The sequence below is a fragment of the Phyllobates terribilis genome, unplaced genomic scaffold (genome assembly GCF_046119375.1).
Source record: "Phyllobates terribilis strain yellow unplaced genomic scaffold, ASM4611937v1 Scaffold_11__3_contigs__length_659146591, whole genome shotgun sequence".
Lineage (NCBI taxonomy): Eukaryota > Metazoa > Chordata > Amphibia > Anura > Dendrobatidae > Phyllobates > Phyllobates terribilis.
In genome coordinates, this window is record NW_027362771.1 from 504,886,115 (window position 1) to 505,030,293 (window position 144,179).

The 144,179-nt window shown below is 47.2% G+C and overlaps 1 long non-coding RNA gene across 1 annotated transcript; it reads left to right on the top strand.

Moving 5' to 3' along the window:
• Positions 1–32,745: 32,745 nt before the first annotated feature.
• On the top strand, positions 32,746–101,651 carry LOC141165257 (uncharacterized). The gene is made up of 4 exons (XR_012251119.1): positions 32,746–32,837; positions 52,445–52,561; positions 68,632–68,732; positions 101,361–101,651. It is a non-coding gene; the product is annotated as an uncharacterized lncRNA (long non-coding RNA).
• The last annotated feature ends 42,528 nt before the right edge of the window (positions 101,652–144,179 follow it).

Genomic DNA, 144,179 nt, shown 5'->3' on the forward strand with positions numbered 1-144,179 from the left:
CAATCCGCGGTGAATGCATTGGTGGAGGAGGGGCCGCCACTTCCCTCTTCCACCAATCAGCGTTAGAAACAGCTGACACAATGGCATCAGCCTGCACACTGCGGAGAGTCAGTGCATCAGAGACAGGAGCGTAGGGAAACGGGGAGTGAAGTAAGTATATGCTGGACACAGGGGGGGCTTTAATGCTGGACACAGGTGACGCGCCCCTGGGCCTGCTGTGTCGCGCAGCGTCTCGCGCACGGGGCTTACCCGGAACCGGATCAGATGAGGGTTGTAGTCTCCGAGTGGCGGGGACCCGATCCGTGCCCAGGGAGTCAAACTCAGTGTGTGGCAGTCTTGATAGATGTTATTTGAGTGTCGACTACGCCACCCGTTGATTTGCAGCTATGGAGCTGCCGCTGCAGGGCAGACCGCTGAGGCCGGTGTAGAATTGTGCAGCGTGATAGTATAACCCCCAACGGGAGGGGTATGGCCTCAGGGCAGCCGACGTGGAAGATGGGGGTAGCAGGAACCACTCAGAGACGGTGCGGTGTAATTCAGGGTCTTTACTGGTAACAACGATAGACCCTCCCGGAGTACTTGCTAGCGAACGGGGCCTGGTCAGTCCTTGAGCAGATGGGATCTCCCCTGGCCAGGCGGAGTTGTAGGCCTCCCAAACTGACTGTACTCTTCTGGCTACCTTGCTAGAAGCGGATATAAGTAGCCCACGTCCCTGAGTGTACCGTGTGGTGCTCACCCGTATGGCCGGTGACTCGGGGCCTTCTAATGGCTTCCGCTCCACGATGGCGGTGCTGGTCCCACGCGTGTGACCGTGCCTTCGGGTTTCTGGGCCTTAGGACCTGAAATCCCCTGCCGGTCGGCTTCTGCTGCTGGGTAAGAGTTAGTCCCCACAGCCTCGGACGCCGGGTCCGGTAAGAAAGCTTCTCAGTCAGGGCGAGCTCTGCAGCTGCCAGCCCCTGACTCGTAGTAGTATTGCTCCCACTGAGCTTCTGCTGTTTCTTCCTATGACTGTTTCTCGTCTCTACTTCTTCTCTACTCACTAACCCTGCCTCAGCCCTAGGTTTTTATAGGGGAAGTTCTTCCCCTCCCAAGACTGGGCAGGAGGTGTGGCATGCACAGGATCCCTGACCAAAGGACCTCCCACCTGCTCTCAGACATAACACTACATTACTGTGGAAACCAGACCCCTGGGGTGCCACATTCCCCCCTAGTGAAATTTAGTACTCCGGGACTAAACATATTTTAGAAAAACATAACAAGGTAAAAACAATAATAATACAATAAGAAAAACATATAAGGATGGTTACGGCATGTCCGTAACCGGGTGCAGTCTTTGAAGAAAAGCAAGGTGTCCATTTCACCAAAACAGGGAGACGTAACCAGGTAGGGGTTTGTCCTGCCCCGAGTCCTTAACAGTCTTTAGTCCGTCCTGGGTTACGCTCCAACTATGTACAAGGATTCCCGGTAAATCCACCAAGGACTCCTACAAAGAACTAGAAACACAAAATTATACACAAGCAACAATACACAGGTAAACATAAATAAAACAATTTATACACTTCAAATCCTCCAACGTGCGGGTAACTGGCCCCTAGTGGCCCTAGTGGACCTACGGAGCTGACTGTCTAGTCCTGAACTACAGGGTGTAGGAGCTGTCAAGGGTAAACTGGGCAGCTGTCTACCAGCTCTTTGGCTCACTAGGGATATGGCAGGCTCACTGCAAGCAGAGGGTTGATCCTCCTGGTCTGCTGGTGTGGGGTCTTCTGCCTCCTGGACCGGCTGTTCTTCCAGCTCTACCTGTTGCTCCGTAGGTACTTGGGATGCTGGTTGGAGGAAGGTGAGTACGGGTACCACAACTGCACCATTGACTTGAGTCCAAGACCGAGGGAAGTCCCCGAGCACAGTACTAACCATATCTTCCCTTTCCTCTATGGGTCGATGGTCTTCTTGTTCCTCTTCAGGGTTCCTCAGTTGTTCGGGACACTTCTTCAGGTGGTCCCGGGATACAATGGCTGTGGTTTCCCCTCCGTCTTTACTGATGGTACAAACCTTCGGGTTCTCGTGGCTTGAGGGCAGTACAGTGTACGGGTCCTTCTCCCACTGGTCGTCCAACTTGTGGAGCCGTCTCTTCCTCTTCAAGACCTGCTCTCCGGGTACCAGGGGAACAGCGGGAGCATACTGGTTGTAAGTTTTCTCTTGTCTTTCCCTAGCCTGACAGAGACTTCGCTCCACGCTCTCCTGTACTCTCCGGTACTGCTGCTGCCTCTCTGTGTCCCAGTCTGCTTCTGGTGAAGTGTCCTCGGGTGTCAGGACTCCCATTTCCAGGTCAACAGGTAACTTACCAGGTCTTGCCCTCATTAGGTAAGCCGGGGTACAGTTGGTGGAACCTACCGGGATGTGGTTGTATAGGTCCACCAGATCGGGCAACTTCTCAGGCCACAGACTGCGTTCTTCCAGGGGCAACGTTTTTAGAAGATCCATTACCACCTGGTTCATTTTCTCACAAAGTCCATTAGTTTGCGGATGGTAGGGTGTCGTCCTTATCTTCCGGCAGCCATACAGATTGCAGAATTCCTGGAAGACCTCCGCTTCAAAGGCAGGTCCCTGGTCCGTCAGCACTTGGTCCGGGTACCCGTGTGGACGGCAGAAGTGCTGCTGGAAGGCTCTAGCTGCTGTTTGAGCCGTTAAGTCCTTGACGGGGACGACAACCAAGAACCGGGAGTAATGATCCACGATGGTTAACGCGTAGACGTAGCCACTTCTGCTTGGGGTCAGTTTTACATGATCCAAGGCTACCAGTTCCAACGGTTGCCGGGTGACGATGGACTGCAGGGGAGTCTTCTGGCTGGCACGGTCCTTCCTTCTCAGGTTGCACGGGCCACAGTCTCTGCACCACTTCTCAATGGTTCCCCTCATGCCTACCCAGTGGAATCGCTCGCGCAGCAGGAACTCCAGCTTCTTCCACCCGAAGTGTCCAGCTCCGTCGTGGTATGCCTCCATCAGCATGGCTGCGTCTCTTCGTGGCACCACTACTTGCCAGAGTAGTTCATGCGTCCGGGAGTTAACCATTCTGCGGCACAACTTCCCCTTGTAAAGGAACAGTCGACTCTTCTCTGCCCATAGTTGTTTGGCTTCCTCCGGAGCGTCTGGTTCAAGGCAAGCCTCCGGGCGAGTCAGCATCTCCTTCACCAGTCGGACGGCAGGGTCGCTGTCTTGCGTTTCCGCCCAGTTGTAGTGAGGTAAGGGGTTCAACGTAGCAGCCTGTTTACTCCTTACCCGGTGGGAATACTGGATAGTCCCATGACGGTGGAACGCAGGGAGTTCAACTTCTTCCAGTCCCTCCGGATCTTCTCCTTCGTCCGGCAGGTTGGGCATCCTGGACAGGGCGTCCGCGTTGGTAGTGGAGCGTCCGGCCCGGTATTTGATTGTGAACTCGTAGTTGGACAGACGGGCCATCCACCTCTGCTCCAGGGCACCGAGTCTTGCCGTGTCCAGGTGTGTCAACGGGTTGTTATCCGTGTACACGGTGAACCGGGAAGAAGCGAGGTAATGCTTAAAGCGCTCGGTGACTGCCCATACTACGGCCAGGAACTCTAGCTTAAATGAGCTGTAATTCTCGGGGTTCCTTTCGGTGGGTCGCAGTTTTCGGCTGGCGTAGGCGATTACTCGTTCCTTCCCCTGCTGGATCTGGGACAGTACGGCTCCTAGCCCGATGTTACTGGCATCGGTGTAGAGGATAAAGGGCTGGCTATAATCCGGGTACGCCAGGATTTCGTCCCCCGTGAGGGCCATCTTCAGCTGGCGGAAGGACTCTTCTTCCAGCTCCTCCCATTTGAAGGGCGGCTTCTGGTTCTTGGCCTTCCGGGACTGGCCTATCAGGAGGTCCTGCATAGGTGCTGCCTTTTTGGTGAAACCGGGAATAAACCTTCGGTAGTAGCCTACCAACCCGAGGAACTGCCGCACTTCTTTTACGCTGGAGGGGCTTGGCCATTCCTTAATTGCGGTGATCTTATCAGGGTCGGGAGCCACTCTGTCAGTGCTCACCACGTGTCCCAGGTACTGCACCTTTGGTTTCAGGAGGTGACACTTGGAGGGTTTCACCTTTAGGCCGTAACTCGCCAGAGCTTCGAACACTTCCGCCAGGTGTTTCAGGTGGTCCTCATACGTCTTGGAATATACGATGACATCGTCCAGGTACAACAGGACCGTCTCGAAGTTTCTGTGGCCCAGACAACACTCCATTAGTCGTTGGAAGGTTCCTGGTGCGTTGCAGAGTCCGAACGGCATGCAGGTGAACTCGCTAAGTCCCATCGGGGTGGTGAATGCGGTCTTCTCCCGGTCCGCCTCTGCTACAGGAACCTGCCAGTACCCGCTAGTGAGATCCAAGGTAGAGAAGAAGTTAGCAGATCTTAAAGCAGCCAATGACTCCTCTATCCTTGGTAAGGGGTACGCATCCTTGTGTGTGATACGGTTGATTTTCCGGTAATCTACACACATCCTCATGGTGTTGTCTTTTTTTCTGACTAAGACTAGTGGAGCTGCCCAGGGGCTACAGCTATCCCTGATCACCCCAGCCTCCTTCATGTCTCTAAGCATCCCCTTGGCGTGTTGGTAGTGGGCAGGGGGTACGGGTCGATACCTCTCTTTTATAGGAGGATGGTCTCCCGTGGGGATGTGGTGTTCTACCCCCTTGACTCGCCCGAAGTCTAACGGGTGTTTACTGAACACTCTCTCGTACTCTTGAACCACCCGATAGACTCCTTGTTTCTGGTGTGCGGGAGTGGAGTCAGTACCCAGATGTAGTTGCTGACACCAGTCCTCCATGTTTTTCTTAGAGCCGTTACCTTCCTCCGGGTGAGATGGAGGCAAGGGTTCCACAGATTGTATAGAATTTTGGTTAATGGTATATAATTTGGCTAGCGTGGCATACCGGGGCAGGTACACTTCCCTCTCCCCGATATTTATTATGCGAACGGGCACCCTCCCATGGCGTACATCAACCACCCCCCGTGCTGTCAAAATGGTGGGCCTACTGTCCGAGTAAACTGGTTCTACCATTGCCTGGTAATCCCTACCTCTCAGACCAATAGCTGCCCGGCACCAAATCATCATTTCACTTTTTGGGGACATGGCAATAGGAAAAGGGTCACACATTCTTACGCTACCAATCTCACCGCCGGAGAGTTCCACCTGTTGCCGTCGCATCAGTGCCCGGATCTCTTTCTGGAGCACCCGCTGCTCGCCGGAGCTGGCGTTCTTGGCAACCTGTTGTAAAAGGAAAATCACCTCTGCAAGACAATTTTCAATTACATTAGTTCCTAGCGTTATCTTTGGGTGACTCTCGTGTTTGTCAATGTCTACAATAATCAGTCCCTGTGCTGCTAGTTCGACTCTACCAATTTTAATGGTCGCCTCTTTAAATCCGATCTGCGGCACGGGCTGACCATTGCTGGCGATGATACTCAAGTCGTCGTCAGGGTAGCGGGTTATATCCGAGTCATTCCAGTACTGCTTGAAGAGCACGTACGGGATGGTGGTGACCTGTGACCCGGTGTCTAGTAGGGCACTCATAGGGATGCCATCCAGTACCACAGGCAAGACTGGACGTCCTCCGACATATTTGTCGCGCCAGTTCGATGGGCCTGGTGATCTTTTTCCTGGGGGTTGGCCCTCTACCCCCAGGTTGTGCCAGTTTAAAGGACAGTACCTTGCCATATGTCCGGGTTGATTGCAGCGGCGGCAGATGGGTCGTCCGTCCTCGTTGTACCGGTCACTGGGTCTTCCTCTGGCCGGTGGGGTCCTCCTTGGTCGACGCCACGGTATGTTCTCCGGTCCGGATGCCAGCTGGATCTTCCCTGGAGTGGAAGCCTGTAAAGACTGCACAGTTCGGGTTAACGCAGCAACGCTTTTAGCTAGCTCTTGGACCTGATGGTGCAGTTCTGGAGCCGGGTCATTGTTCAAAGCCTGCGCATCAGCCCCTACAGGCCCTGCCGACAAGGGCGCCGCTTCCTGGTGGTAAGTGATAGCTGGGTGCCTGTGGGTCACAACGCCATCCGGTGCCGGTTCTCGGAGCACCCGGATGGCTCTGTCCTTGAACTGTGCAAATCCCAGATGAGGGTCCTGTAGGGCCATTGCCCGCAACTGGGTTCGGTGGGCATTGCAATATAAACCCTCTATAAATTGTTCAGTCAACAGCCTGTCCTCGTCTCCCACGCCGTCAGGGTCGGTCTGCTTAACGGCTCTCAGGGCCTCTTGTAGGTTCAGGGCATAGTCCCTTATACTCTCATGGGACCGCTGTTTGCACCCGTAGAATCTAAGCTTGATCTCGGCTGAGGTGCGGGTATCAAAGGTGTCCCTCAGCCGGGTTAGTATCCCTGCGACAGTCCTCCCCCCAGGTGGCCAGGACTTTACCTCCCTTCGGGCTGCTCCGGTTAATTGGGCCACCAGGATGCTCACTTTTTGCTCCTCTGTGAGGGGGTACACCTGGAAGAGGCTATCCAGCCTTTCTCTAAAGTCCTGCAGGGTATGTGACTCCCCTGAGTACTGGGGTAGCCAGGCTGCCCCCGGGATATAGGGCATGGTGAAAGGCATGACCGCGACAGCGGTGGCGCTGGCGGGGGTTGAAGCGGTGAAGCTCTCCTCCGTATCCGACATCCTTCCCCCCCCTAGTGGACCGTGGCCTACCTTGCGATGATCCTCTTCCGTAGGCCGCGGCTCCGCAGTGGATCGTCAGGGTTGAGGACCTTCCGTCGCGCTCCGGTGACGTCGGCGTCTGCTGGGCTCCTTCCAGGACCTTACGCAACGTCCGGACGTGAGGCGGGGCTTCAGTTCTCGCGGGCTTTTTGGAGTCCACGCCCCTCTTCTTCCCGCGCGGCGTCCTCAAGATGGCGTCCAACGGCGGGAAAACTCCACGGATGGCGTGAAGAAGGCTGAAGATGGCGCCGGATGGCGGGAATCTTCACAGATGGCGGGAAGAAGGCTGAAAATGGCGCCGGATGGCGGGAATCTTCACCGATGGCGGGAAAACTTCACGGATGGTAAGTTTTAAAAGTCTCTTTTTCAGGCACGCAGTACCCGGTGGTTGCGGGCACGAAATCCTGCCGACTACGCCAAAAGTTGACGCGCCCCTGGGCCTGCTGTGTCGCGCAGCGTCTCGCGCACGGGGCTTACCCGGAACCGGATCAGATGAGGGTTGTAGTCTCCGAGTGGCGGGGACCCGGTCCGTGCCCAGGGAGTCAAACTCAGTGTGTGGCAGTCTTGATAGATGTTATTTGAGTGTCGACTACGCCACCCGTTGATTTGCAGCTATGGAGCTGCCGCTGCAGGGCAGACCGCTGAGGCCGGTGTAGAATTGTGCAGTGTGATAGTATAACCCCCAACGGGAGGGGTATGGCCTCAGGGCAGCCGACATGGAAGATGGGGGTAGCAGGAACCACTCAGAGACGGTGCGGTGTAATTCAGGGTCTTTACTGGTAACAACGATAGACCCTCCCGGAGTACTTGCTAGCGAACGGGGCCTGGTCAGTCCTTGAGCAGATGGGATCTCCCCTGGCCAGGCGGAGTTGTAGGCCTCCCAAACTGACTGTACTCTTCTGGCTACCTTGCTAGAAGCGGATATAAGTAGCCCACGTCCCTGAGTGTACCGTGTGGTGCTCACCCGTATGGCCGGTGACTCGGGGCCTTCTAATGGCTTCCGCTCCACGATGGCGGTGCTGGTCCCACGCGTGTGACCGTGCCTTCGGGTTTCTGGGCCTGAGGACCTGAAATCCCCTGCCGGTCGGCTTCTGCTGCTGGGTAAGAGTTAGTCCCCACAGCCTCGGACACCGGGTCCGGTAAGAAAGCTTCTAAGTCAGGGCGAGCTCTGCAGCTGCCAGCCCCTGACTCGTAGTAGTATTGCTCCCACTGAGCTTCTGCTGTTTCTTCCTATGACTGTTTCTCGTCTCTACTTCTTCTCTACTCACTAACCCTGCCTCAGCCCTAGGTTTTTATAGGGGAAGTTCTTCCCCTCCCAAGACTGGGCAGGAGGTGTGGCATGCACAGGATCCCTGACCAAAGGACCTCCCACCTGCTCTCAGACATAACACTACATTACTGTGGAAACCAGACCCCTGGGGTGCCACACAGGGACGGCTTTGCTTTGATGCTGGACACAGGGGGGCTTTAATGCTGGACACAAGAGATGCTTTAATGCTGGACACAGGGGGGGCTCTCATGCTGGACACAGGGGGGCTCTCATGCAGTACATAGTGGGGCTCTCATGCTGGACATAGTGGGGGGCTCTCATGCTGGACACAGGGAGGGCTGTCATGCTGGACACAGGGGGGTCTCATGCTGGACACAGGGGGGGCTCTCATGCTGGACACAGGGGGCTCTCATGCTGGACACAGGGGGGGCTCTCATGCTGGACACAGGGGGGTCTCATGCTGGACACAGGGGGGTCTCATGCTGGACACAGGGGGGACTCTCATGCTGGACACAGGGAGGGCTGTCATGCTGGACACAGGGGGGGTCTCATGCTGGACACAGGGGGGGCTCTCATGCTGGACGCAGGGGGGCTCTCATGCTGGACACAGGGGGGGCTCTCATGCTGGACACTAGGGAGGGCTGTCATGCTGGACACAGGGGGGCTCTCATGCTGGACATAGGGGGCTCTCATGCTGGACACTAGGGAGGGTTGTCATGCTGGACACAGAGGGGCTCTCATGCTGGACACAGGGGGGGCTCTCATGCTGGACATGGGGGGCTTTAATGCTAGACACTGGGGGGCTTTAATGCTGGACACTGGGGGGCTGTCATGCTGGACACTTGGAAGGGCTGTCATGCTGGACATGAGGAGGCTCTCGAGCTCTCATACTGGACATGGGGGGGTGGGTGGTGCACATGCTGGACATGGGAGGGCTGTGTGGGGCTCATGCTGGACATGGGGGGCTGTGTATGGCTCATACTGGACACGGGAGGGCTGTGTGGGGCTCATGCTGGATATAGGGGGCTGTGTGGGGCTCATGGTGGACATGGGGGGCTTTGTGGGGCTCATGCTGGACATGGGGAGGCTTTGTGGGGCTCATGCTCATGTTAATATTAATATTGAGCAGAATTCATTTCAGCCTATTGGTTCGGCCCTCCCCAACAGTCACGGTCTCTCATGTGGCCCCTCGGGAAAATTAATTGCCCACCCCTGAGTTAAAGTGTCACTAAACTTTCTTTTTTAAAATAATTTTGTCCAGTATGAGAGGTTATGAAACTTGGCAAATTAGGGGATTTGTCTTCATGGTTGTAAATAAAATAAATGTAAGAGGTTTCTAAACCCCTACATTTCCCCACTCTATTTTACTGCCTTTAGCTGCACTGCATTGATATCAGAACGTGCTCATTTGGAGTACAGATGATGGCAGTGAAAGGCTCAGCACTAGAGATGAGCAAACTCGAACAGTAAAGAGAGAGAAAAAGCGAGAGAGAGTGAGAGAGTGAGAGTGTTTAAAAACAACAGTATCACTGTGCTTGATTGGCCAGCAAACTCGCCTGACCTTAACCCCATAGGGAATCTATGGGGTATTGTCAAGAGGAAGATGAGAGACACCAGACCCAACAATGCAGACAAGCTGAAGGCTACTATCAAAGCAACCTGGGCTTCCATAACACCTCAGCAGTGCCACAGGCTGATGGCCTCCATGTCACGCCACATTGATGCAGTAATTGATGCAAAAGGAGCCCGACCAAGTATTGAGTGCATTTACTGAACATACATTTCAGTAGGCCAACATTTCGGGTTTTAAAATCATTTTCAAGCTGTTGTTAATGAGTATTCTAATTTACTGAGATAATAACTGTTGTGATAAACACTTTTGTGTTTGTAATGACTCTATATAATATATGAGATTCACTTTTTGTATTGAAGAACTGAAATAGATTAACTTTTTGATGGTATTCTAATTTAGTGAGAAGCACTTGTATTTTCCAGCTCCAAAGTTCGGGTCCTTATTGATTTCAATGGGTTTCGGGTTAAGGCTGAAGTTCGGGAACACTTCAGGAACAGTCCTGGTACCCGAAACCGAACTTTGGATTAAAGTTCAGTCAGGTACCAAAACCCAAACTTCCATGTGTCCAATCATCCCTGCTCAGCACCTGTCTCCTTTGAGTTTTGTGCTTATCAGAACCATCTCCTGCAGAAGCTTATCCCCTGAGTTAGTGAAAAACAGGTGCTGAGCTGACCCATCACTGCCATCATCTGTACTCCAAATGAATACAGTCTGTTATCAATGCAGCTATATGCAAGTAAAAAAGACAGGCATTTGGAATCCACTTACATGCAATTTTTACAGGAATGAAGACGAATTTCCAAATAAAGTGACTTGAAAAATTTCATGACTTTTCATATTGGTCAAAATTATTGAAAACAATAAAGGTTACTTACTTTTTGGCAATATAGTGAAGCTGATATGTGAGTTTACACATCGGTAGACTGTGTGCATATTTTCGGAAATAGGCCAGTATATGCTGTGAACATAATGCTTATTTTAATATACGTGTTGATGGGCTGGAGGGCTGTGATATACTGTACCGCTAACACCTGGCAAGGATCTTGTAGTGGATCATGGGACTGACAGTCTTCTTGGTGTCATCTGCCGGGAGTGGTAAGTTAGTGGCGTTCACCTAGTAAAAGCCTAATGTTGATAGGGATATATACAAGATATATACAAAGTAACACTGTTACATGGGGCTGCTGGGAGAAGCAGTTGGGAGAAAATAAAAGGGAAGTTTTATGACAGTAGAAGATAGAGTGGATGATTCATGTGATGCCTGCCAGAGCTAGGCACATGAGCAAGTTAGGCTTGATGCCTTCTCCAACTGAGACGATTGAAATGTGCTAAAAATCAGTCCTGGCATGGACAACAGCAATGGTAGATTGGAGGCCAGGAGTGGTTTGCCCGCAGAGGATTGCCAGTGGAGTGGAGATAAGTGAATTAATTAATAATAAATAGAATTTCTTATGATTCTATGAGGACATAGTCACTATAAAAGGCTGCTCATTTCTTATGAAATCCAAGAAAAGATTAAATAAAAATAAAGTTTATGCTAACCTTTTCAAACCTGTTCTTTCCATCACCTCCACTGTCTCCACAGGTCCGTCGTTTTTCACGTCAGTCTTTTGTTCTTCCATTACTGAATTCCAGTGTAAGGTGCCCCAGCGAGGTAGTCGTGGGCGAGCTGTAGCCCCCTCTCGCTCTGGCACCCTACAGACAATTCGTGTCCACTCTCTGATGTGTGGCTTTGTATGTGGGGCTCTCCACTTACTTCAAACCATCCGATTGTGGCTGTCTCCAGGCATTTCTCTTCTGGGATCAGGGCAGCAATAAATTCAGAGGACACAAGGTTCTTAACCATAACTTGGACTTTACTTGGGGAAGAGGAATATGTACAGTATTTACAGGCAGATATAATGGATAAGGCCCGACAGGTTATTATCTCCCTCACTGGCGCTGACAACATCTTCAGCCCTGGTTCCCTCTTTAAGTGAAGCATCTCTATGACTCTAATCTCTAGCCCAAGAGATTCTTCTGCAATACCAACAGTGCTCCCGATCCAATATCTCCCGCACGTCTTAGCCTGGAGTCCTATTTATCTTCCTCTGCTTCCTGCAGACTAGAAGTGCCCCGGGTCCTCAATACCTCTGTTGAGTTTCTCCGGCCGGCTAACAGGACTCTTGCATAGGGAGACTTTTACACTGGTGATCCCACTGTCTGAGCATATGGAGCTCCTGTCTACCCTAGCAGCCACCATATAGTCAGGCTGCCCGTACAGTTCACTGTCCTATCTCTTACTACTCATCACTTCCTGCTCCTGGAAACTAAGCAGGGATTTTCCTAATGTGCCCACCCTCTGTGGGCTACCATCACATAGCATTAACCCCATCACTGTCTGTAACACTGCTAACAGACTCAACCTAACATCTGCACCCAGGACAGTGGCATCTTGTGGCTGGTTACAGGTACTGCAGCCCACAAGGAATTATGCCAGGAACAAGCTCTATAACTCTCAAGGCTTGATCAGGGCACTAAGTTCCCCCTCTACTCTACTGAGTGGACCACTGAAGCTAACCCCTTAGCTTGGCCTGCCAACAGTCCAGAGAGGTCTAACTACAGGAACACTCTCTTTAACTACTTCAGTGCCAAAGGAAGGCTGCGTCCTTCCCCACTATTACACCAGCACTGGGGTTAATTTGAGACTTCACTCAGTCATGTGTTGCATGTCATGACAGGCGTTGTTCCCCCACGTGAGGCCAATCTAAGGCCTATGATAGGCTTCGTGCCATCACATGGGGGTGAGGCATGTCATAACGTGTTTCACCCTCCTATGGGACTACCAAAGGATAATCACAGTCTCAGATTTGTTTCTGGGTCAGAATCGAACAATTGAAGGACAGAAAACCAGCTTATAGGAACAGGTTTCTTTGGCTCTAGAATAAAAGGCATAAGAACAGGTAATTAAAGGAAAGCTATAGCGGGGTCCAGTCAGGCTTGTGATAAATTGTGATCCAAGCCAGTTCTGTGGAAAATGTAAATACATCTCATTACAGTCTCTTAAAAATAAAATAGAGATTTACAGTGACATGTAATAGTTTGGGCACCCTTGGTCAAAATGACTGTCATTGTGAACAGTTAAGCAAGTTAAAGATGAAATGATCTCTAAAATGTCTCAATTGAAAGATGACTTATTTACTTCACATTTAAGCAAAAAATATATATATATATATATACAGTATATATATACAGTTGAATCCAGAAGTTTACATACACTATATAAACAGACACATATGCATGTTTTTCTCAATATCTGACATGAAATCAGAATAAACCTTTCCCTTTTTAGGTCAATTAGGATTACCATAATTTTTAATATTTGCCAAATGCCAGAATAATGAGAGAGAGAGAATGTTTTAAGGCATTTTTATTACTTACTGAAAAGTCAAAAGTTTATATACATTTCATTAGTATTTGGTACCATTGCCCTTAAACTGAATGACTTGAGCCAAACGTTTGGGATATCCTTCCACAAGCTTCTCACAATAGTTGATCGGAATTTGGGCCCATTCCTCCTGACAAAATTGGTGTAACTGATCCAGGTTTGTCGGTCGCCTTGCTCGCACCTGCCTTTTCAGCTTTGTCCATAAATTTTCAATAGGATTGAGATCAGGGCTTTGTGATGGCCACTCCAAAACATTGACTTTGTTATCCTTAAGCAAGTTTGTTACCATTTTTGCATTATGCTTTGGGTCATTGTCCATTTGGAAGACCCATTTCCGCCCAAGCTTTAACTTCCTGGCTTATGTCTTGAGATGTTGCTTCAGTATTGCCACATAATCTTCTTTTCTCATGATGCCATCTATTTTGTGAAGTGCACCAGTCCCTCCTGCATCGAAACAACCCCACAACATGATGCTGTCACCCCCGTATTTCACAGTTGGGATGGTGTTCTTAGGCTTCCAAGCTTCTCCATTTTTCCTCCAAGCGTAGCAGTCATTATGCCCCAAAAGTTAAATTTTAGTTTCATCAAACCACAAGACATGTCTCCAAAAATTCTTCCAGTTCTGTGAAATTCCAGTGTGATCTTGCATGTACTGCTATTTTGAGGTCTAGCCACAGATTTTCAATGATGTTCATTTCAGGGGACTGCGAGGGCCAATGTAAAACCATCAGCTTGCGCCTTTTAAGGTAGTCTATTTTGGATATTAACGTGTGTTTAGGATCATTATCCATTTGTAGAAGCCATCCTCTTTTCAACTTCAGCTTTTTTACAGATTGTGTTATGTTTGCATCAAGAATTTGTTGAAATTTCATTGAATCCATTCTTCCCTCTACCCATTAAATTTTCCCCGTGCCATTACCTGCAACACAATCCCAAAGCATGATTGATCCACCTCCATGCTTAATGTTTGGCGAGATGTTCTTTTCCTGAAATTCTGTGCCTTTTTTCTCCACACATACCTTTGATCATTGTGGCCAAAGAGTTCTATTTTAACCTCATCGGTCCACAGGATTCGTTTCCAAAATGCATCAGGCATGTTTAGATGTTCTTTTGCATACTTCTGATGCTGAATTTTATGGTGAGAATGCAGGAGAGATTTTCTTCTGATGAATCTTCCATGAAGGCCATATTTGTGCATGTGTCTCTGAACAGTAGAACAATGCACCACAACTCCCTCTTTCTGACCACAACTTACTCACATTCTCTTCCCTCTCCTCTACAGGTCCACAATCCTCCATCCAGAAACTTGCACACCCTCGCAGAAATCTCAAACACCTTGACTTACACTCATTCTCTGAATTTCTTCTCCCTCTTACAGACATAAATTCCTTACACGATGCAGATGCTGCTGCTTTATATAACACCAAAACAGCTGCAGCTCTCAATTTGGTTGCCCCCCTCACACATACCAAAGCTCGCATAATCAACAGGCAACCCTGGCACACCAGCCTGACTACAGAACTGAGACAGACTTACCGGATGTAACGGGTCTGGGAGGTGGAACCTCTGAGCTATTATACAAAGGGGCAGTCTTTGTAAGGAGGCAGGTGGCTCCCAGGGAAGGCGGGAAGGTAGACACGGCAGGTGACAAGAACAGTCTCAGGGTAGAAGGACAGAACGGATACGGCAAGTGACGGGAACAGTCTCTTGACAGGCGGGTGGTCACGGCAAGTGACAGCAGAGCCTCCAGGTAGGCTAGCAGGCAGGTAACAGGTGAGCGCTCCCAGGTGAGCGGGCAAGAGTCTCTGGACAGGCAGGTGGTCACAGCAAGTGACAGCAGAGCCTCCTGGTAGGCTGGCAGGCAGTTAGAAGGTGGGCGCTCCAGGTGAGCGGGCAAGAGTCTCTGGACAGGCAGGTGGTCACAGCAAGTGACGGCTAAGCCTCCAGGTAGGCTAGCAGACGGGTAGCAGGTGAGCGCTCCCAGGTGAGCGGGCAAGAGTCTCTGGACAGGCAGGTGGTCACAGCAAGTGACGGCAGAGCCTCCAGGTAGGCTAGCAGGCAGGTAGCAGGTGGGTGCTCCCAGGTGAGTGGGTAAGAGTCTCTGGACAGGCAGGTGGTCACAGCAAGTGACGGCTAAGCCTCCAGGTAGGCTAGCAGGCGGGTAGCAGGTGAGCGCTCCCAGGTGAGCGGGCAAGAGTCTCTGGACAGGCAGGTGGTCACAGCAAGTGACGGCAGAGCCTCCAGGTAGGCTAGCAGGCAGGTAGCAGGTGGGCGCTCCCAGGTGAGTGGGTAAGAGTCTCACGACTGGCTGGCAGGTGGTCACGGCAAGTGACGGCAGAGCCTCCAGGTAGGCTAGCAGGCAGACAGCAGGTGGGCGCTCCCAGGTGAGCGGGCAGACTGATCCATAGACAGACTGGCAGGTGCTGGTAGGCAGACTGTCGGACCGCAGGAAAGCAAGCAGGTAGACAGGAATCAGGCAGGTATCAAGCAGGAATCTGGCAGGTAACTGGCAGGTATCTGGTAACGGGACCTGAGGGCTGAAGCAGAGTTGATAGGCTTTGCAACAACATTGCTCGGGCACCTCCATTTTGGAGGAGGTGCCTTATATATGGTGAGATCCTCCGGCCATTGGCCGGGGACTCCTTAGGACGGCGCGCGAGGCCCCTTTAAGAGAGGGGGAGCGCGCGCTCGCCCTAAGCACAGTGGCCGGGAAGCAGCACGCGCTGCCAGCAGAGCGGGAGGAAGACGCCGGGCATGGAGCAGAGAGGTGAGGGGAACGGCGTCCCTGCCTAGCAGGAGGCAGGGACGCCGACGCTACACTGGAGTTGCTGAACGGAGATGGAGAACGTCCCACTCCAACGAGCACTTCATCGCATTCAAAAAGTCCCTCACTACTTTCAAGTCCACACTCACTGCAGCAAAACAAGCCAACTTCTTATCACTCATATCCTCTTTGTCTCACAACCCTAAACAGCTATTCAGTACTTTCAATTCTCTCCTCTGTCACCCAGCTCCCCCTCTCTCCTCACTCATCTCAGCTGATGACTTTGCCAGATTCTTCAAGCAGAAGATTGACAACATAAGGCAAAGCTTTGGCCATAAGTCCCCACAGCCCCTTCTCATAACTACTCAATTCTCCTCCTCCAAAAACAGCTTTTCCGCCATCACGGAAGATCAACTTTCCTCTTTACTCTCCAAGTTACATCTCACCACCTGTGAACTTGACCCAATCCCGATCCACCTCATCCCAAACCACTCCGCAGTCTTCATCCCAACCCTAACCCACTTCTTCAACCTGTCACTAACAACTGGATTCTTCCCCTCATGCTTTAAACATGCTCACACCCATCCTCTTAAAGCCCTCCCTTGACCCATCCTCTCTGTTTAGCTATCGCCCCATCTCACTTCTCCCCTATGCCTCAAAACTACTGGAACAACATGTCCATTTTGAACTGTCTTCCCACCTCTCCTCCTGCTCCCTTTTTGACCGCTTACAATCTGGTTTCCATTCCACTGAAACTGCCCTGACTAAAGTCATCAACAAGCTACTGACCACCAAATCCAAGCGACACTTCTCTGTCCTCCTCCTCCTGGACCTGTCCTCTGCTTTTGACAATTCTCTCTTACTACAGGCTCTCTCATCACTCGGCATCACAGACTTGGCCCTATCTTGGATCTCCTCATACCAAGCAGACCGGACATGCAGCGTCTCCAACTCACACACCACCTCCTCATCTTGCCCCCTATCTGTCAGTGTACCCCAAGGTTCAGTTCTAGGACCCCTGCTCTTCTCCATCTACACCTTCGGCCTGGGACAGCTCATAGAGTCTCACGGCTTTCAGTATCACCTCTATGCTGATGACACACAGATCTACCTCTCTGGACCTGATATCTCTTCCTTAATAACCAGAATCCCACAATGTTTGCCTGCTATTTCATCTTTCTTCTCTGCTAGATTCCTAAAACTTAATATGGATAAAACTGAATTCATCATCTTTCCACCATCTCACTCAACCCCCCCACCTGACATATCTATCAAAATCAATGGCTGTCCACTCTCCCCAGTCCCACAGGCTCGCTGTCTCGGGGTAACCCTTGACTCTGATCTCTCCTTCAAACCTTATATCTAAGCCCTTTCTATTTCATACCGACTCCAACTCAAAAATATTTCCCTGATCCGTATATATTCCTCAACCATGAACCTGCAAAAACCATAGTGTATCTCCCGCCTCAACTACTGCAACTTCCTGCTCTGTGGCCTCCCTTCTACCACTCTCACACCCCTGCAATCTATCCTAAACTCTGCTGCCCGACTAATCCACCTGTCCCCCCACTATTTCCCTGCCTCTCCCCTCTGCCAATCCCTGCACTGGCTCCTCATTTCCCAGAGACTCAAGTTCAAGTCCCAAACCTTGGCATACAAAGCCATCCACAACCTGTCTCCTCCATATATCTGTGATCTAGTCTCCCAGTACCTACCTGCCCGCAACCTCTGATCCTCACAGGATCTCCTTCTCTACTCCCCTCTTATCTCCTCTATCCACAATCGCATACAACATTTCTCCCGTGCATCCCCCCTACTCTGGAACTCTCTACTCCAGCATATCAGACTCTCACCAACTGTGGAAACCTTCAAAAAGAACCTGAAGACCCACCTCTTCCGACAAGCCTACAACCTGCAGTACCACTTGCTGCATGACCAGCTGTGCCCTCACCTACTGTATCTTCACCCCCCCTTCTAGATTGTGAGCCCTCACAGGCAGGGTCCTTTCTCCTCCTATACCAGTCGGTGACTTGTTTTTGTTCAAACTATTGTAATTGTTGTTTGCTACGTATACCCCTTTTTCACATGTAAAGCATGTAAAGCGCCATGGAATTAATGGCACTATAATAATAAATAATAATAACTCCAGAGGTTGTTAAATCTTTCTGAAGGTCTTTTGCAGTCAAGCAGGGGTTCTGATTTGCCTCTCTAGCAATCCTACGAGTAGCTCTCATTGAAATTTTGCTTGGTCTTCCAGAAATTATCTTGACTTCAACTGTTCCTGTTAACTGCCATTTCTTAATTACATTTTGAACTGAGGAAAGGGCAACTTGAAAATGCTTTGCTATCTTCTTCTAGCCTTCTCCTGCTTTGTGGGCCTCCACCATTTTCATTTTCTGCGTGCTAGGTAGCTGATTAGAAGAACTCATGGCTGTTGTTTTTTGCCACAAGGTTAGAGGAGGCTGGGTTTTTATAAAGCTGGGAAATATGCATCACCTGGCCTTTCCTAACGATGATAGTGAACAAGCCATAACCCTAACAGGCTAATTAAGGTCTGAAACCTTGGTCAAAGTTATCTGAGCACACAAATCTCCAAAGGTTCCCAAACTTTTGTATCTGCCCATTTTACTTTTTGAAAATGTTTAAATGTAAAAAAATGACAATATATATATATATATATATATATATATATATATATATTTTGCCTAAAATGCAAAGTAAATGTGTCATCTTTCACTGTAGCTCTTTTAGAGATCATTTCATCTTCAACTTGTTTAGCTGTTCACAATAACTAATTTTGACCAGGGGTGCCCAAACTTTTACATCCCACTGTATTTACCTAACCTGTGATCCTCAAGTATTTTTATGCAAAACTGAAATAGTCTAGTCCCAATTGCACAATTTCAAATGTTTGTTTTCAAATGTCCAGCATTTATTATACTCCCCATTAGAGAGGATAATGATTGAAATAGGTTTTGTCACTAACAACAAGAATATTTATTTTTCATCCACACCCTTTCCATGACCTTTAAGGCAGGTGCAGAGGGCCTTATTATTGGTCCAAGTGCGATCTGACAAAACATTGAGTCTGTTCATTGCAAAATCACTGCATGTCCGAGTTTGATCCGATTATTGGACTGCATGTGGCCATGCAAGTCATTGAGTGTGTGGAAACCATCGGACTGCACTCGGATACACTTCTCACTGATACAATGGAGCAAATGGAGAATTTTTGTTCTCCATCTTCTCCTCCGAGATGCTGACACTCTGATCAAACTCTGACCAGAGTTTGAGCAGAGTGTCATTTCAATAATCGGCCTGATTCTCTCTAGGCCGATTTTTTTACTAGGAAAGGAGAGGGGAGTTCTGCACAATATCTCACTATCAAGCAAAAGTAATGGGACCAACTAGAACTGAGCCTCTTCTGTCCAGGTGTGCCATAGAAGCCACATGGTCTCACTCCATGGTATATGCCATTGCTCCACTGTACTCTCCTGACAGTCGTAATGGATATTGCTGAAAAAAACTTCTATGATGCAGCTACTGATTTGTGCCAAGTCCATACTTTTTTTTTTTTACCTGGATGCAGCAAAATTATTGAAGATGTCAAGAAAACTGGTGGAGATAAACATGTGGTTCATGCTGAGCTCTCTTTGCTCATTCTGTAATTAGTCCAGAAATCTAGGAAAATGATCAAATAGCACCCTCTGCAATCTTCCCCTTGTCCCCTCCTGATTGGTCTCCTTTCACCCACACAAAACCATGATGACAATTACCATAATTTACACATAAATACTCAGTGCAGAAATGTGTTTTCGTCTGTTTACTTTTCTTCAATTGTCCTTCCCTCAGGGCCTTTTATAGAAATGTATCAATTGTGCAGATATTCCAAAGTATTTTTTTTGCCATTGATGTATTTATTTTTTGGTGGTCTAAGAGATAAATGTTTCAGCAAGGTAAGACTACAGAACAAAAACACTGGACAAATCATAGATAGGCAAATTAATAAAATGTGACTAGCTCATTCAACAAGAATTGTAGAATCTGACATTTTCTTTTCTTCTCCGTGTTGCCCCCTTTTATAAAGAGGATAGATTTATTTGGCGTCTGCATTTAAACATATGGGGTCCTATTTATCAAAAGAAAAACTGCTTTTGTTATCCATAGCAACCAATCACAGCTCAGCTTTCATTTCTTAAACTACTCTGGTAAAATGACAGCTGCTCTGTGATTGGTTGCTATGGACAAGAAGGACAATTCTTCTCTTTTATAGTTTTGATCAATCAGACCCATGGGGACAGAAACAAAATTGAGAATGGATTTCATAAGGGTGCTGAAAAATACAACATACAGTGCCTTAAAAAGTATTCATATCCCACAAACTGAAATTTTTCTTATAGTGATTTTATGTGATATACCAACACAAAGTAGCAAGTATTTGTGAAGTCTCAAGAAAATGATACATGGTTTTCTAAATATTTAAAAAAAAATTAAAATTCTGACATTCATTTGTATTCAGCTCCACTGAGTCAATACTTTGCAGGACCACCATTCGCTGTAAGTGTTTTGGAGTATGTCTCTACCAGTTTTGTGCTTTGCGTTTTGCAGAGGGACCCAGCAAGACTGGCACCAAACCAGCAAAGGCGCAGCCACAGACGCACTTGGCACAAGCTGCCCAGCTAGGCGAGCCCTTGAAGGCTGGGAATACTATTTACCCAGCTCTCAGTAAATGGAAGGCGGACTTTAGCAGAGCTATTCCCAGGCCCACTGTCTCCGGACAGCTGGTGTTTGTACCGGACACTTAGTGTTAATGTTCGGAGTTCCCGGGAAAGTCCAGGAGAAGAGAGAGCGAGAGAGAAAGCGAGAGCGAGAGAGAATTTTTCCAGCTCCAAAGTTTGGGTACCCATACTTTTCAATGGGGTTCGGGTTCAGGTTCAAATTCGGGTAAAGTTCTGGTACCTGAACCGAACTTTGGGCTAAAGTTCGGTCTGGTACTCGGACCTGAACTTCTACCGGTCCGCTCATCCCTAGTAGAGATGAGCGTTGTTCGACTCGAACTGTTCGCCAATCTCAAATTCGAGCTGTTTTGGGCGGTGTTCGAGCCGTTCGGCGAACACGAACGATTTGAGAAAAATTCGGCTGTTCGAGGTTATGTTCGATAACTGTTCGTGCACCAAAATCATAACTGGATTTTTTCTCAGTAATGATGAAAATTAATGTTAATACGCAGTTTGAGTGTACAGCGGGGTGGGTGGAGGGGCAGGGGATGGATCTCTGCAGGAATTATGAAGATCTCCATTTTTTTTTCTCTTTCCCGCATTTACAGTGGGGAGGTGCAATCTGTCAGCCTATCAGCAGCGCACACACGGAGCGAAGTGCTTTTTTTCACACAAGCAAGGGCATGTGTCATTGGCAGTGTATGTCACATGTCCTTGTCCTATAAGACCAAGCCATTTTCCCCGTCGCCACCATTTTCTCACTGCTGCAGCTGCGTGTTAGACGGCACCGCTGTTGCTGTGTGCGCTATACCTTGTTAATTTCAAGCCAATTTTCGCACAAATATACAGATAGCTTGGGAGTAGGGAATAGTTGTGATTGCAGTCCTTTTAAGGACTAGGTTACAGCATTTCCTACGACTTTTATCAGGCAGGTCTGTGCTCTTAAATAGATAGATTGTGGGAGTAAAGACTAATTGTATTTGCAGTCCTTTTCAGGACTAGGTTACATCAGTTCCTATTAGTTTTTGCCAGGCAGGTCTGTGCCAGTGCTGTGCAAGTTTTTTTCACAGCATTTGGCTGAATCTAGCAAAGCTAATCCTTTTTGGCCTATTGCAGAGTGTGTTAGTCAGTGGAGTAGCCTATCTGTGTTGCAAGATATACCACCTATGTATAGAATACCAATTTTTTTACTGCACCTAGTGAAGTAAAATCTTTTGGGCATAGCATCATTCTATTAGTCCATCTATACTGACCTCCATCAGGTTGCAAATTGAATATAATTTTTTTCTGCATCTAGCTCTGAAAAAATATTTAGCCTTCTAGCAGTGTGTGGGACTTTCTCTATTAGTCCATCTATACTGACCTCCATCAGGTTGCAAATTAAAAATAATTTTTTGTCTGCATCTAGCTCTGAAAAAATATTTGGCCTTCTAGCAGTGTGTGGGACTTTCTCTATTAGTCCATCTATACTGACCTCCATCAGGTTGCAAATTCAAAATAATTTTTTTGTCTGCATCTAGCTCTGAAAAAATATTTGGCCTTCTAGCAGTGTGTGGGACTTTCTCTATTAGTCCATCTATACTGACCTCCATCAGGCTGCAAATTAAAAATAATTTTTATCTGCATCTACCTCTGAAAAAATATTTGGCCTTGTAGCTGTGTGTGGGACTTGTTCTATTAGTCCATCTATACTGACCTCCATCAGGTTGCAAACTGAATATAATTTTTTTCTGCATCTAGCTCTGAAATAATATTTGGCCTTCTAGCAGTGTGTGGGAATTTCTCTATTAGTCCATCTATACTGACCTCCATCAGGTTGCAAATTAAAAATAATTTATATCTGCATGTAGCTCTGAAAAAATATGTGGCCTTCTAGCAGTGTGTGGGACTTTCTCTATTAGTCCATCTATACTGACCTCCATCAGGTTGCAAATTAAAAATAATTTTTTGTCTGCATCTAGCTCTGAAAAAATATTTGGCCTTCTAGCAGTGTGTGGGACTTTCTCTATTAGTCCATCTATACTGACCTCCATCAGGTTGCAAATTAAAAATAATTTATATCTGCATCTAGCTCTGAAAAAATATTTGGCCTTCTAGCAGTGTGTGGGACTTTCTCTATTAGTCCATCTATACTGACCTCCATCAGGTTGCAAATTAAAAATAATTTTTTGTCTGCATCTAGCTCTAAAAAAATATTTGGCCTTCTAGCAGTGTGTGGGACTTTCTCTATTAGTCCATCTATACTGACCTCCATCAGGTTGCAAACTGAATATATTTTTTTTCTGCATCTACCTCTGAAAAAATATTGGGCTTCTAGCTGTGTGTGGGACTTGTTCTATTAATCCATCTATACAGACCTCCATCAGGTTGCAAACTGAATATAATTTTTTTCTGCATCTACCTCTGAAAAAATATTTGGGCTTCTAGCTGTGTTTGGGAGTTGTTCTATTAGTCCATCTATACTGACCTCCATCAGGTTGCAAACTGAATATAATTTTTTTCTGCATCTACCTCTGAAAAAATATTTGGGCTTCTAGCTGTGTGTGGGACTTGTTCTATTAATCCATCTATACAGACCTCCATCAGGTTGCAAACTGAATATAATTTGTTTCTGCATCTACCTCTGAAAAAATATTTGGGCTTCTAGCTGTGTGTGGGACTTGTTCTATTAGTCCATCTATACTGACCTCCATCAGGTTGCAAACTGAATATAATTTTTTGTCTGCATCTAGCTCTGAAAAAATATTTGGCCTTCTAGCAGTGTGTGGGACTTTCTCTATTAGTCTATCTATACTGACCTCCATCAGGTTGCAAATTAAAAATAATTTATATCTGCATCTAGCTCTGAAAAAATATTTGGCCTTCTAGCAGTGTGTGGGACTTTCTCTATTAGTCCATCTATACTGACCTCCATCAGGTTGCAAATTAAAAATAATTTTTTGTCTGCAACTAGCTCTGAAAAAATATTTGGCCCTCTAGCAGTGTGTGGGACTTTCTCTATTAGCCCATCTATACAGACCTCCATCAGGTTGCAAACTGAATATAATTTTTTTCTGCATCTACCTCTGAAAAAATATTTGGGCTTCTAGCTGTGGGTGGGACTTGTTCTATTAATCCATCTATACAGACCTCCATCAGGTTGCAAACTGAATATAATTTTTTTCTGCATCTACCTCTGAAAAAATATTTGGGCTTCTAGCTGTGTGTGGGACTTGTTCTATTAGTCCATCTATACTGACCTCCATCAGGTTGCAAACTGAATATATTTTTTTTCTGCATCTAGCGCTGAAAAAATATTTGGCCTTCTAGCAGTGTGTGGGCCTTTCTCTATTAGTCCATCTATACTGACCTCCATCAGGTTGCAAATTAAAAATAATTTTTATCTGCATCTAGCTCTGAAAAAATATTTGGCCTTCTAGCAGTGTGTGGGACTTTCTCTATTAGTCCATCTATACTGACCTCCATCAGGTTGCAAACTGAATATATTTTTTTTCTACATCTACCTCTGAAAAAATATTTGGGCTTCTAGCTGTGTGTAGGACTTGTTCTATTAGTCCATCTATACTGACCTCCATCAGGTTGCAAACTGAATACAATTTTTTTCTGCATCTACCTCTGAAAAAATATTTGGTCTTCTAGCTGTGTGTGGGACTTGTTCTATTAGTCCATCTATACTGACCTCCATCAGGTTGCAAATTGAATATAATTTTTTTCTGCATCTAACCCAGCCAATAGTTTTGGCCTAATACCACAGTTTGGCCTCTCAGCTCTGCTCGGTTCCCATCCATTGTTTTTTTGTGCAAACAACTCCAGAGTTGTGAATTAGTTAAGCACCAAAATGAGTGGAAAAAGGCCTGCTGCTGGTGGAAAGGGGAATAGGCGTGTTGGGAAGGGGAAAAAAGGTTGTGTCCGTGGGGTAGGTGTTAAAGCAACAGTAACATCTGCAGAAGAATGACCATCTTCCAGCCAAACTAAAATGTCTACTTCTTTTAGCGGACAATGTGATAAGATCCCTTTCTTACGGCCACACCAAACGCTACAAATTCCAGATGAGGCACAAAAACAGCAGGTGCTTCAACGGATATCAAGTGCTCCTTTAAGTGGGCTCTCCTCCACATCAACTTCAACATCACAAATACTCAAAGGTGTCACCCCAATCGCACTTGCTTCCTCACAGCTCCCAAATCTCCAGCTGCCCGTCTGAGTATGAGGTAGAACAGATGGTTGAGTCTGCAGAGCTGTTTACTCATACTATAGCCTGGGAATCAGAGGTCGACTCCAGCGCTTCTGTGAATCCAGACGAGGAAATGATCTGCACTGATGCCCAGAATCTTTATGAGTCGGATCCAGGACCAGACGCAGAAGGTTCTGACCATAATGTAGATCCTCATTCCCAAACTGTAACTCCTGTTGGTGGAGACAATGAGGAAGACGATGATGAGTCTCAAATACCTGATTGGAGCGACAACTTTAGTTTTTTGTCAGGGCAGGAACAGGTTGGCTCTGAGGACGACGGGTGTGATAACGCACAGGGTGATGATGATGAGGTTGGAGATCCCACTTACTGTCAACCCACAGTCAGCCAAGAGATGAGGTCAGCAGAGGAGGTGGAGGAAGATGCTAGTGACGACGAGGTCAGGTTGCGCCTTCCTGGACAGAGACGTAGTACTGGAAGCACGTCAACAACTGCATCCTCAAACACAACTCTGCCTCTCACCACAAGTCGTGGTGGCTCTTCAGGTCGCATGGGTGCTAAGCCTTGCATAGCCTGGGCATTTTTTCAGATCGATAAAGATGACCCAACTCGTGTTATCTGTGACACTTGTCAGCAAAAGCTAAGTAGAGGCCAAAAAATACATAGTTTGAGTACTTCATGCATGAACCGGCACATGGACATGAAGCATAAGTTGCAGTGGGAAGCTCAGTGTGCTACAATGCGGCCTAGCCGGCCTGGCCAACCACAGTCTGCCATATCTTGTGCATCCGCGGCCTCTTCATCCTCTGTGACTGGGGGGACAGCAGTCACACCTGTTTTGGGGCGCAGACCTGCCACCTCTTTACCCGCAACAGCCAGCGTGATTGGCAGGTCATCATTTTCTTGGGAGGTGGTAACACCAGCTGGTGTTGAGCGCTGTCCGACATCGATAGCACCACCTTTGGATCAAGGCAACCTAACATGTCCGCCTGCATCTTCCTCACAGACCGGCAGTTTGCCGGGGACACCCTTATCAACCCCGTCTAAGCACAATAGCCAGCCCTCGGTCCCTCAGATGTGGACAAGTAAAAGACCATTTCCTCCTAGCCATGAGAAAGCTAAGAGGTTGAATTTCACCATCTGCAAGCTCTTGACTACAGAAATGCTGCCTTTCCGCCTGGTGGACACAGAGGATTTTCGAGACCTTATGTCCGTCGCAGTGCCCCAGTACCAGATGCCCAGTCGGCACTACTTCTCAAAGAAAGGTGTGCCTGCGCTCCACCAGCATGTCGTACACAACATCACTGCTTCTTTGAGAAACTCTGTGTGTGACAGGGTGCATTTCACCACAGACACTTGGACGAGTAGGCATGGACAGGGGTGTTACATGTCGCTGACTGGGCACTGGGTAACTATGGTGACAGCAGGACAAGGGGCTGCTGTCCAAGTCTTGCCGTCCCCACGAGTTGTGCGTCAATCCTCTTTATGTCAAAGTTCCTCCACTGCTTCTGCCTCCTCAACCTCCTCTCGGTCTTCCACCTGCACCCAAAGCCTGTCTGGTCATGCCACAAGCTTTCTAACTGCGCAGAAGGGATCCTGCACACCTCCTTACTATGCTGGCAGTAGAGCTCAACGCCATCAGGCGGTTTTTACTTTGAAATGTCTGGGAAATGTGAGTCACACAGCTGAGGAGTTGTGGTTAGCTCTGGAGAACCAATTTCATGAATGGTTGTCTCCACTGGACCTGAAACCAGGGAAGGCCGTGTGCAACAATGCTGTAAACCTGGGTGCGGCCCTTCGCCGGGGCAATGTCACACACGTGCCTTGTATGGCTCACGTGTTGAACCTGGTTGTCCAGCAATTTTTAGCCCACTATCCCAGACTAGATGGCCTTCTGCAGAGGGCACGGTCGCTGTGTGCTCACTTCCGCCGTTCGCATCCCGCAGCTCAGCGACTTACATCTCTACAGAAGTCGTTGGGCCTGCCACTTCACCGGCTAAAATGCGATGTGCCTACCCGGTGGAATTCAACTCTGCACATGTTGCAGCGACTGTGGCAGCACCGACAAGCCCTGGTGCAATACGTTCTGACGTATAGCCTGGGCCAACGAGATCCAGAGGTGGGGAAAATCACGCTGGAGGAGTGGTCTCAGATCAGGGACCTATGCACCCTTCTGCACAGTTTTGAAATGGCGACGAAGATGTTTAGTGCTGACGATGCCATTATCAGCATGACTATTCTGGTGATTTACATGCTGGAGCACATGTTAAACAGAATTCGGAGTCAGGTGGTGGCACAAGAGGAGGTGGAGGAAGTAGAGGAGGAGGAGTTGTATGCGGAAGGGCTAACATCTGCAAGGTCCAGACGGTCGGCAGCACCAAGGCGGCAGGCATGTGAGTGTGGGGGAGATGGTTTTACCAGGGCGCATGGTAGCAGCCAAACTAGTGAGGAAGGTGCAGGAGCCCAGGAAGAAGTGGAGGACGAACTGATGGAAGACTCATCAGATGAGGGAGACCTTGATCACATTTCTGTTGTGCGAGGTTGTGGGGGAGAGGACAGAAGAAGGAAGCATGATTGTTACCTCGCCACCAACACAACAGGGACTTGGTGCTCCTGGATGCGCAACACACATGAGTGCCTTCTTGCTGCACTACCTGCAACATGACCCTCGAATTGTGAGAATTAGAAATAATCCTGACTACTGGGTTGCCACACTGTTAGATCCCCAGTACAAAAGTAAATTTGCAGAAATTATTCCTGCCATAGAAAGGGATGCACGCATGCAGGAGTATCAGCAGAGACTGTTGCAGAATCTTACATGTGCTTTTACACAAAACACAAGTGGTGCACGTAGTGAATCTCACAGTTCCAACTTGCCAACCGTAGGACCGTCAAGTGTTCAGCACTCAAACCGTAACAGAACCACAGTATCTGCTGGTCACATCAATTTTGCGGAATCATTTCACCACTTTTTTAGCCCATCCTTTGCAAGGCCACAGGAGACAAGAAGTCTGACACATAGTCAACGCCTAGAGACGATGGTACAGGAGTATCTCCAAGTAAACATTGAAGCCATGACTGTGTCACTGGACCCTTGCTCTTTTTGGGCTTCCAATCTGGATAAATGGCCGGAGCTAGCCACTTACGCCTTGGAGATCTTGTCATGACCCGCAGCCAGCGTTCTGTCTGAACGTGTGTTCAGCGCTGCTGGTGGTGTGCTGACAGATAAGCGCTCGCGGCTCTCCACTGATAATGTAGACAGACTCACGTTCATAAAGATGAACAAATCATGGATCCGAAACGACTTTTCTACCCCTGTGTCATCCTGGGGAGAGTAAAAGCTTGATGATTGGTTAAAATCACCCTACCAACCGTTTTAAGCTTTCAAATTACTAATCATGTTTATCTGTATCTTGGCTGGAAAATAATTTGGGCTTTGTAGCAGTGTGCAGCACTGATTCTATTAGGCCATCTATAATAAGCTCCACCAGATTTAAAATTACTAATCATGTTTATCTGTATCTTGACTGGAAAATAATTTGGGCTTTGTAGCAGTGTGCAGCACTAATCCTATTAGGCCATCTATACTAAGCTCCACCAGATTTAAAATTAATAATAATTTTTAGCTGCATCTAGCCCAGAAAATAATTTTGGGGCTCCGAGATGCGCAAGACACATAAGTGCCTTCTTGCTGCACTACCTGCAACATGACCCTCATATTGTCAGAATTCGAAGTAATCATGACTACTGGGTTGCCACACTCTTAGATCCCCCAAACTTTTCGATCAACCTTTTCATTTTAATAAAGACCAAAAAAATGGTCATTTTTGAAATTATAAGCATTAGCAGGTTATTAGAAACTGAAATCAAACAGTTTTCAACTCAAAACTTTATTCTAGGTGATGTTACATTTTCACATAGGACCCCTTGTTCGAAAGGAGCTTCTGAACTCTCTCGTCCATTGAATTTGTCAGGTTTTGGATGGTTTCTGCTTCAATTGTTTTGCATGAGGACAGAATACCCTCCCAGAGCTGTTGCTTAGATGTGAACTGCCTCCCGCCATCATAGACACTCCTTTTGATGATGCTCCAGAGGTTCTGAATGGGGTAGAGGTCAGGGGAGCATGGGGGTCACACCATAAGTTTGTCCCCTTTTATGCCCATATCAGCCAGAGATGCAGATGTTTTATGTGCAGCATGAGATGGTGCATTATCATGCAAAAAATTGATCTTGCTGTGAAATACACAGTTCTTCTTCTTGAACCATGGCAGGAAGTGCTGTTTGAGAAAATCCACATACATTATGGAGTTCATCTTTAGCGCCTTCAGGGATCCTAAAGGGGCCGACAATCTCTCTCCCCATGATTCCAGCCCAAAACATTACTCCACCTCCTCCTTGTTGGCGCTGTAGCCGTGTTTGCGTGGGGTGTCCATCAACCAGCCATCCTCCACTCCATCCATCTGGACCATCGAGCGCTGCACGGCACTCATCCGTGAACAAAACAGTTTTGAAATCAGTCTTCATGTAATGTTTGGCCCACTGGAGCCGTTTCTGCTTGTGTGAAGTGGATAGAGGAGGTCGACAGGATGGCGTATGCACAGCTGCAAACCTCTGAAGGACCCTGCATCTTGTTGTTCGGGGGACGTTGGAGGCACCAGCAGCTTCAAAAACTTGTCTGCTGCTATGACAAGGCTTTTTTGCCGCTGCTCTTTTAACCTGACGTAATTGCCTGTAGGAAAGAGTCCTCAATTTGCCCTTATCAGCACGCACACGTGTGTACTGTGAATCAGCTACATACTTCTTGATTGCCAAGACACTTCATCCTGATCATCGCACAATGTTGATTGTAGTCATGCCTTGACCTAAACACTCCACAATTTGTTGCTTCTCAGCAGCCGACACATCCTTTTTCTTTCCCATTTTGGCAGAAAATGTAGGCTGCTTAATAATGTGAGACAGCCTTCTTAAGTAGTCTTGCCTTTCATTGGACACACCTGCCAAACTAATTAGCACAGGTGTCTGCAATTGCTTACAGTGATATAAAGAGCCCTGACACACATCACCATCAATGAGTTTAACTGACAAACAAACAAATTCTTCCCTTATCACTCCTAAACACTTTTTGCATAATAATTTGGAACACAGTGTACATGTGCTTTTCCACAAAACACCAGTGGTTCACGTAGTGAATCTTACAGTTCTAACTTGCCAACCGTGGTCTGTATGGAGTTGTTCAATAAAGGGCCCAAAATTAAGATAACATAGATGGGAGAGGTCTCTATGAATAGGAATTCCTAAGTATTTGATACCCTGTGAGGGCCAGGCAAAGGGAAAGTTGGATCAGATGGAATCCTATATGGATTTGGGGAGGGAGACATCGAGGGCCTCAGACTTCGCTGCATTGATTTTAAAATTTGACCATGTAACAAAGTGATCTATCTCAGCCATAACAGCATGGATGGATATATGTGATTGAGTGATATATACTAGGACATCATCAGCAAATAGAGAGCACTTGTACTCGGTGCCTCCCATCTCAATCCACCTAATATTGGGTTATGGCGAAATGATGAGAGCAGGTGCTCCGTCACTAGGATGTATAAGAGAGGGGACAGAGGACATCCCTGCCTTGTCCCATTGGTGATTGTGAAAGGTGATGAAAATGTTCTGATGCACCCCCTGGGCCTTGGGACACCCGGAGCCGGACCCTTTTTGGTGGATGCTGGTGGTTGTAGTCTTCGTGGCGGCGACCCGGTTCCGTGGCTCAGGGTGGTCAAACCAGTGGCGGAACTATTTATGTGGTTTTGATGTTTAAATGTCCGACTATGCCACCCGTGGATTGCGGTCAGAGTGAACCGCCGCTGCAGGGCAGACCGCTGAGGCTGGTGTTGTGGGTGCAGCAGAGCGTAGCATAACTCCCCACGGGAGGAGTATAGCCTCAGGGCAGTGTATGCGGAGGATGGGGGTGATGGTGCAGGGCAGCAGCAGTAACGACACGGAGTCAGTGATGCAGTCCAGGGCCTTTACTCACAGTTCTTATTATCCAGACCACGTCTGCAGGTAACGGCTGCCCACGTCGTACTGTGCTCAGCAGGTGAGGGGCTCAGACAACTCCCAGATAACTTTGGAGCGCTTCACAGGACCCCCTTTGTGTGTCCTTTGTTTGGCCTTTCTTACCAACCCTTCTGTCCGGCTGCCTCGGGCCTCCTCTTGGTAAACTTGGTGCCAGTTTCCCTGACCCTATGTGGTGCCTTCCTAGCGGGTGTAGCGAGGGGCTGCGCCACATAAAATGTCACAGCCTCCGGTTTCTAGCTGAGGGTCGTTTCCTGCCTCCACTAGTTTCGAGGACCGGTCTCCCCCTTTGGCCTGACCCCTCCACGCAGGTGGATTCGGGTGTGCGGTGGCGACTCGCCCGTCCGCACCCCTGGGATCCCTTCATTCCTCGTTCCTGGAGCCTTCTCCGCTCCTCTTCCTTCCTTCTCCCTCTTCCAGGCCTGGGCCTCTGTTACTAGGCCCGCCTCCGGAGCAGAGCTCATGCAGAGCCCCTGCTCCCTGCCACTTCTGCTCAGACTTCTCTGCACTGAACTAAGATGGTGCCCACCTTTTATACTCCCTTCTCAATGCACCCAGGAACTGCTTCCTCCCTGCTCCTGCACTACAGGGTTCCCCTTCCTCAGTGTTCCCTCCCCCCACTCCAGCCAGGGACAGGGACTGTCGTGCCCATCTCAGAGGCATATTGGTCGCCCTGCCCCACGGCAATGTGGTGTAATGCATGCAGGTGTCGGGTCCTGATCCACACTCCATCCTTACCTGAGAGTGAGATATCACAGCTCTGGGTGAGGTGCAATACCTCTGTAGCAACCGTGCCCTCAGGGTGCTACAGTTCCATCTATCTTCAACCTAGGTGACGTATTGTGATACAGGGCCGTGATTTTAGCTATAAAAGGGTCCCCTAGACCCCTACCCCAAGCTTTTTAAGAGAATCATATATGGCATGCCAGGAGACTCTATGGAATGCTTTCTCAGCATCCAGCGAGAGTATATAATTACAAATTTTTAACTGCATCTAGCCCAGGAAATACTTTGTGCCTAGTAGCAGTGTCTGCTAGTCAGCGGATTATCCCGGCTGTTAAGCAAGCTACACCACCTGTAGTTTGGACACTTAATTTTTTCAAACGAAATGCTTCGGGACCCCGGGATACTCAGTGAAGAGCATCAGGAGGCACCCCAAGGCATAGGGGCTGGGACTGGCAGTAGGATGCCTTGCGGTGGACAGCCGAGCTCGATCCTTATAAAAGCTTTTTAACTGCAGCAGCTTTAGTGGACGCTACTGGAGCTGGAATTACGCGGCTGCTGGCATGAGACTTGCCCTCCAATAGATCCTTGTAAATGGATTTAAAGTGTATTCATTCAAATTAGAGAGACAATTTAAATTAAAAAGCTTAAAGCTGCCTCCACCACAGGGGGGCTCGCTCGACCCACCAGCGGACAGGCACCAGTATTGGGAGAGGGGGGCTGGCCGTCAGGGTTCACCGCGGCTCTGGCACAAACCCGGCGACACGGAGGTGGCACGGGCAGGAGCAGACTGAACGTGTCGGCTTCTCACTTTTTGGATTTTAGAAGGGCATGACATGCCTATATCTGTGTCTCCCCCTCCTTTTACTCCTCCACCTCTTTTCTTTTCGCATGACTATATGTACTTGTCACTTTTCCATGTGTTAGTTGTGTCTTCTGAGCAGTTTGTCAGCTTTTGGACACCTTTGAAGGTGTTTTCTATGTGTTTCTATGTGTTTTTGTTTGCCTGCCATTGGTTTTAACGGTGTTCGAAGGTGTTCGACGAACAGTTCGACGAACAGTTCGGCGAACACACGGGTGTTCGACGAACCGAACCGAACTCGAACACTACGGGGGTGGCTCAACACTACTCATTATGTTTGCACAATGTTCATATTTTCCTTTGAAGATAATCTACATAAGAATTCAGTACATAGAAGTAGATCATATATGCACAAAGTGATGTACTTATTTTGTTCTGCTATTAGTAGGTTGTTAAGAGTTAACAAAGCAGCCATGATTTCCATATATGGTCACAAGATCATAAAGTTAAACCACATGACCGAGTCCTGGTCTTACAAGTGAAGGAGAAGGAGACATTTTGTGCCCGAGTGTAGTTGGCCTAGGGAAGCTGAAGGAGCAGGTAAGGGTGCAGACATAGCTCCTTTCTATGATAGACGACAGCCTCAGCTGTAGACAGCTGTGTGATCAGCACTGTGCATATCAACAGAAGTTGAAGCTTAGAAATCTCTACATCATTTATATATCTGCATTACTGTACTGGAAAGTAACTGTGATTGCTGCATAGGAATTGAATATCTGTTCAACCATCATTTATCTGGATGTACCTGTGTATTCGTGCAACATGTAAAAGTTATCATCAACAGCCCCTCTGGCCTTCCTGTTTTCTGGACTATTTGGAGTGCACCACATTACATCACACTACCAGGACGCAGAGGTTAATTAAGTTGACCCTAGCATCAGAAACTTTCATTTTCTTTGTCACTGCTATGGCACAGTGGTAACTTCCACACACCACATGGCATAGTGTATGATGTATGATTGCATGAGCTAGCACTGTCTGTAATTAAAAGCGTGTCCTGCGAGCCCGCACACAATTCTATCTCCTGACGTCATTTCTTTATCAAAGTATACGAATATATATATATATATATATATATATATATATGCCAATTTTGTTGTCATTAGTACAGTGCTGTATTTATGAAGTTCAAGAGCTGCTTTCTCCAACACATACACTAGGAATGCCACAGAAAAAAAGTGGTTGTTGTCTCAGAGTCATGCTTAGTATGACTCATATAGTAAATTAATTTTTCCTAACATTTTTCCACTTTGAATCTGGTATAGCTTGCAGGGGGTAGAGATCCTGGGGCACTGCTTGCACAGTTTGCCGGTATTAATAAATTCTCCCACTGTGTTTTTAAAGGGTTATTCCAGGCTTTGGACAATTTTCTGCAGTTGCACTGTGACTTCAGATTGAAAATTGTCTAGAGCCCAGAAAAGCCCTTTAACTTTTGATTTTATAGTATTTTTGGTGGAGCAATACTATCTTCTCTGGCGATCTAATTCTGTAGCTGCTTATCTTTCAGGTTTCAGTGCCTTCACACAATGAGAATGAAACAATATCACAGTGCCTCTCCGCCTGATATCTATATCAAGTGGACATTTAGCCTCTTCTACGTTTATAGATCTCAATAAATAGAGAAAATGGGTTGTTGTCGTCATTTCACATCATACAAAGATGCAGCTTCCAGGCTGGGATCTGGGTTCATTTTCTATGTTTCCATGATGTGATATCACATTAAATAGTTAGGAATCACTCACACTGATATTTTACAAAAATTTGTCCCCAAAATTTGCCTATTGGCTCTTTCACACATGAGTTTTTATAGTATGTATTATATCCTCAATTTTTTGCGGATAGATCATGGACCCATTACAATGAATGTGCCTTTTCACATTTCCTTTTTTTTAGCGCACCGATTGTCTGCAAATCAAAAAAAAAAGAAGACACATCCTAATTTGATGCGTGTAACAGATCAAAGTCACAAAGTCAATGTCAATCTGAAATAAAAGATTGGTAGGACACAGATGTCAGTGTTAATGGGCAACAGAAGCTAAAAACTTTTTCTTCTTTTAAGAAAAACAAATGTCACAAGGATTGTAGAAACTGACACATGGAGCAAAAATGGACCCATCACAATGAAAAAAAACCACACAGGACGTTTTCCACATGTGAGAAAATAAAAACTAATGTGTTAAACTGGCCTAATCAAAGAGTCATAAAAACACCTGTTAAGTGAAAACTGGTATTTGGAAGCATGAGCACCAGAAAACTGTAGGCAACTGTAATCCTATGGGCCCCAGAGACACTAGAGTGGTTGTGTCACTTGATTGTTAAGGTTTGTTTTCCCCATGGTTATGTCCCTTATTTAAGTCCAGCTCAAATAATTTTCTCTATTATAAATACATGTAGCTCACCTCTGAAAATAAATTTTATAATTCTTACACCTATGCTGAATTTGCCACCCAGACACCTTTCGCTGCTTACTTTTACCCGTTTTCCTACACCACAACCACAATGCAATTTATAGGTCCAACAGAGCCTTTTATCAGTGCCACTATTTACAGACAGTTTGCCTATTGAGAGCCACAATGCACTCCTTGACAGCCAAAAAGCCCCATATACCATTACCCATCATGCCAGCGTCAATGCCCACCATGCCAATCACAATACCCTCCCAACCTGCATTTTAGTGCTAGCTTTCTTCTTGTTCAGCTTGCAGTTCTTTTTGCCCACCTGGGAGACACAGACTTCATTGTCACCTACATCTGAATCTGGGTTTTGGTGTTCTGGTGTCTTGTCAACATGATCGGTATAAGTCTAATCACCGCTGATCTGAAGTCATCTGCATTAGTCTGTGTGTTAGAAAAGTTTACTCGTCACAGTGATGGGATAAAACAGATTGGCACAAATATTTTTCAGACAAATAAGTAGCAATTTTCTCAAAGTGAATGGGCTACAAATAAAATATTGATAGACAGTACATCAAGGTATATGTTATTAGGATTAGCTTATTATCTGTTATTACTATGTCACATTCTAATGAATACTATTACTGCACTGCCGCACTGGAAATTGTAATAATTGATTATAACAATGAAAATGCTGAAGAACTATTGGCCCTGTCACCAAGTAGTCTTAGTATTGAAACACGAATGATGGCAGAAACAGTAACTGGTCACTGAAAATGAAAAACCACATAACATAATACATCAGTCTCTTGCTACTTTATTTTTTTAAGTGTTTTACCTGTGTAGCTGGTTTCCATAGAGTAATAGGAAAGTGTAAGATTAAATTATAAGGTTTATGGGGTTTTCTTCCACTGAACAACCCCTTTTTAATAGCTATAGTCTGCATTATACAATTAAAAAGATACATACCTACCTCCCGGCCCAGTGCCACTCCTGCAATCTTCCTGCGGTGTCTTCTGGCAATCATGTTGCAATCAGTGGCTGCAGTTTTTTTTATTCCATCAGAGTGGAAATCTCTATCCCATCAGAGAAAGCTGCAGCTGACGAGAAGTCACTGACTGGCTACAGTGATCACATTGTGGTATTCTGCAAAGTGGCCTTTTCCATGGGATACCAGATGTATAGTGTGTCCCATTCAAATACTGTGATTTCTGTGTAAACTGTATGTTGTAACATATTAAGACTTGCTGACAGGCATCATTCAAAGGATTAATCTTGCCTCTCAGGGGCTTGTTTACTTGACTCAGCTCTACTTGGTATGCAGAAGTTTCTGGAAAGAGCTGGAACAAGCTTCCCCTGGTAATCAGCCAGCTGAAAAGAGACACATGGGAGAGGAGTCAATAAAGGAAGGCAGATTACATTAAGGAGATGTTGTTTTCTCTCCCCCTGACTGCTGTGTCTACGCACACAAATATTAAAAACCATAATTCAAACAGGTAAACACTAGCTAGATCCACAGTGGTGGATATAGGCCTGCCAAATGAACTACTGTTAACCAGAAAAAAAAATTTAAAAAAACCTCAAACGACAGTTGTCATAAAGATAAAGGTGCCCTGCTAACAAGACAGGTCTATATAACAATAGTTATCCATGGCTAGTTTAGGGTATGCCCACCTAGGGAGAGTTGTAGACTGCCCTTGTAAGGGCAGGAGTCTTCTGGGTGCTAGAGCCATTTAATGTCAATAGGGCATAAAAGGGCAAGATCAAGACCTTGCCAATTTATAACCAGATAGGGATCTACAATATGGTTTGAGATGCCTGGACCCTTATTCTTCTGGGACGAAACAGATTGGGGAGATTGTTCTATATATACACCTATAATATTGATAAACTTTTATCGATACTCACCTCACCTTTTGCTGGTACATATACAGTGGTGTGAAAATGTGTTTGCCCCCTTCCTGATTTCTTATTATTTTGCATGTTTGTCACACTTAAATGTTTCAGATCACAAAAGATATGTAAATATTACACAAAGATAACACAAGTAATCACAAAATGCAGTTTTAAATGAAGGTCTTTATTATTAAGGGAAAAAGAAATCCAAACCTACAGGACCCTGTGTGAAAAAGTGATTGCCCCCCCTTAAAACATAAATTAACGGTGGTTTATCACATCTTTGGGAAGCTGAGTTCAATTTCCCTAGCCACACACATGCCTGATTACTGCCACACCTGTTCTCAAATTCTCAAAATCTCTTAAATAGGACCTGCCTGACAAAGTAAAGTAGACCAAAATATCCGCAAAAGCTAGACATCATGCTGCGATCCAAAGAAATTCAGGATCAAATGAGAAACAAAGTAATTGAGATCTATCAATCTGGAAAAGGTTATAAAGCCATTTCTAAAGCTTTGGGACTCCAGAAAACCACAGTGAGAGCCAATAAGAAATCAAGAAGGGAGCAAACACTTTTTCACACCACTGTATTTTATTCAACAGACATTTCAGGAGTGGTTATAATACCTTTATTAATCCAGTGACTTACAGGTAACATTTTCTTTGATTTGTCAATATTCTCTTCCCTTTTTTCCTCCATCTGGTACAGGCCGCTATGACAACTTCTCCTGACAACTGTTGAGTTGCAGCTGAGACATCTTTGGCGGTCTTACGGTGGAATATCTTTATATATTACAATAGTCATGTTCTTCACTTTTTTATATACCATACTTTGCTTCACTTTGCTATGTGAATCCATTTACAACTTTCCTTGCTGCTCTGTAATAATCAGTTTGTAGGACATGGTTAGGATTCCAACAGATCTTAACTTCTGATTGATTTTTCTTAAATGACCTGAAATTATACGGACCAGTGTGCATGGTAATTACTAACCCCAATAATAGTGTTATTACCCTAAAGCACTGTCTTTATCTTGCATTCTCTAAGTAATCTCTATTTTATTGAATATTTTTTCTCCTCTTACATTCTTTTGTAGTCATAAAATACCAGTATACTCATCCAACTTCTCAATAGTTTTTTGCTCCACTGTGTCATTATTTTTCCCATTTCCCTTAAGCATCAATATCATTCCATTACTCCATCATTATCTGTACCATACCTGCAATGCAACTTTCAAGAAACTTCGACTATGGGCATGTAATCTACCGTTAATGGTAAATGTACAGTTGAAATGAATATGACATTTTAGTAAAATGGAACCTGAAATTGAATTCTGTTCACACATTGCAGTTTTTTTTTATTCTATATTTCTGCATTTGGTGGGATGTTTTGTTGAGCGAGGAAAAATGACAAAACTAAATGCATGTCTTCGCATTTCAGTAGTAGAGGAGATGCGTTACAGAAAATTTATATTCAGACTTACCAGCCACCCATTAATTTGTGGACAGTCTGGAAAAATAAGAGACTTCCAGTGTGCATAAAAAATATTAAAGTATCATAATTTTTTTTGTAGTTATTAGAGATGAGTGAATCTTTTGAAATTCAAATTCACCAACTTCTCAATACATGTGGGAAAGAAGAAAGAGAGGACCATAAGAGTTTACATTCTACAGAAGAGAGAGAGAGAACCCTGCTGATCATAAGAGCTTACATTCTACAGACGAGAGAGAGAACCCTGCTGATCATAAGCGCTTACATTCTACAGACAAGAGAGAGAAACCTGCTGATCATAAGAGCTTACATTCTACAGGAGAAAGAGAGAGAGGACCCGCTGACCATAAGAGCTTACACTCTATTGGAGAGAGAGAGGACCCGGCTGATCATAAGAGCTTACATGCTACAGAAGAGATAGAGAATCCTGCTGATCATAAGAGCTTACATGCTACAAAAGAGAGAGGACCCTGCTGATCATAAGAGCTTACACTTAACAGAAGAGAGAGGATCTCGCTGACCATAAGAGGTTACACTTTACAGAAGAAAGAGAGGACTCCGCTGACCATAAGTGCTTACAATCTACAGGAGAGAGAGAGGGCCTCGCTGACCATAAGAGCTTACACTCTACAGGAGAGAGAGAGAGGACTCCGCTGAACATAAGAGCTTACACTCTACAGGAGAGAGAGAGAGGACTCCGCTGACCATAAGAGCTAACACTCTACAGGAGAGGACCCTGCTGACCATAAGAGCTTACACTCTACAGAAAAGATAGATGCCCCCCTAGTTTAAGAACTTACACTATTCAGAAGAGAGAGAGAACCCTGCTGACCATAAGAGCTTACACTCAACAATTGAGAGAGGACCCCACTGATCATAAGAGCTTACACTGTACAGGAGAGCAAGGACCCGCTGATGATAATAGCTTACACTGTACAGAAAAGAGAGCGGACTCTGCTGATCATAAGAACTTACACTCTTCAGAAGACAGAGACTTACCCAGTGACTCTGGAGATGAAAAACGACTCTGCCGTACAAACTGTGCTCCACTGGGAACTGATGATCTGTGATGTCCCAGGTACTAATTGACTCACCCCCTGGGCCAGTGCTGTAGTGCGGCGCGCGTGCGCGCGGGGGATACCCGGAGCCGGATCCGATGGGGGTAGTAGTCTTCGTGTGGCGGTGACCCGGTCCGCGCCCAGGGTGGTCAAACTAAGTGGCAGTTATTGGTATGATGGTATTAGTGTCCGACTACGCCACCCGTTGAATGCGGTTATGAAACCGCCGCTGCAGGGCAGACCGCTGAGGCCGGTGGTATAGGTGTGCAGCAATGTTGGTATAACCCCCAACGGGAGAGGTATGGCCTCAGGGCAGCGGATGTGGGTGATGTTGGGAGTGATGGTGTGGATGTCCCAGCACTAACGGTGCGACAAGGAAGCACGGAGACGCGAGGGTACAGTTCAGGGCCTTTACTGATGGTACAAGGCAAATTCCCCCGGGAGTACTGGCTAGTAGTTGGGGCCTGGTTAGTCTGTGAGTAAGCCGGAGTTCCCCTGGCCAGGTGGAGTTGTAGGCCTTCCCGTTAGTCTGTACCCTTCCTGGCTACCCTGCTTTCGGCGGTTACAAGTAGCCCACGTCCCTGGGTATACCGTGTGGTGCTCACCCATATGGCTGGTGACCTGGGGCCTCCTGTTAGCCTCCGCTCCGGGATGGCGGTGCTGGTCCCTTCGTTGTGACTGAGCCTCCGGGCTTTTATGGCCAGAGGACCTGGAATCCCCTGCCGGATGGATTCTGCTGCTGGGTATATCTGAGTCCCCACAGCTTCGGACTCCTGTGTCCGGTTTTAGTACCTTCTCCCAGGGCGAGCTCTGCACAGCTCCAGCCCCTGGCGCTTCTCCTTGGCTCCTACAGAGCTCCTGATGTTTATCTGTCCCTGTTTCTGCGTGTCCAGACCAGACTCCGTCTCTGTCTGGAACTCCTCTCTCTAACCCTGCCTCAGCCCCAGTTTATGTAGGGGAAGTTCTTTCCCTCCCAGGACTGGGCAGGAGATGTGGCATGCTTAGGATTCCTGCCCAGGAGACCTCCCACCTGCTCACAGACGTAATACTGCTATTACTGTGGAAACCAGACCCCTGGGGTGCCACACTAATGACCACCACAGTGCAAGGTATGGTAATCCACTAGATGTCATAGCCGCAGAGCACTATGGGGAAGCCCGCATGGCAATGAAAAACTACATCAGCCTGCTCTCTGATGCTTATACGGTGTGGGAAATGGTGCCAGGCAAGTTGTCTTTTGCGGAACGCAAATTAAATCTCAAAATGTTCGAATTTGCGTGAAACCGTGACTTTCAGGAAATTCGACTTGAACTCGATCCTCTGCAGATTGATCCGCTCATCTCTAGTAACTATAAGAATTTGTGCGATTATTATGACTGTGATCACCAGCATTGTACAGTCACACTAAGTGCATCCTATGTGTTTATTTTATTATTAATGCTATAGACATATACAACCTAGCATCTTCAACATTCATTATGATTTCCCAATGTGTTTGCAAATAATGTTGGTTGTCTATGCTTGTAGTTGTAGAGAAAAAAGGAAAAATCTGGTTGATCATCCTGCTCATATTTCTGCTTTCTTAGATCCGTTGTACGCAGGCACATAAAGATCCGTACTATGGACTCCATGTGCCGACTTATAGTGCTTTACAGTATCTCCGTAAAGCATCATTTATTTTTTAGAATCAAATGTGCCTCTAACAGGGATTACCATTATATCACAGCATGCCACAATCATTTTCTTTTTTGTTTTCTGCACGAATCAGTGAGAAAACAACTTTAGGTACCTTTTTATAAAATAAGAACAAGAAGTTACTATACAAATCTATATAATCCTGTACCTAGCAGGGTTAGCATACAAGTACTTACCAACATTTTGTGTTAATGATGACGTAATAGCATCAATTTTAATAAACTGTAAAAAGAATTTTTTTTCACTTGCCAGCATGATTTGTAGCCTTTTTGGTCAGTAAATGTTTTCTCAAATGAAAGCAATAGTATTTTGCAAATTATTTTTCTACAGATTTCCATGAAAAGATAAACATTGAAAAGATATTTTTAAAATGTAATTTTTGGATGATACAAATCATCTGTGTAATTGCAAGACTGAATTTGTTTACATATAGAAAAAATAGTTTTGAGAAACTTACCAAACAGGTAACACAAGGCCGCCGGCGTTCCACAAGACAAACATTATTTTAGCAAATGTGTATTATGTTACCTCCTACCATTAATATCTGGAGGAAAGGAAGTTCACAGGGAAGCAAGAAAGTGATTAAAGATCCAATTATAAACATAACACGACCTGCTATTTATAATGCAGAAAAAGAGCAGGCCAGTGGGAAGATGAATCTATATTTGCTTTTATTTACCGGTGAAGAGACTGTGTGAAAGCAGCACAGTGCCGTCCGCAGCCGCCTATACCTGGCACTGCAATTACTGAGAGCCATTGTACAGACCAGCTGCAGGGAACCTGGCTAATGACAAATTTATAAGATTAATGTGTTTAATAAAAAAAATGAACACACAAACGCTCTATGGACCAGGGTAACATACAATGGATGAGATTGGTATAAATCATTACAAAGGAACGGTGGGGTAATCACGTGTAATAACCAATCACGAAAAACTGGCACCTTCACAATTCCCTACATGTAATGGATGTGACACTCCTTAGCTCTTTGTAATGTACTTTAAAGGGGTGGTCTGAACTTCTTAAATGGGTAAAGTTGCATAGTGTTTGTAAAAAGAAACAACTTTCCAAATTTACCACTTCTTAAAAATTATCTCCGTTCTCAAGAAAGGAGGGATTTTTAATTGTATTCTGTATTTTATTGCTCATTGACTAGGTTACTGGCCTCTATCAGAAGAGGATGGCTTCCTTAGCAGGGGTGTGTACTTCAAAACTGTTTGCTATATAGTGTGTAAGTGCTGCTCTGAAGCTTCCTGGATCACTGGATATGGCCAGTTTCAGTGCCTCAGTGCTCTTATGGTGTTGTAAAGGCAATGTTACCTCTGCTTAAAACATGGGAGAGCACACAGGTCGGACCAGTTAGATGACCTTGCCGCTGGTCAGGAGAAGTGTACTCCTGAAGAAAGAAGATTAGGCAACCACTTTAAAGGGAACCTGAAAGCAGATACATAATGCCCGGTCTACAGGCAGACAGGCACTCTGCGGTGATTCAGAGAAAAAACATACTCTGAAAGCCACTGTGGACCGAGCCGCATGGGAGACTATGTGGACAGGCAGAACCCCGACAGCTTCTCCCACCCGCTTCCTTACAGTCACAGGTCTCTCCCTATACATGCAAGCAGGAAGAGACCTGTCACTCAAGCTGAGTGGGAGGGGAGAATCTACTGAGGATCTGCCTTTCAGACTAGTCTCCAATGCAGCTCGGTCCCTGACAGTTTTTAAAGTATGTTCCCTTTAACTCTTGTTAACTGATCTGACTAGTGTTGAGCCACCCCCGTAGTGTTCGGGTTCGGTTCGGTTCGTCGAACACCGGGATGTTCGAGGAACTGTTCGTCTAACTGTTCGTCGAACACCTTAGAACACCGTCGAACACTGTTAAAACCAATGGCAGGCAAACAAAAACACATAGAAACACATAGAAAACACCTTCAAAGGTGTCCAAAAGCTGACAAACTGCTCAGAAGACGCTTTCTTTAAAAAAGCCGGCCGGCAATTCAGCAGCGGCATACACCGGTACCCGACAATTTAGACAAGAAGGAATAGAGCTTCACACATAGATTAGATAGATAGAAACATGTCAGTCACATATATATGAAGTACAGTGACAGTGTTGCTTACTGTACTTGTCATTTAGTGTAAAGGATTTATTAAAAAATATAATAGTGTTTTCATGCACTGTCTCTTTAAAAAAGCCGGCCGGCAATTCAGCATCTGTACCCGACAATTTATAACAGACAGAATAGAGCTTCACACATAGATTAGATAGATAGAAACATGTCAGTCACATATATATGAAGTACAGTGATAGTGTTGGTTACTGTACTTGTCATTTAGTATTAAAATAAAGGATTTATTATTAAAAAAAATTGGTGTGGGGTTCCCCTTAATTTTAGTCTCTAGCGGAGGTTAAGCAGACAGCTGGGGCAGATGTTTGAAGCCTGGGAAGGGGGTAATACCCACGGAGCTTCCCAGGCTACTAATATCAGCCCCCAGCTGAATACATAGCCTTTACTAGCTATTAAAATGGGGGACCCCCCCAAAAAAATGACGTGGGGTCCCCCCTAATTTAATAGCTAGCAAAGGCTAGGCAGACAGCTGGGGGCTGATATTAATAGCCCAGGAAGGGAGCCATGAATATTGGCCCCCTCCCAGGCTAGAAACACCAGCCGTCAGCCGCCCCAGAAATGGCGCATTCATAGGATGCGCCAATTCTGGCACTTAGCCTCGCTCTTCCACGCTGCCCTGTAGCGGTGGCAGGGGGTAATAGGGCTGGGGTTGATGTCAGCTTATAATGCCAGCTGACATCAAGCCCAGGTTAGTAATGGAGAGGCGTCTATAAGACACCCCCATTACTAACCCCATAGTCAAAGTTAAAAGAAAACACAAACACCCAGAATAAAGTCCTTTAATTGAAATAAAGACACAATCCTTTATTGTTCTAAATTAAACCATACTTACCATCACACCCATTCCAGCTGAAGCCAACGATCTCCTGCAATAAAAGAAAAATAATAAAGCAACATCATCCTTACCTTTTCATGGTTCCCACGACAGCTTCAGCTCTGCTACATCGAGATGACAGGCTGGACCGCAGCAGAACGCTGCCATCCAGCCTGTCATCCCGCAGACACTGAGAAGCGCAGGCATGCTTGCGCTCTGCAGTGTCTGGCTGTGACGGCATAAAGATGAGACGAGTTCATGTCCAATGAACTCGGCGCACCTCATGCACGTCACTGACAGCGTGGGAAAATTCTCACGCTGAAGCGCTGAGTGCAGGAGAATTCTCCCACGCTGTCAGTGACGTGCATAAGGTGAGCTCATGTCCAATGAACTCAGCTCACCTCCTGCACGTCACTGACAGCGTGGGAGAATTCTCCTGCACTCAGCGCTTCAGCGTGAGAATTCTCCCACGCTGAAGCGCTGAGTGCAGGAGAATTTTCCCACGCTGTCAGTGACGTGCATAAGGTGAGCTCATGTCCAATGAACTCAGCTCACCTCCTGCACGTCACTGACAGCGTGGGAGAATTCTCCTGCACTCAGCGCTTCAGTGTGAGAATTCTCCCATGCTGAAGCGCTGAGTGCAGGAGAATTTTCCCACGCTGTCAGTGACGTGCATGAGGTGAGCCGAGTTCATTGGACATTAACTCGGCTCATCTGGATGCCCTCACAGAGAGACACTGTGGAGCGCAAGCAAGCCTGCGCTTCTCAGTGTCTGCGGGATGACAGGCTGGATGGCAGCGTTCTGCTGCGGTCCAGCCTGTCATCTCGATGTAGCAGAGCTGAAGCTGTCATGGGAACCATGGAAAGGTAAGGATGATGTTGCTTTATTATTTTTCTTTTATTTCAGGAGATCGTTGGCTTCAGCTGGAATGGGCGTGACGGTAAGTATGGTTTAATTTAGAACAATAAAGAATTGTGTGTTTATTTCAATTAAAGGATTTTTTTCTGGGTGTTGTGTTTTTTTTAAATACTTTACTAGAAATTCATGGTGGTCATGTCTAATATTGGCGTGACCCCATGAATTTTGGGCTTAGGGCCAGCTGATAATGCCAAGCTGGCCCTAACCCCTTTATTACCCAGTGAGCCACCGCATCAGGGCCCTGGATGAGTTGGGTACAGCGCCAGAAGATGGCGCTTCTATGAACGCGCCATTTTCCGGGGTGGCTGCGGACTGCAATTTGCAGCGGGGGTGGCCCAGAAAGCTTGGGCCTCCCTGCGCTGCGGATTCCAGCCCCCAGCTGCATAGTTGTACCTGGCTGGACACAAAAACAGGGCGAAGCCCCACGTCAATTTTCTTTAAATTATTTCATGAAATAATTAAGAAAAAAAGGGCTTCCCTATATTGTTGTGTCCGGCCAGGTACAAATAGGCAGCTGGTGGTTGGGGGCAGCCCGTTCCTGCCTGCTGCACCTGACTGGACACAAATATAGTGCGAAGCCCCACGTCAATTTTTTTTAATTATTTCATGAATTTCCTGAAATAATTAAAAGAAATTGAAGTGGGGCTTCGCACTATATTTGTGTCCAGCCAGGTACAGCAGGCAGGAACGGGCTGCCCCCAACCACCAGCTGACTATTTGTACCTGGCCGGACACAACAATATAGGGAAGGCCTTTTTTTCTTAATTATTTCATGAATTTCATGAAATAATTAAAAAAAAAATACGTGGGGCTTCGCCCTATTTTTGTGTCCAGCCAGGTACAACTAGGCAGCTGGGGGCTGGAATCTGCAGCGCAGGGAGGCCCAAGCTTTCTGGGCCCCCCCGCTGCAAATTGCAGTCCGCAGCCACCCCGGAAAATGGCGCGTTCATAGAAGCGCCATCTTCTGGCGCTGTACCCAACTCATCCAGGGCCCTGGTGCGGTGGCTCACTGGGTAATAAAGGGGTTAGGGCCAGCTTGGTATTATCAGCTGGCCCCAAGCCCAAAATTCATGGGGTCACGCCAGTATTAGACATGACCGCCATGAATTTCTAGTAAAGTATTTAAAAAAAACACAACACCCAGAATAAAGTCCTTTAATTGAAATAAACACACAATTCTTTATTGTTCTAAATTAAACTATACTTACCATCACGCCCATTCCAGCTGAAGCCAACGATCTCCTGCAATAAAAGAAAAATAATAAACCAACCTCATCCTTACCTTTCCATGGTTCCCACGACAGCTTCAGCTCTGCTACATCGAGATGACAGGCTGGACCGCAGCAGAACTCCGCCATCCAGCCTGTCATCCCGCAGACACTGAGAAGAGCAGGCTTGCTTGCGCTCCACATTGTCTCTCTGTGACGGCATAAAGATGAGCCGAGGTCATGTCCAATGAACTCAGCTCACCTCATGCACCTCACTGACAGCGTGGGAAAATTCTCCTGCACTCAGCGCTTCAGCGTGAGAATTCTCCCACGCTGTAAGTGACGTGCATGAGGTGAGCCGAGTTCATTGGACATGACCTCGGCTCATCTTTATGCCGTCACAGAGAGACAATGTGGAGCGCAAGCAAGCCTGCGCCTCTTAGTGTCTGCGGGATGACAGGCTGGATGGCGGCGTTCTGCTGCGGTCCAGTCTGTCATCTCGATGTAGCAGAGCTGAAGCTGTCGTGGGAACCATGGAAAGGTAAGGATGAGGTTGCTTTATTATTTTATTTTTATTACAGGAGATCGTTGGCTTCAGCTAGAATGGGCGTGACGTAAGTATGGTTTAATTTAGAACAATAAAGAATTGTGCCTTTATTTCAATTAAAGGACTTTATTCTGGGTGTTTGTGTTTTCTTTTAACTTTGACTATGGGGTTAGTAATGGGGGTGTCTTATAGACGCCTCTCCATTACTAACCTGGGCTTGATGTCAGCTGGCATTATAAGCTGACATCAACCCCAGCCCTATTACCCCCTGCCACCGCACCAGGGCAGCGTGGAAGAGCGAGGCTAAGTGCCAGAATTGGCGCATCCTATGAATGCGCCATTTCTGGGGCGGCTGACGGCTGGTGTTTCTAGCCTGGGAGGGGGCCAATATTCATGGCTCCCTTCATGGGCTATTAATATCAGCCCCCAGCTGTCTGCCTAGCCTTTGCTAGCTATTAAATTAGGGGGGACCCCACGTCATTTTTTTGGGGGGGTCCCCCATTTTAATAGCTAGTAAAGGCTATGTATTCAGCTGGGGGCTGATATTAGTAGCCTGGGAAGCTCCGTGGGTATTACCCCCTTCCCAGGCTTCAAACATCTGCCCCAGCTGTCTGCTTAACCTCTGCTAGAGCCTAAAATTAAGGGGAACCCCACGCCAATTTTTTTAATAATAAATTCTTTATTTTAATACTAAATGACAAGTACAGTAACCAACACTATCACTGTACTTCATATATATGTGACTGACATGTTTCTATCTATCTAATCTATGTGTGAAGCTCTATTCTGTCTGTTATAAATTGTCGGGTACAGATGCTGAATTGCCGGCCGGCTTTCTTAAAGAGACGGTGCATGAAAACACTATTATTTTTTTTAATAAATCCTTTACACTAAATGACAAGTACAGTAATCAACACTGTCACTGTACTTCATATATATGTGACTGACATGTTTCTATCTATCTAATCTATGTGTGATTCTCTATTCCTTCTATTCTAAATTGTCGGGTACCGCTGCTGAATTGCCGGCCGGCTTTTTTAAAGAGACAGTGCATGAAAACACTATTATTTTTTTTGATAAATCCTTTACGCTAAATGACAAGTACATTAAGCAGCACTGTCACTGTACTTCATATATATGTGACTGACATGTTTCTATCTATCTAATCTATGTGTGAAGCTCTATTCTTTCGGTTCTAAATTGTCGGGTACCGGTGTATGCCGCTGCTGAATTGCCGTCTTTTCGTGTTTCACTGTGAGCACAGTTCCCATCGATTTGGGGAATCACTGTAATGCCACAACCACCATGGCTGTGGCATTACAGTGAGTGGCAGACAATCCCTGCATGATTGGTGCTCTAAATAGCGCCAGACATGCAGGACACGCTTTTGGTGCACGAACAGTTATCGAACATAACCTCGAACAGCCGAATTTTTTGCAAATCGTTCGGGTTCGTCGAACAACTCGAACACCGCCCAAAACAGCTCGAATTTGAGATTGGCGAACAGTTCTAGTCGAACACCGCTCATCTCTAGATCTGACATAATTCTTCTTTGTAAGTATCAGTGACATCTGTGAGTGAAATACGCTCTCTTCTATGCCTTCTGAACTCCAAATATTAAAATTATATTTTCGAGATCTCGAGGAAATCAATACAGCACAGCATTGTATGGTGTACTAGGAAAGACTTCTGCTTTATTAACACATGTGGCACTTTTAAATAGGGTCAGAGACAAAGGAATAGTTCCCTCTGACCTATGAAACAATAGTAATATTAGGGGAGTGAACAGTAATGTGAAACCTCACTGCCCATCAGTGTTACCTGATGACCATTACATAAGAGTGAAAACAAAATGGATACCACAGACAAACAAGATGGATTCTTTTCTCTCACACATCAAAAGTCCTTTACCGTGTCTGAAGACAACAGTCTTGCGTATGTCCATGCTGTACCTGATAGAGATTAAAATAAATAAAGGACCAGTTCTCAGGCAGGTGCCCTATGTAGCATTCAACAGAAACCGTGCTGCCATTAATAACCAAGCCATGTGTAATTAATAAGTCGGTTTGACTCTTTTGAAGTGACTTCTTGGTAGCCACAATTCGGATGGGTGCTACACAGGGGACAAACCTGAATATTCTGATAATAACTTCTCCCTGCCTCATTTCAGTTGATTTTCGGGTTTCTCCTACCAGTGCATTAGCTTTTAAAATTATTTAAAACTATGTTTTCCTTCGTAGCGCTTCTAATAAAACATACATGGTTTGGACTGCATGAATCTAGAGACAGGTTCCCTTTAAAGATTTTGTAATGTTATGCCACCTTAATACTTTTACATAACATATTGCAAAGGGCTCTTGATAATCATATAAATACTAAACATGACCCATTTATTAATCACAAAAGGAGGCAATATTAATATATACAAAGGTATATAGGATAACAGGAGTTAAACTTTTCTGAAAGCTTAAAACATACATAGCAAGAATCTGGTTATTATTCAGAGGTAGATCCTAAAAGGAAAGCTTTAGGCCTCGTTCCCATGATGATGATTATTTAGAGAGTTTTTGATGTTGCAGATTCTCTGCAGCATTTCTGTACCTATTAGGTTACTTGCGTTTTTTTATTGCGTTTTTGAGTGCATTTTTTATGTGTTTTCATCTCGATGCCCTGGTTTCTTTTTGGTTTGTCATGTTTTAAATAAAGCTTCTTTATGTTTGGTAATTTCTGATATTTAGCTTTGACAAAAATTTATTGACACAGTCATGTGCGGATTACAGGCGTTTTTGTGCATTTAAGCATCGTAAACATACTAAAAACACTATAGGGTTTGGTACTCACTCAGCCCCGTTAGAGGTAGACACAGGATACTGTTTCTTTAAAACTGTCCAAAGCAGGTTTATTATGCTGCATAAACCGCACTTTTAGAAGTAAACAAAAGAAAGCCTTGTCCAGCACAGTGTAACAAAACAGACAATAAACAGTCCATACAATATGACGGGTTCGCCCGCACATGGTCAGTGTCTATTAGTACAGAGACGCTGGAGGTCTCCACACCTCCAGCCACAGACACTGAATGAGACACTGGGTCTCCATTTTATACACATGACCTGGGGTGGGGATATGTGAGCCACTAATCCAACCCATCTCTTATGACTGCTCGTGAAAACCAACCTTTATACTCCCAATTAACCCTTTCTCTCTATGTGTGCTGGAGCATGCTTTCCCGGTTTTACATCACTGAAGCTACCAACCTCAGCGATACATATCTCCCCTCAAGGAAATATCCGGCAGTCATCCTACAACACATGCATTTTTTACCTGAAGATTTTCCCCATCTAATGAAATTCTATGGGGAAAATCTGCCTGAAAACTCAGCATACCCGCAAGAGAAATTGACATGTTATGGATCTGAAACTCACAGGTCAGTTAATGATGCGTACAAAAAGGCACAGGGGGCATAAGATTTCTGCTTCTTTCACCTCCACCATGGCTTCTAACTATGAATCTAGATGTCATTGGTGGGGGGGGGGTAGAAGTAATGATTGACAGCAGCACCGCCCCACAGCTTCTATCATGTCCTCAAACTAATCGTTTACATGGGGCGGTGCTGGTGTCACTCACTGCTTTTACTTATGCCCCCTGACAACTTATTGTTTTACAGTAGAGGCTGCAGTAGCACAGATAGAAGCAGAGTGCCGGTGCTGCACTCACCTCTCCCACAGCTTCTATCATCATGACCCTGGATCCAGGACATCTTCAAAAGGTGGCAATCAAAGAAACTATAGTAAGTGACTGCAGCACCATCACCTGATGATGTCCTGTGCCAGGAGCATTGATAGACGCTGAGGGTAAGTGATTGCAGCCCCAGCGTCCTGTGATGTCCCGTTTGACACTCCTCTTAAACAAAGCGTCACAAGAATTGAAGTAAAGAACACATTTATGGAATAGAAAGAGAAAATTGTAGGGGATTTTATAATAAAGCTATTTACAGAAATAGTTCATAAGTAAAAATAGATATTAAGAATGGACATTTTAGGTACTAAACCACCCCTTTAATGATTATAACTAAGATTATAATGCAATTGAAGTCATGTATATTTGGAAGATGGCCCTTAGATGCACTCATGAAACTCGAGTCAGGCCTTAACCTGTACTGATGTCATCTGACATGTTAGCAGAATGCCCTTTCAAAAACAACTGATGTTACTTATTATGCTCCCCATCACTTCTAGAAAACTTTTGACTAATCAATTACACAGTTTTATTAAGTATGCCAGTACTTTTAGTGAAATAGTTTATAAAGGATAAAATATTTCTTAAGAAAAATGATATCAAGAGCAGATTTCTATTCCTCTCTGGGTCGACCAGAGTTGAACGTCTTATCAAAGTCATAAAGTCAAAGTCTCATCAATGTGATATCTCTGCCCTGGTTATGAGCTGGCTTCTTCACACATGCTGGCACAGCAGTGACATTTGTAACCTAACTGTCTGAGCGACGCTGTTCACTGGCAACATTCTGTATGAAACATGAAGTATTTCATTAAGTGAAGCCTATAAATAATGATGGAGAAGATTGATATGAGCAAAAATAAAAAGAGACAACAGAATCTTCTCTTGCGTACTAAGGTCTGTCACATTGATATAGAAGACATATACTAGAAGGAAGCAATAGATGGAGAGCCATGTTATGTGATCAAATAGCCAAGCAGAAAAAAATAAAAAATTAAAGCTAAAGCATTGACCTTGAATATGTTTAGAAAGGCACCCCTCTAAATGATTGGGCTCAGCACAGCACAAGGGGTTGATTAATCTTGAATTTTAAAGTAATGGTCATTTATATAGCCAGGATTTTCTTTAGTTACAAATCATAGATGATAGGATTCATATCTGAAAGCACTAGGAGCCAGTAGCTGCACTTTTCTGCAAGATTGCTTTACTTAGGGTATATTTGCAAGAAAAAAAATTATTTGTGTTGATCGAGCACTGAAATACTTGAGTGATCGGTACTCGATTCGAGCATGTCGGATTTAGGACGGAAATATTCTCTCTTTTTCTCTCGCCATGTCCCTCTCTCTCCCCCTCTCCCTCTCTCTCTACACATTTAAAAATGTGTTCCCAATTCTGTAACAAATATTTTTATAAATTGCACACATTTTTTTTTATGGTGGCGGGGCTAGTAGTAGCAATTTGGATTGATGGTGTCATTTTTATTTATTTATTACCTGTAATTTTTATTTATTTGTTTTTTTTACTTATCTTAAACATTGTTCCCCCCATAAGGTCAAAAAAAGACCTTTGGTGGTGTGGGGGGACATTTAAATATTTCAGTATTTTTATCTTATTTCCCATGTAACTGGGGCTGACATATTAGCCCCAGTTACATGGGAAATACAGATTCCTGGCTGCACATCTGTCTTAGTCTTCTTTGACCCAGCAGCTCCTACTCCCTAACTATACACTGCAATCACATGACAGCTGAGTATGGAGGAGGAAGAGCCGTCAGCACATCCTATTGCTGTGTACACGGTGATTCTTTGGTGCTGTTCATACAGCAATGGAGAAGGCACAGACAATAATGAGGTCTGTCTATGAGGATCATGTGTAGCAGCGCTCCTATGCAGTGAAATTTCAGAATGTCACTGAAGAGTTGGAACCGGAACCGCCCAGACATTTAAAGTCTATAGGCCGTCCAGAAGAAGTTAAACAGGGAACAATGCAATCATTCATAACTCACGACGAGCAAACAATATCAGACAAGTGTTTATACAGGATGTGAATTGTGAATGAATTGTTGAATTGCGATCGTTTCATCGTTCACTGAGGTCACACAGAGAGATTATCTGGAGTGTAGTTACGCTCGATGTTCAAATGCCCAGAGTGATCACATTTGTTTTGAATACATAAATTCTTAAGGTATTGTACAAACATTTTCATTGATATTGTGAAAAGCATATTTGATTAACGATAAAGTGTTCAATAAAATTTTTTATTTTTTAGGAACAGTAGCATTTGATAATAATGATGAACAACATGACATGAATATGTAATCAATCCAATGCGCCAACTGCTACTGAACAATTTCCTCAGAACACGATCAACCAATCACCGAAAACCGTAACTATTTAGGACTTGAATTTTCATGTTTTCTATTGGTTGGTCCAATTATTGAATGAGTGAACAATCTCTATTTATATTGCACAATTTTCGAAAGATGAACAAGATTTTTTTCATTCGCATAAACAATTTCATGCACGATGAATGAGCATTTTTGGACACATCATTCAGGCGCTCAACCAATTCACATTACACAATTATCATGAATGCTAGAATCTGAAGAATTATCAGTCAGCTTAAATGTCCCTTTACTTCTGTAATTCTACTATTGTCCCATTATGGTATACTATATATACTAGTACAAGGGAAAAAACTACAAATGGGGTGAAATGGTAAAAAACCCTTCAATTCCACCATTATTTTTGTGGTTTTGTGCTTATGGTATTCATTGTGCAATTAGGATACATTACAATGGGTGTTTAAATTCTACAAGTCATTTCAAGTGACTGCTCAGAATAAGCCGTCATGTATAAATATACTTACAGTATATACTAGAGTATAAGCCTACTTTTTCAGCCCATTTTTTAGGCAGAAAAAGCCCCCCTCGGCCTATACTCGGGTGTATATTCGAGTATATACATAGTCCGGTGGTGGATAGTGGGAGGGGGGCGGTGGAGGAGCGGGGCACACGTATTAGCCGGCTGCTGCAGCTACCACGTGTACCCGCTGCTAAAGGTAAATGAATATTCACCCTTCTCCACACCCATGGGAGTGGAGAGGGGTGAATATTAATTTCTTTAATAGTGTGCACACAGTGTCAGCAGTGCCGCAGCTCCCCCTGCAGCTCAGTGATCCTCTGTGCCCGCTACTAAAGTGAATGCATATTCACCCTTCTCCATGCCCATGGGCGTGGAGAAGGGTGAATATGCATTCTCTTTAGTAGTGGGTACACAAGATAGCTGAGTCGCAGTGGGAGCTGCGGCGCTGTTGACACTGTGCGCACTCCACTAAAGAACAGGGATATTCACTCTTCTCTACGCACATAGTCCCGGCATGGAGAGAAGTGAATATCCTTGCAGCTCACTTTGGCATCTGAGGGCACATGGCAGTGATGTCATACGCTGCACAGATGCGGAGGCAAGCTGCTGCTGGCAGAACAGGAGAAGCACTGGAACAGAGGGGAGGAAGGTGAGCATGAGTGTTTATTTTTTAATGTGTGATGGGGGGCCATGCAAACCAGGATAGGGGGGCCATACATACTAGAATTGGGATGAGGAGGCCCTGCATATCAGGATTGGGGATGAGGGGGCCATGCATACCAGGATTGGGGGTGAGGGATGCCATGCATATCAAGATTAGGGATGAGGGGGCCATGCATACCAGGATTGGGGATGAGGGGGCCATACATACCAGGATTGGGGGTGAGGGGTGCCATGCATATCAGGATTGGGGATGAGGGGGCCATGCATACAAGGATTGGGGATGAGGGGGCCATGCATACCAGGATTTGGGATGAGGGGGCCATGCATATCAGGATTGGGGATGAGGGGGCCATGCATACAAGGATTGGGGATGAGGGTGCCATACATACCAGGATTGGGGATGAGGGGGCAATGCATATTAGGATTGGAGATGAGGGGGCCATGCATACCAGAATTGGGGATGAGGGGGTCATGCATGTCTGGATTGGGGATGAGGGGAGCCATGCATACCAGGATTGGGGATGAGGGGTGCCATACATACCAGGATTGGGGATGAGGGGTGCCATACATACCCGGATTGGGGATAAGGGGTGCCATACATAACCAGGATTGGGGATGAGGAGTGCCATACATACCAGGATTGGGGATGAGGGGTGCCATGCATACCAGGATTGGGGATGAGGGGGCCATGCATATCAGGATTGAGGATGAAGGAAGACATACATACCAGGATTGGGAATGATGGGGCCATGCATACCAGGATTGGGGATGAGGGGTGCCATGCATACCAGGATTGGGGATGATGGGGCCATGCATACCAGGATTGGGGATGAGGGGTGCCATGCATACCAGGATTGGGGATAATGGGGCCATGCATACCAGGATTAGGGGTGAGGAGTGCCATCCATACCAGGATTGGGGATAATGGGGCCATGCATACCAGGATTGAGAATGAGGGGGCCATGCTTACCAGGATTAGGGGTGAGGAGTGCCATCCATAGCAGGATTGGGGATAAAGGGGCCATGCATACCAGGATTGAGAATGAGGGGGCCATGCATACCAGGATTGGTGATGAGTGGGCAATACTTACCAGGGTGGGGAAATTTACCAGTAGCTGCTGCATTTCCCACCCTAGGCTTATACTCGAGTCAATAAGTTTTCCCAGTTTTTTGTGGTAAAATTAGGTGCCTCGGCTTATATTCGGGTCAGCTTATACTCGAGTATATACGGTATATTTATATATGATGGCTTATTCTGAACAGTCAGCTGAAATGACTTGTAGAATTTAATCAACCGTGATACATGGCAATGTTTCTATCTCTTACATGACTAATCCTTCATTTTTCACTAGTACATAGAGACATGAGGGATCCATTCTTTCCGTTTTTATGTAAAACATGTTCAGAAACAGCAGCAAGGAAGATATTATACAGGAGTACTGAGTGGTGTAGCTGTGAATCCACCTCTGAGATGATTTCACAAAGATGGATTTTGGTAGCTTTTCAGAGTGAGTAAATGAAAAATTCAGGAAATGGGGAGGAGAATAAGTGGCTCAGAAATGGAGAAAGAAGTAGATATTACAAAGTTTCTTTTATCTGCTTGTTCTATTAATTTATACTAAGTTTATTAAAATAATAATAACCATTTAAATGTAATGAAAATTATATTAAAAATAAGTAAATTCTGCTTTATATTAATAATATATTAGAAAGGCAAGATAATGAAATGGACTAATAATGTAATAGTAAATATTTGCAACACTATAGTACTTGTGAAGTAACCTTTGAACAACCTATAGTGTTTCTCGTCATTATCAATAGGTTATCTGATATGTACTATATGTCACACTGATATCGGACCTCAGGAAGTTAAAGTGACGCAGCTGTATGATTCTGTGGAGAAGAACATTCTGTACACTGTTCTGAATTTGACAGGTTGCATTAGAGTGCAATATGTATGGGGTATTCTGCAGGTTATGTGGGTGTCTTATCTATGGCAAAGCACTGTAAAATACATACGTGCTAAAATACATATTGAACATCTGTAAAAGTGATAATTATACAAGCACTTGTAATAGTAAATGTATTTATCCCATGTGCAGTTGTTCTGAATAATGAAAATAAATGTATCAATGAAAATAAGACTCATAAAATATTGGTTTGTAGTAAAACTACAGGTGGTAAGAAAAGTCAATGTTCTCTTTGTGGGGGTGGCACCATACTTTGCCTTTAATGTTTTATTAGGAAAAATGCTCCCAAGCCACAATGAATGATTCAATATTCTACTATGATCTTTTGTTATGAAAAAGATCAATACCTAGGATATACAGTTGAAATCAGAAGTTTACATACACTATATAAAAAGACACATATGCATGTTTTTCTCAATATCTGACATGAAATCAGAATAAACCTTTCCTGTCTTAGGTCAATTAAGGTTACCATAATTTTTAATATTTACCAAATGCCAGAATAATGAGAGAAATTTTTATTACTTACTGCAAAGTCAAAAGTTTACATACACTAAGATTATTATGCCTTTAAACAATTATGGACTGCCCATATGTTGATGTCATGTGTTTGGAAGTTTCTGATTTTTTTGGCAACATATGAGTTAATTAGAGACACACCTGTGGATGTATTTTAATGCACACCTGAAACACACTGCTTCTTTGTGTAGCATCATTGGAAAGTCTAAAGAAATCAGATATCAGGAAGAGAATTGTGGACTTGCACAAGTCTGTTTCATTCTTGGGTACAATTTCAAGATACCTGAAGGTGCCTTGTTCATCTGTACAAACAATTATACACAAGTACAAAACGATGGGAATGTCCAGACATCAAACCGCTCAGGAAGGAGATGGGTTCTTTGTCCTAGAGATGAACGTGCTTTGGTCTGACATGTGCACATCAACCCAAGGACAAAAGCAAAAGGCCTTGTGAAGATGATGGTGGAATCTGGTAAGATTGTGTCAATATCCACAGTGAAACGAGTACTGTATCAACATTGGCTGAAAGGCCACTCTGCCAGGAAGAAGCCATTACTCCAAAAGAAACAAAAAAAGCCAGATTAATGTTTGCAAATGCACACAGGAACGCAGACCTTAATTTTTGGAGACATGTCCTGTGGTTTGATGAAACTAAAGTTGAACTTTTTGGGCATAATGACCATCGTTACGTTTGAAGTAAAAAGGGAGAAGTTTGGAAGCCTAAAAACACCATCCCAACTGTGAAACATGGGGGTGGCAGCATCATGTTGTGGGGTTGTTTTGCTGCAGGAGGGACTGGTGCACTTCACAAAATAGATGGCATCATGAGAAAAGAAGATTATGTGGCAATACTGAAGCAACATCTCAAGACATCAGCCAGGAAGTTAGAGCTTGGGCGGAAATGGGTCTTCCAAATGGACAATGACCCGAAGCATGCTGCCAAAATGGTAACAAAGTGGCTTAAGGATAACAAAGTCGATGTTTTGGAGTGGCCATCACAAGCCCTGATCTCAATCCCATTGAAAATTTATGGGCAAAGCTGAAAAGGCAAGTGCAAGCAAGGCGACCTACAAACCTGGATCAGTTACACCAGTTTTGTCAGGAGGAATGGGACCAAATTCCGACCTACTATCATGAGAAGCTTGTGGAAGGATATCCCAAACATTTGGCTCAAGTCATTCAGTTTAAGGGCAATGGTACCAAATACTAATGAAATGTATGTACACTTTTGACTTTGCAGTAGGAAATAAAAATGCCTTAAAACATTTTCTCTCTTATTATTCTGGCATTTGGCAATTATTAAAAATATGATAATCCTAATTGACCTAAAACGGGAAAGATTTATTCTGATTTCACGCTGGGGCACTCACTTCACCAGGTCAATTAAAGCACACATGCAACATTTTTCCGGTAATTCACAGTCCAGCAGTTTATTACATCTCATAAACCGCTCATAACATAGTCCATCTCAGCGGCTCGCTGACATGTTACACATAATATCCCAGAGCCTTTCTAGTGACAAACATGTCCACTTGGCTCCAGATACAGCCTTCAGCAAGGTAACAATATTAATGTCCACATCAAGCAGTGTTTTTACCTTTGCCGGGTCGTATCTGCTTCAGTCAGCTCGGTTCTGCCACAGCGGTGGCTTTAAGGCTTCCCAGATGAAAAAAACTGAAGCCCTTGCTTCATTGAGAGAAGCAGAAAGAGAAGCTAGCAAGCATGTGAATTTATGTATGAAAATCACGCATTAGTAGTCATGCGATGACCGCTAAAATTGGCAAGCAGAGCTACATCCTGACAGGGAGCATATAACACGCTGTTAAGATTGGGCATGCCATAGGGCTTAATTTTATAATTAAATAGGTTGTACAGGTGTGTGATGAAAGTTTGCAGTCACTCTCTGTAGCTGCAGACTTCTGAAGCCTCACAGATTACTCACTGCATGCTGCCAGGATTCTCCCTGGCGGCAAGAGTGTGTGCAGTCATGTGTTCGTATGTATGCTATTTCCATACTTCCTGCCAAATTCTGACTAGACATATGCATCCTTGCTCAGTACAAGAAGCAGAAAGAGAAGCTAGTTGGCATGTGACCACATGTATGAAAATCGCATACTTTTGGTTACATGATCTTCCACTCTCACCATCGACACCGGAGAATCCTGACAGTGTGCAGTGTACATGCTGTGAGGATATAGAAGTCTGTAGTCACATAGAGTGACTGAAGACTTTCATCACACACCTGGACAAGCCCTTTTATGCCAATAACTAAATACAAATGTAGTAACCTTTAACATGTCAGATGGCACAATAATTTAATATTATAAGTTATAGATTATTACATGTGAACGAGATCACAACCAAAGGGAAATGCATCACTAGAACCATCATCAGTACAGGAAAACATCACTAGAACCAACTTCAGTACATGAATACATCTCCAGAACCACCATCAGTACATGAATACATCACCAAGCTTACGACAAAAATCAGCCCCGTATAGAATGCACCGCATAAACTTACAGTTGCCAGTATGTCCTTAACAATGGTAAGGTGATGCTCAGAGTTGTTGTTGTGGCGCCCCTGAGGGTTCGACCGCCACAGGGATGCTGCACTTCTCTAATGAAGTGTGGTGTTCCTCCTCTGAGGTAAGAACAGTGCGATGGTCAGGACCCTACCTCCACATCCAACACCACACTTCTCCCACCAGAGGGGGCTAGTATGCCCTAGGTGCTGCCCCTACTGGAAGTTGGGAGACTGGGGAACCAAGAGATAGGAACCAACTAGTGGGTGAGGGTGGAGGATTCACATTTTAGTGACACTTTAAATTTCATATTTAATACATAGCCATCTTGTTTTTTTGTCTTTTGATGGTTCTTTGATCATTCTTTGATCGTGACCTCCCTCCCTGAGCGTGGATCCTGGTGTAGACCTGCAGAGGATGGAGGCATGGCCCTCGTACCTTGGCCATGGGTCGAGGGGCAGGTTGCAGATATGAATGTCTCAGCCCAGTCAAGGACCATGACCAAGAAGGCCCGGAGCTTAGGAGTGTAGCTTCACCGCAAATGGATCCCGGGGAGGATGCAGACGGAGCGGTATACGCCACCTGTCCTCGCCAACCTGATCTATTCAGAGGGATTCCGGCTACAAGAGGGGTACTGGCCCCCGACACCTGACCTTGCTACTCTATGTCCTGGTCAGGGAGACCGGTAGGCCCTGAGGATCTGACCGGATAACGGAAGGAGCAGAGCTGCCACCCGTACCCTTTTTCTGAGTGGAGTTCAGAGGGAGACCCGGCCTATCTACACGCACACAGACAGGAAAGGTCCCGGCCTGAAGTCTAGGAACACTCTGGTGCGAGGTCCTGATTGAACATTGGACTTACTTGGAGGTTGTCGGACCCCCCCCATCTCTGGTGACCGCAGAACTCTGCGAGGAGCAGGGAGAAGCCTTTCAACTGCAATCTCCACCGTGAGTAAAAACCCTGGAAGTTAACCCCTATGGCCTCCGGACTCTTTATTCTGCATTACACCGCACTACGCAGCACCAGAACTCCTATACTACAACCTCCGCCATCCTGTCCCTCTGCCCTGAAGCCCTGCTCCGCCTGTGGGGAGTAGTAACAATGACGGCTGCCATAACATCCTACCTCAGCGGACTGCAGCAGCGCTGGTGGCCTTCACCAGGTGCCACAGGTGGCATAGTCGAGATCAGCCACTCAACCCGGATAAGCCCGTACAATCATTTTTAGTGTGACGGCCCTGGGCACGGAGCGGGTCCGGGCCACGGTTGCACCCCATCGACAACACAGGACCCGGCTCCGAGTCCCCCATCTCCCAGGGTAGGGCTTCCAGCATCGCACAAAAACTGGCGTAGTCGGCAGAATCGCGTGCCCGCAGCAAAGGAAGGAATTGCCCATTGCTACCGGGTAATGTGTACCTTACACCTTAGACTGTCGTTTCCACTTAAAATGGCGCCCACCCAAGAAGAACAGACACCATAGTGTATCAGAAAGACGGTCTTCTAACACCTCCTATCGTTGGCCAGGCTCCCACTTGGAGCCAAAAGTGTGGACCGCCCCTTCCATCAGAAACTGTCCGCGGGGTAATGCCCGTCAAAATGGATGGGCTGGACGAAGGCGTTCCTGTCAGCATACCGCCCTGGGGCCGCCCCGAAAGAGGAGGAAAAAGAAAAACAACAAGGTGCGGCCATAGCAGTTGAAGTTTGGTGACCTTCTGGAGCGGACATGGACGCTGCTGGAGTGCAACAAACGGAACCCTCCGAACCCGGCCCAGGTCCTTCCCCTGGCAGGGAGTGGAGCGGCACAATTCTCACAGTGGGAGATATTGAATTTCTCCACCAGGAAGCCCCGGGTCTTGCACGGAGACTGGATGAGGCCCAGAAGGCGGTGTCTGCTGCGTGGCAGGAAGAAATGCTGCTGCACATCCGGACCCGCCGCCAAGGAGCCGAAGCTCAGGGAGAAGCGATGACAGAGGTCGTGAGCGGCCCAGAGGCAGGTGAGTGTGCTACCCCTGCCCCGGCTGCTGAACCTGCCGTGCCCGTACTGGACCTCATGGCCGAGTATCTCCTGCCCGACGCGGTCACCTGGGAGCAAGTCTTTGCACCGGAGCTGCAAGCTTCTGCTATAGGCGGAGACCTGCACTGCTGCCCAACTCCTGACTCAGAAGTACCTGAGGCTGCTGGGGTATCCACCGACCCCAACCCGGACTGGTCCGCACTTGCAGAGGACCCGCAGCAGCCCCCGCTGACACCGCTACCCGCACCGACAGTCACCTGGCCGGCGGCTGAGGAGTGGGCCTAAGACAACCAGGGGGGGGGACCTGATGGGTTTCCCCCAGGAGACCCGGGCTGAAGCGCGCTGGAGGAGCGAGCTCTGCCTTCAGCAGATCCTCCAGCTCGGCCGGGAGCAACGCCAGAGGGAGATCTGCTGCGAGTGCCTCGAGGTGCGTGCCAAGGCTGCAAAGTCCCGGGCCCGCCAGGAGGAGGCAACCCGTCCAAGCCCCCGGGTAGAGGGGCAAGTTGTCCTCTTCCACCATGAGGCGGGGTGGGGATTCATTTGGAGTTCCCAGCATGAGCACGACGTCTTCGTCAGCCGGCGGGACGTCAAGCCGCGGCTGAAAAAGGGACACCCTGGCCGGAACCTCTTCCCGGGTGACATAGTCACGTACACCCGCCACCACGGGGTGTGGGGGTGGTACGCCCTGGATCTCCACAAGGTGTCCGGAAGCGACGCCCCCTCGCGCTCGGCCTCAGAGGACCGGTCAGCCTCTGTCGGGAGGAATGAGCTTTTTCCCCGGAGGGGACTCGAGAATCAAGCAGCCTCGGCAGCAGTAACTTGTTCAAAAAGTTATCATGTTTATGTTTATGGTTAATTTGCTTTACCCGGTTTCTAGAGACATTGGTCCCTGCGGACTTGCAGCAGACAGACTCCTACCCAGTAAATAGTTTGCATCTCTTTAGGTGCTCCTTATTGGTTTTATGTAAAACCGCGGCTATTTCTACCTCAGACCTCAGAAGGAAAACCTGTCTGGAGTGGCTCTCCTGGAGGTCCAACTCAGGATCTTCATGCCCTGCAGCCACCCCAGGGCCTACGTTGGGGGTTTGGGACAGGTCCCTCGTGCTTCTAAACTGCCTCTTAGTCCTTGCACTTTAACCCGTCTGTCTGTGCATAAATGTCTCTGGATGATTATTGTACTTTTATATTTTTATATTTTTGTACTTTTATATTATATACTGTTTGAAACGTTAAAGAATAAATGCCTCCCATAAAGGGAAGATTGTTTGCTGTTATATATATATAAAAAAAACCAACTAGTGGGTGAGGGTGGAGGATTCACATTTTAGTGACACTTTAAATTTCATATTTAATACACAGCCATCTTGGTTTTTGGTCTTTTGATGGTTCTTTGATCGTTCTTTGATCGTGACCTCCCTCCCTGAGCGTGGATTCTGTGTGGACCTGCAGAGGATGGAGGCACGGCCCTCGTACCTTGGCCTTGGGTCAAGGGGCAGGTTGCAGATAATGAATGTCTCAGCCCGGTCAAGGACCATGACCAAGAAGGCCCGGAGCTTAGGAGTGTAGCTCCACCGCAAATGGATCCCGGGGAGGATGCAGACGGAGCGGTATACGCCACCTGTCCTCGCCAACCTGATCTATTCAGAGGGATTCCAGCTGCAAGAGGGGTACCGGCCCCCGACACTTGACCTTGCTACTCTATGTCCTGGTCAGGGAGCCCGGTAGGCCCTGAGGATCCCACCGGGTAACGGAAGGAGCGGAGCTGCCACCCGTACCCTTTTTCTGAGTGAAGTTCAGAGGGAAACCCGGCCTATCTACACGCACACAGACAGGAAAGGACCCGATCTGAAGTCTAGGAACACTCTGGTGCGGGGTCCTGATTGAACACTGGACTTACTCGGAGGTTGTCTGCCCCCCCCCCCCGTCTCTGGTGACCGCAGAACTCCGCGAGGAGCAGGGAGAAGCCTTTCAACTGCAATCTCCACCGTGAGTAAAAACCCTGGAAGTTAACCCCTATGGCCTCCAGACTCTTTATTCTGCATTACACCGCACTACGCAGCACCAGAACTCCTATACTACAACCCCTGCCATCCTGTCCTTCTGCCCTGAGGTCCTGCTCCGCCTGTGGGGAGTAGTAACAATGACGGCTGCCATAACATCCTGCCTCAGCGGACTGCAGCAGTGCTGGTGGCCTTCACCAGGTGCCACAGGTGGCGTAGTCGAGATCAGCCACTCAACCCGGATAAGCCCGTACCATCCTTTTTAGTGTGACGGCCCTGGGCACGGAGCGGGTCCGGGCCACGGCTGCACCCCATCGACAACACAGGACCCGGCTCCGAGTCCCCCATCTCCCAGGGTAGGGCTTCCAGCGTCGCACATTGTCATCATCAAACATCGAACCATACTGGAACCATAGGACTGGTGAGATGCAGGCTGTATCACAGATAAACATTTACATCCAAGTACCTTATAGTTGACATGTTCTGTGATTTAAGTCGTTTTCCTTCTTTTCTTGTCCAGATGCCATGATAATAATTTTTAACAATAATTTTTATTTATATAGCGCCAACATATTCCACAGCACTTTACAATTAAGCAGTGATATATATAGACAAAAAATTGAATATAAGGTAAGACAGTTTAAACAGTTACATTAGGAGTGAAGGTCCTGCTCGCAAGCTACAATCTACATGGAAATAGGAGGGGAAACAGTAGGTGAAAAGTGCTTGTTATTTCAGGTCTGGCAATTATAATAAATAGGGATTTTCATAAAAAGCTGAATGATCCAGTCATCAGCCAGTATGTTTAAGTGCAGTTATCATGTGCATGATGACTTTTCCCATCCACAGTTCATCTCAGAAAACTTCTCTCCTCTCTGGTCTTCTGCAACACATTCCAACATGATGCCCTTATGATTATAGTGCTACTGAATGCTACTAAATGCAAATATCTGCCCTACGCTGTGCCCCTGAATAAATAATTACCCGTCACTGTGCTCTCTGCACAAAATATGACTCCCATGCTGTCACTCTTATAGTACATGGCCTCCACACAGCCCTCTGCTCTCCATACTGGGGCTCTCTTCACAATGTCCTCTCACACTATGTCCCCCATATACTGAAAAGTCCCTATACTGTGCCCCCTTCTCCCATTTTCCTTCCTTAGCATACTGTCACCTCTATACTGATGCCCTCATACTATCCCTTTCAAGCTTCCCCCCTCTATACTGCCCCATCACATTACCCATTCTCTATAAAGTGCCCCCTCACACTTTTATCCCCACATACAATCTCTTCACACATTTCCCCCTCCCAGTATTGTCTCCTCACACATTGTCCCCACCACTCCCCATGCTGTCTTTTCACATATTTCCCCCACTTTTCATACTGTTTATCTTCACATATTCCCTTCCTCCTTGCTCCCCATACTGTCTCCTTACACAATCCCCTGCTGCCCATACTGTCTCCTCACGCATCCCCCCCACTCCCTATCCTGTCTTCTCACTCATATTTCCCTCACATCCCTGGTCCCCATGATTATTAGGTAATAAAAGCTTACCTTATTATTACTTCCTTCATGAAAAGGTGTTATGCACCTGCCCCCACTTTGGCACCAGATCCTGCTCCCTTCTGTGTTCCACACTTGTGTTTCACAAGTTGTCTGGCAAACTCAACTGATGTCAGACTCATCACCCAAGGTCTTTTAATTTTGAATTCTTCAATCATTAAGAGGCCTTCACAAGAGAACGTCACACCAGTTCTTCTCCCAGGTTTAGGGTGTGGTGTGGCATAATGTATGGTAGCTGGACCCCTCCAGACTTCATTTCAGGTGCACTAACAACTCGAAGTTACATTGATCATTGATTTGATGGTAGAACCAGTAGTAAAGCCATGTTCCAGGACGCATGTTACTCATGTAACTGTAAGTAGCCTGAATGGCTGAATAGTGCTACCATTGCCTGCAGCTTTTCCGGACTTGTCTCCATTCAAGCACATCTGAGACATCATTGGTCAGCAATTGCAAAAACAGCTGCCAGCAAAGGAATCTTGATGATTTTCCCCAGTGCAGTCAGCATTGTAGAACATTCCTCAGACAACTATTAATAATCTCATTGATAGCAGCCAAGGCATGTAAGTGTATTTCTGCACATGGCGCTCATAATTAATACTGAATAAATCGAGATATTTTGAATATTTTGTTTGCAATTTTTCATAATTTGTATATGTAGCACCCCGAGGGCTCGGTTGCTACAGAGGTATTGCACCTCACCCAAAGGTGTGATATCTCACTCTCAGGTAAGGATGGAGTGTGGATCAGGACCCCGACACCTGCATGCATTACACCACATTTCCGGGGGGCAGGACGACCGATATGCTCCAAGTAGAGCACGACAGTCCCTGTCCCTGACTGGAGTGGGGGGAGGGAACACCGAGGAAGGGGGGACCCTGTAGTGCATAGGAGGGAGAGGGCAGTTCCTGGGTGCACCTAGAGGGAAGTATAAAAGGTGGGCACCATCTTAGTTTTGGGTTCAGTTCAGTGAGAGAAGAAGAGGGAGCAGGAGGCCGGAGCAGAGGCTCTGCATGGGCTCTGCTCCGCAGGCAGGCCTAAGAGAGAGGCCGGAGCCTGGAGGAAGCAGAAGGAAGGAGAAGGAAGGAAGAGGAGCGGAAGAGACTCCAGGAACAAGGAACAAAGGGACCCCAGGGGTGTGGACCGGCGAGTCGCCACCGCACGCCCGAATCTACCTGTGTAGAGGTGTCAGGCCAAAGGGGGAGACCGGTCCCCGAAACTAGTGAAGGCGGGGAACTACCCTCAGCTAGAAACCGGAGGCTGTGACATTTCACGTGGCGCAGCCCCTCGCTACACCTGCTAGGAAGGCACCATATAGGGTCAGGGAAACTGGCGCCAAGGTTTACCAAGAGAAGGCCCGAGGCAGCCGGACAGAAGCGAGGTCACTGGCGGGGTACGACAGGCCAGAGAAAGGACACACAAAGGGGGTCCTGTGAAACGCTCCAAAGTTATCTGGGAGTAGGCCGAGCCCCTCACCTGGTGAACACAGTGCGAGGTGGGACGTTATGACCAGCTGTAGTAATGTGGATAAAGAACTGTGAGTAAATACCCTGGACTGCATTACAGGACTCTGTGTCGTTACTGCTGCTCCCACGCACCATCACCCCCCACTTCCACACTTGCTGCCCTGAGGCTATACTCCTCCCGTGGGGAGTTATACTATTTTCTGCTGCACTCACAACACCAGCCTCAGCGGTCTGCCCTGCAGCGGTGGTACACTCTGACCGCAATCCACAGGTGGCGTAGTCAGACATTTAATATCACAAAACCCTATAAATAGACTGCCATTTGGGTTGACCACCCTGAGCCACGGGACCGGGTCCCCGCCACACGAGGACTACGACCCCCTGCATTCACAACGGGTCCGGTTCCGGGTATCCCCACGCACACGCGGCCCAGGGAGCACGTCAACTTTTGGCGCAGTCGGCAGGATTTCGTGCCCGCAACCACCGAGTACTGCGTGCCTGAAAAGAGACTGTGTCACTGTATTAAATATGGCGCCTGCCCTAGCAGAACGGATGCCATAATGTGCGCGCCAAAAGACAACAAGAAGCCACCTCCCATCGTGGGTGAGGTCCCAGAATGCCGTCAACGACGGAGCCCACCCACAACAGCCATGAGTGCGGCTGTAGAGATGTCCATCAACGTGGGGGGGCTGCCCCTGAGAGTGATTGTCAGCAGGTTTCCCCGGGACCACCCCTAACAGGGGCGGAAAGAGAAGAAAACCGGGGGGCAGGGTGTGGTTTGGATCAGTCTCGGCAGACCACACCCAGAGATGGCGAGCAGCGACTCCAGCACCCTGACGGGTGGCTTGCTGCAGGCCATCGCGGCCCCGTACAGCCTCAAGGAGCTGATGGCTCAGCTCCCTGGAGAGGACCCGGAGTTCCTCCGAACGGCGTTGGAGGATCTGGACCGGAGGATGGTCCAGGCGCAGCGGGAAGCTGTAGCAGAATGGAGAGAGGAGATGGCCCGGCGGGTCGCGGCCCAGTAGCACGGGACGCCGCCAGCGAGCCAGCCCCTGAGGACGAGGAGCGGAGGCCGGAAGCTGAGAGCAGCGCAGCCCTGGAAGCAGGTAAGGGGGACACCCCTGACACCAGCCCTGATGCCACCAACCTGCCTCTGGACCCTGTCGCAGAGCCAGACGTTCCGGGCGTCGCTGCGCCTCCCCCGCTCCCGCCGCTGGCACACAGGCCCCAAGCCGTGAGCACCGATGCCGGATCAACTCCCGGGCCGTGCCCCCTGACCCCGGGTGCGGTCGGAAGCGACCCGCTCCAGGCCCGGTCGCAAGGCCTTACCTCTCCAGGCGCCTCCCAACCGCGTGCGCCCCCGGTCCCAAAGCCACCACCCCTAGGGACCGACCTGTACCGCCAGCTCGCCGGGCCCGATGGAGAGCCGGTCCCCGTACCAGAGGGATGGGTTCACCCCAGTCAGCGGAAGAACCTGTCCGCAGAGGCCGAGGCCCCACTTGCTCCGCTCCTGCCCGTGCCACAGCCAGTCGCCATCCCCCAGCTCCCGGAGGAAGAGGTCCAGATCGAGTGGGACCAGACCGGGGAGGATCTGATGGGGTTTTCGCAGGAGACGCGGGCGGCTGCAGCTCGCAGGCGGGAGTTCTGTGAGCGGGAAATCAGGCAGCTTGAAAAGGAAGAGCTGGTGCGGCGCCAGAAGAGGTAGCAGCTGCAGGCTCGGAGCGCCGAGGAGAAGACGCGGACCCGCCGAAACCCCCAAGCTGCACGCGGTCCTAAAATTGCTGGGACCGTGGTAAAGTTCCACCAAGAGAAAGGGTGGGGGTTTATCGGGACTCTACCACAGACACGGACCTCTTTGTCAATAGGAGGGACGTAGAGAGCCACCTGCTTGAGGGTCACCGGGGACGGGATCTGTACCCGGGGGACTTGGTGTCCTACACCCAGCATCGAGGCCTGCGAGGGTGGTATGCCCTCAATGTCCAGAGGGTGGAGGAAGAGCACTGCCGTGAGCACTGCTATCCAGAGGACCCGGACGGGTCTGAGGACTACGAGGAGGAGGAGAGTCCACAAGGACATCGCTACTAATGGGCGACAACCTATTGTAAATAGTTATCCGCCTGGGTGAAAAAGTTAAAGGACATGCCATCGTCCGGATTATGAGAAGTTTGACACATTGTTTTCCGGATTACAGAAAAGTTTACCCGGTTAAGGGTTGTTGTGAAAGTTTGAGTGTCTGTTGAAAGTTACCCGAAAAGGGTCTGTGAGTAATCCGGCTGAGGACTGGGAGCAGCCAACTTTCTGTGAGTAATCCGGCTGAGGACTGGGAGCAGCCAACTTTTTGTGAACTATCCGGCCGAGGACTGGGAGCGGTCAACTTTGTAAATAGTAGCACTTCTTAAAGTGCCCCCTACTGGTTTTATAAGGAACTACAACAACTGACCTCAGAACAAAAACCCGTTGGAGGTGGCCGAAGACGAGGTCCAGCATCTGGATCAGCTACGCCCTGCAGTCACCCCAGGGCCTTCGTTGAGGGTTTGGGACGGGTCCCTCATGTTCGTCTGTTACCTGTTTGCAAGTTTGCACCTTATTGAAAAATGGACACCTGGTCGCAAGTTGCACCGCGGCTAGTACAAGAGAGTCCACTTGAAAACGTTTTATATGAAAAGTTTTATATACCGAAATGCTTTATATGATGCTTTACATGATGTTTGATAAAAGAGTTCCCGTGATATTAAAAGTGCACTTATAATGTTGAAAAGAGAAAATGTTTCTCATAAAGGGAAGTGATAAGCAGTTGACAGTTAAAAAAAAAAAAAAAAAAAAATTTCTTTGCATGTCCTAATTTGCACTGTCTTTTGCTCTGTTCCAGCCCGCGGACGTGCTGTGGTTTACCAGGGGGGAATGTAGTACCCCGAGGGCTCGGTTGCTACAGAGGTATTGCACCTCACCCAGAAGTAATATCACTCTCAGGTAAGGATGGAGTGTGGATCAGGACCCCGACACCTGCATGCATTACACCAAATTTCCGGGGGGCAGGGCGACCGATATGCTCCAATATGCCGATATGCCATTTGGGATGACCACTCTGAGCCACGGGACCGGGTCCCCGCCACACGAGGACTACGACTCCCAGCATTCACAACGGTTCCGGGTATCCCCATGCACGCGCGGCCCAGGGGGCGCGTCATATATCATTAACATGTCTATCCATCATATGATTTCCAGAATACCCCAGCTCTATATTCTTGGTATTGCAATTTGAATGTTGAGGAGTGTAAATAACTACTTTTGCTGAAGAAAAGCAGGTAAAAAATTGCTTTTCTGTCTCCATTTACTAATGCCATAACTTTTTAATGTGTCCATCAAGAAAGCCGTACGCGATATAATTATTTAGCAGGATCAGCAGCAGTTATCATTTGTATCATTTTTGGAAACATACAGTACGACTTTTTCTTGATGCTTTATTTAAATTTTTGGAATCACATTAAAAAACAAAACAAACAAAAGACCCTTTATTTGTATTTCCATATTCTAAAGTCATAACGTTTTTGTTTTTACATCAATTGAGCTGTATGAAGGCTTTTTTTTGTATGTGGAGAGATTTAGAAATCTTTTGTTCTTTTGTATATACACTGTATTTTATTCTATTTTTCTGGAGGAGACATGAACAAAAAAACATTAATTCTGGCAAAAATTTTAGTATATTTTTAAGTATTTACCATGAAGTATAGATGGCATGTTAAATCATTGGAGTGATACCAAATTTTCATCTTTTTTATTTTTAGTATTATTGCAAAATAAAATAATAAAAAAATAGCACAATAAACTTTGTTTTGCCATGTTCTGAGAGCCATAACTTTTAGAGTTTTCTGTTGACAGAACAAAATAAAAAGTGATAAAAAAATGAAGACTTTTTGACAGCTTTTCATTTATTGTTTCATAGGCGGGATGATTAAACACAGCAATTCTGTCATTTTTTTACAAGGTTTTTCAAATTATGTGACATTGCAAATGCGACAATTCCAGATTTGAGTAGGTTTTTTTGTTATATATTTTTTCACAGCAAAGTATTTTTATAGAATGTGTTTTATGTCTGCCTGTTAGCATTCTACTAACTGGAAGTCTGTTAGATCGTGCCTCTGGCAAAGCCTTAAAGGCTTCCTTGCATAGCAGACCCAAAGGGCATTGTTAGGCCTTTGACTGCCACATCATATTAGCATGCATTTCAATAGGGCCGATGTGGTGGCAGAGGTAGTCTCCTCTTGCTGCCTAATTGCTTAGATTCCACAGTCACTATTGCAGTAACTAAACATATACCGCAGGGTGGAAAGAGGTTATAGAGGATTTGTCAGCAAGTCTAACATGTATTTTTTAGTTCATTCTTTCCAGTATTGAAATAGTGCATAAAATCATCATAAATGATGGAAAAAACAATGTTGATGTTAGATGGGCTCACACACTTTGATCAAAATGTGCACTAAGAACCTAATATTTTTACATGTGGTGCAAGAGTGAAATACATGTATTCAATTTGTAGAATGCTGTTGCAAAAATGTTTGCATTTATATAATACTTCAGACACTACCCCACTAGTAATGAGTGAGTATGTTTTGTTAACCCTTTCGCCGAGTATACTCGGCGGAGCACCGAGTATTTATTGCGTGCTTGGGGTTTAAGTTTTCCTCGCTCCATGAGCATGATTTGCGACTGTTTGACAGATTTATTACATGTGAGGAATACCTGTTTTTCCAGCATTCCTCACATGTATTAAATCTGTCAAACAGTCGTAAATCATGTTCACGGAGTGACGAAAACTTAAAGCCCGAGCACGCTATAAATACTTGGTGCTCCGCCGAGTATACTCGGCGAAAGGGTTAACAAATAGTGATGAGCGAGCATGCTCGCTACTGCTTGGTGCTCGCCCGAGCATCTCACTCTCACTATTTCCGGGTTGCTCGGGCGGGAACTCGGGTCCCCTCCCTGCATGTTTGGCGCTCTTTAGAGAGCCAATGAACATGCAGGGATTGCCTGCCATGCACTGTAATGCCGTAGCCATGTTGGTTGTAGGCATTACAGTGATTGGCTTGGCCGCACAGCGTCATCAGGCCCTATATCAGACCTGGCGCCGCCATGCTCATCACAGTCACTCCGGAATCAGGCAGAGTAGGGAGAGGTGCTGCTGCGTCAGGGAGAGATTTGATTGTGTATTAGCTAGTGTATGGAGAAAACCGTACATTACACATATCCATCTTAACAAACAGTCCTTCTGAGGACTAATCCATCTGCAGAGATATCAGGCAGGCAGGGTGTATAGACAGGCAGTGTATATAGCAGACTGAAGTGCATATAGCACAAGAGGCTCCATTCCAATTCTGCCTTCTGCTGCTGTTAGATATTTCTATACAAAGGCCCAGGTCTCAGGGGCCAGGAATACTTTTCTTTGGATCTTAATCCTCATTATTTGCTTAAAAAGCAATCCAGAGAACACAGTTTTTTCTGCGCCATTTGCTTCTTGGCACTGCAGAATACAGCCAGGTCCTTTCCATACTAGAGCGCTAGAAATCCAGCTATTTAAAACCCTGTTTTCTCCCTCACACAGATCACATATACGTTGTCAGAAAATACTGCCATTTCTGGCCTCCATTAAAAATTTCCGTTAGTGTGTCAGTGAAGCAATTCACAGGAGTTTGCTGTTCAAACTACTTACCTACAGGCCAGGTATTTAAAACTCTGTTTTCTCCGTCACACGGATCACATATACGTTGTCAGAAAATACTGTCATTTCTGACCTCCATTAAAAATTTCTTTTAGTGTGTCAGTGAAGCAATTCACACCAGTTTGCTGTTCAAACTACTTACCTACAGGCCAAGTATTTAAAACTCTGTTTTCTCTATCACATGGATCACATAAAAGTTCGCTCCAAACTTAGTCATTTGTAGTGAGCGTGGAAGATACTGTCCTCCATTTAAAATGGGCAAGGCACGTGGCAAGGGACGGGGAACTGGACGTGATGGTAATGGTGCATGCAGAGGCCGAGGACAAGGCCGTGGGCAAGCCGAAATTGTGCCACAACAAACACCCACATCTTCTTGCCTGACCTTCCTGTCCCAATTTCTAGGGGACCGCAGCACACCACTATTGAACCCAGAGCAGTGTCAAAAGGTTGTTGGTTGGATAGCGGATAATGCTTCCAGTCGCTTAGCCACCACCACCACCCTGTCTTCCACACGGTCAAGTCTCAGTAGCCGTGAGTCTGGACCGCATATTCCTCACCCTGATCCTCCTTCCTCCTACCATGCCGAGTACCCAGAGACAACTGATCCCACACTTGGACACTCTGAAGAGCTGTACACTTTTCCATTTATAGATTCGGGCCTCTCGCCCGGTCCACTTGAAGCGGGACAAGAGGAGATTGCGTGTAGCGATGCCCAAATATTTGAGCAGCCACGGTCTCACGAAGGCGACGGTGGGAAAGAGTCACAAGAGGTGGACGATGATGAGACACACTTGCCAGAAAGTCAGGAGGAGGATCAGGGTGCGGAAGTGGAAGACGAGGTGTTGGATGATATAGTAACTGACCCAACCTGGCAGGAGGATATCCAGAGCGAGGACAGCAGCACACAGGGGGAGGGAGGGAGAGCACCCAAACAGGCAGGAAGAAGCAGTGTGGTGGCCGCAGACAGAAGGCTGGCAACCTTTCCTCGTAACACCAACACGAAGGAAGTTGCCAGTACAACTGTGAGGTCTTACCAAGTCTGGTTGTTTTTAAAGACTCTGCTGATAACCCCAAAAAGGTAATTTGCACCACCTGCCAGGCCAGCATCAGCAGGGGTGGCAAAACGACCAGCCTGACCACCACCAGCATGATCAGGCACATGGCAGCAAAGCACCCAACTTTGTGGGCCGAACCCCAGGGTCCAGGACCAGTGTCTGCGGGTGGCACCATTGCTTCTTCTGCTGTTGTGCATGCAAGCCAGTCCCCTGTCCATGGTGCATGCGAAGACGCCTCCTGCCCTGCACCTGTCGTTGCACACTCTCAAGTAGCAGCATCAGGAAGCACGTCCATGTCCTTGTCCCAGCACAGCGTTCAGTTATCCATACCCCAGTCCTTGGAACGCAAGCGCAAATATGCAGCCAACGCCCCACAGGCCACACTACTAAATTCTCACATTTCACGACTGCTTGCGCTCGAAATGTTGCCTTTTAGGCTCGTGGAGACGGAAGCATTCCACAACCTGATGGCGGCGACCGTCCCTCGGTACTCGGTCCCCAGCCGCCACTATTTCTCCCGGTGTGCCGTCGCCGCATTACACAAGCACGTGTCCCAAAACATTAGCAGTGCTCTCAACAACGCAGTTACCGGTAAAGTCCACCTAACCATAGACACGTGGACAAGTGCTTGTGGGCAGGGACAGTACATCTCGCTGACGGCACACTGGGTTAACATAGTGGAAGCCGGGACCCAGTCGGACCTTGGGACGGAACACGTCCTCCCGACACCAAGGATTGCGGGCCCTAGGTCAATCAGGGTTGCCCCCATGGTCTACAGCTCCTGCACCTCCTCCTCCTCAGCCTGCTCCTCCTCTTCAGCCTCCATCTCCGAAATGACCACATCAGTCACAAGCTGGAAGCACGGCAGCACTGCCTTGGCCAAGCGGCAACAGGCTGTGCTGAAGCTAATATGTGTAACATCCCTGGCAGTGTGCTTGCATGGCCTACCACCTCTCACCATGCAAGATCGCAATCTTACCTATCAGGCCAGGCTGCACACTTTGCTCCAGTACCTGCTGTTTGTATGTCTCTTGTCTACTGGCTTAGGGCGGCAGCGCTGCTACTTCTTGATTCTTAAAGCTACAGTGTGCGCAGTACTAATGTGTCCCCAGCCTATTACTGTGGGTCACTGGATACTTAAACCCCCTCCACCCAGTAGGAGGCACCTGAGCAACACTTTGCATCTGTTTGTTCCTTGCAACTGAGTTGCCAGGTCCTTTCCTGTATCTAGTCTGTTTCTGCCACCCTGGGGGCTGTATACCCAGGTCTGTTACCTGTACCTGTGACTTCTAGTCAGTTTCCGCCACCCTGGGGGCTGAGTTCACAGGCTCGTTCCTGTATCTTGTTCCTGGTTCAGATCCTGTCTGAACAGTGTCCTAGTCCGTTACCTGTTTGTCTCTATGTCTGTATCTTCCCTTTTTCCTGCAGTATCTGAACCTGCACCTAACTCCAACTCATTGTCTCCTTACTTCTGTTTGTGAGTTTTGTGTCCACTCGCTACTTCATTGCAAGTACCTTGTGTGTATCTGATTCTGCTCGTTCTGTTTCCCTGCCTCTGTATCTATCTCCTGTGTTCCAGCTTTCTTCTTGTGTTTTCCAGTCTGTTCCATGGGAACAGAGGCCTGTCCTGTCTACCGCATCTGCGGGTTTTGCTTTGCTCTGCTTGTTCACCACATCTGCGGGTTTTGCTTTGCTCTGCTTGTTCACCGCACCTGCGGTTTTGCTCTGCTCTGCTTGTTCACCGCATCTGTGGGTTTTGCTCTGCTTTGCTTGTTCACCGCATCTGCGGTTTTGCTCTGCTTGTTCACCGTATCTGCGGGTTTTGCTCTGCTCTGCTTGTTTACCGCATCTGCGGGTTTTGCTCTGCTTTGCTTGTTCACTGCATCTGCGGGTTTTGCTTTCCTCTGCTTGTTCACCGCATCTGCGGGTTTTGCTCTGCTCTGCTTCTTTACCGCACCTGCAGTTTTGCTCTGCTCTGCTTGTTCACCGCATCTGCGGGTTTTGCTTTGCTCTGCTTGTTTACCGCACCTGCGGTTTTGCTCTGCTTCGCTTGTCTACCGCACTTGCGGGTTTTTCTCTGCTCCGCTTGTCTACGGCACTTGCGGGTTTTGCTTCGGTCTGCTTGTCTACCGCACCGGCGGCTCCGTTCCAGTATCCCAGTCTGTACTGGTCCCTATCCTGCCAACGTTCCTACCTGCCAGTACCCGCCTGTCTGCATGTCAGCCGTGCCTGCCTGTGCCCACCTGTCTGCATGCCAGCCATGCATGCCAGTGCCCACCCGTCTGCATACCAGCTGTGCCTGTCAATATCTACCTGTCTGCATACCAGCTGTGCCTGCCAGTACCCACCTGTCAATATGCCAGTCTATCCTGCCTGTTCCTGCATTCCTCGGAGTGGGTCAACAACTGTGACCGGGGTCTGACCTGGAGTAGCACCTGGTCCCTCTGCTCGGTTCCTCCCTGGTTCACGCAGTCGACTGATCCGCCGTGTGACCTTGGTCGGACTGGGTTGATACTTAGTTATGCCCTTCCAGGCACTCCTCGGTTCATGGTCCAGTGGGATCACTAATCAAGCTCACGCCAGTCAGTCCAGGCGCGAGCGTAACAGTTTGCTCAGGCCATGGTCCCCGTTGTGCCCCACGGCCCTTCTCTCTCGGAGACATTTGAATTCTTGTCTGGCGAATACGTGCACCAAGGAAAAAATTTTTCTCAAGCTATGGTCCAGGCGATTTACGCACCAGCCCATATGGAGCTATCAGCACTCGTTCCTGCGGATCCACCACGGTACTATGGGGATCCAAAACAAAGCCGTGCGTTTGTGGAGCAAAGTATGCTGCATTTCAAATTCTATGATCACTATTTTCCCACTGATTGGGTGAAAGTAGCATTCATGATGTCCTACTTAGCGGGTGATGCCTTGAATTGGATCACCTCCCTATGGGAAGCATGGGATCCTATCGTCTCTGACCTGCAGGCCTTCCTGGTGGCCTTTCTAATGGTCTTCGATGACCCTAACGCTGAGGCTTCTGCTAAAGCTTCCCTTCCCAGTATCCTTGAGCAGCCCCGATGGGTAATGTGTGTAGGTAGCCTACCAGTTCTCCAGCCTGAAGAGACTGCTGCCCACTCAGAATCCACACAGGATGACAATGCTCCACAGAATACTTCCCTTCCCAACCTCAAGAGGCAGTCCAGACGTGCAAGGCGTAGAGGTAAACCGTCACGCCAGGTTCTGTCCTCCCAAAGACCTCCTGTTCCCAAGCCTGTAGAGGCAGATTTCTGCACAGAATCCATGAAGGATGACTATGTTCGTTAGGCAAAGCAGAGGCCAGAACTCAGTCACAAAATCGGATTGCGGTCCCGCTGCGGTTGTTTTGGACCCCCTGACGGTCTTTGCCCAGCGAAGGTTGGAGAATCCCAAGACATTAGGCCTGTAGAAGAGGCTGCCCTTGGCGTTAGTGTTTCCTCTCCACAGATGACCATGACTGTCTCCATGGCAAGTGAAGGCCTCGGATTAACCGGAAGTTTCGGGCTTAAAGCCTTGAAGAGTCGGTGTCTGATTCTCGTCCGACAACTCCAGAAGCCGGTTTGGGCATTGTCAGCGGAAGGATGAGCTCTACTCAGAAACAGTCAAAATATGTCTGTACAAATTAAGCTTCAGATTGGAGCATTACACATGAAGAAGTTCTCATTCCAGGTGCTACCTGGTTTACCCACAGGTCGTCCAGAGCCGAGAGATCTAGTGCCCGCTCAGGTCTGGAGATCCTGTATGGTGTTTCCTGGGGGACTGCTGAGGTGCAAGGGGTGTCCAGTCCCCATATCTTCAGGACAGTCAGCAATTTCTTCTTCTTCTTCACCAGATCTGCTAGTCGCTGACTCGCTGTGTGCTGAAGTCTCCGAAGGAAGGGAAGCGGAGGCATTGTCCCCACACGGTCTCGACGATTGTACCAATGATCTGGCTTTAGGCACCGCCCCGCCTCGCAGACGTGTCATCTCAGAAACCAGACTGAAGTTGGTCCCTAAGCAAGGATCCTCCATCTCTAACAAATCTGGCAATAAGTCCATCAAGGCTTTGGCTACCTTCAAGTCTCTGCACCCCTCCAACCAGGCGGAGGACCTCCAGTTGCCTCCTGAATCCTCCGGGGTGCTATCTGATAACAAATGGAAAGAGACTTTTCTGCACCCTGTACCTGGTACTTCGCCCCCTTCATCCAGTAAGCTTGGCAAAGTGTACATCAAGGTGGTGGTTAACCCCAAGTCTCTGCACTCCTCCAACCCGGTGGAGGACCTCCAGTTGCCTCCTGAATCCTTCGGGGTGCTACCTGATAACAAATGGAGAGAGACTTTTCTGCACCCTGTACCTGGTACTTCGCCCACTTCATCCAGTAAGCTTGGCAAAGTGTACATTAAGGCGGTGGTTACTCCCGAGTCTCTGCACCCCTCCAATCCGGTGGAGGATCTCCAGTTGTCCCGTGAATTCTTTGGGGTGCTACACGATATTAACAAATGGAAAGAGACTATCCTGTGTCCTGTTCCTGGTACTTCACTCACTTCATCTGTTGCTCAGGATGGCTCGATGGGAGGAAGCATCCTAGTCACCAAAATGGTGAGACTAGTTTCGTTCCCTCTAGTGGACAGAAGAGGTAATCTTCTTGAAGAGAAGGATCAGGCTCCAAATTCTCTGCAGAAAATCCTTGCCGGCTAGAAGAAGAGGGGGCGTAAAGGGGGGGGGTTACTGTAACATCCCTGGCGGCGTGCTTGCATGGCCTACCACCTCTCACATGCAAGACCGCAATCTTACCTATCAGGCCAGGCTGCACACTTTGCTCCAGTACCTGCTGTTTGTATGTCTCTTGTCTGCTGGCTTAGGGCGGCGGCGCTGTTACTTCTTGATTCTTAAAGCTACAGTGTGCACAGTCCTAATGCGTCCCCAGCCTATTGCTGTGAGTCACTGGATACTTAAACCCCCTCCACCCAGTAGGAGGCGCCTGAGCAACACTTCCATCTGTTTGTTACTTGCAACTGAGTTGTCATGTCTTGTCCTGTATCTAGTCTGTTTCTGACACGCAGGGGGCTGTATACCCAGGCCTGTTACCTGTACCTGTGACTTCTAGTCAGTTTCCGCCACCCTGAGGGATGAGTTCACAGGCTCATTCCTGTATCTTGTTCCTGGTTCAGATCCTGTCTGAACAGTGTCCTAGTCCGTTACCTGTTTGTCTCTATCTTCCCTTTTTCCTGCAGTATCTGAACCTGCACCTAACTCCAACTTGTTGTCTCTGTACTTCTGTTTGTGAGTTTTGTGTCCACTCGCTACTTCATTGCAAATACCTTGTGTGTATCTGGTTCTGCTTGTTCTGTTTCCCTGCCTCTGTATCTAACTCCTGTGTTCCAGCTATCTTCTTGTGTTTTCCAGTATGTTCCATGTGTACAGAGCCCAGTCCTGTCTACAGCATCTGCGGGTTTTGCTTTGCTCTGCTTGTTCACCGCATCTGTGGGTTTTGCTTTGCTCTGCTTGTTCACCGCACCTGCGGTTTTGCTCTGCTCTGCTTGTTCACCGCATCTGCGGGTTTTGCTCTGCTCTGCTTGTTCACCGCATCTGCAGGTTTTGCTCTGCTCTGCTCTGCTTGTTCACCGCATATGCGGGTTTTGCTCTGCTCTGCTTGTTCACCGCATCTGCGGTTTTGCTCTGCTCTGCTTGTTCACCGCATCTGCGGGTTTTGCTCTGCTCTGCTTGTTTTCCGCACCTGCGGTTTTGCTCTGCTCTGCTTGTTCACCGCATCTGCGGGTTTTGCTTTGCTCTGCTTGTTCACCGCATCTGCGGGTTTTGCTTTGCTCTGCTTGTTCACCGCACCTGCGGTTTTGCTCTGCTCTGCTTGTTCACCGCATCTGCGGGTTTTGCTCTGCTCTGCTTGTTTTCCGCACCTGCGGTTTTGCTCTGCTCTGCTTGTTCACCGCATCTGCGGGTTTTGCTTTGCTCTGCTTGTTCACCGCATCTGCGGGTTTTGCTTTGCTCTGCTTGTTCACCGCACCTGCGGTTTTGCTCTGCTCTGCTTGTTCACCGCATCTGCGGGTTTTGATCTGCTCTGCTTGTTACCCGCACCTGCGGTTTTGCTCTGCTCCGCTTGTCTACCGCACTTGCGGGTTTGGCTCTGCTCCACTTGTCTACCGCACTTGCGGGTTTTGCTTTGCTCTGCTTGTCTAGCGCACCTGCGGCTCCGTTCCTGTATCCCAGTCTGTACTGGTCCCTATCCTGCCAGTACCCACCTGTCTGCATGCCAGCCGTGCCTGCCAGTGCCCACCTGTCTGCATACCAGCTGTGCCTGTCAATATCCACCTGTCTGCATACCAGCCGTGCCTGCCAGTACTCACCTGTCAATATGCCAGTCTAACCTGTCTGTTCCTGCATTCCCCGGTGTGGGTCAACAACTGTGACCGGGGTCTGACCTGGAGTAGCACCTGGTCCCTCTGCTTGGTTCCTCCCTGGTTGACGGAGTCCACTGACCCGCCGTGCGACCTTGGTCAGACCGGGTTAATACTTAGTTACGCCCCTCCAGGCACTACTCGGTTCATGGTCCAGTGGGATCACTAATCAAGCTCACGCCAGTCAGTCCGGGCGCGAGCGTACCAATATGCTTAGGTGAAAAACCGCACAATGCTGAAGAGTTGTGGACAGCTCTGAAAGAGCAGGCAGATCTGGGGCTCACACCGCTGAACCTACAGCCAAGCATGGTCGTGTGTGATAATGGCTGGAACCTGGTGGCGGCTCTGAGGAGAGGCGAGCTCGCACACGTACCATGCCTGGCCCATATGCTTAACCTCGTGGTTCAGCGGTTTCTCAAATCCTACCCGGAGCTGCAGGATCAGCTTGTTAAAGTATGCCGCCTGTGTGCCCATTTTAGAAAGTCAGCTACAGCTTCGGCCGCCCTTGCAGTGTTTCAGCAGCATTTGCAGCTTCTGGCTCACAGACTGGGGTGTGATGTCCCCACGCATTGGAACTCTTGGAACTCTACATCGCAGATGTTGGGAAGGATTTGTGAGCAGAAGAGGGCAGTTGTTGAGTACCAGTATCAACAAGGCCGTCGGTATTCAGTTCAGACTCCACACATAAGGCCTCAGGAGTGGACATGGATGTCAGACATATGAACCATCCTCCAAAACTTTGAGGACTCCACCAAGATGGTGAGCGGCAATGACGCCATAATTAGCGTCACCATTCCGCTTCTCTGTCCTCTGAAATGCTCTCTGCTCACAAAGAGGATGCATTGCAGGCGGAGCACAATGAGATGGAGCAAGGAACCATACAGGGTGATTACACACAGCCAAGCCTCATCTCATCCCAAAGTGGATTGGGTGACAATGAGGAAGAGGAGGTGGAGGAAGGACAGGAGCTAGTTTCATGCACTATAGACGGTACTACCTGCACAGCTGTCATACCGTCTGTTCAGCATGGATGGCCAGAGGACAGAGGGGAGGAAGAGGAGGAGGAGAGCATGGTCAGTCATCCTCTTGGTGAGGACACGGAAGTCTTGCCTGTTAGTAGTCTGGCACGCATGGCTGAGTTTATGTTACGCTGCCTTTCCCATGACCCTCGCGTTCTCAAAATTTTGGATGATAGTCATTACTGGTTGGTGACACTTCTAGACCCACGCTACAAGGAGAACTTTCTATCTCTTATTCCTGAGGCAGACAGGTCTACAAAAATGGGGCTTTACCAGAAGGCCCTTGTTGCGGAACTATTAAAGAAATTCCCATCTGAAAACGTTGGCGGCAGAGGGCATACTTTGTTGGACAACCAAGGAGTACAGGCGAGAGAGACACAACTTCAATCCAACAGAGGCAGAGGAACAATGTCAAAGTTCTGGGAGAGTTTTCTCAGACCCTCCCATCGCACAGGCCCTGAGGCACGGGGTACTCTCACAAGGAGTGCAAAGTTTGGGTATATGCTGAGGGAGTACCTTGCCGACCGTACCAACGTCCTCCGTGATTCCGCTGTGCCTTATAATTATTGGGTATCCAAGCTGGATACGTGGAATGAACTGGCTCTCTATGCCTTGGAGGTCCTGGCCTGCCCTGCCACCAGCGTTTTATCAGAGCGGGTTTTTAGTGCCGCTGGTGGAACTATAACAGATAAGTGCATCCGCCTGTCAACTGATAATGATGACAGGCTGACTCTTATAAAAATGAACAAGGGCTGGATTGGGCCAGACTTCTCAACACCACCGAATGATAGTGACGCGCCCCCTGGGACATATTCCGTTTTGAGGGGAATACCCGGCACCGGATCAGATGGGGGGGGTTGTAGTCTCCGAGCGGCTGTGACCCGGTCCCGTGCCCAGGGCGTCAAGCTCAGGGTTATGTGGCAGTCTTTACTGATGTTATTAAAGTTCGTTGTGTCGACTACGCCACCCGTTGTGATGCGGTCACTGTGGCCGCCGCTGCAGCAGGGTCCGCTGAGGCTGATGGTGGATGCGCAGCTTGGTGGGATAACCCCCAACGGGAGGGGTATAGCCTCAGAGGGGACAGGCGCAGAGGATGGGGGTTGTGGTGGTGCGGTGCAGCCGGTAATGATGACAGACTCGGGTAGTGCAGTTAAGGGTCTTTACTTACTGCAGATGTTCCTGGTCACTCTAGCTCCAAGTGACCTCCCGAGCCGTGCTGCGTCCACCAGGTCCTGGATCCGGCCAACCCCCAAACAAGTCCGGAGCGTGGCCCTGAGCTCTCCCTCTGTCCTTCCTTCAGCCGTCCCCACCAGTGATTCACCTAAATCCAGCTCCCTCGGGCCTTCTGTTGGGCAACCTTTGGCCTCAGGTTCCCTGACCCTCCATGTGGTGTGCCTTCAGGGTGAATGTAGTGGGTGACCGTGACAGACTCTGCCCACGGTCTCCGGTCTCTGGCTGGGGAATGTCTTTACCCCCACCAGCTTGGGTTCCGGTACCCTTCTGCTGACTCCTCACCCGGTGTTCTTATTTGGGTTCTTGGGTCCCTTCTTTGTCCCCCTCTGGGTCTCCTTCTTTACTCCACTCTCTCTCCAGGGCTGTTGTTTCTTTCTGCAGGCTTGTCCTCTGCATCTGACTTACTCTCTGCGTCTGACCCTGATCTTTGATGGTGCCCTCCTTATATATCCCTCTATGTGTGAGCTCAGGTGACCAGCACCCAATGAGCTCCTACCACTACCCAGACTGCTCCCCCTATCTGCCCCTACACTACATGGGATGTACCACCCCCCTCCCACTCCAGCCAGGAACAGGCTCGGTCGCACCTGCACATTTCTAAGTGGGAGTGCCGTCGGCCTGCTCCTCTGGAATGGGATGTATGTAGTGCATGCAGTCTATCCGAGCTCAGTTCCACACTCCATCCTTACCCGGGAGTGGAATATCACACCTCTGGGTTGAGGTGCAATACCCCTGTAGCAGCCGAATCCTCAGGGTGCTACATTCCCCCCTGGTAAATCACAGCACGTCCTCGGGCTGCAAAGACAAAAACACCAAACATACAAATTTTTATAAACATATAAAACATATAAAATATTATATATATATAAACTTTTTCATATAAACATCATCATAACATTCTCGTCGTCTCTTTCTTTCTTCCTCCTCTGGTCACCGTGCAACTCGTGACCAGGTAAAGTGCGACAGTCTTTTGAAAAGCAGTTTCTTATAAAACCAGTAGGGGGCGCCTTAGGAAGCGCAACTATGTACAGGGAAGTTTTGGCCGTTCTCAGTCCCCGGCCAGGTAAGGGAAAGGGATGGCTGCTCACAGTCCTCAGCCTGGTTTGGGTAAGGGACACACGGGTTAAACTGTTCACTGGTCCCAACGGGGACTAAACGTTAAAGCAGCCACGGTTTCTTGTGTACCCCGACGGGTAACTATATACAGTTTTTCTTTACTACTGTTCTTAATCGTAGTACCTCCTAGCCTTGAACCCGTCCGGGTCTTCTGGCTCTTCCTCCCTACACCGCAACTCCTCCTCTGTCAGGCGATGCACGTGGAGGGCGTAAGGTCCCTTGGCACACTTGTGCCGGGTGAACGTTACCTCGTCACCGACGTAGAGGTCACGGCCTTTGTGACCCTCTGGCAGGTGAGACTCGACATCCCGTCGGGTAACGAAGACGTCACCCATGGTGTTCTGGTCCTTTATGAAGCCCCACCCATGCTGCGCATTAAACTTTATTACCGTCCCGATGGTACGGGGACGATCTGCTGCACGGGGGTTCCTTCTGGTCCGGCTCTTTTGCTCCGCGCTGCGGGTCCGGGCCCATTGCTCTCTGGCCCGCCTCTCCTCCCGCTCTCTCTTGAACTCTGCCAGCTGTTGACGGCAACACTCGGTACGCTCTGCTGCAGCTGCCCGAGTCTCTCCGGTGAACCCCATCAAATCTTCTCCCGTGGGGTCCCACACGAACTGGGCTTCCTCGAGTGGAGGCGAGACCCGAGTCACGGGCTTTGGAGCCGGGATCAGGGGCTCACACAAGGGCCCTAGTCTTTGCTGCCGCTCTAGCTCAGGGTACCCTTCGGGCCAGATGAAGGGCCGCCCGTCCGGCCATGTGAGCTGGCCGAAGAGGTCCTCCCCCAGGTGTGGCACCCTTGGTATTACGGGCGCGGGCGCGGTGGTGATGGCGCCCGGGTTGCCCAGGCCTTGCGGCCAGGCCTGGGGCACCTGGAAGGTGAAGGGCACCGTTAGGACGGCGGCGCCCTGGGTTACCTGGCCTTGCGACCAGGCCGGAGGCTCCGCGGAGGTAGATGGCTCTGCTTTGGATGCGGCGCCCGGAAACGCTAGGCCCTGTGACCAGGCCGGAGGCTCTTCTTCCTGCGCCACGCTCCGGGTCACGACGCGTGACGTCACTGGGGTCGCGATGGCGGCTTCCGGTCGGGGCCTAGTCGGTGGCGGTGTCATGGCGGTCTCGGGTACGGCAGGGGGACTTTCGGGCTCTGCGACGGGGAGCTGGGGCAGGTGGGTGGTCTTCCGGTATGGGGTATAGGCATCCCCCTTACCTGCTGCCATACGTCTCGCTCCCTCTTCTGCGCCGTCTCCGGCCTTGGGTCCTCCCGCGTCATCCGCAGAGGTAGTCGGTGTCTTCTTCCAAGGGAGCGGGTTCCGTGGGCGGATTCCAGCTTGCTGGGCCATCTCCCGGCCCCACTCCGCCAGGATCTCCCTCTGCACTCGGGCCATCCTTCCCGCGAGGCCCTCCAGGGCACTCCGCGCGCACTCCCGATCTCGGGGAAGCTGCGCCAGGATCTCCGCTAAGCCTAGCGGGGTTGTTGACTCTAGCAGGCTCCTGACCATCGGGTCGGTGCTGCTCTGCTCTTCTTCCGGCAGGCTCCTGGCCAGCGGGCCGGTGCTGCTCTGCTCTCCTCCTTCTTCCTTCTGCAGGCTCCTGGCCAGCGGGCCGGTGCTGCTCTGCTGCCGCTCCATTCCCGGGTCTACTCTTTCTCTCCTCGACTCCGGGTGCTCTTGCTCTCGACACCTCGCCTCCGGGTGCGCTCGTTCTAGACTGCTCCAAGCGACACCCATCTTTGCTCTTTTCTTTCGTCTCCTCCCACTTCGAGGGCGGTCCCGGGGCAACTCGGTGACTGTCAGCTCCAGGGGTAGTTCTTTCACGCTGACAGACACCTCCAGCATCACAGTCTCTGTTGGTGGGGGCGGTTTCCACTTTTGGCGCCATTTTCTGTCCCGGCCCACGATGGGAGGTGGCCTCTCGCCCTCCTTTGGCACGCCCATAATGGCGTCCGCTGCTCTTCCAAGGCGGGAAATCTGCGGTTTTGGCGGGAAGCGTCGCCCAGTGGCGGGAAACTCTGCAGATGGCGGGAACAAGCTGGAAATGGCGGACAATCGGCGGGAAACGACTGGTGATGGAGTCCGATGGCGTGGACCCTCCGGAACCGGCAGGAGTCTTCTTTCTGAGGTAAACTTGCACTTTTCTTCAGGCACGCAGTACCCGGGTGTTGCGGGCACGTAATCCTGCCGACTACGCCAAAGTTGACGCGCCCCCTGGGACATATTCCGTTTTGAGGGGAATACCCGGCACCGGATCAGATGGGGGGGGTTGTAGTCTCCGAGCGGCTGTGACCCGGTCCCGTGCCCAGGGCGTCAAGCTCAGGGTTATGTGGCAGTCTTTACTGATGTTATTAAAGTTCGTTGTGTCGACTACGCCACCCGTTGTGATGCGGTCACTGTGGCCGCCGCTGCAGCAGGGTCCGCTGAGGCTGATGGTGGATGCGCAGCTTGGTGGGATAACCCCCAACGGGAGGGGTATAGCCTCAGAGGGGACAGGCGCAGAGGATGGGGGTTGTGGTGGTGCGGTGCAGCCGGTAATGATGACAGACTCGGGTAGTGCAGTTAAGGGTCTTTACTTACTGCAGATGTTCCTGGTCACTCTAGCTCCAAGTGACCTCCCGAGCCGTGCTGCGTCCACCAGGTCCTGGATCCGGCCAACCCCCAAACAAGTCCGGAGCGTGGCCCTGAGCTCTCCCTCTGTCCTTCCTTCAGCCGTCCCCACCAGTGATTCACCTAAATCCAGCTCCCTCGGGCCTTCTGTTGGGCAACCTTTGGCCTCAGGTTCCCTGACCCTCCATGTGGTGTGCCTTCAGGGTGAATGTAGTGGGTGACCGTGACAGACTCTGCCCACGGTCTCCGGTCTCTGGCTGGGGAATGTCTTTACCCCCACCAGCTTGGGTTCCGGTACCCTTCTGCTGACTCCTCACCCGGTGTTCTTATTTGGGTTCTTGGGTCCCTTCTTTGTCCCCCTCTGGGTCTCCTTCTTTACTCCACTCTCTCTCCAGGGCTGTTGTTTCTTTCTGCAGGCTTGTCCTCTGCATCTGACTTACTCTCTGCGTCTGACCCTGATCTTTGATGGTGCCCTCCTTATATATCCCTCTATGTGTGAGCTCAGGTGACCAGCACCCAATGAGCTCCTACCACTACCCAGACTGCTCCCCCTATCTGCCCCTACACTACATGGGATGTACCACCCCCCTCCCACTCCAGCCAGGAACAGGCTCGGTCGCACCTGCACATTTCTAAGTGGGAGTGCCGTCGGCCTGCTCCTCTGGAATGGGATGTATGTAGTGCATGCAGTCTATCCGAGCTCAGTTCCACACTCCATCCTTACCCGGGAGTGGAATATCACACCTCTGGGTTGAGGTGCAATACCCCTGTAGCAGCCGAATCCTCAGGGTGCTACAATAGCAGCGTAACATAAACTCAAATCCAGTGTCTTTTCTTGGGAGGTGTATTCCCATGCACCTTTTCACACCCACACATGGGTATACACTTCCTGATTTTGGCTATTTGCTCTTGTCATCCTCCTTCTCCTCATCCTCCACCACCATATCACCAGGGTGACCGTGGTCCATGATGCAACACCCGCATAATTTTTTTAAAGGGTGTTTATGTTATGATCTGCAACATAAACTAAGGAAAGAATGGGAAAAGCTGTCCCTACAGTAAGACTAAGCTGAATCCCTACGATGTAGCGGGCAGCCTGTTCCTTGTGAACAGACCGGCCTTCGTCCTCGGCTAGTCTGAACGGAGACCTATAGAATAAAGGGAGGGGTCCCTAAAAGAACTAAGGACTGGGACAAAAAAGGGGACACCTCCTAACAGAAGTTGTTGCAGAGCAAAAAGACAAACTGACAAAAAGTACTAGAGGTCCCAGAGGACCAAGCAAACTAGACAGAGATAGGCACCGAAGCACCTGGCTAGAGAGACAGGCAAAAAACACTGAAGTCCAGCAAAGCCAGAATGGCGGAACTGGAATATATAGGCAGCTGGTCACGTGACCGCAAAACACAAGATAGCAAAAACTAACAGGAGGGTTCTAACAGTACCCCCTCTTCTATGAGGATCCTCCAGGCCTAGGCATATCAGGAAACCTCCTGTGGAAAGCTTTAACAAGCCTAGGAACAGAGACATCATCCGTCCTTACCCAGGAGTTGTCTTCGGGACCGAAACCCTTCCAGGAGACAAGATACTGTAATATCCCTCTATGCCATTTTGAATTCAAAATACGAGAAATTTCATATTTGCCGTCTTCCACCACAGGAGGAACTGTGACAGTGGCGTCCCTATTAGAAACGTCAGCCTTTTTCAACAAGGAAACATGAAACACAGAATTAATCTTCCAGGAAGTAGGGACATCCAACCTGACAGCAGATGGGTTAACAACCTGAAGCACTTTAAATGGACCCACAAACGTAGGACCCAGTTTTTTAGAGGGAATCCTCAACCGCAAGTTCTTCGAGGACAACCAAACCATGTCACCCACAGTAAACAAAACCTCTTTATGTTTCCTGTCAAAATACTTCTTGGACTTCTAGTTAGCCTCTTGCAGGTTACAACGTACATTAGTCCAATCTCTCTCCAAATCACCGGAAAAATTCTCCTCCTCCGGCACCGCCGACCCCAATTTGGAGAACGAACCAAAAGACGGATGTCTCCCAGTGCAACAAAAAAAAGGAGAACACCCAGCAGAGCAGGATGTATGATTGTTAACAGCAAATTCTGCGAAAGGCAGAAACTCAGACCACACCTCTTGATTGTCCGCCACAAAACAATGCAAAAACTGTTCAACATCCTGGTTCTTTCTTTCAGTCTGTCCATTAGACTCAGGATGATAACCAGACGAAAATGACAAATGGACTCCCAACCTGTCACAAAAAGCACGCCAAAAGCGGGCCACAAACTGAGGTCCTCTATCAGAAACAATATCCGTGGGAACGCCATGGAGCTTGGCAATCTCCTTAACAAATGCCTTAGCGAGTGTCTTGGCGCAGGGCAACTTAATGAATGGAACCAAATGACACATCTTACTAAAAAGGTCTACGACCACCCAGATGACAGTAAAACCCTCAGACACAGTAAGATCAGTAATAAAATCCATAGTGAGATGCGTCCAAGGCACAATAGGAACCTCCAGAGGGCAAAGCAACCCCGCAGCAGGAGTATGTGAAGCCTTTGACCTAGCACACACAGTACACTGACGCACCCACTTGATGACTTCCTTCTGCCATCCAGGCCACCAAAAACTGCGACTGATAAATCTCTTAGTCTCCGAAACTCCTGGATGACCTGCCAACCGAGACTCATGACACTCCACAAACAAATCTCTCCTAAAGGCTCTAGGCACGAATAACCTCCCATGGGGAGTGTTAGATGGAGCATCATCTTGAGCATTCAGAATCCCATTCTCCAAATCGGAATCCAATGCCGCCACCACAACTCCTTTCTGCAAAATGCTCTCCTTCTCCTCGGTACCGACCATAGGAGAGAAGCTGCGAGATAAAGCATCGGCTTTAACATTCTTAGTACCAGGGATATAGGTAACAGAAAAATGAAACCGAGAAAAAAAAAGTGTCCACCTAGCTTGATGGGCATTCAAGCGCTTGGCAGCATCCAGATAGATCAAATTCTTATGATCTGTGAAAACCTGAATAGGAAATCTAGCGCTTTCCAAAAAATGACGCCAGTGTTCAAACGCAAGTTTAATAGCCAGCAACTCCCGATTTCCAACATCATAATTCAGTTTGGTTTCCAAAATTTTTTTCGAAAAGAAGGCACAATGATGTACTCCACCCTAGTTCTCCTGAGACAAAACTGCTCCGACCCCCACCGATGAAGCATCGAACTTGACCAAAAAAGGTTTGGTCTCATCAGGCTGTATAAGGATAGGGGCAGAACTGAACCTCTCTTTGAGATACTCAAACGCTTCAATGGCTTCAGTAGTCCACTGGGTCGTATTCGCACCTTTCCTGGTGAGATTGGTTAGAAGTTTAACAATTGCAGAAAAATTCTTAAAGAATTTCCTATAATAATTGGCAAAACCCAAAAACCTCTGTATAGATTTCAAACCAATAGGCCTAGGCCATTCCTGCACAGCCTGAACCTTCACAGGGTCCATCTCAAAGCCCTCGCTGGAGACAATGTAGCCCAAAAAACTAATTTTCTGCACAGCGAACTCACATTTCTCCAGCTTAGCAAAGAGTGATTTATCACTCAATAACTGCAAAACTTCACGTACACTCTGCCAATGGGACTCTAAATCTGGTGAATAAATCAAAATGTCATCCAAATACACAACCACATTCTTACCAATCAAAGGTCTCAGGATGTCATTAATAAGGTTCTGAAAAAAATGCAGGTGCATTGGTAAGACCGAAGGGCATCACCAGATTCTCAAAATGACCTACCGGAGTGTTAAAAGCAGTTTTCCATTCATCACCCTCCTTCACAGGTAACAAATTGTATGCCCCTCGGAGATCAATTTTTGAGAACCACTTGGCTCCCACTAACTGGTTAAACAAGTCAGGAATTAGCGGCAATGGGTAGGAATTGCGTACGGTAATCTTATTAATTTCACGAAAATCCAGACATGGACGTAAACCGCCGTCCTTTTTTTTAACAAAGAAGAATCCGACTGCCACAGGCGACTTAGAAGGTCTAATGTGACCAGCAGCCAGGCTAGTCTCTATGTACTCCTCCAAGGCCTTTCTTTCAGGGATATTCAGATTAAACAAGCGACTTTTGGGAGGAGTAGCACCTGGAACAAACTCAATGGCGCAATCATAATCCCTATGAGGAGGTAAAACTTCCTACTCCTCCTCCGAAAAAACCCTCCAAAAATCTTGAATAGGTACTGGTAATTCCCCTTTTTCCACAGCCGCAATGCGACCATTACAACATTTATCATAGCACTTCGGACTCCAAGACTTAATCACATTAGTAGACCAATCCAACAAAGGATTGTGCAGTTTTAACCAAGGCAATCCTAGAACAACTGGAGAGGGCAAATTATCCAAAACAACCAAGTCCAAAATTTATTGGTAAACACCATTGATCGTGAGAGGAAATGCAGTAGTCTTGTGAGTAATACATTTCAAAGGAGTGTTATCAATTGCAACCACAGAAATAGGAGATGACAAAGGTTTGGATTTCAATTTAAGTTTTTCCAAAAACCCTTTATCAATCACATTAAGTGTTGAACCACAATCCACAAATACCTGAAATTCAATCAAATCTCCCTACAGAGTAGTACACCCAGAAAGGAACACTCCTGCAGAGCGTAAACAAGCTATACTGGCGTAACTGACCTTTTTTTTTCTTTACTTAAACGACGCTCACAATACTTAATCAAATGATCAGCTTTACCACAATAAAGACACAAACCTTCGACGAATCTCCGATCTCTTTCTTGAGAGCGGAGTGACATCGCTCCAACCTCCAATGGTTCTCCGCTGTCAGAGCAGATTTTCTGGAAACTCGGACCTGAAGTTACAGGAGTTTTTACATCATTGACCCTGGACCTTATTCTCCTGTCCACACGAACAGCTAACTGCATAGCTTCCTGCAGAATCTCAGGTGCAGGAAATGCAATTAGCAAATCCTTAACCCTTTCACTCAGACCAGCAAGAAATAAACTTTTCAGCGCCGAATCATTCCACTTAACTTCTGAAGGCCATCTCCTGAAGTGTGTACAATAAATTTCAACATCATCTGACCCCTGATTCAAACGTCTAAGTTCTGATTCAGCAGATGAGATTCGATCAGGATCGTCATATAATAGCCCCATAGCAGAAAAAAATTCCTCAACAGAACTTAAACACGGATCATTAGGTTGGAGAGAAAAGGCCCACCCCTGTGGTTCTTTGCGCAAAAGTGACATAATTAAACCAATGTGCTGTGATTCATTCCCAGAGGACCTCGGTCTCAAACGAAAATATAACAAACAAGCATTTTTAAAGCAAAAAAAATCTTGCTGTTTACCATAAAAAATATCAGGCAGTCCTTCCTTCGGTTCCCAAAATGCGCTCCAGGACAGCTACTCACGTGTTGCTGAAGCTCGGCCACCTCCAGAGACAATCCTTGCAGGCGTTGAGCCAACTCCTGGACGGACACCATATTGATCCCCGAATTTCTTTCCTTTTAGTGTTGTTTTGGGCTGGACTTACTGTTATGATCTGCAACATAAACTAAGGAAAGAATGGGAAAAGCTGTCCCTACAGTAAGACTAAGCTGAATCCCTACGATGTAGCAGGCAGCCTGTTCCTTTTGAACAGACCTGCCTTCGTCCTCGGCTAGTCTGAATGGAGACCTATAGAATAAAGGGAGGGGTCCCTAAAAGAACTAAGGACTGGGACAAAAAAGGGGACACTTCCTAACAGAAGTTGTTGCAGAGCAAAAAGACAATCTGACAAAAAGTACTAGAGGTCCCAGAGGACCAAGCAAACTAGACAGAGATAGGCACCGAAGCACCTGGCTAGAGAGACAGGCAAAAAACACTGAAGTCCAGCAAAGCCAGAAGGGCAGAGCTGGAATATATAGGCAGCTGGTCACGTGACCGCAAAACACAAGATAGCAAAAACTAACAGGAGGGTTCTAACAGTTTATGATGCCTGTAAAAAATTTTTTTTACATGTTCATGTATACCCCCCCAGGGGTAAATGTTTGTCAGCCCATACACTTAGTTCATGGGCATTACAAGTATAGGAGGCCCGCTCCTTTCTAATGGGAACATTGTATTTATGAGGCCCTCCTCCACGTCTCTTCCAAGGGTCATTGAAGTGCCTCCAAATTTTTGGCAGCCCTTGCATTCACTGCATAGGCCAACACTATGGGAGACTCTCTCCTTTCTAATGGGAATTTGTCGTTATTGTGGCCCTGCTCTATGTGTCTTTAAATTCTTAGTGGGGTTTTTCCTAAAATTGGTCAGCCGTTGGACTCACTGCGTACCCTATAACTGTATAGCAGACCCTCTCCTTTCTAATGGGAACATATCGTACTTGTTACTGTGGCCCTGCTCTATGTGTCTTTAAATTCTTAGTGGGGTTTTTCCTAAAGTTGGTCAGCCGTTGGACTCACTGCGTACCCTATAACTGTATAGCAGACCCTCTCCTTTCTAATGGGAACATGTCGTACTTGTTACTGTGGCTCTGCTCTGTGTGTCTTTAAATTCTTAGTGGCGTTTTCCCAAATTTTGGCAGCCCATGCACTCACAGCATGGGCATTACCACTATAGGAGACCCGTTCCTTTATAATGGGAACATTTTTTTTACTGAGACCCTCCTCTACATCTCTTCAAAGGGGTATTGGGTTGCGTCCAAATTTTTGGCAGCCCTTGTAGTATAGGAGACCCACTTGTTAATAATGGGAACAACAATGCATAGCCGGCTGATGACTCTCTAACAATAGCGAGGGCCGACTGCTGGCCTTTTAAGAATAGTTATGGTCGTCTGATGGCCCTATAAAAATAGGCTTTATGACTTTCAGAGTCCCTCCATCATAAATAAAACAGGATGTGTCACACACCACATTGCCAGATAAGGTTGTAAAATGTTAAAATGACATTTCCCGGTGAATACATTTGTCTTAACAAATAACGTACAAAAAACAAAACAATAGGATCTTTCTTTAGTATAAAAAACAGCGTCACCAATTTAACCTCATTTTAATCACAATGTTCAGCTCATGCACCTCCTCCTCCATCTCCGAAATGACTACATCAGTCACAAGCTGACAGCACTGCAGCACTGCCTTGGCCAAGCGGCAACAGGCTGTGCTGAAGATAACATGCTTAATTGACAAACCGCCCAGCGCTGCAGAGTTCTTGAAAGTTGTAACACAGCAGTCTGATCTGTGGCTCTCACTGCTGAACATACAGCCAGGCATGGTCGAGCGTGACAATGGGCGAAACCTGGTGACGGAGAAATGACAGTTGGGGTAGATACGGTTTCCCTCTATGCCAGTCCTTTCACCGAGCTAAAGAATATGGCTGTGGTGAAATACAACTCCCACTGAGAAGCAGTTTCAGACTGAAAAACATTGTGCCCCCCAGAGGATTTGATTCTGAGGGATAACCTTTCTCACCCGCTCAAGAGCCTCATAGCAGCTGCAAAGTTAGCGCTATCATGAACTCTCCTGAGGTAGAAGCCAAGGCACACCAGAGGATTCTCTGGTGGGACCATCCAACCCTGCCGAGAAGCAGTCCTGGCTAAGAAAAGTGTGTTGGAAGGTTCCCGGACACTCTATGGCTGCTTTTTACTGATGGGGAAACACATGCAAACACGGGGAGAACATACAAAGTCCTTGCAGATGTTGTCCTTGCTGGGATTTGAACCCAGGATCCCAGCGCTGCAAGGCTTCAGTGCTAACCACTGATCCAATGTGCTGCCGTTCACCCTCTAATATCTAACAGGCTGGAGAAACTTGCACCTACTGCCACTCTATCTTCTGCTCCTTTGTGAGAAAATGTATTTGGGCAGCCACTCAGCCGCTACCAAATAAAATTCCTTAGACGGAAATTGGGGATGGCTTAGCTACTGGTACTGGGGGCAGTGCTAATACCATGGCGTCGTACCATAGTTTTCTGGAATATTCCAGGCTGGTAGGAGGAAAGCAAATTCCCACAGAAAAGTACCAGCAGTAATGTTCAGGCCACATTTCAAGTGCAAGCAGCTTTAGAGGACTTCCTGGGAGAAATGCCGCCGCCGGCATGAGGTTGTGAAAAGCTTCCACCTCCACGAGCTTAAAAGGCCATATTTCAAGTGCAAAGAGCTGCTCAGAAATCTGGCAGTTTAGTGTTGCGGCCTGTGGGTGGGTGGCTGGCAGCATACTTGTGTGGCGCCCCTGAGGGTTCGACCGCCACAGGGATACTGCACTTCTCTAATGGAGTGTGGTGTTCCACCTCTGAGGTAAGAACAGTGTGATAGTCGTGACCCAACCTTTGCATCCAACACCACATTTCTCCACCAGAGGGGGGTAGTATGCACTAGGTGCTGCTCCCCTGGTTACAGGGAGACTGGGGAACCAAGAGTTAGGGGAACCAGTTAGTGGGTGAGGGTGGAGGACCTACAAGTTAGTTACACTTTAAATTTCATATTTAATAAAAAGCCATTTTGGGTCCTGGGTCTTTGACTGCCTTCAATTGCTCTTGTACTGTCTCTATGCTGTCAGTCGCTGAGTTGACTGTGACCTCCCACCCTAACGCGGATCCTGTGTGGGTCCACAACGGATGGAGACACAGCCCTCGTGCCCCGGCCTTGGGACGAGGGATAGTTTGTAGACAAGGGATGTCTCGACCCGGTCAAGGACCAGGACCAAGAAGGCCCAGAGCTTAAGAGTGTGGCTCCATAGCAAATGGATCCCGGGGAGGATGCAGACGGAGCGGCGTACGCCACCTGTCCTCACCAACTGATATATTCAGAGGGAGTCCGGCTGCAAGAGGGGTACCGGCCCCCGACACCCGACCTTGCTACTCCATGTCCTGGTTGGGAAAGCCCGGTAGGCCCTGAGGATCCCACCGGGTATCGGACAGAGCGGAGCTGCCACCCGTGACCTTGTTCTGAGAGGAGCTCAGAAGGAGACCCGACCTATTCGCACACACACGGACAGGAAAGGATTCGGTCGGTAGTTCAGGAACACTCTGGTGTAGGGTCCCGACTGAATGCTGGACTTACTCGGAGGTTGTCGGACCCCCGTCCCTGGTGACAGCAGGACTCCGCGGGGAGCAGGGAGTCGCCTTCCTTCTGCCATCTCTAAAGTGAGTAAAGCCTTGGAAGTTCACCCCTATGGCCTCCGGACTGCTTATTCTGCGCTACACCGCACGACACGGCGCCCGTCTCCCTCTACTACTACCCCCTCCATCCTGTCCCTCTGCCCTGAGGCCTCGCTCCGTATGTGGGGAGTAGTAAGAACTTTGGCTGCCATAACATCATGCCTCAGCGGACTGAAGCGGTGGTGGTGGCCCTCACCAGGTGCCACAAGTGGCGTAGTCGTAAATCAGCCACTCAACCCGGATAAGCCCACACCATCCTTTTTAATGTGACGGCCCTGAGCACGGGTCTCCGACTCCGAGTCCCCCATCTCCCAGGGTAAAATAAAAGGGCTTTTCGAGTAGAGGCGTCACACTTGCACTTGCATTGCAAGTAACAGAAAACTAAGCAGATGGTGGCCTCTGTCATCATCATGGCCTCACCTCGGCACTATGAAATCTTCTGAAGGAGAAGCCAGGGCCCGCCGGAGGAGTCTCCGGTTCTCTGGTGGGCCCGTCCAACCCTGCCGAAAAGCAGCCCTGGCTAAGAAAAGTGTGGGGGAAGGTTCCCGGACACTCTATGGCTGCTTTTTTAATGTGGATCGGCCATGCTTATGCATGTTATTTCTCAAAACGCATTACAGATCAAGCCATTGTCCAAGTCTGTATTCAAGAAATTAAATGTGCAAAGAAAGATGTGTGTGTGTCAAAGCACCACCGACAAGTGCAAGTTGATGTTGGATGGGCTGCCATTGCTTCTGCAACAAGCTCAATTACAGGAATTCCTGGGAGAAATGACACGCAGGGTAAATACGGTTTCCCTCTATGCCAGTCCTTTCACCGAGCTAAATACAACTCTCAGCAAAAAAAGTTGTGGACTGGCTCCGTACCGTCCCTGGCCACATTCACCTGTCCACATGTTTGTGGTTAGGCCGTCCTTCCCAGTAAGCGCACTGGGGAGGGAACGGGTAATTTTGTGGCACCCGTGCTTGTGGAAGGCGGAGGCGATACCAGGAAATATAGTGGCGGCTGGGGACCGAGAATGGACACCCGGCCGCCGCCGGCGTGATGTTGTGAAAAGCTTCCGCCTCCACTAGCTTAAAAGGCCATATTTCAAGTGCAAAGAGCTGCCCAGAAATCTGGCAGTTTAGTGTTGCGGCCTGTGGGTGGGTGGCTGGCTGCATACTTGCACTTGCAATCCAAGTGACAGAAAACTAAGCAGATAGTGGCCTCTATCATCATCATGGCCTCACCTCGGCACTATGAACTCTCCTGAAGGAGAAGCCAGGGCCCGCCGGAGGAGTCTCCGGTTCTCTGGTGGGCCCGTCCAACCCTGCCGAAAAGCAGCCCTGGCTAAGAAAAGTGTGGGGGAAGGTTCCCGGACACTCTATGGCTGCTTTTTTAATGTGGATTGGCCATTCTTATGCATGTTATTTCTCAAAACGCATTACAGATCAGGCCATTGTCCAACTCTGTATTCGAGAAATTAAATGCGCAAAGAAAGATGTGTGTGTGTCAAAGCACCACCGACAAGGGTGAGTTTATGTTGGACTCGCTGCCATTGCTTCTGCAACAAGCTGCATTACAGGACTTCCTGTGAGAAATGACATGCAGAGTAGATAGGGTTTCCCTCTATGCCAGTCCTTTCACCGAGCTAAATACAACTGTCAGCAAAAAAAGTTGTGGACTGGCTCCGTACCGTCCCTGGCCACATTCACCTGTCCACGTGTATGTGGTTTGGCGGTCCTTCCCAGTAAGTGCACTGGGGAGGGCACGGGTAATGTTGTGGGACCCATGCTTGGGAAAGGCAGAGGCGATACCGGGAAATATAGTCGCGGCTGGGGACCGAGTATGGACACCCGGCCGCCGCTGGCATGATGTTGTGAAAAGCTTCTGCCTCCACGAGCTTAAAAGGCCATATTTCAAGTGCAAAGAGCTGCCCAGAAATCTGTCAGTTTAGTGTTGCGGCCTGTGGGTGGGTGGGTGGCTGCTGCATACTTGCACTTGACACCCGTCCGCCGCTGGCATGAGGTTATGAAAAGCTTCGGCCTCCACGAGCCTAAAAGGCCACATTTCAGTGCAAGCAGCTGTCAAAAATTTGGCAGTATAGTATTGCAGCCTGTGGGTGGGTGGCTGCCTGCATACTTGCGCTTGCATTCCAAGGAATGGGGTAGGGACAACTGAACGCTGCGCTGGGACAAGGATGTGGATGTGATTGTTGCAAGTCTGCAACGACAGGTGCATGGCAGGAGGCATCTGTTATGATCTGCTACAGGGACTAAGGAAAGACAGGAGAACTGTCCCTACAATAGAACTAAACTAGATCCCTACGATGTAACGGGGAACCTGATCCTGCGATCAGACCCGCTAAACTCCTCGGCTAGTCTGAACGAAGACCTATAGATGTGAGGGAGGGATCCCTACAAGAACTAGGGACTGGGATAAAGTTGGACACCTCCTAGCAGAAATAGTAGCAGTCAAAGACAAACACACAACAAAAAGCATAGAGGTCAGAAGACTTAGCAAAACTAACAGAGAACGACAACAGAGCACCAAGCTAGCTCAAGAGTAGTAAATACAATGAAGTCCAGCAAGACCAGGAGGGCGGAGCCGGATTAAATAGGCAAAAATGGTCATGTGACCAGCAAACTAAAAAAAAACTAACAGGAGAGTTCTAACTGCATCTTCGCATGCGCCAAGGATCACTTATGATGGGCACACTTTTAGGCAGTGACCTTGGAGTCAGAGATGCTTCCAGAGGTCTTCCCCATGCTGTTCCCATGTCTTTTTAGCACTGACTGTATGCATGTGTCTGATGATGTGTCACACACCACATGGCCAGATAAGGTTGCAAAATGTTAAAATGACATTTCCTGGTGAATGCATTTGTCTTGGTTTAAAGCATTGCAAAAGTGCAAAAATGCATCAAAAATGCTACGTGTGAACATAGCCCAAGGTGTGGAGGAGTATTTTTGTTTTTGGTTATTTATTTTGCCTTATATACAAGTCATTACCCTGGAAAGGATGTTCCTTAACATATTTCCCAGGAAAAGCCATTTTGGTTCGTTTTTGTATGTTTTATTGTGAGTCCGTAAAAGTGGCGTAATACTCTGACCACGTTGTTGACAGCAGTGATCTGGGAGTCAGAGATGCTTCCAGGGGTCTTCCCCATGCTGTTCCCATGTCATTTGAGCATTGTTCCCATCGATTTGGGCAATTTTTAGGCCCTCTGCAGACCGCCGGGGGGAGCCTCCTGAAAAATGCTCGAGTTTCCCATAGACTTACATTGGGCTCGTTGCTCGGGTCGAGCACCCGAGTATTCCAATTTGCTCGACCCGAGCAACGAGTACCCGAGCAATTTAGTGCTCGCTCATCACTATTAACAAAACACACTCGCTCATCACTATACCCCACTATTGTGAATTTTAAATGGGGAAAGAGGTTTGTTTTTGCAGAGAACCTGTAAGGATCCCCAATGCTCCCAAACCTCCACCAGTATTATATAGTGCCCTATGCATGCATTTTAACTAGAGATGAGCGGTGTTCGACTAGAACTGTTCGCCAATCTCAAATTCGAGCTGTTTTGGGCGGTGCTCGAGTTGTTCGACGAACCCGAACGATTTGCAAAAAATTCGGCTGTTCGAGGTTATGTTCGATAACTGTTCGTGCACCAAAAGCGTGTCCTGCATGTCTGGTGCTATTTAGAGCACCAATCATGCAGGGATTGTCTGCCACTCACTGTAATGCCACAGCCATGGTGGTTGTGGCATTACAGTGATTGCCCAAATCGATGGGAACAGTGCCAACAGTGAAACATGAAAAGCCGGCAATTCAGCAGCGGCATACACCGGTACCCGACAATTTAGAACCGAAAGAATAGAGCTTCACACATAGATTAGATAGATATAAACATGTCAGCCACATATATACGAAGTACAGTGAAAGTGCTGCTTACTGTACTTGTCATTTAGCGTAAAGGATTTATCAAAAAAAATAATAGTGTTTTCATGCACCGTCTCTTTAAAAAAGCCGGCCGGCAATTCAGCAGCGGTACCCGACAATTTAGAATAGAAGGAATAGAGAATCACACATAGATTAAATAGATAGAAACATGTCAGTCACATATATATGAAGTACAGTGACAGTGTTGATTTCTGTACTTGTCATTTAGTGTAAAGGATTTATCAAAAAAAATAATAGTGTTTTTATGCACCGTCTCTTTAAAAAAGCCAGCCGGCAATTCAGCATCTGTACCCAACAATTTAGAATAGAAGGAATAGAGCCTCACACATAGATTAGATAGATAGAAACATGTCAGTCACATATATATGAAGTACAGTGACAGTGTTGCTTACTGTACTTGTCATTTAGTGTAAAGGATTTATTTAAAAAATAATAGTGTTTTCATGCACCGTCTCTTTAAGAAAGCCGGCCGGCAATTCAGCATCTGTACCCGACAATTTATAACAGACAGAATAGAGCTTCACACATAGATTAGATAGATAGAAACATGTCAGTCACATATATATGAAGTACAGTGATAGTGTTGGTTACTGTACTTGTCATTTAGTATTAAAATAAAGGATTTATTATTAAAAAAATTGGCGTGGGGTTCCCCTTAATTTTAGGCTCTAGCGGAGGTTAAGCAGACAGCTGGGGCAGATGTTTGAAGCCTGGGAAGGGGGTAATACCCACGGACCTTCCCAAGCTACTAATATCAGCCCCCAGCTGAATACATAGCCTTTACTAGCTATTAAAATGGGGGACCCCCCCAAAAAAAATGACGTGGGGTCCCCCCTAATTTAATAGCTAGCAAAGGCTAGGCAGACAGCTGGGGGCTGATATTAATAGCCCAGGAAGGGAGCCATGAATATTGGCCCCCTCCCAGGCTAGAAACACCAGCCGTCAGCCGCCCCAGAAATGGCGCATTCATAGGATGCGCCAATTCTGGCACTTAGCCTCGCTCTTTCACGCTGCCCTGGTGCGGTGGCAGGGGGTAATAGGGCTGGGGTTAATGTCAGCTTATAATGCCAGCTGACATCAAGCCCAGGTTAGTAATGGAGAGGCGTCTATAAGACACCCCCATTACTAACCCCATAGTCAAAGTTAAAAGAAAACACAAACACCCAGAATAAAGTCCTTTAATTGAAATAAAGACACAATCCTTTATTGTTCTAAATTAAACCATACGGCTTTCAGTATCACCTCTATGCTGATGACACACAGATCTACCTCTCTGGACCCGATATCTCCTCCCTACTAACCAAAATCCCACAATGTCTGTCCGCCATCTCATCCTTCTTCTCTGCCAGATTTCTAAAATTTAACATGGATAAAACAGAGTTCATCATCTTTCCACCCTCTCATTCATATCCCCCATCTGACCTATCCATCAACGTCAATGGCTGTTCACTCTCCCCAGTCCCACAAGCTCGCTGCCATGGGGTAACCCTGGACTCTGATCTCTCCTTCAAACCACATATCCAAGCCCTTTCCACTTCCTGCCGACTCCAACTCAAAAATATCTCCAGGATCCGTGCATTCCTCAGCAAAGGCTCTGCAAAATCACTAGTGCATGCCCTCATCATCTCCCGCCTTAACTACTGCAACCTCCTGCTCTGTGGCCTTCCTTCCAACACTCTTGCGCCCCTCCAATCTATCCTAAACTCTGCTGCTCGACTAATCTACCTGTCCCCCCGCTATTCCCCGGCCTCTCCCCTCTGTCAATCCCTTCACTGGCTCCCCATTGCCCAGAGACTCAAGTTCAAAACCCTAACCATGGCATACAAAGCCATCCACAACCTGTCTCCTCCATACATCTGTGATCTAGTCTCCCGGTACTTACCTGCACGCAACCTCCGATCCTCACAAGATCTCCTTTTCTACCCCCCTCTTTTCTCCTCTTCCCACAATCGCATACAAGATTTCTCCTGCGCATCCCCCCTACTCTGGAACTCTCTACCCCAACATATCAGACTCTCGCCTACTATGGAAGCCTTCAAAAGAAACCTGAAGACTTACCTTTTCCGACAAACCTACAACCTGCAGTAACCACCGCCCCACCACATTACTGCATGACCTCCTCTACCCCCACCTACTGTATCCTCACCCATCCCTTGTGAGCCCTCGCGGGCAGGGTCCTCTCTCCTCCTGTACCATTCGCTGACTCGTTTGTTGAGATTATGTAAATGTTTTTGCTATGTATATCCCTATAACATGTAAAGCGCCATGGAATAAATGCCGCTATAATAATAAATAATAATAATAATTTTAAGCAAGTATATGGTGTGACAAAACTCGGTGTGATTGACATCTTCTTCATTGTACACTGCCATAGCTTCAGTACAATAGAGAGATCCAGCACTAACGCTACGGCTAGGGACAGTGAAGAAGATATCAATCACAGCGCAACGTCAACTCAACGTCACACTATAAATTATAGCGCCTGAGGCCATGATGAGTCCAGGACAATGGACGCCTTGACGGATCAGTCCTGGCTAATTTGTATATCATGAGCAGCAAATTTATTTTTTTTGCCGCCTACAGCTTTAGGGTTTTGTCATATGTCACACTTGATTAAACCGCATGAATAGGGCACAATACGATGCAGTATGGGGGACAAGGGAAAACGAACAAGTTCCCTTTAAGACAGATCTAAAAGAGATCTTCTCTGCCAGCTGCAATATTGGAAACTATTCTATTAGTCAGCCTGACACATGTATAACAGTAATGAACAGCTAACAGACACAAAGAATTTATTATGATGACAGCACATGAGTTAAGGAGTATGAATATTATGTATTATAAGGATATTGACATCAGGTTATTGCATCCTCCAGGCTGGAAACAGATAAATAACTGTATAATTGCTGAATGGACTGATTGATCATACTGGATTCACCAAGAAGACATAGAATATCCTATAAAGGTTTATAATGCTTCAGTTGTCAAATTTGTTTTTTTTTTTCATGTCAAATATTTTATTGATCTTTTTACAGAATCAAATTAGCAATACGTCAGTGACTTAACAGAATACACAGTGAGGTTGTTCAGCATATTAAAAGGGGAAAACAAAGGAAAATATGTTGCAAAGGAAAGTCTTTCCTTCTCTGCAAGTCTAAAATTCTGTCTTAATTAAAGGGCTTGTAGGGATTAAAAAGACATGGCTGCTTTGTTTTATCAATGTACAAGGTGTATTCAATAATTTGTCCACCTGAATATGAATACAACATTTTCTGATAAAATTGAACTTTCTGCTTTTCAATGTAATCCCCCTTTATTAAAATACACATATTCCATTTCACCTCCAGTGACCGGATGTCCTCGGAATAGAAGGAGACTTATTGTTGCTGCAAGAACCCAGTCACTGCCTCTTTGACTACATTATCACCAGGAACTCATTGCCTATGTAGAAATTTATTTAAGTTCCAAAATACAAAATAATCAATGGTAACCAGGTCTGAACTGTAGGTTGGATGGTTAAGCTCAATGAAGTCGCATTCCCTGATAGCAACTTGTGATTTGCGAGACTTGTGAGCTGGCGCAATGTCATGAAGAAGCAACACACCTGTCGGCAACTTTGCACTTCATTTCTATTTGATTGCCTCATGTAATGCCTTCATTGTTGATGCATAATAAAACATTTTGTGTCTCCCAAAAAACTGTTGCCATGATCATTCTAGCTGACTGGAAACAAAATTTTTTTGTACGTGGAAACACCTAATGCTTCCATTCCATGGGCTCTTGTTTGCTCTCAGGATCATGGTGGTGGACCCATGTTTCATCACCCATAATAATTCAAGAATAGAAGTCTTCTGGATTTTCTCTAAGCATGTCTAAATTCTCTCAGCTAAATTGCTGACAATATGGTTTTTTTCTCAGCCCCATGCACACTGTGGAGGGTAAAGCAACATGCGTGCCTGCCTGCGTGCACTGAGATGTAGATACTGTAGCTAACTGAATATTCAAATAAAGCAAACTTTATTTAAATTTGAATATTGCGGATCAAGTGTTTTAGGGCAATGCACCAGAAAGATGGGATGGACAGTAGCGTCAGCAGCCTCTTTTTACCTCAGTACCACTGGTATCTCGAGTATTATATCAGAAAGATATGGTGGACAGCAATGTGAGCAGCCTCTTCTTACCTCAGCACCTCTGGTATCTCCTATATTAGATCAGAGAGTCAGGGTGGATGAATAGCAGTGTGAGCAGCTTCTCCTTACCTCAGCACTCCGGGTACCTCCAATATTAGATCAGATATATAGGGTGGACAGCAGTGTGAGTGGCCTCTTCTCACCTCAGCACCACCCATGGTATCTCCAGTAATAGATCACAATATCCAGTGGGAGCACATCTTCCTACTGCATATGCTCATAAGCACCATTCCTGTAACAACAGCCGTTGTACTACAGTGATCACCTCCCTAGACCAAATTAGCTGATTAAAAATATTTAGAATTTTTTTTATGGCATTTTCTTCTTTCAGAATTATCTCTATTTCCATAGAACCCCTTTAAATATGTTTTTAGGTTTGGAAAAACATGTATTTTTCTCTTTGTAAACAGTGCCACAACTTTCCTCAGGTTGAATGTGGTATTGCAACTTAACTTTATTTAATTTAATAGCTGCAATACCAGTCACATCACAAAAAACAGTGTGGCACTGGTTCAGGAATAAAGCAACCCTGTCTTGCTAACCTTGGACAACCTTTGCAAATAAACTTGCAGAATTTATGTAGTATTGTTATTCTGTAATATTTTTCTGTGAGTTCAAAAATAACACTAACCTATGTCCTTACAAATCATTTAGGAAACTTTATGAAAGCATCACACCTCTAGACGTCTGTTAATTTGATGCCATATAATAAATTATAGTAGTAAGAGGGCACTTCACAAATAATGAGGAAAATAAAGAAAATAAAATGAAAGGGTAAAATCCAATCAACCTTAACGTCCAGTGTCAAAAGCATGACAGATTATTTGAGCAGGAGGACAATTCGAAGATATGATTTCCAGACTAAATAGAAATACGATGTACTTTGCTTTGTGCTATAAAAATGAGTTAGAATCTTGTTGTTAATTTCCTTTTTGAGAATTTGAGACAGAATGCAGGAGACTAACAGAAGACAAAAGAATCCAACGCTCCTGTGATCTTTGTGTCTGCCATATTCATTTTTATATCTTGCGGAGCAGACAGGAGAATCGATACATGGATTGTGCTCTTGCTTACAGTAGGAATTCAATACAATTTATGTATTTAACATCCTGATTTAAAACATTTAACATTCCTGGCTGCCCCCGTCCATCAGAACTTCCACTGATGTATATCAGATGAGAATGGTAGATGGTGGGTCCTTTTTTTCATTTCAGTAGACTATAGGCACATATTGCCAGATGCATTAGACTCTGCTCATCAAGTAGGCTACAGCCTACGGCTATGTTCACACTTGGTGTTTTTTCAGCGCTTTTTTCTGCAGCAAAAAATGCAGGTTTGGGTGCGTTTTTTTGGTGCATTTTTGCTGTGTTTTCGGTGCATTTTTCAGGATTCCAAAGGTCAGCTTTGCTTCCACCACAGAAGCATGAACACAGGTCACCAATGCAAGGCATAAGTAGTGTTGAGCCACCCCCGTAGTGTTCGAGTTTGGTTCGTCGAACAGCCGTATGTTCGCCGAACTGTTCGTCGAACTGTTCGTCGAACACCTTCGAACACCGTTAAAACCAATGACAGGCAAACAAAAACACATAGAAACACATAGAAAAGACCTTCAAAGGTGTCCAAAAGCTGACAAACTGCTCAGAAGACACAACTAACACATGGAAAAGTGACAAGTACATATAGTCATGCAAAAAGAAAAGAGGTGGAGGAGTAAAAGGAGGGGGAGACACAGATATAGGCATGCCATGCCCTTCTAAAACCAAAAAAGTGCGAAGCCGACACGGCCAGTCCGTTCCTGCCCGTGCGACCTTCGTGTCGCTGGGTTTGTGCCAGAGCTGCGGTGGACCCTGATGGCCAGCCCCCCTCTCCCAATGCTGGTGCCTGTCCGCTGGTGGGTCGAGCGAGCGCCCCTGCGGTGGAGGCAGGTCTAAGCTTTTTAATTAAAATTGTCTCTCTAATTTGAATGAGTACACTTTAAATCCTTTTACAAGGATCTATTGGAGGGCAAGTCTGATGCCAGCAGCTGCGGGAATTCCAGCTCCAGTAGTGTCCACTAAAGCTGCTGCAGTTAAAATCTTTTATAAGGATCGAGCTTGGCGGTCTACCGCAAGGCATCCTACCGCCAGTCCCAGCCCCTGTGCCTTGGGGTGCCTCCCGAGTCCCGATGTTCTTCACTGAGTGTCCCGGGGGCCCGAAGCATTTTCTTTGAAAAAATTAAGTGTCCAAACTACAGGTGGTGTAGCTTGCTTAACAGCTGGGATAATCCGCTGACTAGCAGACACTGCTACTAGGCACAAAGTATTTCCTGGGCTAGATGCAGTTAAAAATTTGTAATTAGATACTCTTGTTGGATGCTGAGAAAGCATTCCATAGAGTCTCCTGGCACGCCATATATTATTCTCTTAAAAAGTTCGGGGTACGGGTCTAGGGGACCCTTTTAAAGCCAAAATCACGGCCCTGTATCACAATACGTCACCTAGGCTGAAGATAAATGGAACATTTTCATCACCTTTCATAATCACCAATGGGACAAGGCAGGGATGTCCTCTGTCCCCTCTCTTATACATCCTAGTGAAGGAGCACCTGCTCTCATCAATTCGCCATAACCCCAATATTAGGTGGATTGAGGTGGGAGGTGCCGAGTACAAGTGCTCTGCATTTGCTGATGATGTCCTAGTATATATCACTCAATCACATATATCCATCCCTGCTATTATGGCTGAAATAGATAACTTTGTTACATGGTCAAATTTTAGCTGATTCACAGTACACACGTGTGCGTGCTGATAAGGGAAAATGGAGGACTCTTTCCTACAGGCAATTACGTCAGGTTAAAAGAGCAGCGGCAAAAAAGCCTTGTCATAGTGGCAGACAAGTTTTTGAAGCTGCTGGTGCCTCCAACGTCCCCCGAACAACAAGATGCAGGGTCCTTCAGAGGTTTGCAGCTGTGCGTAAGCCATCCTGTCGACCTCCTCTATCCACTGTACACAAGCAGAAACGGCTCCAGTGGGCCAAACAATACATGAAGACTGACTTCAAAACTGTTTTGTTCACCGATGAGTGCCGTGCAACGCTCGACGGTACAGATGGATGGAGTGGAGGATGACTGGTTGATGGACACCGCACGCAAACAAGGCTATGGCGCCAACAAGGAGGAGGTGGAGTAATGTTTTCGGCTGGAATCATGGGGAGAGAGATTGTCGGCCCCTTTAGGATCCCTGAAGGGGTAAAGATGAACTCCATAATGTATGTGGAGTTTCTCAAACAGCACTTCCTGCCATGGTTCAAGAAGAAGAACCGTGTATTCCGCAGCAAGATCATTTTCATGCATGATAATGCACCGTCTCATGCTGCACATAACACATCTGCATCTCTGGCTGATATGGGCATAAAAGGGGACAAACTTATGGTGTGACCCCCATGCTCCCCTGACCTCAACCCCATTGAGAACCTCTGGAGCATCATCAAAAGGAGTGTCTATGATGGCGGGAGGCAGTTCACATCTAAGCAACAGCTCTGGGAGGGTATTCTGTCCTCATGCAAAACAATTGAAGCAGAAACCATCCAAAACCTGACAAATTCAATGGACGAGAGAGTTCACAAGCTCCTTTCGAACAAGGGGTCCTATGTGCAAATGTAACATCACCTAGAATAAAGTTTTGAGTTGAAAACTGTTTGATTTCAGTTTGTAATAACCTGCTAATGCTTATAATTTCAAAAATGACCATTTTTTTGTTCTTTATTAAAATGAAAAGGTTGATCGAAGCGTGTGGGCGATCTAAGAGAGTGGCAACCCAGTAGTCAGGATTATTTCGAATTCTGACAATCTGAGGGTCATGTTGCAGGTAGTGCAGCAAGAAGGCACTCATGTGTCTTTCGCATCTAGGAGCCCCAAAATTATTTTCCGGGCTAGATGCAGCTAAAAATTATTATTAATTTGAAAGCTGGTGGAGCTTAGTATAGATGGCCTAATAGAATCAGTACTGCAAACTGCTACAAAGCCCAAATTATTTTCCAGCCAAGATACAGATAAACATGATTAGTAATTTTAAATCTGGTGGATTTTATATAGATGGCCTAATAGAATCAGTACTGCACACTGCTACAGGGCCCAACTTATTTTCCAGCCAAGATACAGATAAACATGATTAGTAATTTGAAAGCTTAAAACGGTTGGTGAGGTGATTTTAACAAATCATCAAGCTTTTACTTTCCCCAGGATGACACAGGGGTAGAAAAGTCATTTCAGATCCATGATTTGTTCATCTTTATGAACGTGAGCCGGTCTACATTATCAGTGGAGAGCCGCGTGCGCTTATCTTTCAGCACACCACCAGCAGCGCTGAACACACGTTCAGACAGAACGCTGGCTGCGGGACATGACAAGATCTCCAAGGCGTAAGTGGCGAGCTCCGGCCATTTATCCAGATTGGAAGCCCAAAAAGAGCAAGAGTCCAGTGACACAGTCATGGCTTCAATTTTTACTTGGAGATACTCCTGTACCATCGTCTCTAGGCGTTGACTATGTGTCAGACTTCTTGTCTCCTGTGGCCTTGCAAAGGATGGGCTAAAAAAGTGGTGAAATGATTCTGCAAAATTGATGTTACCAGCAGATACTGTGTTTCTGTCATGTTTTGAGTGCTGAACACTCGACGGTCCCACGGTTGGCAAGTTGGAACTGTGAGATTCATTACGTGCACCACTAGTGTTTTGGGGAAAAGCACATGTAAGATTCTGCAACAGTCTCTGCTGATACTCCTGCATGCGTGCATCTCTTTCTATGGCAGGAATAATTTCTGCAAATTTACTTTTGTACCGGGGATCTAACAGTGTGGCAACCCAGTAGTCAGGATTATTTCTAATTCTCACAATTCGAAGGTCATGTTGCAGGTAGTGCAGCAAGAAGGCACTCATGTGTCTTGCGCATCCAGGAGCACCAAGTCCCTGTTGTGTTGGTGGCGAGGTAACAATCATGCTTCCTTCCTCTGTTCTCTCCCCCCAACCTCGCACAACAGAAATGTGATCAAGGTCTCCCTCATCTGATGAGTCTTCCATCAGTTCGTCCTCCACTTCTTCCTGGGCTCCTGCACCTTCCTCACTAGTTTGGCTGCCACCATGCACCCTGGTAAAACCATCTCCCCCACCCTCACATGCCAGCCGCCTTGGTGCTGCCGACCGTCTGAACCTTGCAGATGTTAGCCCTTCCGCATACAACTTCTCCTCCTCTACTTCCTCCACCTCCTCTTGTGCCACCACCTGACTCCGAATTCTGTTTAACATGTGCTCCAGCATGTAAATCACCGTAATAGTCATGCTGATAATGGCATAGTCAGCACTAAACATCTTCGTCGCCTTTTCAAAACTGTGCAGAAGGGTGTATAGGTCCATGATCTGAGACCTCTCCTTCAGCGTGATTTGCCCCACCTCTGGATCTCGTTGGCCCAGGCTATACGTCACAACGTATTGCACCAGGGCTTGTCGGTGCTGCCACAGTCGCTGCAACATGTGCAGAGTTGAATTCCACCGGGTAGGCACATCGCATTTTAGCCGGTGAAGTGGCAGGCCCAACGACTTCTGTAGAGATGTAAGTCGCTGAGCTGCGGGATGCGAATGGCGGAAGTGAGCACACAGCGACAGTACCCTCTGCAGAAGGCCATCTAGTCTGGGATAGTGGGCTAAAAATTGCTGGACAACCAGGTTCAACACGTGAGCCATACAAGGCACGTGTGTGACATTGCCCCGGCGAAGGGCCGCACCGAGGTTTGCAGCATTGTCGCACACGGCCTTCCCTGGTTTCAGGTCCAGTGGAGACAACCATTCATGAAACTGGTTCTCCAGAGCTGACCACAACTCCTCAGCTGTGTGACTCACATTTCCCAGACATTTCAAAGTAAAAACCGCCTGATGACGTTGAGCCCTGCTGCCAGCATAGTAAGGAGGTGTGCAGGATCCCTTCTGCGCAGTTAGAAAGCTTGTGGCATGACCAGACAGGCTTTGGGTGCAGGTGGAGGACCGAGAGGAGGTTGAGGAGGCAGAAGCAGTGGAGGAACTTTGAGATAAAGAGGATTGACGCACAACTCGTGGGGACAGCAAGACTTGGACAGCAGCCCCTTGTCCTGCTGTCACCATAGTTACCCAGTGCCCAGTCAGCGACATGTAACGCCCCTGTCCATGCCTACTCATCCAAGTGTCTGTGGTGAAATGCACCCTGTCACACACAGAGTTTCTCAAAGAAGCGGTGATGTTGTGTGCGACATGCTGGTGGAGCGCAGGCACACCTTTCTTTGAGAAGTAGTGCCGACTGGGCATCTGGTACTGGGGCACTGCGACGGACATAAGGTCTCGAAAATCCTCTGTGTCCACCAGGCGGAAAGGCAGCATTTATGTAGTCAAGAGCGTGCAGATGGTGAAATTCAACCTCTTAGCTTTCTCATGGCTAGGAGGAAATAGTGTTTTACTTGTCCACATCTGAGGGACCGAGGGCTGGCTGTTGTGCTTAGACGGGGTTGAGAAGGATGTCCCCGGCAAACTGCCGGTCTGTGAGGAAGATGCAGGCGGACATGTTAGGTTGCCTTGATCCAAAGGTGGTGCTATCGATGTCGGACAGCGCTTAACACCAGCTGGTGTTTCCACTTCCAAAGAAAATGATGACCTGCCAATCACGCTGGCTGTTGCGGGTAAAGAGGTGGCAGGTCTGCGTCCCAAAACAGGTGTGACTGCTGTCCCCCCAGTCACAGAGGATGAAGAGGCCGCGGATGCACAAGATGTGGCAGACGGTGGTTGGCCCGGCCGGCTAGGCCGCATTGTAGCACAATGAGCTTCCCACTGCAACTTATGCTTCATATCCATGTGCCGGTTCATGCATGAAGTACTCAAACTATGTATTTTTTGGCCTCTACTTAGCTTTTGCTGACAAATGTTACAGATAACACGAGTTGGGTCATCTTTATCCATCTGAAAAAATGCCCAGGCTATGCAAAGCTTAGCACCCATGCGACCTGAAGAGCCACCACGACTTGTGGTCAGAGGCAGAGTTGTGTTTGAGGATGCAGTTGTTGACGTGCTTCCAGTACTACGTCTCTGTCCAGGAAGGCGCAACCTGACCTCATCGTCACTAGCATCCTGCTCCACCTCCTCTGCTGACCTCATCTCTAGGCTGACTGTGGGCTGACAGTAAGTGGGATCTCCAACCTCGTCATCATCACCCTGTGTGTTATCACACCCGTCGTCCTCAGAGCCAACCTCTTCCTGCCCTGACAAAAAACTAAAGTTGTCGCTCCAATCAGGTATTTGAGTCTCATCATCGTCTTCCTCATTGTCTCCACCAACAGGAGTTACACTTTGGGAACGAGGGTCTACATTATGGTCAGAACCTTCTGCGTCTGGTCCTGGATCCGACTCATAAAGATTCTGGGCATCAGTGCAGATCATTTCCTCATCTGGATTCATAGAAGCTCTGGAGCCGAACTCTGATTCCCAGGCTATAGTATGAGTAAATAGCTCTGCAGACTCAACCATCTGTTCTACCCCATACTCAGACGGGCAGCTGGAGACTTGGGAGCTGTGAGTAAGCAAGTGCGATTGGGGTGACACCTCTGAGGACTGGAGTATTTGTGATGTTGAAGTTGAGGTGGAGGAGAGCCCACTTAAAGGAGCACTTGATATCCATTGAAGCACCTGCTGTTTTTGTGCCTCATCTGGAATTTGTAGCGATTGGCGTGGCCGTAAGAAAGGGATGTTATCACATTGTCCGCTAAAAGAAGTAGACATCTTAGTTTGGCTGGAAGGTGGTCTTTCTTCTGCAGATGTTACTGTTGCTTTAACACCTACCCCAGGGACACAGCCTTTTTTTCCCTTCCCAACATGCCTATTCCCTTTCCACCAGCAGCAGGCCTTTTTCCACTCATTTTGGTGGTTAACTAATTGACAACTCTGGAGTTGTTTGCACAAAAAACAATGGATGGGAATCAAGCAGAGCTGAGTGGCCAAACTGTGGCATTAGCCCAAAAGTATTGGCTGGGTTACATGCAGAAAAATATTATATTGAATTTGCAACCTGGTGGAGGTTAGTATAGATGGACTAATAGAACAAGTCCCACACACTGCTACAAGCCGAAATATTTTTTCAGAGCTAGATGCAGAAAAAAATTATATTGAATTTGCAACCTGGTGGAGGTTAGTATAAATGGACTAATAGAACAAGTCCCACACACTGCTACAAGCCAAAATATTTTTTCAGAGCTAGATGCAGAAAAAAATTATATTGAATTTGCAACCTGGTGGAGGTTAGTATAGATGGACTAATAGAACAAGTCCCACACACTGCTACAAGCCGAAATATTTTTTCAGAGCTAGATGCAGAAAAAAATTATATTGAATTTGCAACATGGTGGAGGTTAGTATAGATGGACTAATAGAACAAGTCCCACACACTGCTACAAGCCGAAATATTTTTTCAGAGCTAGATGCAGAAAAAAATTATATTGAATTTGCAACCTGGTGGAGGTTAGTATAGATGGACTAATAGAACAAGTCCCACACACTGCTACAAGCCGAAATATTTTTTCAGAGCTAGATGCAGAAGAAAATTATATTGAATTTGCAACCTGGTGGAGGTTAGTATAGATGGACTAATAGAACAAGTCCCACACACTGCTACAAGCCGAAATATTTTTTCAGAGTTAGATGCAGAAAAAAATTATATTGAATTTGCAACCTGGTGGAGGTTAGTATAGATGGACTAATATAGCAAGTCCCACACACTGCTACAAGCCGAAATATTTTTTCAGAGCTAGATGCAGATAAAAATTATATTGAATTTGCAACCTGGTGGAGGTTAGTATAGATGGACTAATAGAACAAGTCCCACACACTGCTACAAGCCGAAATATTTTTTCAGAGCTAGATGCAGAAAAAAATTATATTGAATTTGCAACCTGGTGGAGGTTAGTATAGATGGACTAATAGAATGATGCTATGTCCAAAAGGTTTTACTTCACTAGGTGCAGTAAAAAAAATTGTATTCTATATACAGGTGGTGTAGCTTGCAACACAGATAGGCTTCTCCACTGACTAACACACACTGCTAGAGGACAAAAAGGATTTGCTTTGCTAGATTTAGCCAAATGCTGTGAAAAAAACTTGCACAGCACTCTCACAGACCTGCCTGGCAAAAAGTGATAGGAACTGATGTAACCTAGCCCTCAAAAGGACTGCAATTACAATTAGTCTTTACTCCCAACCTATCTATTTAAGAGCACAGACCTGCCTGATAAAAGTAATAGGAACTGATGTAACCTAGCCCTGAAAAGGACTGCAATTACAATTAGTCTTTACTCCCAGGCTATCTATTTAAGAGCACAGACCTGCCTGATAAAAGTCATAGGAAATGATGTAACCTAGTCCTTAAAAGGACTGCAATCACAACTATTCCCTACTCCCAAGCTATCTGTAGATTTGTGCGAAAATTGGCTTGAAATTAACAAAGTATAGCGCACACAGCAACAGCGGTGCCGTCTAACACGCAGCAGGAGTGAGAAAATGGTGGCGATGGGGAAAATGGCTGGGTCTTATAGGGCAAGGACATGTGACATACACTGCTAATGACACATGCCCTTGCTTGTGTGAAAAAAAGCAGTTTGCTCCGTGTGTGCGCTGCTGATAGGCTGACAGATTGCACCTCCCCACTGTAAATGGGGGAAAGAGAAAAAAAAATGGAGATCTTCATTATTTCTGCAGAGATCCATCCCCTGCCCCTCCCCCCGCCCCGCTGTACACTCAAACTGCGTATTAACATTAATTTTCAGCATTACTGAGAAAAAATCCAATTATGATTTTGGTGCACGAGCAGTTATCGAACATAACCTCGAACAGCCGAATTTTTTTCAAATTGTTCGTGTTCGCCGAACGGCTCGAACACCGCCCAAAACAGCTCAAATTTGAGATTGGCGAACAGTTCTAGTCGAACACTGCTCATCTCTAGACATAAGTGAACCCATAATAACCTGAATTACAAATGTAACAGTGGGGGGAGGTCAATTGTTCAGGTTTATTTTTGCTAAGACACTGGCAGTGCATTGAGTTTGTAGGACACTATTTACTTTTACACTTTGGTCTACCATTGAGTTGCTCAGAGACTGTACAATTTCACACCTCCGTGGGCCACAAGCTCACACCTAGCTCAGCCAGTGTTTATATAGTACACACCACTAAATTAATTAAGTGTACTAATTATAACTGCCATCTCAGGTGACAAAGACAAGATGGTAAAATCACAAAAATAAATGAGTTTCACATACTGCTGTACTTTCTTTTTTTCACTAAAAACACAGCAAAACCTGATAGCTATGTTCACACTAAGCGTTTTTTCAGCATTTTTTCACCACCCATTACTTTCAAACACTGAAAAAACACTGAAAGAAGTGACATGCTTTATTGTGCAAAAAAACATGCAAAGCACAAAATACTGATGATGACACAAAAACCAAGCTATGTGCATGAGATTTCTGAAATCTCAGACTTTGCTGGTATTGTAAAAGCAGCTTAAAATTTGCATAAAAACAAACAGAAAAATAACAGGAGTTGGTGAAAAATGCAGAAGTGGTGACGTGTTTCTATTATACTTTTCCTCAGACTCTTTCACTCCTAATTTTGGCTTAAAAATACTGATGTAAAATACTGACCAAATACTGAACCTGTGAATGTGGCCTAAAACTGTTACTGGAAAAAACAGTACCAATGTCATCAGTGTTTTGGATCAATGTGTCATCAGTGTACCATCAGTGTTTTGGATCAGTGTGACATCAGTGTAGCATCAGTGTTTTGGATCAATGTACCATCAGTGTTTTGGATCAGTGTGACATCAGTGTAGCATCAGTGTTTTGGATCAATGTACCATCAGTGTTTTGGATCAGTGTGACATCAGTGTGGCATCAGTGTTTTGGATCAATGTACCATAAGTGTTTTGGATCAGTGTGTCATCAGTGTTTTTCCGGTATGGCTAAAGAAAAATAAATTACATATTTTCTTCTATACTTTGCAATGTTAAACACATACGGCACACGGACAGCGCACTGATGCCATCCGTGTCCTGTACCTGTTTTTCACAGACCCATAGACTTGTATTGGCCCTTGTCATCTGCACTGCTGAAAAAAATGGTGTGGTTTACACAGATACACGGTACATGTAAAAACATGAACATGTGAGCAGCGGCATAGGTTTTAACGGGTACTTGTGGTATGCATGAAAAAAACGCACGCTGCACATACTGGAAACACAAACGTATGAAGGGGGCCTTAGGTATATTGTAATGTAAATTAACCCCTTTGCACATGTTCCTTCTTCAGGGTTGCCCACTGGCTCCAAGCTACTGTGCATGTAGGTAAATTCAGTCTAGGTTGATAGTGGCTGTTTGTGATGTGGCTGGTTTTAGATAGAGTATGGTACTGGGCACAACTAAAATTCGAGCCCCAAACAAAAGACAGTTGTAGAGAAGTGTTTTCTGACACTTACAGAGGACTTGCTAGGGTTTTAACAAATCTGGGGCATATGCTTCCCCCAACACACACAGAGAAAAAAAAACATGTCCATATAGTTACTCCATAATACCACTACACTGATGTACTAAACAAAGACCAATATTATAAATGATACGATTACACAAGTCCAAAGTAATACTAACAAACTATAACCTTTCTATTACCACTACATAGTGATTAAATAATATTACCATACTGTTACTGGATAAAAACCAATACACAAAGACCAATATTACTATAGGAGAATGGGCACATTGCCCATGCCCCTTGAGAAGCCTTCATGTAATGTTGTACAGTGTAATGTGTAGTGTGTACTGTGTGATACATAATGTTATCTGTGTGATACATAATTGTGTGATGCTAAGCATAATGACCACTAGATGGCAATAACATTGTTATGGTCTGCCCAGCAACAAACAGTGAGTAGGGTAAGATAGAGTTCAGTCCAGCGTTTAGCCCAGAGAGGGAGGGGCTGTGCAGCAGGATCAGAAAGGACTTCTTGGTAGTTAATGAGAAAGAGCCCAGAGTGTGCAGAGTAAAGACCTGAGGTCTAGTGTGAGCAGTGCTGCATGCAGTGAGTGTCCCTGTGGCCAAAGAGGAACTAAAAGAGCCGATAGTAAGAGCCTGTGAGAGAAGAGATAGCAGAGAAGAGAGTAGCAGTCCAGAATCGGGACAGAGAGAGTGAGAGAAAAAATATCGGGGTCTGGGGCAGGATGCCTAGCAGGATGGTACGGAGTCTTCGTCAGAGAGATAACGGAAGGCAAAAGGAAGAGAATGCGTATGTCATTGTAGCTACTAAGCATTTATAGTAAAGAAAGTCAAGTGTCGCCATATTGGGACACATCCTCGGCTGCGGATAAATCACAGGACGCGTTGCTATAGGATGGAGTCTATAACTCTTGTGGACTGGAAACTTAGAGTAGCTGTGAGGGGCCGTAGCACATCACCTTGATCCATGCAGTCTCCACAGAGGAAAACAGAAGCTCCCAAGATAGTGTGCTTGGCTGTGCAAAGAGTAGAGGAAGTAAGCGAAGAAGATAGAGTGTTTTCAGGAAAAAGTAGATTTGTGTGTTCATGCCGCTTGTGATTAAAAAAAGTCCATGAAGACTTTCATATCAAGTTATTCTTCAGTAAGAAGAAGTTTAATTTTAAATGGTGGGTCTCCTTTCATTAACTGGTTAACATCTGGTCCTGGCAAATCATCGTCATCAGTTACGTGCGGACTGCTCCAGTGTATTGCCCCTACCGCACAAGTCCACACACCCAGCCAAGGACCCCCATCTTCATCTAAGGTGCTGGGGTGCAGGAGACGAGTTCCTCGTCCATGGCTACCATCCTGCGCCACGTTACACTTGGTGTAGTCGGCAAGATTGAGCCTTGCCTCAGGAAGACCTGAATGATGCGGGAAGGCTCGAGTTACAAGGATGATGGCGATTGTTACTCAGTCTAAGATGATGCCGAGTGCGAACTTTAAAATGACTGTTAGTGGCGCAGAAGAGCGAGAAGGTCTTGCCCATCGTGGGCCTAAAATGAACAAAAGGGCACAAAGAGTTGTCCAGTTATCCAGAGGTTACGCCTACCGGAGGAAATGTCGGAACTGGAAGTGCCGGCCTTCAGCGAGGAGTGGCCGCTGCCATTAGAGGAAGTGAAAGGAAAAGGCACACCCAAGAAAGTGTAACTCAGGAAAATGGGTGAAGGAGTTAGATTATCTGGTTGGTGAGTCAGAGAAAACACCACCCAGTGAAAGGACGAGCAGTGACTGGAAGCGTGCGGCAAAGAGAAGGCCAGCACCATTAGTCTTTTGGGAGTTGGGGATAAAACAGCGTCACTCGTGTTTAAAGAAGAATATCTGGAACACAATGGCGGATCGTCCACAGAAATGGAGGACATGAGTGGTGAGAGTCAATATGGGGATCAGTATGCAGTGGACAAGGCGGGGATTTGGAACCTTATACCTGCCCTAGTGGCCTGATTACAGCAATAAAGTAGTTCCAGAGATATCACCATCACCAGTTATTGATGTTCAGCAAGCGTCATTGGCTACATACAGCCTGCACGGGCGTACCACCCCTACGACACAAGTCCAGACACCCAGCGAGGACCACCACTTTCATGTAATGTGTCGGGCCGCAGGATGCGTACCTCGGCCACGGCTACCGTCCCGCACCATGTTACATTACCACCAAATATTAATCACACAGTGTTAAGAGTTCTTCACAGGCTATCTGAAAATCATATCAGTAATTATCATAAATCCAGTGACTTACAGGTGATGTCTTCTCGAATTTGAGACTTTTTCATCTGGCCCAGACCTCCATAAAGACTTTTTCAACCACGACTTGCAAAGCTTCCCTTTCAAACATTTTTGGTGCCTCCATTTTCCAGCATCCTCCAAATCTACATAAATTTCCAAACCTGTGGATAGCCCCACATATGTGCCTATTGCTACCCAATTTGCCAATATTACTACATTACTACAATAATAATGACCCTACCTAGTACTCCTCTTAATGTCCCACATATTAATAATGCTCACCTTAATGCCGAACATATACAATAATACCATCTTACCTACGGTAAATAATAATGCCTACCTTTGTGTTCCCTGCAAAGTAATGAAAGATTTTCACTCTGTAAATAGTAGTAATGCAACTCTGACAGTAATATTGTCCCCCTTCTGCCCCAAAACAGAAATAATACTCCCTTTGTGCACTCCTTCCTGTTAAAATGCCTACTTTTATGCCCACTACAAAGTAGTAACTTTTCCTCTGCACCTTTATAAAGTAATAATGCCCCCAATAAAAGAATAATACCCTTTACCTACCACAAACTAGTAAAAGCAAACCCCTTTGTGCCCCCACAACCGAGAAGTGAATAAAAGCATGTTGCAACATTGAGATACTGAGTTTAGCTTCATGGACATAGGTCTTCTTCTTCCATACTATGTAGCTCTGTAAGTCACAGTATAGTCAGTGAATAAATACACATTGAAAGCAGTGCCCATCCACCCTTGGGCTGATTTGAGGCTTGTCACAGGGGCAGTCTTATTTAGCTTGGCAACATTGGGGTTTTCCTCTGGCACATCACATCCATCTTGTGTGTTGTTGATGCTGATGGAGGCACAAAAGAATCGGGGCAGGGCGCCAGGGTGAGGCTGCCTGGGGGGGGGGAGACGAGACATAGTACATCCAAGGGAGAGACTGCCTGTAGGAAAAAAAGGGGGACTCTGTGCAAGCTGGTTAATGGCTGTGTTTTCTACAGAAAAGTAGCAAGGTAAAGAAGGGGACCTTCATATGAAACCCATCATATGCACACAGCAAAGCTATTGGGTGAAGGCTGTACAAGACACAGATTTTCTTTACAATTAGTTACAACAGAGCTGTAGGCATTTTTAAGTGCCAACATGTCCATTTGTGATCTGGTGGCATTGTCCTAAGAGAATATAATATATTTCCAACACAAAATAAGATCCTTTTTCTACAGAAACCAAATACATGCTTATGAATATGGAGGCATATGGGTAATACAGTTGGGTCCCATTGACTTCTGGATCAGACTGGTGTTCTTTGCACCTACCAAAGAAAATAAACATGGGTGCGGAAATTCCATCTCCTGTATGTAACATACTTTTAATTGCTTAATTTTGTTGTGATCATTGCACACACTGGACAAATGATGAAACAACAGAAATGTCCTCTTCTGGAACTTTGGCCATTATTGTGTCAGACCTTGGGCCAGCTCGAGGTTCATCTAGGACTCAAAGGCCAATCTAAACCTTTTACTGGGTGCTGTATTAGGCATAGGTTATACAGAGCTGTAATATTTCCCATGTGTGTATTTTCACTGCAAAAGAAACAAATAAAGAAGAACTACCATTTTAGGAAGTGAAACAAAATAATTGTATCTGTTCTAGGAAGTACTTACCGATATTTCATGTGACAGTTCTAAATAGTCAGCATTGGAGCACTTCTCTGGATGATGAAGTAGATTCCTTTGTGCTTGCTCTTCTACATGCATAAAAATGCATTATGTTTAATTCTTTTGTTTTTAATGTTCAAAGGAGCTTTATTATCTGCTGTCGGACACTGTTTGAAACATTATCCTTGTTGTTTTTTCCATCATTGATCTGTGTATTTTTAATCTCACATAGTTACATGTTTACTAAATTGGTATGGGTTAAAAAAAGTCATAATCTCTGTATTGACGTAGGAGATAAAGTTAAAATGTAAAAAAACACACATTTTCTAAAAAGTGATAATTTTATGGAGCATATAACAAAAATTATAAATGTATACACTCATCAGATCACTGTTTAATATTCTTTTGGGACCCTTGTCCAGCCAAAACATCTCCCATCAAGATATGGTCTCCATAAGACCTAAGAAAGTGTCCGATTAGGCTCACTAGGTGAGGTGGATCCACCAAGTCCAAGGTCTGGTAGGCACACGGGCCACGGGTTTCGGTGCAGCAGCCCGGTGGGGCATGCGGAACATGGACAACCGAAGAACAGGAGACCATAGGCAGGTAGGAGGAGTGCAAGAAACTGCAGGCTGGTGGGGGAGGTCATGAGACCACAGTCAGACCGACGTGGAGCACCACAGAGTTTAGCAGACCGGGGTGAGAGAAGCGAAGAACAGCTCCAGGACAGGTGTATAACAGCACCCCTCCTCTTAGGGCCCCTCCCAAATTAGTTCTTAACCGTAGAAGCAAGGACACACTCAGGCTCAGTCAAGCGTTCCTTGCGATACTCTTTGGCCCCATGCACAGAGAAGACATCTGCGAAGTCCTGATAGGAGACAGAAACATTAGGAGCTATGGATGCAGTAGATGCTAAGCAGAGCTTCACAGTAGGAGTCTGAGGTACAATTTTGAGACAATTCCAAAAACAAAATGGACACCACTGGGCGATCTGATTGGATGACCAGTAAATGACCGGAGCATGAAGCTGTAGCCACGGAAGTACCAAATGCACCGGTTCAACAGAGAGTGGCAAAAATAAAAAATAAATGTCCTAAATTGGTGTAGTGCACCAATCTGTAGAGTTACCTGGAAGGGGATGTGACAGACACTCTTGGAGGAGAGATACAAGAATCCAGAGTTTTCTATTTAGACTTCTCTTTAAAACATAAGTCCACATGAGTAGTGAGGGAAATTAACTTTTCAAGTGAAGATGACAAGTGTCTACGTGCAAGTTCATCATTGACACTACAGGATAAGCTGGCATAAAAGATGGCCAGGAGAGCATCATTGTTCCATGTAAACTCAGCAGGGTGCGGAACTGGATAGCATAATGTCTCACAGAGCGAGTTCCTTGTATGAGCCGCAGAATGGAATTAGCGGTGGAGTGAACACGACCCAGTTCATCAAATGCTTTCTGGAGGGCAGACAGGAAAGATGGTAGGGAATGCATGATGAAGTCTTCCTTTTCCCACGATGGCGCAGCTCACGCCAAAACATCACCAGACAACAAAAAAAAATGTAGGCTACTTTGAACCGATCTTAAAAAAATGCTGGGGACACAGATCAAAGTGTACGGTGCACTGATTCACAAAGATCCAGCAGGCCTTAATGTTGCCAGCAAAACATGCAGGAATGGGAAAATGTGGAGATGTCTCCCAGGCAGAGTGTTGCGGGTGGGTATTAAGCTGCCACAGGTTTTGAGGAGGAGGAGGTGTATCTGCAGGAATATGGGACAAAGTGTCCACACAGGCTCTGAGATCCCGCACAGCCTGGATAAACTCCCGTTGTCTTGCAGAAAGTTGCAACACAATTGTAGGTAAGTCATCCATATCTCATGGCAACTGTGTTGTTGTTGCTGCACCTTAGAGATTCATGGTCTTGGTATTCTGTTAGGCTCACTAGGTGAGATGGATCCACTAAGCACAAGGTCCAGGTTGGCACACAGCCATGGGGGCAGTGCAGCAGATAGTTGGGGCATGCGGAACTTGGACAGCCGAGGAATAGGAGACCGCAGGCGGGTAGGAGGAGAGCAGAAATCTGCAGGCAGGCAGATGTTCAGGAAAAGGTGTAGCAAACCAAGGTATAGCAACATAAAATACCAAGACACCAGGATATGTCTCAGTAAGCCTTATATAGACTGGGGCTGATGCTCACATGAGTGCATGCCAGGCCATCTGCAAAGCCTGACATGGAGAACCACAGAGTTTAGTGGACTGGGGTGTTGAAAGCAAAGAAGCAAATCACGGATCCAGGACAGGTGTGTAACACCTGTGGTATCTAGCACCAAGAAGTTAATTAGTAGTTTAGCTGTTCTATAAGCTATGAGGTGCGACCGACATGAATTTAACTTTTTTATCCACCACATCACAGAGATACTAATTGGATTGAAATCTGTAGAATTTCGACATCAAGTCATCTCCTTATTCCTGAAAAAATCTTGTGGCAATACGCATTATCCTGCTGATCACCGCTGTCATGAAAGGGTATACGATGTCTGAAACAATGTTTGAGTTGGTGGTACGTGTCAAAGTAACTTCGATATGCTAGCCAGAATCAAGATTTCCCAACAGAAGATTTGTGAACAGGTTACTGCGATGCAACATGCAGATAAGGATGAGGTGGAAGTAACAAAATAAAGCTATTTATTCTCCTATCACAGAAATGACATTGTTAATTATGGTAACAGTTAATTGCTTGGGTATGGTGTAACACACCACACAATATTAGCAATAACGACAATAACAACAATGCAACAATTTTGGTATCATATTCTGTGTTCTATCTAGCTATCTCTCAGTGTGAACAGCGTTGTATGTTCTTCTGCTTTAACTCGACAGGCATCACTCGCGACATTAGGCCCGTCACTCCTTCAGTCCTTCAGGCTCTTCTAATGATTATACTGGCACTAACAGGGGTCACTAGTCCTTAGTAATGAGTCACTTAGTACCCTATGTATGTTTCTCACACTGGCCGTCCCTGTTCCTTTCTGCAACACAGTCTGCGCCCTGTGCCGTAGGTCTAAGCTGGAAGTAACGGTCCGGTTGACTTGCGTCCCCTGGTCACCATGGCAGACATTCAGCCCTGTACGATGATCAGCGTTTGACCTTCAGCGTTTGACCTGCGGCGTCCAGATATCGGGTCTTGACTGGAGAACATTGAACTTTGGATCTTGACTGGTGCAGTCTGGTCTTCATACATTGCCTGAATATTAACCCCTAGTTTGAAAAGAGGGGGGGGGGAACCCCCAAGAAAGTAGTTTGCACCTGGTCAGTACTAATCCCTACACATGACAAATTGTATATGCTGGAAACAGATGTTTACCAGGAATGCCATGGTGTCCATACAAACCATGGATGTCAAATGGGTTGGCTTAGCAGGAGGAAAAGAAAAGACCTACCATGGCAGAGAGTGTCTCTGTTTCCAGCATACACTATTTGTCATGTGTAGGGATTAGTACTGACCAGCAGGTGCAATATACTTGGGGGTTCCCTCCCCCCTCTTTTTCAAACCTGGGGTTAATATTCAGGTTGCCACCCTCTTGTTGGTGTCTACCATCATTAGCACTGGACTCTAATGGCACTTAATTAACTTATTTACTTATCGGCCATAGGGCATTGTGCAATTTAACTCCACTTTATATCACCTGGGTTACTAATATGACGTCCCTGATACCCCTTTTACATGTATATTTAATACTACACTTGGTACACTGTTCCATCGATTGCGACTTCCTCCATTGTCTGTCCTTATGAATTTTTCACTGTCAGGTGTATAATAAAAATTTTTTATATACTTTTCAACATTTTGCTGCCTTTTTCTCCTATTTTATAACAAGAACAGGATGTATAAAGATAGACATTCTTGTTTGGTGATGTTTCTTTTAGTTATCCATATCATTACTTTTTTACTTTAAAAAAAAACCTACAATCTTACAATCTTAACATAGCTTAACAGCCGCCGGGGACTTTGAAAGTGTTATGCACTAGTCGGACAATCGGATCCAGGTGACTTCTCCCCGCCTAAAAACAGAACAAGATACAAAATAAGCTAGCAGGTGTAACATAATAAAAATACTACAAGTAATGCATTCCCTTTAAAATGACACATGGCAGGTTGGGGACTAGTGTTGAGCCACCCCCGTAGTGTTCGAGTTCGGTTCGGTTCGTCGAACACCCGTGTGTTCGCCGAACTGTTCGTCGAACTGTTCGTCGAACACCTTCGAACACCGTTAAAACCAATGGCAGGCAAACAAAAACACATAGAAACACATAGAAAACACCTTCAAAGGTGTCCAAAAGCTGACAAACTGCTCAGAAGACACAACTAACACATGGAAAGTGACAAGTACATATAGTCATGCGAAAAGAAAAGAGGTGGAGGAGTAAAAGGAGGGGGAGACACAGATATAGGCATGTCATGCCCTTCTAAAATCCAAAAAGTGAGAAGCCGACACGGCCAGTCCGCTCCTGCCCGTGCCACCTCCGTGTCGCCGGGTTTGTGCCAGAGCCGCGGTGAACCCTGACGGCCAGCCCCCCTCTCCCAATACTGGTGCCTGTCCGCTGGTGGGTCGAGAGAGCCCCCCTGTGGTGGAGGCAGCTCTAAGCTTTTTAATTTAAATTGTCCCTCTAATTTGAATGAATACACTTTAAATCCATTTACAAGGATCTATTGGAGGGCAAGTCTCATGCCAGCAGCCGCGTAATTCCAGCTCCAGTAGCGTCCACTAAAGCTGCTGCAGTTAAAAAGCTTTTATAAGGATCGAGCTCGGCTGTCCACCGCAAGGCATCCTAGTGCCAGTCCCAGCCCCTATGCCTTGGGGTGCCTCCTGATGCTCTTCACTAAGTATCCCGTGGTCCCGAAGCATTTCCTTTGAAAAAATTAAGTGTCCAAACTACAGGTGGTGTAGCTTGCTTAACAGCCGGGATAATCCGCTGACTAGCAGACACTGCTACTAGGCACAAAGTATTTCCTGGGCTAGATGCAGTTAAAAATTTGTAAGTAGATACTCTCGTTGGATGCTGAGAAAGCATTCCATAGAGTCTCCTGGCACGCCATATATGATTCTCTTAAAAAGCTTGGGGTAGGGGTCTAGGGGACCCTTTTATAGCCAAAATCACGGCCCTGTATCACAATACGTCACCTAGGCTGAAGATAAATGGAACTGTAGCACCGAGGGCTCGGTTGCTACAGACGTATTGCACCTCACCCAGAGGTGTGATATCTCAGTCTCAGATAAGGATGGAGTGTGGATCAGGACCCGACACCTGCATGCATTACACCACATTGCCGTGGGGCAGGGCGACCAATATGCCCCTGAGATGGGCACGACAGTCCCTGTCCCTGGCTGGAGTGGGGGGAGGGAACACTGAGGAAGGGGAACCCTGCAGTGCAGGAGCAGGGAGGAAGCAGTTCCTGGGTGCATTGAGAAGGGAGTATAAAAGGTGGGCACCATCTTAGTTCAGTGCAGAGAAGTCTGAGCAGAAGTGGCAGGGAGCAGGGGCTCTGCATGAGCTCTGCTCCGGAGGCGGGCCTAGTAACAGAGGCCCAGGCCTGCAAGAGGGAGAAGGAAGGAAGAGGAGCGGAGAAGGCTCCAGGAACGAGGAATGAAGGGATCCCAGGGGTGCGGACGGGCGAGTCGCCACCGCACGCCCGAATCCACCTGCGTGGAGGGGTCAGGCCAAAGGGGGAGACCGGTCCCCGAACTAGTGGAGGCAGGAAACGACCCTCAGCTAGAAACCGGAGGCTCTGACATTTTATGTGGCGCAGCCCCTTGCTCCACCCGCTAGGAAGGCACCACATAGGGTCAGGGAAACTGGCGCCAAGTTTACCAAGAGGAGGCCCGAGGCAGCCGGACAGAAGTGTTGGTAAGAAAGGCCAGACAAAGGACACACAAAGGGGGTCCTGTGAAGCGCTCCAAAGTTATCTGGGAGTTGTCTGAGCCCCTCACCTGGTGAGCACAGTACGACGTGGGCAGCCGTTACCTGCAGACGTGGTCTGGATAATAAGAACTGTGAGTAAAGGCCCTGAACTGCATCACTGACTCCGTGTCGTTACTGCTGCTGCCCTGCACCATCACCCCCATCCTCCGCATACACTGCCCTGAGGCTATACTCCTCCCGTGGGGAGTTATGCTACGCTCTACTGCACCCACAACACCAGCCTTAGCGGTCTGCCCTGTAGCGGCGGTTCACTCTGACCGCAATCCACAGGTGGCGTAGTCGGACATTTAAACATCAAAACCACATAAATAGTTCCGCCACTGGTTTGACCGCCCTGAGCCACGGAACCGGATCGCCGCCACGAAGACTACAACCACCAGCATCCACCAAAAAGGGTCCGGCTCCGGGTGTCCCAAGGCCCAGGGGGTGCGTCAGAACATTTTCATCACCTTTCACAATCACCAATGGGACAAGGCAGGGATGTCCTCTGTCCCCTCTCTTATACATCCTAGTGACGGAGCACCTGCTCTCATCAATTCGCCATAACCCCAATATTAGGTGGATTGAGGTGGGAGGCACCGAGTACAAGTGCTCTCTATTTGCTGATGATGTCCTAGTATATATCACTCAATCACATATATCCATCCCTGCTGTTATGGCTGAAATAGATCACTTTGTTACATGGTAAAATTTTAAAATCAATGCAGCGAAGTCTGAGGCCCTCGATGTCTCCCTCCCTAAATCCATATAGGATTCCATCCAGTCCAACTTTCCCTTTGCCTGGCCCTCACAGGGTATCAAATACTTAGGAATTCCTATTCATAGAGACCTCTCCCATCTATGTTATCTTAATTTTGGGCCCTTTATTGAACAATTCCATACAGACCACGGTTGGCAAGTTAGAACTGTAAGATTCACTACGTGAACCACTGGTGTTTTGTGGAAAAGCACATGTACACCGCGTTCCAAATTATTATGCAAAAAGTGTTTAGGAGTGATAAGGGAAGAATTTGTTTGTTTGTCAGTTAAACTCATTGATGGTGATGTGTGTCAGGGCTCTTTATATCACTGTAAGCAATTGCAGACACCTGTGCTAATTAGTTTGGCAGGTGTGTCCAATGAAAGGCAAGACTACTTAAGAAGGCTCTCTCACATTATTAAGCAGCCTACATTTTCTGCCAAAATGGGAAAGAAAAAGGATGTGTCGGCTGCTGAGAAGCAACAAATTGTGGAGTGTTTAGGTCAAGGCATGACTACAATCAACATTGTGCGATGATCAGGATGAAGTGTCTTGGCAATCAAGAAGTATGTAGCTGATTCACAGTACACACGTGTGCGTGCTGATAAGGGCAAATTGAGGACTCTTTCCTACAGGCAATTACGTCAGGTTGAAAGAGCAGCAGCAAAAAAGCCTTGTCATAGCAGCAGACAAGTTTTTGAAGCTGCTTGTGCCTCCAACGTCCCCCGAACAACAATATGCAGGGTCCTTCAGAGGTTTGCAGCTGTGCATACGCCATCCTGTCGACCTCCTCTATCCACTTCACACAAGCAGAAACGGCTCCAGTGGGCCAAACATTACATGAAGACTGATTTCAAAACTGTTTTGTTCACGGATGAGTGCCGTGCAGCGCTCGATGGTCCAGATGAATGGAGTGGAGGATGGCTGGTTGATGGACACCCCACGCAAACACGGCTACAGCGCCAACAAGGAGGAGGTGGAGTAATGTTTTGGGCTGGAATCATGGGGAGAGAGATTGTCGGCCCCTTTAGGATCCCTGAAGGCGCTAAAGATGAACTCCATAATGTATGTGGATTTTCTCAAACAGCACTTCCTGCCATGGTTCAAGAAGAAGAACCGTGTATTTCACAGCAAGATCATTTTTCTGCATGATAATGCACCATCTCATGCTGCACATAAAACATCTGCATCTCTGGCTGATATGGGCATAAAAGGGTGTGACCCCCATGCTCCCCTGACCTCTACCCCATTCAGAACCTTTGGAGCATCATTAAAAGGAGTGTCTATGATGGCGGGAGGCAGTTCACATCTAAGCAACAGCTCTGGGAGGGTATTCTGTCCTCATGCAAAACAATTGAAGCAGAAACCATCCAAAACCTGACAAATTCAATGGACGAGAGAGTTCAGAAGCTCCTTTCGAACAAGGGGTCCTATGTGAAAATGTAACATCACCTAGAATAAAGTTTTGAGTTGAAAACTGTTTGATTTCAGTTTCTAACAACCTGCTAATGCTTATAATTTCAAAAATGACCATTTTTTTGGTCTTTATTAAAATGAAAAGGTTGATCGAAAAGTTTGGGGGATCTAAGAGTGTGGCAACCCAGTAGTCATGATTACTTCGAATTCTGACAATATGAAGGTCATGCTGCAGGTAGTGCAGCAAGAAGGCACTTATGTGTCTTGCGCATCTCGGAGCCCCAAAATTATTTTCCGGGCTAGATGCAGCTAAAAATTATTTTTAATTTTAAATCTGGTGAAGCTTATTATAGATGGCCTAATAGGATCAGTGCTGCACACTGCTACAAAGCCCAAATTATTTTCCAGTCAAGATACAGATAAACATGATTAGTAATTTGAAAGCTTAAAACGGTTGGTAGGGTGATTTTAACCAATCATCAAGCTTTTACTCTCCCCAGGATGACACAGGGGTAGAAAAGTCATTTCGGATCCATGATTTGTTCATCTTTATGAACGTGAGTCTGTCTACATTATCAGTGGAGAGCCGCGTGCGCTTATCTGTCAGCACACCACCAGCAGCGCTGAACACACGGTCAGACAGAACGCTGGCTGCGGGGCATGACAAGATCTCCAAGGCGTAAGTGGCTAGCTCCGGCCATTTATCCAGATTGGAAGCCCAAAAAGAGCAAGGGTCCAGTGACACAGTCGTGGCTTCAATGTTTACTTGGAGATACTCCTGTACCATCGTCTCTAGGCGTTGACTATGTGTCAGACTTCTTGTCTCCTGTGGCCTTGCAAAGGATGGGCTAAAAAAGTGGTGAAATGATTCCGCAAAATTGATGTTACCAGCAGATACTGTGGTTCTGTTACGGTTTGAGTGCTGAACACTTGACGGTCCCACGGTTGGCAAGTTGGAACTGTGAGATTCACTACGTGCACCACTGGTATTTTGTGGAAAAGCACATGTAAGATTCTGCAACAGTCTCTGCTGATACTCCTGCATGCGTGCATCCCTTTCTATGGCAGGAATAATTTCTGCAAATTTACTTTTGTACCGGGGATCTAACAGTGTGGCAACCCAGTAGTCAGGATTATTTCTAATTCTCACAATTCGAGGGTCATGTTGCAGGTAGTGCAGCAAGAAGGCACTCATGTGTGTTGCGCATCCAGGAGCACCAAGTCCCTGTTGTGTTGGTGGCGAGGTAACAATCATGCTTCCTTCCTCTGTCCTCTCCCCCCAACCTCGCACAACAGAAATGTGATCAAGGTCTCCCTCATCTGATGAGTCTTCCATCAGTTCGTCCTCCACTTCTTCCTGGGCTCCTGCACCTTCCTCACTAGTTTGGCTGCTACCATGCGCCCTGGTAAAATCATCTCCCCCACCCTCACATGCCTGCCGCCCTGGTGCTGCCGACCGTCTGGACCTTGCAGATGTTAGCCCTTCCGCATACAACTCCTCCTCCTCTACTTCCTCCACCTCCTCTTGTGCCACCACCTGACTCCGAATTCTGTTTAACATGTGCTCCAGCATGTAAATCACCGGAATAGTCATGCTGATAATGGCATCGTCAGCACTAAACATCTTCGTCGCCATTTCAAAACTGTGCAGAAGGGTGCATAGGTCCCTGATCTGAGACCACTCCTCCAGCGTGATTTGCCCCACCTCTGAATCTCGTTGGCCCAGGCTATACGTCAGAACGTATTGCACCAGGGCTTGTCGGTGCTGCCACAGTCGCTGCAACATGTGCAGAGTTGAATTCCACCGGGTAGGCACATCGCATTTTAGCCGGTGAAGTGGCAGGCCCAACGACTTCTGTAGAGATGTAAGTCGCTGAGCTGCGGGATGCGAACGGCGGAAGTGAGCACACAGCGACCGTGCCCTCTGCAGAAGGCCATCTAGTCTGGGATAGTGGGCTAAAAATTGCTGGACAACCAGGTTCAACACGTGAGCCATACAAGGCACGTGTGTGACATTGCCCCGGCGAAGGGCCGCACCCAGGTTTGCAGCATTGTCGCACACGGCCTTCCCTGGTTTCAGGTCCAGTGGAGACAACCATTCATGAAATTGGTTCTCCAGAGCTGACCACAACTCCTCAGCTGTGTGATTCACATTTCCCAGACATTTCAATGTAAAAACCGCCTGATGACGTTGAGCCCTACTGCCAGCATAGTAAGGAGGTGTGCAGGATCCCTTCTGCGCAGTTAGAAAGCTTGTGGCATGACCAGACAGGCTTTGGGTGCAGGTGGAAGACCGAGAGGAGGTTGAGGAGGCAGAAGCAGTGGAGGAAAAATGACATAAAGAGGATTGACGCACAACTCGTGGGGACGGCAAGACTTGGACAGCAGCCCCTTGTCCTGCTGTCACCATAGTACCCAGTGCCCAGTCAGCGACATGTAACGCCCCTGTCCATGCCTACTCGTCCAAGTGTCTGTGGTGAAAATGCACCCTGTCACACACAGAGTTTCTCAAAGAAGCGGTGATGTTGTGTGCGACATGCTGGTGGAGCGCAGGCACACCTTTCTTTGAGAAGTAGTGCCGACTGGGCATCTGGTACTGGGGCACTGCGACGGACATAAGGTCTCGAAAATCCTCTGTGTCCACCAGGCGGAAAGGCAGCATTTCTGTAGCCAAGAGCTTGTAGATGGTGAAATTCAACCTCTTAGCTTTCTCATGGCTAGGAGGAAATGGTCTTTTACTTGTCCACATCTGAGGGACCGAGGGCTGGCTATTGTGCTTAGACGGGGTTGATAAGGGTGTCCCCGGCAAACTGCCGGTCTGTGAGGAAGATGCAGGCGGACATGTTAGGTTGCCTTGATCCAAAGGTGGTGCTATCGATGTCGGACAGCGCTCAAGACCAGCTGGTGTTACCACCTCCAAAGAAAATGATGACCTGCCAATCACGCTGGCTGTTGCGGGTAAAGAGGTGGCAGGTCTGCGCCCCAAAACAGGTGTGACTGCTGTCCCCCCAGTCACAGAGGATGAAGAGGCCGCGGATGCACAAGATATGGCAGATGGTGGTTGGCCCGGCCGGCTAGACCGCATTGTAGCACACTGAGCTTCCCACTGCAGCTTATGCTTCATGTCCATGTGCCGGTTCATGCATGAAGTACTCAAACTATGTATTTTTTGGCCTCTACTTAGCTTTTGCTGACAAATGTTACAGATAACACGAGTTGGGTCATCTTTATCGATCTGAAAAAATGCCCAGGCTATGCAAGGCTTAGCACCCATGCGACCTGAAGAGCCACCACGACTTGTGGTGAGAGGCAGAGTTGTGTTTGAGGATGCAGTTGTTGACGTGCTTCCAGTACTACGTCTCTGTCCAGGAAGGCGCAACCTGACCTCGTCGTCACTAGCATCTTCCTCCACCTCCTCTGCTGACCTCATCTCTTGGCTGACTGTGGGTTGACAGTAAGTGGGATCTCCGACCTCATCATCATCACCCTGTGCGTTATCACACCCGTCGTCCTCAGAGCCAACCTGTTCCTGCCCTGACAAAAAACTAAAGTTGTCGCTCCAATCAGGTATTTGAGTCTTATCATCGTCTTCCTCATTGTCTCCACCAACAGGAGTTACAATTTGGGAATGAGGGTCTACATTATGGTCAGAACCTTCTGCGTCTGGTCCTGGATCCGACTCATAAAGATTCTGGGCATCAGTGCAGATCATTTCCTCGTCTGGATTCACAGAAGCGCTGGAGTCGACCTCTGATTCCCAGGCTATAGTATGAGTAAACAGCTCTGCAGACTCAACCATCTGTTCTACCTCATACTCAGACGGGCAGCTGGAGATTTGGGAGCTGTGAGGAAGCAAGTGCGATTTGGGTGACACCTTTGAGGACTGGAGTATTTGTGATGTTGAAGTTGATGTGGAGGAGAGCCCACTTAAAGGAGCACTTGATATCCGTTGAAGCACCTGCTGTTTTTGTGCCTCATCTGGAATTTGTAGCGATTGGCGTGGCCGTAAGAAAGGGATCTTATCACATTGTCCGCTAAAAGAAGTAGACATTTTAGTTTGGCTGGAAGATGGTCTTTCTTCTGCACCTACCCCACGGACACAACCTTTTTTCCCCTTCCCAACTCGCCTATCCCCCTTTCCACCAGCAGCAGGCCTTTTTCCACTCATTTTGGTGGTTAACTAATTCACAACTCTGGAGTTGTTTGCACAAAAAAACAATGGATGGTAACCGAGCAGAGCTGAGTGGCCAAACTGTGGTATTAGGCCAAAACTATTGGCTGGGTTAGATGCAGAAAAAAATTATTTTTAATTTGCAACCTGATGGAGGTCAGTATAGATGGACTAATAGACCAAGTCCCACACACCGCTAGAAGCCCAAATATTTTTTCAGAGCTAGATGCAGAAATTTTTTTTATTCAATTTGCAACCTGATGGAGGTCAGTATAGATGGACTAATAGACCAAGTCCCACACACTGCTAGAAGCCCAAATATTTTTTCAGAGCTAGATGCAGAAAAAAATTATTTTTAATTTGCAACCTGATGGAGGTCAGTATAGATGGACTAATAGACCAAGTCCCACACACCGCTAGAAGCCCAAATATTTTTTCAGAGCTAGATGCAGAAAAAAATTATTTTTAATTTGCAACCTGATGGAGGTCAGTATAGATGGACTAATAGACCATGTCCCACACACCGCTAGAAGCCCAAATATTTTTTCAGAGCTAGATGCAGAAAAAAATTATATTCAATTTGCAACCTGCTGGAGGTCAGTATAGAAGGACTAATAGAACAAGTCCCACACACTGCTAGAAGCCCAAATATTTTTTCAGAGCTAAATGAAGAAAAAAATTATTTTTAATTTGCAACCTGATGGAGGTCAGTATAGATAGACTAATAGACCAAGTCCCACACACTGCTAGAAGCCCAAATATTTTTTCAGAGCTAGATGCAGAAAAAAATTATTTTTAATTTGCAACCTGATGGAGGTCAGTATAGATGGACTAATTGACCAAGTCCCACACACTGCTAGAAGCCCAAATATTTTTTCAGAGCTAGATGCAGAAAACAATTATTTTTAATTTGCAACCTGATGGAGGTCAGTATAGATGGACTAATAGACCAAGTCCCACACACCGCTAGAAGCCCAAATATTTTTTCAGAGCTAGATGCAGAAAAAAATTATATTCAATTTGCAACCTGCTGGACGTCAGTATAGAAGGACTAATAGAACAAGTCCCACACACTGCTAGAAGCCCAAATATTTTTTCAGAGCTAAATGAAGAAAAAAATTATTTTTAATTTGCAACCTGATGGAGGTCAGTATAGATGGACTAATAGACCAAGTCCCACACACTGCTAGAAGCCCAAATATTTTTTCAGAGCTAGATGCAGAAAAAAATTATTTTTAATTTGCAACCTGATGGAGGTCAGTATAGATGGACTAATAGACCAAGTCCCACACACCGCTAGAAGCCCAAATATTTTTTCAGAGCTAGATGCAGAAATTTTTTTTATTCAATTTGCAACCTGAAGGAGGTCAGTATAGATGGACTAATAGACCAAGTCCCACACACTGCTAGAAGCCCAAATATTTTTTCAGAGCTAGATGCAGAAAAAAATTATTTTTAATTTGCAACCTGATGGAGGTCAGTATAGATGGACTAATAGACCAAGTCCCACACACTGCTAGAAGCCCAAATATTTTTTCAGAGCTAGATACAGAAAAAAATTATTTTTAATTTGCAACCTGATGGAGGTCAGTATAGATGGACTAATAGAACAAGTCCCACACGCTGCTAGAAGCCCAAATATTTTTTCATAGATAAATGAAGAAAAAAATTATTTTTAATTTGCAACCTGATGGAGGTCAGTATAGATGGACTAATAGACCAAGTCCCACACACTGCTAGAAGCCCAAATATTTTTTCAGAGCTAGATGCAGAAAAAAATTATTTTTAATTTGCAACCTGATGGAGGTCAGTATAGATGGACTAATAGACCAAGTCCCACACACTGCTAGAAGCCCAAATATTTTTTCAGAGCTAGATGCAGAAAAAAATTATATTCAATTTGCAACCTGCTGGAGGTCAGTATAGAAGGACTAATAGAACAAGTCCCACACACTGCTAGAAGCCCAAATATTTTTTCAGAGCTAAATGAAGAAAAAAAATATTTTTAATTTGCAACCTGATGGAGGTCAGTATAGATGGACTAATAGACCAAGTCCCACACACTGCTAGAAGCCCAAATATTTTTTCAGAGCTAGATGCAGAAAAAAATTATATTCAGTTTGCAACCTGATGGAGGTCAGTATAGATGGACTAATAGAATGATGCTATGCCCAAAAGATTTTACTTCACTAGGTGCAGTAAAAAAATTGGTATTCTATACACAGGTGGTATCTTGCAACACAGATAGGCTACTCCACTGACTAACACACTCTGCAATAGGCCAAAAAGGATTAGCTTTGCTAGATTCAGCCAAATGCTGTGAAAAAAACTTGCACAGCACTGGCACAGACCTGCCTGGCAAAAACTGATAGGAACTGATGTAACCTAGTCCTGAAAAGGACTCCAATTACAATTAGTCTTTACTCCCACAATCTATCTATTTAAGAGCACAGACCTGCCTGATAAAAGTCGTAGGAAATGCTGTAACCTAGTCCTTAAAAGGACTGCAATCACAACTATTCCCTACTCCCAAGCTATCTGTATATTTGTGCGAAAATTGGCTTGAAATTAACAAGGTATAGCGCACACAGCAACAGCGGTGCCGTCTAACACGCAGCTGCAGCAGTGAGAAAATGGTGGCGACGGGGAAAATGGCTTGGTCTTATAGGGCAAGGACATGTGACATACACTGCCAATCACACATGCCCTTGCTTGTGTGAAAAAAAGCACTTCGCTCCGTGTGTGCGCTGCTGATAGGCTGACAGATTGCACCTCCCCACTGCAAATGCGGGAAAGAGAAAAAAAAATGGAGATCTTCATTGTTCCTGCAGAGATCCATCCCCTGCCCCTCCCCCCGCCCCGCTGTACACTCAAACTGCGTATTAACATTAATTTTCATCATTACTGAGAAAAAATCCAGTTATGATTTTGGTGCACAAACAGTTATCGAACATAACCTCGAACAGCCGAATTTTTCTCAAATTGTTCGTGTTCGCCGACCGGCTCGAACACCGCCCAAAACAGCTCGAATTTGAGATTGGCGAACAGTTCGAGTAGAACAACGCTCATCTCTATTGGGGACCTGTAAAAAGACTTTGCATTCTTGTGTCTCTAATGAGACTAGGTTTGAAAAGACTGGATAGAATTTTAGCAAACCCTTGTCTGTGAAACAAATGTCTTCTGTAAGTATTTTCAACCTTTGCATGTAAAAAGTAATCTTAAGAATTATTTATTTATTTTACTCACTCCTATGGCACCATTATTTTCATAGCATTTTACAGATATTATCATCGCTGTCACCATTGGGGCTCACAATCTAGATTCCCTATCAGTATGTTTCTGGAGTGTGGGAGGAAATTGGAGAACCCTGAGGAAACCCACGTAAGCACGGGGAGAACATACAAGCTCTGTGCAGATCTTGTCCTTATGGTGAGTTGAACCCAGGAGGACCCCAGCGCTGCAAAGCAACATTGCTAATCACTGAGCTACCATGCTGCCCCACGGTCACTGATTCATTGACAGCAAACAAGTACTAGTAGTTATATATAACTGACTACACCTGTTCAGAATATGTGTATATACAGTGGGGAAAAAAAGTATTTAGTCAGCCACCAATTGTGCAAGTTTTCCCACTTAAAAAGATAAGAGAGGCCTGTAATTGACATCATAGATAGACCTCAACTATGAGAGACAAAATGAGAAAACAAATCCTGAAAATGACATTGTCTGATTTTGAAAGAAATTTTTTTCAAATTTTGGTGGAAAATAAGTATTTCGTCAATTACAAAAGTTCATCTCAATACTTTGCTATATATCCTTTGCTGGCAATGACAGAGGCAGAGTCGGACTGGCGGGAAATCGGGAAATTTCCCGGTGAGCTCCGATATGAGAGTGAGAAAATTGGTAGCGGGGGTCCTTTAAAAGTGCGGGCCCTTTAAAAGGGCGGCTGAAGCAAATGTAGCGTCGCGCGCACGGCACATTTATTGGTGACAGCGGGCCTGCAGTGACGTGCATGCAGCATACTTACCACGTGAGTCCGTGACACTAAGAGGATGGAAGTTTTTTCTGGGCAGTGACATGCACTGCGCTCTGCTTTCCCGCTGGCTGGCAGACTGTGGTGTGGTGTCAGGTGAAACTGACGCCGCTCTCTTCTGGCCTCTGATACGCCGCGGCCGCGCTCTGCAGTGTCTCTGCTCCAGGGCGGGCCTCTGATGCACCGGCGCCACCGAAGCCGACGTCTCGCTCTGCTCTCCCTGCTCCCTGGCTTCTTATGTAAGGGGGAAGACCGGGGTGTAAGTACTTTCAAAACAAGGGATCCGGAACTGCGGGGGCCGTGCCTCTTGTTGCAGGGGGAAGACAGACTGCAAGACAGGAGTCATGTGACCGGGAAGCTGGGGGTGTGTTCAGGGAGAGAGCTGAGGAGTCAGATGACCAGGGTGCTGAGGTTGTGTCTAGAAAGAGGGTGGAGAAGGAGTTTTTGTGTGGGAAAAGCGGCAGTGGACAGTGGGAGTCAAGTCCGACTAAAGGGAGAAGAGACGCAGGATCCCTGTGTGACGCCCTGAGGCTGCAGGCTGTCACAGAACTCCTGGGTGTTGCACAGACGGATTCTCACCAGTGGCCTCAATACATGCAGACACCTCCACCCAAGTCCACTAGATGGAGCCCTGTCAGGTATATATATACTGGGGGGTGGAGTTCAGGAAGCCAGTCAGTGGGAAGCAGTGAGTGTGACACGATGCTGCAGCACCAGACAAGCCGAAGTCTGTGTGGCTGAAAGCCAGGCTAGGCCCAAGCTTCGGGCTTGTCTGGCCAATGAGAGCCTAGAGTGGGCCAGAAGACAAGGAGAGGAGAAGAACCATCAGGGACAGAGGAACCACAGAGGGTTCATCCCCTGATGTAAGCCGGGTACCGGGCCCGAGCCTATTGGGACCTCCATGCCCAGTAGGGAATCCGGCATACTGAGGAGGATTTCATATCCCTCGGTCCACCCGTGAATACAGCACATTTAGAGGACTAGGTACCACGAAGGCCCCAGCGTCCAGGGATAGTGGTAACCAGGGGAAAGCCCTCGCCGCCAAGCATACGGGTGAGAGAAACATCAAGGAAGCTAGACCCTGTTCCAGGTTGGTCAGAAGCTCCAGGTAGAGAGACAGGAGGATAAAGGCAAGGAGGCCTTATACCCGCTCACTGGGGAGAAGTCCTGAAGTGCACCCTTCCTACCGAGTACCCTGGACCGTACCTGACATCCGCACCAGTAAAGGTACTGAAGTGAACCCCTGTGTGCGTGTCTGTTCTTCCTCTAACCCGGCTGGGTCCCCTCTCTCCTGCATACCTTCACACCATCCCTGCCCCGGGGGCCCCCTCCACCTGTGGGGAGCAGAAACACCTCAGCTGCCATCCCAACACCCCCGGAGGTCTGAAGCAGCGCTGGTAATCATTAACTGGTACCACAGGTGGCGTCACAAACTGTTTATTTATTTTATCCAAGTTCCAAACCCCTTTTTCAAGAGTGACCCCAGGGTACCGGCCCGGAAGCCGACCACCGCGACATCCCTAAACCAGGTAAAGGCCCGGGTACCGAGTCATCCCCATCCCCTGGGCGCGTCACCTGGAGCCGAGCAAGTGAGGTGCACTGTTATGGACTGTGGGCTCAGCTGGTCAAACCGGAGACCGCCCGCTGTCGCAAGAAGACGGAGCATTGTTTAGGTGGGGAAGCTGGAAGAAAGCAACACCGGCATCAGTCGGCAACTGCCTTGTGAGGAACAAGAGTCAGCTAAGTGAAAAAACTGCCAATTACAACTGTGTCGACTCTGCTACATCTAGCCCAATTGTGGATTGTCAGTTATAGCATATCACCTGCTACTTTCCTTGTTGTCCCCATATATTCCCTTTTACTCCCTGCGTGGAGATTGACCCTGTTACAGTAAATCCCCCTTGTTATTTAACCCTGTACTGGCTGCTCTGTGTTTCTGTGTCACTGCATCTAAAGTACCTGTGTTTCATTTGGCGTAGTCGGCAGGATGCAGTCTTTAGACACAGACACTGTAGATCAGTCCATCCTGGGAGCCCCTAGATCTAGCTTGCCGCTGGGGGCCATGCTCAGCAATCTCCCAAAGTTCACCGAGGACAATATGATGCTGTGGGACTGGGTTGAGAGAGTTAGGAGTATGTTACGTATGCATCCGATGACCCCAGCTATGCAAGCCGAAATAGCCTTACTAGCCCTGGATGGCGAGGCCCAACAATCCGTGATGTACCGCCCTCCCCATGACCGGGATACTGTAGAAAAAGTGGTGCGGATATTGGAAGAGATGCATGGGGATCCCACCAATGTAGGAGAGCTAAGGATATGGCTGTTTCACCAAGTGCAGCAGGAGGGGGGACTGTGACGCAATATGTTAATGCATTACAGAGGGTGCATGCCTATATCACTAGAAAAGACAACATGGGGAATTTTGGAATGGGCCCCCCTTACGTGATCTTAAGGGACCAATTTGTGGCAGGCTTCAGGGATGTGCAGTTGAAGCAGGCCTTGCGGGAGCATTAGGACATTACGCCAGGGGCTGTGCTAGCCGAGGGTGGACTCTGTCGCGGCAGCCGTTAAACTAGCGGGCTCCGTGTTTGGGGGACACAGCCCGGAGCCTAAGGAAGGGGAAAGAAAAAGAGGAAGTCCCAAGGACCTAGTTTCCACCAGCCCGACTGTCTGGGCCGAAAGGAGCCGTCGGACTGTTCACTGCCTGATTGACACGGGATCCCAGGTGACTACAATGACAGAAGCCTACTTTCAACAGCGATTTCCAGAGATAGCGCGGCCTGAATGGGGACCAGTAATTAGACTTACGGCAGCTAATCAATTACCCATCCCGATCGCAGGGGTGGTGTGGATGAAGATCCGAGTGTGTGGAAAAGATGTGGGAAAAAAAGGGGTCGTCTTGGTCGCAGGGGGAACTGGAAGTAGACCCCCGGTGACCCTCGGAATAAATGTGCTGAAAGAGATCGGGCAAATCCTGATTAGTGAGCCGAAGGAGATTCCTCTAGACCGGTGGGACCCACAAACCCCCCAAAGGAGGGTTTTTCAACAATTAATCCGAGCTGCCCAGGCTCAGGAGATGTCGAGTGAAGGTAAGGTCCTGGGGAAAGTAATAGTACCAGCAGCTATGGCGCTCATCTTACCGCCAAGACAAACTGTACTCACGTTACCCGCACGGGCCTGCACACCACTTGAGGGGGTCGAAGTACACATAGAACCAACATCGATGGACAAAGTACCCCCCAGACTCCTGGTGGCTCGGACACTAGCCACCATCCAGGGTGGCAATGTTATAGTGCGGTGTGTTAATCTGGGCAAAGGTGATCTCACACTCCCTCCCAGGGTGGAAATAGCCCAGATTCTGGGAATGCCAGAGAAGTTGGTGCGACCTGATGCGGTACAGCTGTCCGCTGTACGAGGAGACCCCTGGAGTCTGGCGGTCACCATGTCGCAGGAATCCCACCGTGCTGGTGCGAAGGGTGGACGAGAATCCTAGAATGAATGCTGGCTGAATTGATGGGACTTTTACCTCAACAGGTGCAGCAGGTTGAGGAGGTACTGGAGCGGTACCAGGAAGTCTTTGCTTGCTATGAGGATGATTTTGGTTGCACCAAAGCCATTACCCACGAGATTCCCACAGGGAGCGCTGCCCCAGTGCGGGAGAGATAACGGCAGATACCTCCCCAGATATATAAGGAGGTTAAGGAGATGCTAGCCCATATGTTACAAAATGGTGTGATAAGGGAGAGTCAGAGTCCATGGGCAGCCCCGATTGTCCTGGTCCGGAAAAAAGATGGGACCCTGCGGTTCTGTGTGGACTATAGACGACTGAATGCCTGTACAGTATAAGACTCTTACCCACTACCCAGAATCGAAGAGTCTCTGTCGGCCTTAGGGAAGGCAAGATACTGCTCCTCCTTGGATCTGGCCAGCGGGAAATGGCAGGTGCCCGTGGCCGAACATGACCATGCGAAGACGGCGTTCATATTACCTGTGGGACTGTTCGAGTTCAATCGGATGCCCTTCGGCCTGACTAACTCCCCCAGGACGTTCCAGCGTCTGATGGAGAGGTGTCTTGGCTGATTTGAACTTCGAGGCGACACTGATTTATCTTGATGACATAATTGTCTATGCCGCCACCTTCCAGGAGCACCTTCAGCGACTGGAGCAAGTACTGAGCCGCCTACAGAGTCATGGTCTAAAGGTGAAGCCCCAGAAGTGCCACCTGTTCCGCAAACAGATCGAATATCTCGGTCATACTGTGTCCGGTGAAGGAGTCAGGCCCACCAGGGAAAAGGTGGCCGCCGTACAGGAGTGGCCTACCCCGAAGACAGTGAAGGACGTTTGGGCCTTTCTGGGACTTGCCGGGTACTATCGAAAATTCGTGAAGAACTTCACACGCATAGTCAACCCATTGCTGGAGCTACTTAAGGGAGTGCCAGCAGGCTCCAAGAATCGGGCGATTCGGTGGGAAAGCAGCCAGGAAGAGGCCTTCCGTGCCCTAAAAATGGCCCTGACCGAGGCCCCAATACTTGCCTATGCAGATTTCTCCCAACCATTCATACTCCACACTGATAGGAGCCTACATGGTCTGGCAGCCGTGTTATCCCAAGTACAGGAGGAGAAAGAGCGCGTGATTGTGTACGCCAGTCGCTCTCTTCACAACTCCGAGAGAAACCCAGATTATTATAACTCTTTCAAATTAGAGTTGCTGGCTCTAGTTTGGGCAATGACCGAGAAGTTTGCAGAGTATTTGTCCGGGTCCAAAATACTGGTGAGAACAGATAACAACCCGTTGGCTCACCTGGAGAATGCGAAGTTGGGGGCCCTGGAGCAGCGGTGAGTGGCCCGCATGGCCAGGTACCGGTATAAAGTCGCCTACCGATCTAAGGCAGATAATACTCATTCCGATGCCCTCTCCAGAGTGACATATGAATGGCCTGATCATGACCGCGATGTAGATTTGGAGGCAGATGAGATCCCTAGCCTCCGAAGTTTTGTGGGACCGCTGGTCGCGGCGCAGGGACAGATCGGAGAAGGAACTCTCGCCCGTGGAATGGCGAGTAGTGTTGAGCCACCCCCGTAGTGTTAGAGTTCGGTTCGGTTCGTCGAACACCCGTATGTTCGTCGAACTGTTCGTCGAACACCTTCGAACACCGTTAAAACCAATGGCAGGCAAAAAAAACACTTAGAAACACATAGAAAACACATAGAAAACATTTCAAAGGTGTCCAAAAGCTGACAAACTGCTCAGAAGACACAACAAACACATGGAAAAGTGACAAGTACATATAGTCATGCGAAAAGATAAGAGGTGGAGGAGTAAAAGGAGGGGGAGACACAGATATAGGCATGTCATGCCCTTCTAAAACCAAAAAAGTGCGAAGCCGACACGGCCAGTCCGTTCCTGCCCGTGCGACCTCCGTGTCGCCGGGTTTGTGCCAGAGCTGCGGTGGACCCTGACGGCCAGCCCCCCTCTCCCAATACTGGTGCCTGTCCGCTGGTGGGTCGAGCGAGCCCCCCTGCGGTGGAGTCAGGTCTAAGCTTTTTCATTTAAATTGTCTCTCTAATTTGAATGAGTACACTTTAAATCCTTTTACAAGGATCTATTGGAGGGCAAGTCTCGTGCCAGCAGCAGCGGTAATTCCAGCTCCAGTAGCGTCCACTAAAGCTGCTGCAGTTAAAAAGCTTTTATAAGGATCGAGCTTGGCGGTCCACCGCAAGGCGTCCTACCGCCAGTCCCAGCCCCTGTGCCTTGGGGTGCCTCCCCGATGCTCTTCAGTGAGTGTCCCGGGGGCCCGAACCATTTCCTTTGAAAAAATTAAGTGTCCAAACTACAGGTGGTGTAGCTTGCTTAACAGCTGGGTTAATCCGCTGACTAGCAGACACTGCTACCAGTCCCAGCCCCTGTGCCTTGGGGTGCCTCCCCGATGCTCTTCAGTGAGTGTCCCGGGGGCCCGAACCATTTCCTTTGAAAAAATTAAGTGTCCAAACTACAGGTGGTGTAGCTTGCTTAACAGCTGGGTTAATCCGCTGACTAGCAGACACTGCTACTAGGCCCAAAGTATTGCTTGGGCTAGATGCAGTTAAAAATTTGTAATTAGATACTCTCGTTGGATGCTGAGAAAGCATTACATAGATTCTCCCGGCACGCCATATATTATTCTCTTAAAAAGCTTGGGGTAGGGGACCCTTTTATAGCCAAAATCATAGCCCTGTATCGCAATCCGTCTGCTACGCTGAAGATAAATGGAACATTATCATCACCTTTCATAATCACCAATGGGACAAGGCAGGGATGTCCTCTGTCCCCTCTCTTATACATCCTATTGATGGAGCACCTGCTCTCATCAATTCACGATAACCCCAATATTAGGGGGATTGAGGTGGGAGGCACTGAGTACAAGTGCTCTGCATTTGCTGATGATGTCCTAGTATATATCACTCAACCACATATATCCATCACTGCTGTTATGGCTGAAATAGATCATTTTGGTACATGGTCAAATTTTAAAATCAATACAGCGAAGTCTGAGGCCCTCGATGTCTCCCTCCCCAAATCCATACAGGATTGCATTCAGTCCAACTTTCCCTTTGCCTGGCCCTCACAGGGTATCAAATACTTAGGAATTTGTATTCATAGAGACCTCTCCCGTCTATTTATCTTAATTTTGGACCCTTTATTGAACAACTCCATAGAGATCTTACTTCTTGGCCGGTGAAGGATTTTTCCTGGTTCGGCAGAATAGATATACTAAAAATGAACGTCCTACCTAAACTCTTATACCTCTTCCAAACCATTCCCGTGGTAATTCCCTCAAATTTTTGGAAAAGACTACGCAGTAGCTTTTGCAGATTTATCTGGGCAAGTGTGCGTCCACGCATTCGGGGGGACGTTCTGATCAGACACAAACAAAAGGGGGGCCTTAGCCTTCCGGATTGTAGAAGGTATTACATGGCAGCAGTACACGCTAGAATCCTGGACTTCTTCCATCATTCGGAGGGGAAATTGTGGGTCAAAATAGCTCAATCCATTTGTCCTAAAGCTCTCACCACTCTCCCATGGTGCGCCCATTTAATTGTCCCCTCTCTTGGCCTCATGTCATATAGTACTTATGCCACTGCTTTGGCTTTGAGATCCCAAAAAAAAAGCTTATCCTCAATCGACCCCCAGGGCCCCTTGCTCCCGATTTCAGATAATCCAGATTTCCCACCAGGACTATCTGCAAATAGATTTCTCGGTTCAAATAAATCCCATCCGATATTATTTTCTCATGTCATCTCCAATACTTCGCTGCTCCCCCTCAATGACTTGTTACAGGGAAGAGCCACTTCCCCGAAGGCTAATTTTGAATATAGCCAGTTACAACACTTCTATTCAACTGTGAAGAAGCGCACACATCTTCATAGAGAACTCACAAACTTTGAAAAATTGAGCCTATCATTGTCACCCCCTACACACTCCATCTCCCTACTGTATAATCTCCTCATTGCCCAGGTAACTGACAATAGTCAGGATTCTGCGGTGCATGGGAAAGGGAACTGGGGAATAGTGTTGAGCCACCCCCGTAGTGTTCGAGTTCGGTTCGGTTCGTCGAACACCCGTGTGTTCGCCGAACTGTTCGTCGAACTGTTCGTCGAACACCTTCGAACACCGTTAAAACCAATGGCAGGCAAACAAAAACACATAGAAACACATAGAAAACACCTTCAAAGGTGTCCAAAAGCTGACAAACTGCTCAGAAGACACAACTAACACATGGAAAAGTGACAAGTACATATAGTCATGCGAAAAGAAAAGAGGTGGAGGAGTAAAAGGAGGGGGAGACACAGATATAGGCATGTCATGCCCTTCTAAAATCCAAAAAGTGAGAAGCCGAGACGGCCAGTCCGCTCCTGCCCGTGCCACCTCCGTGTCTCCGGGTTTGTGCCAGAGCCACGGTGAACCCTGACGGCCAGCCCCCCTCTCCCAATACTGGTGCCTGTCCGCTGGTGGGTCGAGAGAGCCCCCCTGTGGTGGAGGCAGCTCTAAGCTTTTTAATTTAAATTGTCCCTCTAATTTGAATGAATACACTTTAAATCCATTTACAAGGATCTATTGGAGGGCAAGTCTCATGCCAGCAGCCGCGTAATTCCAGCTCCAGTAGCGTCCACTAAAGCTGCTGCAGTTAAAAAGCTTTTATAAGGATCGAGCTCGGCTGTCCACCGCAAGGCATCCTAGTGCCAGTCCCAGCCCCTATGCCTTGGGGTGCCTCCTGATGCTCTTCACTAAGTATCCCGTGGTCCCGAAGCATTTCCTTTGAAAAAATTAAGTGTCCAAACTACAGGTGGTGTAGCTTGCTTAACAGTCGGGATAATCCGCTGACTAGCAGACACTGCTACTAGGCACAAAGTATTTCCTGGGCTAGATGCAGTTAAAAATTTGTAAGTAGATACTCTCGTTGGATGCTGAGAAAGCATTCCATAGAGTCTCCTGGCACGCCATATATGATTCTCTTAAAAAGCTTGGGGTAGGGGTCTAGGGGACCCTTTTATAGCCAAAATCACGGCCCTGTATCACAATACGTCACCTAGGCTGAAGATAAATGGAACTGTAGCACCGAGGGCTCGGTTGCTACAGACGTATTGCACCTCACCCAGAGGTGTGATATCTCACTCTCAGATAAGGATGGAGTGTGGATCAGGACCCGACACCTGCATGCATTACACCACATTGCCGTGGGGCAGGGCGACCAATATGCCCCTGAGATGGGCACGACAGTCCCTGTCCCTGGCTGGAGTGGGGGGAGGGAACACTGAGGAAGGGGAACCCTGCAGTGCAGGAGCAGGGAGGAAGCAGTTCCTGGGTGCATTGAGAAGGGAGTATAAAAGGTGGGCACCATCTTAGTTCAGTGCAGAGAAGTCTGAGCAGAAGTGGCAGGGAGCAGGGGCTCTGCATGAGCTCTGCTCCGGAGGCGGGCCTAGTAACAGAGGCCCAGGCCTGCAAGAGGGAGAAGGAAGGAAGAGGAGCGGAGAAGGCTCCAGGAACGAGGAATGAAGGGATCCCAGGGGTGCGGACGGGCGAGTCGCCACCGCACGCCCGAATCCACCTGCGTGGAGGGGTCAGGCCAAAGGGGGAGACCGGTCCCCGAACTAGTGGAGGCAGGAAACGACCCTCAGCTAGAAACCGGAGGCTCTGACATTTTATGTGGCACAGCCCCTTGCTCCACCCGCTAGGAAGGCACCACATAGGGTCAGGGAAACTGGCGCCAAGTTTACCAAGAGGAGGCCCGAGGCAGCCGGACAGAAGTGTTGGTAAGAAAGGCCAGACAAAGGACACACAAAGGGGGTCCTGTGAAGCGCTCCAAAGTTATCTGGGAGTTGTCTGAGCCCCTCACCTGGTGAGCACAGTACGACGTGGGCAGCCGTTACCTGCAGACGTGGTCTGGATAATAAGAACTGTGAGTAAAGGCCCTGAACTGCATCACTGACTCCGTGTCGTTACTGCTGCTGCCCTGCACCATCACCCCCATCCTCCGCATACACTGCCCTGAGGCTATACTCCTCCCGTGAGGAGTTATGCTACGCTCTGCTGCACCCACAACACCAGCCTTAGCGGTCTGCCCTGTAGCGGCGGTTCACTCTGACCGCAATCCACGGGTGGCGTAGTCGGACATTTAAACATCAAAACCACATAAATAGTTCCGCCACTGGTTTGACCGCCCTGAGCCACGGAACCGGATCGCCGCCACGAAGACTACAACCACCAGCATCCACCAAAAAGTGTCCGGCTCCGGGTGTCCCAAGGCCCAGGGGGTGCGTCAGAACATTTTCATCACCTTTCACAATCACCAATGGGACAAGGCAGGGATGTCCTCTGTCCCCTCTCTTATACATCCTAGTGACGGAGCACCTGCTCTCATCAATTCGCCATAACCCCAATATTAGGTGGATTGAGGTGGGAGGCACCGAGTACAAGTGCTCTCTATTTGCTGATGATGTCCTAGTATATATCACTCAATCACATATATCCATCCCTGCTGTTATGGCTGAAATAGATCACTTTGTTACATGGTAAAATTTTAAAATCAATGCAGCGATGTCTGAGGCCCTCGATGTCTCCCTCCCTAAATCCATATAGGATTCCATCCAGTCCAACTTTCCCTTTGCCTGGCCCTCACAGGGTATCAAATACTTAGGAATT